Source organism: Schistocerca nitens, chromosome 6, assembly GCF_023898315.1.
Source record: "Schistocerca nitens isolate TAMUIC-IGC-003100 chromosome 6, iqSchNite1.1, whole genome shotgun sequence".
NCBI lineage: Eukaryota > Metazoa > Arthropoda > Insecta > Orthoptera > Acrididae > Schistocerca > Schistocerca nitens.
The window spans coordinates 148,731,440-148,873,638 of NC_064619.1; the positions used below are offsets into that span (position 1 = coordinate 148,731,440).

The 142,199-nt window shown below is 39.7% G+C and overlaps 1 protein-coding gene across 2 annotated transcripts; it reads left to right on the forward strand.

Annotated features, from left to right (window-relative positions):
• The first annotated feature begins 68,520 nt into the window (after positions 1 to 68,520).
• Positions 68,521 to 116,279, forward strand: LOC126263039 (uncharacterized). Of its 2 annotated transcripts, none has more exons than XM_049960011.1 (3): positions 68,521 to 68,625; positions 115,477 to 115,582; positions 115,693 to 116,279. In XM_049960011.1, the coding sequence occupies exons 1-3, from the start codon at positions 68,537 to 68,539 to the stop codon at positions 115,903 to 115,905; spliced, it is 408 nt and encodes a 135-aa protein (XP_049815968.1). In that variant the 5' UTR covers positions 68,521 to 68,536; the 3' UTR covers positions 115,906 to 116,279. The 2 variants fall into 2 exon arrangements, with proteins under 2 accessions (XP_049815968.1, XP_049815969.1); XM_049960012.1 differs by lacking the exon at positions 68,521 to 68,625 and adding an exon at positions 75,609 to 75,720.
• Positions 116,280 to 142,199: the final 25,920 nt, after the last annotated feature.

Here is a 142,199-nt window from a genome sequence, read left to right on the forward strand (position 1 = left end):
CTCCAACCTAGATGAGTTTCGTTCTTTGTAGTGTTTTTGTTTGATGCTTATTTCGTGAGATATTTGGCCTGGTCACTATCAATGGACCACCCTGTATGTATGTATATATCTGTGTGCTGGCATCGAGCATATGTGGCGATCCTATTAAACATACAGGTATCGATGCAGGTGGCCAGTGATCGAAGTTGCTTGCACAGAGCCATGTAAAGTTTCATCACATGTAGTGTAGGAGGACCATATCCCATAGACTACCAATCGCAAGAGAGGGTCCCTGTTTTTTTTCCTGATACATTGTTTTTTTCTGTCGCAACACGTCCAAGCACAGTATTACTACAGCTTTGTACACAGCCATACATTTTGTTCTTTCCACCATGACTTCAGGGTATGTGTCAGGTTCTAAACTGACATTAACATGTTGCGATCCATTGGCTCTCACAGAAAACTGAACATCACACGGTGTAAATCATGTTGGTGCTGCTCCCACAACACACAAACTACATGACTGAAATAAAAGACAATTTCAACAAAAGGAAACTGGAAAGTTTTTTGACATTATGGAGCATTTCCAAACAGCTATCCAAAATTGATTGACAACCTCTGCATTTTATCTCATCTTTCACAGTGTCACGGTGTTCCGTTTCGAATGATCCTCATATTTCAGTCATGTACGTGATCCATATTTCATGCCCAGAAGGTGTTGCCCCTCCACCAATACTCTTTGTCCATCTCAAACAATTGATATCAGTGAATCAGTTTGTGGTAATCAGCAGCATACCGGAGGATGGATGGGATGGAAAAGACACTGTCAATGTACTGTAATAATCATCACAACTGATAGTGCGATTAATTTTAGCAATTCTACCAGTTTTTCAATGCTGACCAGTGACACAGCAGCATGCTTCCCAAACAGCGATCTACATATTTCCAGCAACTCAATCAAAAGGCGAAATTTACAATTACATTTGCTCATCTTTCCCTATGCAGAGGGGAGTCACAGAAAATTCTCGCATTCTTAGGATAATCGCTGATTTAATTTGCAGCTGACCAGAAGTAGTCCACTACATTCCGCGTCTCATGAAGGAGCAGTGCAGTTCAAAATGGTTCAAATGGCTCTGAGCACTATGGGACTCAACTGCTGAGGTCATTAGTCCCCTAGAACGTAGAACTAGTTAAACCTAACTAACCTAAGGACATCACAAACATCCATGCCCGAGGCAGGATTCGAACCTGCGACCGTAGCGGTCTTGCGGTTCCAGACTGCAGCGCCTTTAACCGCACGGCCACTTCGGCCGGCCAGCAGTGCAGTTGGGTCCCATGACCCAGAGTAGAACTGAGTTAGTGTTTAAGTGTGGAACTGCCACCTGTTATATCTGGAGTGATATTGGGATGCAGATTCACAATCTATCACATCTGGCATAGGGTTTGAAGGTGGATCTGCTGCACGTTATATGCACAGTGATGTCCAGAGACAGATCCACAACAGGTCACATCTTGAATAGCGCTCGATGGTGGATAAACCATGCATTACATCCAGAGATGTGTTCTGTGTTCAAAATTGGATCCGCCAGTGGGAGGTCGGGATCATGGGAGCTCTCCATGACACATGCACCGCCACAGACATACAGAAAACAGAGCTAACACACTACAACCGTAGAAAATGTGGTTGTAGGTGATTGGATGCATTCGTGTACAGTGCTATACTACACCGTCCGACCAGAGTAGTAGTGCATTTGCGCTAGGTGTTGGCAACTGTACTACATTTATAAGCAATTTTAAAATATGGAACCAGAAGTGATTTCATGATTGCATGGGCAGCAGTGACATAAAATCAATAAAACTATGAAAAATGACAGAAAATACATATAAGTTGAGGAAAATACCCCAAAATGTTGGGGGTATTGAGGGAGTACTTACATGTCTTCTGCTTAGTGCAGGACAATTCTTGCACATGGGAACGTATTTGTAACAACTAGAGGAATATGAGAAAATGTAGGCATGGAAGCACCGGGAACCAAGGAAGCAGTCATTCTTTGTTGACAGCGATAATACAGTTGGAATAGAATGCTTGCTGTGGATGACCGCCAAATGCAGATTAATAAATTTATATATGTCGGATCACAAGTCCAATGTGACCCTGAAGTTATTGACAGTCACCTTATAAATTTTTATACAGTGTCCTTAACTAAAGAGCATTGAATTACCAACTGGCGCAACTGTTGTGTACAGCTACAGAATGAATCGCATGTTTGACCCTGTGCAGGACTATTTAGGTGTTTTAAACCCTATCAAACAGTATTTACATGTGCTTCTCTGTACTCTCTGCCAGCCACACCTTGCTTCATCAGCTAACGAAAAGGGGAACATGACAACATTTGACTGTATGTCCATTGAAGTAATAGTGATACATGCAAGCCGACTGCTGTCTTTGATGCTTTCCTGGAAAAGTGAGCTATCTGCCTCTAAACTTACATGTATCTGTGTTTAAGGACAATAAGAAGTAGATGGAATGATCAGTTGAGAGGGATAGAGGGAGATGTCGCTGCAGATCTTTTATCATGGTTTAACCGTTTTTTTTTCGTTGTTCTCTCGGGGTGCATCAGTTGTGTGTTATAGTCTGTGATCAACTTGTATACAATTGCGTGTTCTGTGTGTGACTTAGAGCACTATCTGCCTGTGATCATTAACAGCAAACCTATCAAAGCCCAGTCATCAGAGAACTTCCAACTCATGTGTGATGAAACTTGTCCACTGATGGAAAACCTATTTCAGTACCCTCCTCTAGATGAAAGAAGATGTATGTGATATAGAGCATTTCTCTGTCACATCTTAGACATAAATCGAGTCTTCAGTTTCATATTGGTACAAAGTGACTGTTATTATACTTTTACTCTGTCCTAAATGCATGAAAGTGGGCCATTGGGGAGCGAGCAAGTCATGCACGTATGGAAACCTATGTAGTACTAGTGTTACAAAGAACTGATGTTTTCTTTGGTGTACAAGATAGTAGTTTCATCACTTTACAGTTTGTCACCATATTTTATTATAGAGAAACTTGCATGGAGAATGTATGTCAAGTGCTTGGGATATATTTCTTACACTGGAGTACAAACAGCATTGCATTATGCATGACCAACAGCTTGGAAGTCGCACCAAGCGTGTTTTAAGTGCAGAATGTGTAGCGTTAGGAATGCATGTGTTTATGTCCTCTCTTACCAATACCTTCTTGGTACTGACCTCAGACACTAGGCAATACTTCTGAATCGATAGTGCAGTAGATTTACATAAAATATTTCAAACTACGTCTACCTGGTGCTCCATCTTGCATAAACCACACATTTTTTCTTCATAACCGTCTGTTATATCACCACAATTTTTTCATATCTACTGTAGACAGATAAGGGATGCTAACCTCCTCGACGTTCATCCATCTGGAGAGATCTTGTGCACTTGGATGGGTGCTGTGAGTAAGACTGGTGCAGAACAACATTTACGAACTCTCGGCTCACTCTGCTCCTTCACAAGACGTGAAATGTAGTGGTCTACATCTGGTCAGCTGCAAATTAAATTGGCAATTATCCTAAGATTGTGAGTATGCTCTGTGACACCCATCTGTGAAGGGCAGTGTGCGATTTGCAGGGGAGGATGGGGGGGATTTCCCCCCCTCTGCATCAGACCATCCCCTCCTCTGGCTTTAGTTTATGCATCCCAACCTGGGATGTTTATTTCCCATGCACTGGAGTAAAACTCATATAATTTAAATTTGTGCAGCCGAACACTGAAAGTTTTTAATACAGTCTTACTATTAATACTATTAATATGTTTGCTTATTAATTTTGAAAAAGTGTTATGTAGTAGTTAAGCATTTCAAAACATTTAGAACTAAAGCACCATTCTCATGTTGTCATTGTTGCTTTCGTCTAAGGTGCGTCATTCGTTTACTTGCAAGCTTGCGAGGGAAGTAGTGTGGCAGTCATACCGCAGCAGTCGTACCGCAGAGTTGGGTGATCTGGGGGCTGAAATTCCCACCTTGGGTCCTGACACAGGGTTGTGACCGGCCCGGTGCCTGTGCGAACATTTACCGTTAGGCCACCTTTTTGCATCAGTATGGCGCGGACTAACGAGCCTGGGACGAAAGCACACATTACTAAATAACACACCATCGTCTGCTTCCAGTTCCTAGGATACTATTTCGTGGACCTTCTTTAAATACTCTTCTCTTCCACCATCGTTTTCTTTTGCTTTGGTTTTCATTTCCGTTGTTAGCTGCATGTGCAAGTACCAAGTAGGCCGCCGCTGCGATACTTTATCGTCATTTATACTGCAAGACCGACACACGTGTGGCACAAATTCTGTTGCTTTGGTATAAATTAACCTACCGCGTGCAACATACGACGCAAGATGTTGCCTTTTGTAGCATGCTACAAGGCGACGCACGCCACATTTCCGTAGCATGCCACAATGTTGCAAGACGTCGCCCCAGTGTAAACGAGGCTTTAGAGCCAGGTCTGTATTCTATGGTGGATGTGATGTGTTGCGTACGAAACTAAAACCTGCAATCAGATCCAAACGTCGTGGAAAACTGTGAAGAGATGTCATCCTGCAGCAAGATAACGCTCGCCCACATTCTGCCAAACGGACAGCCGTCGCAGAAAGAAGTTGAGATTCGAGGTGCTGGAACATCCACTATACAGTACAGACCTGGCTCCAAGTGATTTTCACACGTTTGGACCCTTAACGGAAGATTTGAAAGTGATGAAGACGTCATTGCTGCGGTGCAAAATTGGTTACAGATGCAACCGAAAAACATATTTTCTGATGAAATTAAAAAAAACTCGTAAAACGTCGGGAAAACTACATTAAGTCCAGGGAGGTTACGTAGAAAAATAACGCATGTTTCACTTTTCTATCATCAGAATAAGTACAGCTTTTCACAAATGTGTCTTTACTTTTTGAATTCCCGTCATATACCTGTATGTAGATGATTTTGTAAATAAGCTTTACCTATAATGAACTTTTAAAGCTATAACATACGCGTGCATAGTGAGTTTCGGCATTAACATCTATTTATAAATAACAGTTTAACCATGGGTAACGCCGCGGTCCAAGCTAGTAACATATGTAATTATACTAAACCCCTAAGACATTTCCCCCCCCCACCCCCCACTGGTAAAAGCACAAATCGCACCGTGGTGTAGGGAAAGACAGGCAATCATAATCATAAATTATGCCCTGTGATCGCGGCGCTAGAAATTTGTAGATCGCCACCTAAAAAAACAAAGATGATGTAACTTAACAAATGAAAGCGTTGGCATGTTGATAGACACATAAAGAAACACAAACACACACACAAAATTCAAGCTTTCGCAACAAACTGTTGCCTCATCAGGAAAGAGGGAAGGAGAGGGAAAGACGAAAGGATGTGGGTTTTAAGGGAGAGGGTAAGGAGTCATTCCAATCCCGGGAGTGGAAAGACTTACCTTAGGAGGAAAAAAGAGTCCGTCAGCAGCTGAAGGTATTAAATTAATTCTAAAGAGAGGAAAAGGCTTTTTTGGTTTAGCTTGTTGCAGAAAATGTGCAGGGAGGCCACCGTGGCACAAAGCAAGATCCCTGCGGTTACTGATGTCAGTAGAGAATCTCTTTTTTTTTTTTTTTGTTAGGTGTACAAATTTGCTTCCACTGTTTTCAGTAGAGGACAGTAGCGCAAGTAATGGCACAGGTGGTAAGTAGCAAGTGTCATACAAAAAGCTTAGTTATTTGTAAACATAATGCCATCATAATATTACTCAATTTGTCTGTATTTACAGAAACCCAGTATTGGAAAATAAGAGAGAATTTTTTGAAAGGTTGACATCTTATTAAACACATTGTTTTTAATGAAAGTTAATGTAATTCTGATAGGTGATTTTAATATTAATTTCAACTCCAGTACTTCTGACAACTTGGAAATAAATAGCTTAGTTAAAAGCTATGGGATGAATATCATGCTGAAGAATGTAATCACCAGACACTAGTAGTGTAAGCATGGGTACTTATATAGATAATGCTGTTACAACTTTTCGTTCTTCAAAATACAATACAAATGTGATTGACACTCTTCTTTCTGATCATCATGGAATTATTATTCATGTAAACATGGATGCAATGATTTTTAATCCCACCAAGCCTTCTGTGATTTATAAGACACAACGTACAATTAGTGACTGTAATATATCTGTTTTTATAAAATGTCTCAGAGAAATTAATTGGTTGTGTGTGTATGGTAACACTGGAGCAGAAAACCAGTCCAAAAACTTTCTTGAATTATTCATGTGGGCAGTTAACATCGGCCTGCCACTAAAGAACAAATGTGTCAAAATGAGCAGGGTATCAACTATCAATAAAAATAAGTGGTACACACAGGAAATACGAAAACTTAAAGATCAATGCAACAATTTCTACTACCTAGCAAAGAATTCATCTTGTCTGCATGCCAAAGTAAGGTATAAAGAATGCAAATACCAGTACAGAATGGGTATTAAGAAAGCTAAATTAGAATATAATTGCAAATTGGTTGCACAAGCTATTAATAAACCAAAAGAAATGTGGAAAATTATTAACAAGAATCTAGCATTGGGTAGCAAAGAATTTGTATCTAGATCCAAAATTAGTGATGATAGTTTCAATAATTATTTTGTAAACAGTGTAGATAGTGTAGTTACTAAGATACCTGATAGTAAACATGAACCTAGCTACTATTTGGATGTTGCCTATAAAAACCAAAATGCTATGGAAAATGTGTTTTATTTTGAACACATTTGTGTGAAGATGTACACTCTGTCATTCTTTCTCTTAGCAAAAGTGATTCACTGGATATTTACAATATCAGCTCTAAAATATTGAAACTTAGTAGTCATAATATAGCAGAGGTTCTCTGTCACATCATAAACTACCGCTTTGATGAAAGTTGTTCCCCTGAAAAATTAAAAGTAGCTAAGTAATCCCAGTCCACAAAAAAGGTGACAATAATTTGCCTAGCAATTTATAGGCCAGGTTCTCTTGTACCACTTTTATCCAAGGTCATTGAGAAACTAATGAGTATTCAAATAATCAATTTTCTAGATTCTCATCAATTACTTTCAAATAGCCAGTTTGGGTTTAGGAAAAATCTATCAACATGTGATGCTGTTATGAGTTACATATGTAACTGTTAAAGCAAAAGAAGAAAAATTTATTGTAAGTACAAAGTTTTTTGATTTATCAAAAGCGTTTGATACTGTGTGCCACAACACTCTGCTGCTGAAATTAAAAACTGTAGGTTTCTCTGTCTCTGCTGTTAAAATTATTCAGTCATACTTATCTAATAGATCTCAAATTGTTTACTTCAATAACAAATATTCTAGTTTCTTACCCGTTAACCATGGTGTTCCGCAAGGGTCAATCTTGGGTCCTCTCTTGTTCATATTATATATGAATGACCTACCTAGCAATGTAATAGATGATACTACAAACTGTTACTTGGTTTAAACATTCCATGAACTGTGATTTTGACCTTGAAGACCGGCATGGCATTGTAAGAGAGAAGGTTTTCGAAGCTGCTGAAACCGGCGGAAACAATCGCAGGAGATTGTTATCGAAAGTAATTAATGTATTTGAGCTGAAAACTGAAAATGGTTACAATACAGCGATAGACATGAAAAGCTGTTTTGCAGCATCATAATGCTTGACCCAATGTTGCACACCCTGTCAAAACACACCTGGAAACATTGAAATGGAAGTTATTACCCCAACCGCCGTATCCTCCAGACATTGCTCCAGTCATGACGTTACTAATGGGTTTTCAACTATCAGCTTTTGTGAGCGTGTGTAAATGACACCACTTCCTTTGTAGTGTGTGTGTGTGTGTGTGTGTGTGTGTGTGTGTGTGTGTGTGTGTGTGTGCGCGCGTGCCACAGTATGCCCTTTCAAAGAAACAGCACATTGAAAACATATCACAGACATATAAAGCTTATCACTAAATATCAGTTAATTAAACATCAACCATATAAGCCTTCAAGAGATCTTATCATAAACAAAACATGATACAAAGCTTAAATAATGAAGTCGTGGCATACCAAGTTGAAAGTGAGGAGAAAGAATGCTGAAATAAATATTTGGCTGTTTATTTCCGAATGCATGGTGATTTTCGAGTGTGTGGTTAGCCGGGGACCTAAGAGGACAGCTTAAATTGCTGAAACATTTCTCACTACATCTGAGCTTTTCTGTCGCTAACATGTCCATAAACATTGCTTCGGCGCATTGCGATCGACATATTGATACCGTAGTGTCGTTTCTGGTCACCTTCACAGTGCCACCACATCACGATTACGTCAGTTCCTGTAAAAAGTAATGTGTAATGTACCCGATGCTGCTCTCTCTGGCTATTATCTTTTTTTACCAATGGCACACGCCCTGGCTAACTATCACTTCTGATTGTATGAAAAAAATGCAAAATTGGATTGATTCATGGATCCCCTATGGGATTCGTATGCTGCTCGAAAGATGGGAGAAAGTAATGGCCAGCGATGGCAAATACTTTGAATCATAAATTTCTTTTAAGTTTTTCACAACAAAGTCTGGAACTTCAAGAAATAACAGCAGAAACAAGTTGTAGGATTGCACAGGCATGAATTTCATAAACATGCACCCCGTTCCCCCCCCCCTCCCCCCCAACCAAAAGAAAAAAAAATTCCGATCACCACACGGGCAAGTCAGCTTATGTGTGGAAACATGTAACATGACTTGCCCAAGTGGTGACGGGGGGTTTATGTGTATGACAGTCATGTCTGTGGAAACCTGACCTTAGGTCAACAACTTGTTTCTACTGTTATTTCTCGACGTTTGAGAACTTGCACACTGGCATTCAACTTATGTGGAAGTTATGGAAGTTGAAAGCATTCTACGTTTTTGGCCAATGTCACTTCCCCTACCATCAACTATGAGCTTCAGCAACTGCCAGTGGGTGAACCTGCTCTCATTCTGCTCTGGTTTGCTCGGCAGTATAGATGTAGAATCATTTGTATATGTATGTGGAAAGTTAGTGTCATGCTAAAATACTAGGTTTCAACTAAATAAATAAATATTTTCTAAAGCAGCAAAACATTCTTCAACAGTGTGATAGGAATATCACCCTAGCATTTAGCAACTCCTTATAATCACTCATTTTTAATAAAGACACCATCATTTGAAATGATGAAATAGATTATAATGTACTAAATCTGGGAGTGTCAACTTCCTGAGATTCATATTACCACAGAACTGTCATTACTATAAAGGCATTTTTTATTTCAGTATAATAAGTTTTTGCTTTAGTCTATGAGCATGAATATTACCATGAAATGGAAATTTATTTGTGACCTTAGAGATTTAAAACTACTCTTGATTCTCATTAAAACCCTATGTGGACATAACAATGTTTGTATTGGTGATATCACTGAGTAATGTTTGTTCTGCAAAGAAGTACAAACTCTGGTCACAAAATCAAGCTCCATACTGGTAAACAAAACATATATTTACTGCACATGTGACATTTCACTATTTTGACTAACTCTGAAAATAGAAACAAAGCTGAACTTTTGAGAGAAAAACCTTGCTTTCCAATGTATGTTCAGTGTATTGTAGACAACAGAAAAATTTAGAAATAGTGCTCTTTGGAATCAGTTGCATATTGCTGTGACTCAAGTTGCTAGATGCTTCAGTGTTACTTGTAATTGATGTGATCTGGCACAGCATCTCACATACTGCATCAGATGTTTTTTACAGGGCCAGAAATATGGATCAAAAAGATTTAAAAAATGAAACATCCTCATCATCAGGTAACTCCATGATTTGCACACTTCATGTTCCCAAACAATTCCTACGAGATGCTCATGTCGATACCCACCATCTGCATGTCTGTTTTTCCTTCATCAATATAATTGCAAACTCTTCGGTTAAAATCTGTGCAGCTCCTGTAGGAATAATTTCACTTGTTGCTGTCTTGAAAGATGCATAATTGTTTTCCAACTCAGGCCTGTGGAAACACTAATGTGCATGTAAGGGTATTCGTGGTTGGATGCATGTGTGAAAGTATGTTGACTACAGATCAGGAATGACCTCCTGTGACATCATATCCGAACTTGCTATCAGGATGTGCCTGTAGGCCTGACTCATGAGTCTCTTCCACAGCCCACTTGTCACCTTGGTCTGTTGTTGTGTACAAGTGCATTTGACTCATTCGGAAAGGAGAAAGTTTGCAAATATAACTGCAGACTTGCATCAGTCCCGTTACATGTGCAACCATTTTGAAGGAAATTTCTACCATTAAACTGAAAATTAATATTCCTTTGTTTTGTACAATCATTATAGCTATTCTCACAAGGAGTTGATGTCACAAAATGTCCGACCTACGCAAATGACAGATGCAACCGTTGGGCATTACAGTCATTATATACCAGCATAATGAATGATTGGTTACAGTGAATATTGTTCTGTTTATGCATACTTAGATATTAGTAAAACTTTTCTGCCGTAAATTTAGTTTAATATTTAATATCCATTCAGAGAACCTGCTCAACCAAGGCGGGAAGATCCTCAGTTGCGGCTGATGGTGAATCCATGACAAACGTGGCAGGAAGAAGGAGCGGTCCGCCGTATAGAATCCCAGCAAGCGAGGTGTTCAAATCTTCTTTAGGGGCTGAGCGAATACCCAGCAGGACCCATGGGAAGGCCACTGACCATAGGCCACTGTGGCACATTAGCGTGGCCTTGACTATGCGGTGCCACCGCTCGACCAGGCCGTTCACCTGTGGGTTGTAAGCTGTGGTGTGAAATTTGGCTATGCTGCAGAGTTCACAGAATCATGCAAAGAGGGTGGACTCAAACTGGCACCGCTGGTTGGTTGTTAGAGACAGGGGACAGCCGAAGCAAGCAACTCACACTGAGACGAAAGAACGGGCGACAGTCTTGGCCATGATGTCAATAAGTGGACCGCCTCGACCAAGCGGGTCACATGGTCAGTGATCGATAAGATGTATCTGTAACCTTTGGAATGGAGGAGGGGACCAACAACATCAATATGAGCGTGCTGAAAACGCCCTTTTGAAATGTCAAACTTGTCCAATGGGGCTTGAGCATGCCTGCCGACCTTGCTGCCCTGGCACAGAACACAGGCATGGCTCAAAGTGTGACAGTCATGGTTCACACCAGGTCAGATGAAGCACTCTGTAACCAGCTGCATCATGGCTCGCGTCCCAGGGTGGGCTAAGGTGTGCAAGGCAATAAAGACCCTATGACACAAGGCGGTAGGGACCAGGGGGTGGACAGTGCCCATAGAGGTGTCACAAATAACAGGGATTGTCAACCCAGATAAAATATGGGGCTGGACAGAGAGCAATGATTCGTTGTCTGTTATTATTCAATGTATATCATCATCATTGGCTTGAAGTCAGGTGAGCTCCTCCAGATTCAGCAGTGCGGTTAGCATGCAGCTGTGGGAAAGGTAGTCTGCCACAACGTTCTCCATGCCGCAGATGTAGCATGCATTGGAAGAGTGCTGACAGATGTAGTCCATATAGCGGAAACACCTCAGAGGAAGGTCCTTAGCCAGATTACGAATCGCGTCCATGAGTGGCTTGTAGTCTGTAAAGATGGTGAAGGGTCGCCCCTCAAGGTTACTATGGATTTGTTTAATTGCCTGGTACACACCAAGGGGCTCACGGTCAAAAGCTGACCACTTGCACTGGCTCTTAGTGAGTTTCTTGGAAAAGAAGTGGAGGGGGTTGGTAGAGTTGGCGGTGAGCTGTTGTAAAACAGCGCCCACAGCTGAGTTGCTGGCATCAGTCATGATTGATACACAGGCCTCAGATTCAGGGTGAGTAAGTGTGATGGCTTTGGCTAGAGCAGTTTTAAGGTTACCAAAAGCATCAAGCATGGGTTTGGTCCAGTCCAACTTCCATTTCCCAGTGGTGTGTTTGCCTGAGAGAATAGCGGTAAGGGCCATTTGGACAGAGGCAGCTTGAGGAATATGGCGGGAGTAAAACTTTGCCATACCCAGAAAATGACAGAGCTGACCATAATCCTCAGGGAGAGGAAGATCAAGTATGGTTTTGCCAGGAGAATTCATCTGTCGGAGGTCGTTAGCAGAGACAGTATGACCTAGAAAGGTAACTGATTTATCATGGTTGATCACCACGTCGTTGGCAGCAAGAGCCAAACGGACTGCATCAATGAACCACAGCCATGTCTGTGCAGCATTTTTCAATCCATAAGGCATGTAAGACAGTATTGAAATAGGCCGATGGGTGTGATGATGGCTGTCTTCAAAATATCTGGTGGATGCATCGGGATCTGATGTTATGCCTTGGAACAATCTAAAATGGAGAAAAAGTCAGAACCATGGAGAAATTGTGTGAAATCCTGGATATGTGCGATGGGGTAGTTATCAATAATGGTGGGAGCATTAAGGGACCTGTAGTCCCTGCAGATGCGTTAGGTGCCATCCTTTTTGGGAACAGGGTGAATAGGTAAAGACCAGTTGCTATCAGAGGGGCGGAGGATGCCTGAAGCCAACAGATCGTGAACGATCTCCTTTGCATGCAGAAGTTTGGAAGCATTAAGGTGCATGACCCTATAAGGAACAGGTGGGCCATTGGTGGTGCGAATCCAATGACAAGTGCCATTACTGATGGCTGACACTCACGTAGGAGGGTTGGCAATAGGAGTCAAGAAGCTACCCTCAGACAACATCGGTTCACTGACCTTGGTGAACTGGGGCATCAGCTGAAATCAGTGATAGAAGACGCAATGCAGGAGGGGAGCATGCAGACGCATCTTGTAGATTCATCCACGGTGGTGGGAAAACACCAGCAGGCGGTGGAATGCTCGACACAGGAGCAGATTGGTGAGAAGCTGTAGAGGTGTGTGATAGATCACCTCATTGTGGGTCTGCAGATAGGCGATGTATAGTACGTTGTGCATGTGACAATTCAGCAGAGGTAGAGGCGATTCAGGTGCATAAGGCATTGTTGTGGGTGCAGAGTTCATCAGTTTATGAGCACACATCTGACAGGTCAGAGAGCCATGTAATAATATGCTCGACCAGGGACACACATGTGGAAAGCGTTGCCAAGGAGGCACAGAGCAAAGTCATGTTGAACACATGTGAGCATGGAACAGCAGAGTCAGATGTGGGGCAGAGTGCAGCTGCCTGCAGATGTGGAGAAAGTTCGCAATGGTGTAGAAAATCCAACACAACCACAGATTCATACACATCAGCAATGTGGAAGGTCCAATGGTAGGTGTGTACTGGTGCCAGGTGAAGTGACATCTGGATGGAGCCATGCACTACAATAAGATAACAGTTGGTGGCGATCAAGGCAAAGGTAAAAGGTGACAGAGGATTGACAGTGTGTTTGCCCAGGATTACACTATCATTGGTGCCAATGTCGACAAGGAAGCGGATGCCCGTTGACATGTCTGTGGCATAGAGGCATCAGACGATAGGCACCGTGAAGGGGTAAAGAGGGACATACCACCTGAACATGGCCACTGGTCTTGTTTGGGTAGGTGCAAGGCACGTTGCAGTTGCAGGCAGCATCCCCGTAAGTATCATGGAACCAGCACAGCAGGTAGGCCGGTTGGCGGGGCGGTACGGTGCAGGAAGTGGCCACAGCTGACTGCGCCGGGGCCAGTAGCTGATTGGGTTGCTGCTCGGGTGAAGTTGGCGGCTGTTGAGAGCCTGCTGGCAGTACCTCATGTAGGCTGCTAGGTGGCAGCTCCTCACTGACAGCTGAGGTTGCTGAGGTGAGCACGCTGGCCTCTGCCAGCAGGGCATGGATCGGGAGGTGCAGGCATGCCAACTGATGTTGATGGAGAAGTCGTTTGTGACAGGCGGTGTTGGTGACAAATGATAGCATAAGCCTGAACCACCGTGTATAAATGGATCTCTAGTGGGTCGGCAACGTGAGACAGTAGAGAAAGATGCTGATCCAAAGGCATCTTGACCATCCACAATGTCACGTAATGCTTGATCATTGATTAGTGCATGTAATTGCTGCCAAAGCTGCAAAGGGGTGTGGTCGTCGAGGTTCTCATCATGAATAATGTGGTGGATAGCCTCCACCGGAGGGTGAGAAAGGCACTGGATAAGCAGTGCTTTCGCCATCGAATATTTGTGCGAGGCAGGCGGTGAGAGAAGTAAGTTGCTGATGAGGTCCATATGAGCATGGAGATGGCTCACCAGCCAGACAAAATGGGTGGTGACATTCGAAATGCCGTGTATATCCAGTAGGCGATCCACTAAGGTGAACCAAGTCTTTGGGTTATCTTTTTGTAAAGCAGGTAGCTTGGGAAACCTGCCAGGTAACACACGTTGAGGCAGCACCAGCAGATGGAGATCGGTGTGAAGAGAAGGCCGTGTCTGACACCGGAAGAGTGGCAGCAGTGGACAGTGCATTGCCCGAGGTCTGCATGGGGCGGTGGCTGCGTGCAGCCTACAGTGCAGAGGAAGCAGGCATATAAGTCAGCATGGTGTGTCCAATGTGCAAGCCTGACGAAGAACATGGTGCGAGTGTAACGGCCAGTGCCATTGCAAAAGTGGATGAGAGGCAGTAGCGGTGAAGCCACAGGGGGCTGAACCGGTAACCGGCATGGGTGGAGCAGCCGACGCCATTATGAAAGTGAGCGGAAGGTGGTTGTGGTGCAACCATGGTGCGATGGTCATGGAAGCTGGTGCAGTCAAGGTGACTGGCGTCGCCGAGACGGCAAACAAGGGCATATTAGAATGTGCTACCCCATGAATAGAAATGTTTGATTCACAGTTGTGGAACTTTGTTGGCACATTAAACCACCCCAAAGATAACGACATAGATGAAGGATAAACCACAATGTCTTTAACTGGAAAGTTGTCCATGTTGTCGTTAGGCGGCGAGCACTGTCCGTGTTGTGGCTGTTGTTGTGCTGCCACACTAGGCAGTGACCATGTTGTGCTGGGTAAGGTTAGTTGGCCGCCGGCATGGCCAGGCTAAATAATTGTTCACTTTTAACCAGCTTTGAAGTAGGTACACTTGTCCACTCATGGTTGCAAGCATAGTTAATGAGGCCCATTACACTTGCACTGAAAGACACTGGTAGATCCATTGTGGTGCAAACAATGTGGGCTGGCACATGAAGTTTGTAAATGATGAAAACAAGCACAAAATAACTCGCAATGAGACGATGATGGTGTCGGGGTAACCATTGTGGTTATTACGTAGGGTCGGTTGGAGATAACACAAACTGTGTATCGAATAGCCATTTATTAATCACTGATACATAACAAACATGGCAGTAGAACAAGTTACACGCCAAAAGTGAACACTAGAACAAAGCAATCCAAAGAAGAAAAAGTCACAAAGATAGGGTACTCTGCGCCAGAGAAAATTAATATGTGTAATCAAAAAAGTGAGTCATATAACCTTTGTGATTTGTGAGACCAAGCATTTTATAAGTTGTGGATTAGATGCAAGAAATAGCTCCAGAGTGTGATGTGGCAGCTGTTAAACTAAAAATTAATTATTTGAAATGCATATATCAACAAATATAACAAGATTCTAAAATTCTGGAAGGCTGGCGTATCTGTAGATGATATTTATATGGCAGCTGTTGGTTAGTTGTCACTGCAGACAGTATTTTCGTCTCCTAATGTTATTTCTATTATAAAGGTGTTTGTGGCCCTTGATTTCATTTCATTTCATTTCATTTTATTATCTTCCTGTATATCATTTACATGATGTAGGAATTGTCACAACAAATTTATCATACTAGTACAAGTACTACAGACATAATAATGGAACATCACTTTCAAGGCATTTTTTAAAAGTACAAATTTAGACATATAAATTAAAATTTTTGGCAATAAATTTACACACAATCAAAGTACTCATCTACATCATAGAAAGTTTTGCTTAAAAGGTAATTTTTAAGCTCAGTCTTAAATTTTACTTCATCTGTTATTGCCTTCATGTACACTGGATGAGCATTGTAGAGTTTTATTCCAAAATAACTTACATGCTTTTGGATTTGTGTTGTCCTTACCCTTTCTACATACAAATTCGTATGAGTTCTAGTATTATAATTATGGCAGTCCTCATTTGTACGTAGATTTTTCATATGTGCTCTTGTACACAGAATGCTTTTAAAAATATACAGTGATGGTATTGTGAGTATTTGCAATTCTTTGAAAAGGGGCCTACAATGAGTTCTTGGAGAGTTGTGTGTTATGATTCGTATAGCTCTTTTCTGAAATTTGAAGATATCTGTTAAGCTTGATTTAGTTTTACCCCAGAACACTATGCCATAAGACACGATGGACTGAAAGTAAGCAAAATACACTAGTCTAGTACAGTCTGTGCTGCATAGTCTAGATAATATCCTCAATGCAAAACATGCCGAATTGAGCCTTTGGGATAAGTACTTGAGATGGTCTTTCCAGCTTAAGTTTTGATCAATGTGCATGCCCAAAAACTTTGTGGATTGTACACTCTCTATCTTCTTATCCATTAGTTTTAACTGGAGGTCCATATCTTGAGTTGCTTTGCCATACTGTATATAATTTGTTTTACTTAGATTAAGTGTTAACTCATTAGCATTAAACCAATGTTGAATATATTTCAGGACTGTATCAGTTGTGGTGGTTAATGATTTTTTATCATCACTTATAACACTGTTCTACAAAAAAAACTTTTTTTTCTATTTCTGATAAAAAATATTGTGATCCTAGTTGTATTTTGAGTGCTGAATTGAAAACTGTTTTTGGTTTTTTTCTGTCAGGGATAGTTTATGAGTAATCGCAATTTTATTTCTCTTTTCAGTTTCTGATATAGTGCAGCAAACGTGAGGTGAAATTCAACAAACAAATGCACATCTTTATGATGTTATAAGTTCATCACATTAATGGAGGGTGGGATCTAACATATAACACAGTAACCTTTGTCTATACACTTTGAAGCATTTATTTGACATGAGAAATTACAGAAAATTGACAAACAATGAGCCACTGCCTTCTAATGCACATCACTGTTTTCTCTTGTATTGTGAATCTTTCTTCTCTCGAATGATATTCCAGCAATAATCTGCTAACATAGAAGGTACCCACTTCCCTTCATAGCGCCTTTCTATGGTAGAAATGTCTTTATGGAATCTTTCCCCATGTTCATCCGATACGTCACTACAACTCTCTGTGAAGTAGTCCAGATGAGAATCCATCATATGTACCTTCAAAGACATATTGCACCCCAAATCCTGATATGCTTTGATTATATCCTTCACCATTGCTTTGTAGTTAGTAGCTCTTCTTCTTCCGAGGAAGTTTTCTGACACCATCTTGAAACAGTCCCATGCAGTTTTTTCTTTATCAGTTGAACATGCTTCAAAATTTGCACCTTTCTGCAGCTTCCTGATTTGTGGGCCCACAAATACACCTTCCTTTATTTTTGTAGCTGAAAGACGGGGGAATTCGGTAGCTAGATATGCAAACCCACAGCCTGTTCGATCCATGGCCTTCACGAATTGTTTCATCAGGCCAAGTTTGATGTCAAGCGGTGGAAGTAGTATATATTCAGGAGCTACCAGACTTTCACGTTGTACAACTTTCCATCTTCACCTAGGCCATTTCTTTTTCACGTAGTGAGAATTTCGGTCTCAACTATCCCACTCGCAAAGAAAACAGGCATACTTTGTGTAGCCTTGTTGAGTTCCCAGTACCATAGAAATTACCTTGAAATCTGCACATATTTTCCATTTGTGTTCATTGTCTTTTAATGAATTTAGCATCCTTTGTACGAATTCGTAATTAAAGCTACTGGAACAGAGGGTATTTTATTTCCGTTATGGAGCGAAACACCCTTCAGACTTGTTTTCGATTTGTTAGTCAATTACCTTGTACGACTTTCCACTGTTATTATTGCTTTACTACAAAATACGAACAATGAATTATTGAATTACCACGACACGAGCGATAGTCGGTGCATAGCAAGATGGCGTCACGTGTGAAAGTAATAATAAATCGTTCTCCAGAAATTGACTTAAAAGTATCAGTTAGCTGTTTATATTGTAGCGAAATTGTTCGTAAAGGAGTCAGACTTTGTTCTGTGAGACAAATTTGGTGTCATACGAAATGTATTGCAGAAGTAAATTTGGAAAACTCGGACTGTAATTGCGGCGTAGTGACTTGTAACGGACGCCGAGCCGCAACAGAAATGGTATATTCTGGTGTTGAAGATTGTGTAGCGAGTGCATTGCAGCGTGATCTTGAACTTAGCAAAAAATACGCATCAGTGCTTCTCAACATGCTTAAGTATATCTCAAGCAGTTCTCATTGTAACGGCATACTAACAGAAACTAGCCGTGACTTTGAAATACCTAAAAAGTTCCGCTCCAAATCTGGTGAAACAGTGTACAAAGTACCGTTGCAGAATCGTTTTGATGCCTTGTATCCAGGCACAAACACGATAGGCCGCGAAACGTGTGAACTAAACAAACATTCACAAGAAAAGTGCATAAACACAATTTCTGAGTGCAATGAAACACAAGACTGTTACACAACTGTACAGACTGATGTAAACACAGTAGGCCTAGCGGAAGAAACGTGTGAAGTGAACAAATTCAAAATTGATAAATGCATTATCGGAAGAACGAAGACGAAAAAGTGTTATAAACGTACAAAAGTAACAGTTTACTCTGATAACCATGGACGAAATCTTGCAGAAGTATTGCGTGCTGAACACAATGTGATAGCGTGTGGATATGTTAAACCAGGGGCTCCTATACAGGAAGTAGCTAAAAACATTGAGCAAGACAGATTACAAAACAAAAATCGGCGCATTGTACTGATTGCGGGCGCAAACGATGTGTATAGGAATGAACTGGCAACTGCAGTCCGCAACCTAAAGAAAACTCTTCATGCTACCGAAAAGGACACAGTGATAGTAACAGGAATACCTCATAGGCATGATCTCATACCTAATTCTTGCGTAAATTTAGAAATTAAAAAAGCAAACAGGCAATTCCAGAAAATCTGTAAAGCCTACTCAAATGCCTATTTTCTCAGTGTGAATTTTCTTCAGAGATGCAGCTACACAAATCATGGAATGCACCTAAACAGAAGAGGCAAAAGACTGCTCAGTGAAAAAATCAGTGAAACTTTAGACAAACTCAACATGCAAGACGACTTTTTAACTGAAACTGTTATGCCACTGGACTTTCATGCAGAAAGCAATGGTGACCAAAACACACATTCAAAGGAGGTTACAGCAGAATTAGCCGCCATCCCAGGCTATCCGCCGGCCGCGGTGGCCGTGCGGTTCTAGGCGCTCCAGTCCGGAGCCGCGCTGCTGCTACGGTCGCAGGTTCGAATCCTGCCTCGGGCATGGATGTGTGTGATGTCCTTAGGTTAGTTAGGTTTAAGTAGTTCTAAGTTCTAGGGGACTGATGACCACAGCAGTTGAGTCCCATAGTGCTCAGAGCCATTTGAACCAACCAGGCTATCCCAATAGCAAAAACGATGCAAACTCAACACTAGTAGAAGAAAGAGTAACATCAACAAAAATAGAGGCAGAAACACCAGCACAACTGCCACCAGTGTCACTAAAAGCAGCAGTACCAGAAACAGCAGACACAGCACTGTCAGCAGCAGCACAATCAACAGAAGCAGTACAGTCAACAGGAGCAGCAGCAGTTCCAACATCAGCAGTGGCAGAAAAGTACACAACCTCACATGGAGCAACAAGCAGACGGAAGAGAGTGCCTCCCTCCCATCTGCAAGATTTTTTAGTCACAAGCATGATGAAAAAGAAACCTCCAAGATAAGTAACATTAAATCTCTAACAGTGCTTCACCAAAACATTCAGAGTATAAAAAGCAAAGTGCAACAGCTAGAAGTTGAGTTACAATCCTTAGACAGTCCAGTTATCTGCATCACAGAGCACTGGTGCAAAGTCAATGAAATTCAATACATAAATTTGCCCTCATATGTACTAGCTTGTTCTTATTGCAGAAACTCAATGAAAGGTGGAGGATCATGTATTTTTGTTAAGAGTGGTATTTCATTTAAAGTCAGGAATGATATTATCCTACTAAGTGTAGACAAGCATTTTGAAGTGTCAGCAGTAGAGATACCAGCTGTAGATATGCCCAAAAAACTAATTGTACTATGTGTATACCGTTCTCCCAGTGGTGATTTAGAAACATTCTTTTCAAAACTTATGCAAAGCCTAGAACAAGTGTCATCCCTGAAAAGTAATATACTCTTGTGTGGTGACTTAAACATTAACACAGCTAAGGCAGATGAAACCAGTAACACTTTTCTGAATATTCTGAATAGTTTTGGCATGTCCTCTTTAGTTAATTGTGCAACAAGAATAACCAAACACTCAACATCTACCATTGACCATGTAGCTACAGATATAGGTGGGGAAAACTGTGTCATAACTGTCAAAAATCTTGGACTATCAGATCATTTATGCCAAATCATAAAAGTAAAAGCTTCTGTAGAAAAACCAGTAAACCTCCACATGTTTAAAAGAGTCTACTCAGACGCAGCAATACAAAAATTTTGCTTACAATTAAGACATGAAAGATGGGAAGAAGTATATTCAGAAAATAATGTGAATCAGAAATTCTCCAAATTCATGTCGGAGTTTAAGATAATATTCGAAGAAGCCTTCCCCAAAGCACTAAGTTCTACTGGAACATCCACCAAAAATAAGTGGATTACCACAGGAATTAGAAAATCTGCCCAAACTTTTAAATACCTAAACTCTATAAAAAACAACAACAGTGATCCAGATTTTCTTCATTACTACAGAAACTACAAAAAAATCTATAGGAAGGTGCTCAATGTTGCAAAAAAAAGGCCAATGATAGACTAATAAATCTAGCTAAAAATAAAAGTAAAGCTACATGGACTATAGTGAAACAAGAGACAGGAACAGCAACACATAGGCAAATAAACACCCAAATCAGGAACAAAGAAAACCTAACAAGTACCCCAAAAGAACTAGCAAACTTTGTTAATTCTTTCTTTAGTAGTATAGCTACAAAGTTACAGGAAAATTTTTCAAAATCTCATAATCCACGAACATGGGAATATACATCAAATTCAATGGTATTGCTACCCACTACTGAGGAAGAAGTATGTAATGTGGTAAGGAAATTAAAGAGCAAAAATTCAGCAGGTTTAGATGAAATTCCAATGTCTGTGCTGAAAAAATGCATAAATAGTATCAAAGCCCCCCTAACCAATATCATAAATGAATCTTTCAAAGCCGGTTGTTTCCCTGATTATCTGAAACATGCAAAAATTTTACCTTTACACAAAAAAGATGATGTAGAAAACATTGAGAACTACAGGCCAATTGCCCTACTGTCATCATTTTCCAAAATAATAGAGTCCATAATGAAGAACAGACTTATGAGCTATCTAAACAAATACAACCTTCTTTCAAATGACCAATTTGGTTTCAGACCAGGCAGAGATACAGAAATGGCAATAGCACATTTCACTAAAGTGGTTCTAGAAGCACTGGATGAAGGCAACTATGTATCTGGCATATTCCTTGACCTGTCAAAGGCCTTTGATACAGTTGACCACCAGAATCTATTACTTAAGTTAGAAGCACTAGGAGTAAGAGGGGTAATCAACAAATGGTTCCATTCATACCTAAAAAATAGAGTACAGTGGGTAGAGATCTCGCATGTCTCCAGTAGATCAAAGTTCATAGAAAAACACCTGTCAGATCCACAACATATTAATATTGGGGTCCCTCAGGGAAGTGTGCTGGGTCCGGTGTTGTTCTTGATTTATATAAATGACTTTCCACAATATATCCGACATGGAGAGAAGATATTGTTTGCCGATGACAGCAATATTATAATCACCAGTGAGACATCAGCACAAATGTTGGAAAATTGTAATGAATCACTGAAAGATGTCTACAAATGGTCTACAGAGAATAAAGTGACCTTAAATATTAAGAAAACAAATAGCATACGCTTTAGAATAAACAGAAAAAACAGTCCCCTAAAGTTAAAGCTACATAACACCTCTGTAGACGAAGTGCCCACCACAAAATTCCTAGGGTTGCATATTGACAGCCAGCTTAGGTGGAGTGAACATGTCAAAAAACTCACAAAAAAGATATCTACAACGTGTTACGCACTTAGAGTTCTCTCCTCAGTATGCAGCGATGAATGTCTAAGAACTGTATATTTTAGCTATGTACATTCAGTCATAAGCTATGGGATAATTTTCTGGGGAAATAATGTACTCAACTTACAAACAGTTTTTAAAGTGCAGAAGAGAGCAGTGAGAATTATAACTAAAAGCAGTAAGTGGGCTCACTGCAGAGAACTATTCAAAATACTTGGTATTCTAACTGTTCCCTGTTTATTTATGTTCCACACTATAGTATATATAAAGAAAAATATAGTGAATTATAGTACAAACAGAATTTTACACAGCTATAGCACAAGAACAAGCCACTGCCTTCATCTAGATAGGAGAAACAAGCATAAGACCCAAAAAAGTTTCTTGTATCAGGGTGTAAAATTGTATAACAAGCTGCCACAGGAAATCAAAGAAATTAACAGCATGTACTGTTTCAGAAAAACTCTTAAACTGTATTTTCAGGAACACTGTTTTTACACAGTAAGTGAATATCTAAATGTTTGAATGTAATTTAAGTGACATAATGACATTGTATTGTATATTCTGTAAATGTATAACAAGCTGCACAGGACATCAAAGAAATTAACAACATGTACTGTTACAGAAAACCCTTAAACTATATTTTCAGGAACACTGTTTCTAAACAATAAGTGAATATTTAATTGTTTGAATGTAATTTAAGTGATAAATGTCATTGTATTCGTATACTCTGTAAATGCATATAAAAGTGTCAATGTATCTGCAAAAATCACTGTATCCAAACTGACAACATCCATACATTGCAAAATGTCTACGGATGGCTAATCAAATAAATAAATAAATAAATCTATGAAAAGTCTCCACTCCTGTGAAATATAAGTGAAGTCCAGCATTTTCATCAGGCCAGAAACGTCATTGCAAAATGTCAGTGCTTTGTCAGTTGAAAAATAAGAAATAAAGGCATGTTCTCTGTGCCTGAGCACACTGATTTTAGTACGTTGGTGCAGCAGATTACACTCTTGTAATCTTGAACCAAGCAGCTGCACCTTTTGTTTACTTAGTACTAGATCACGTACTAAATCATTTAAATCTGCCTGTGTTAACAAATGTGGTGATGACTCACTTGTGCAGTAATATAAAGAATCATCATCTGTGATTTCTTCAGTACTACTTATTTCACTGTCACTTGGAATTTGACCTCGAGCTCTTGAAGGTACTGGAAGGTTGTCGGAATGATGCACTGGCATTCTCACTGAAGGCAGATCTGGGTAAACAATGTGCCTCTTTGACTTTTTGTTTCTAAAACCCTGAATTTTTGTTAGACAGAAATAACAATCAGTAACATGGTCCTTAGGCTCCCTCCACACCATGGGAACAGCAAACAACGCCACATTCTCTTTACCTTTCCATCACTGAATTAGTTAGCAGTAACATGTAGCACAACAGAAATGTGGTGCCCATTCTTTATCTTGGTCTCCTACCTCTACTCCAAAGTAATGTTTGTATGCTTTCTTTATGACTGAAGAAATGCTCTTCCTATTTCTGGCAAAAGTGAACTTCCCACAGATGTAGCATAAGTTGTCTGGCTTAAATCGACCTCCACGACGACATGGCATTTCTGCAAATTTAAAAATACCACTTTGGTAATACACCTGTATTAAATTAATAGAAGGGAACTAGAGGAATGCTGATGTGTAAAAACAAGCAGTCATTTTACCTTCAGCACCAGGCTCAATCAGTTTACACACAGGAACTAAAAAATTCAACCGTGCTCGGAAATATGACAGACAGTTGCTTGTCAGCCAAAATACCCACTCGTAAAGACTGACACAAACTGCGGCTAACACCACTGTTGTAAACTCGCCCCTAGGAGGCGTGAAGCTTTACTGCCGAGGCAGCGACCGGCTGTCGCCGTTCGAGTTAATGAGATGTTTCAGGTGGTCTTAATGACTTAGGTGTGGCGGGGGATGACCTAATGATGTCTGATTCTTCCCACCTGCTGTTGCACAAGAAATTATCACGTTCTATCACTATTGGATGCGGCACCATACCCGTATTTCTCTATAACATCTCTGTGTTTGCCATGAATTGTGAATATACATATATATGCATATTACATAAAAAGTATCCCTGACAATGATATTTTGTTTACATATTTGAATTTCCCACGGTAAAATGGTCTAGAGCACATACTTTAATATCAGAAATAGAACCCATGTCGAACAGTGTAATTATGCTAGTGTCATCTGCGAACAACATTATTTTGGTAGAAATATTAGGATTTTTTATGTCATTTATATAAAGCAAGAATAGTAAGGGACCAAGAACACTGCCCTGTGGGATACCTATTTCCAATTTCTTTGCATCTGAGACCCACTTGATTTTCTGATTTTTATGTTCTGCGATGATTTTTACTACCTGAGTTCTATCTTGAAGGTAAGATTCAAACCACTGCTTCACAACTGCCCTTACACCTATTGCCTCCATCTTGTTTAACAGAATTTTGTGATTTACTGTATCAAAAGCTTTAGATAAATCTAAGTTAATTTCCACTACACATTTTGTAGTGTCGAGACTCCTGACAATCTCTTTGGTATAGGCATAGATAGCTGATTCTGTGCTGTGGCCCGAGCGAAAGCCATGTTGATTGCAGTTTAGAAGTTTGTGAGCATCTAAGTAATTTATGAGTCTGGTTTTCATTAATTTCTCTAGAATTTTTGAAAATGATTGGAGAAGGGATATTGGTCTATAATTTTCTACCTTGTATGGATCTCCTTTTTTAAACAGAGGTCTAATCTTAGAGATTTTCAACCTCTCAGGAAACACACCTTCGCTGAAAGACAAATTGGCAAGATGTACCAGGGGCTTTATAATTTGTTGGGCAACTTTTTTTATTATTGACACAGGCACTTCATCAACACCTGCAGACATTTTTGATTTTAGACTCTTTATCACCTTTAATATTTCATTATCATTTGTGGGAGTTAACAACATACTACTGTCTACTTTTTGGGCTGTTAATTTCTCATGTTTAGTAAAGTTTTTACTTAATGACACTGGTACACTTAAAAAGTAATTATTAATGTAATTTGCCAGAGTTTCATCTTTTAATTCAATATTTTCACTATTTTTGAGTACTATTTCCTGATCCTTGAGGCCCTTACCTGTTTCCCTTTTCACAATTTCCCAAATAGTTTTTGATTTATTTACAAATCTTTAACATATTGCAGCGTGTCAGCAACTGTGAAATGTACAACAATTAAACAATTTTTTCAGCCTTCAGTTGCAAGGTAATTTTATTCGTTTACCTAGGTTTCGATTCCAGTAATGGAATCTTCTTCAGAACCTATAAATTAAACCACATACAGACATATGTTACTACTACAATGCATTATCAGTCTAATGTTGAATATTAAAGAAATTGGGATACTTACAAAAATTAAATTATTTTGTGAGCCAAACTCTGGCCATGTCACAGATTAAAAATTAACATTAACGACGCATAATCATAAGATTATGTCAGTCAAAATTAACACCATTGAGGCGAACGTGGACGCTACGCCGGCCAGAAATAAGGACCACACGTAAGCGGCTCGAAAACTAGGCTTTGTGAGCCGTTACGCGGCGAGGCTGGCCGCGGCCAAGCGCATGCGCAAGCGCAGGGGCGAGAGACAACTGTCTCAAAATTACTTAGAGCAACTATACATATAAACAAAATGTGACTGAAAGCCGTCCTAAATTGGACAAACCTATCTATTAGTATAGCAACATTAAACAATTTTTTTTTATATATATAACGTAGTACAAAGATACACATGTACAATTGCATTATAATAAAGGGACGAAGCAGATGGGGAAAACAGCATCGGTCATTCGAGGCGGACTGTTGGTCAACTCCACTGGAGTAAAGGTTGGAATCCTTCGAAATAACTTCTATTTTTTAATTGCAGCTGATCATTAAGTAAGTTGTCTCTATCAATACTAAGATGTTTAAAAAATTGCAATTCTTCGAGGGTGTCTAGCCTACATCCCTTTACTTCATTATGCAAAAGCTCTGCGTCTTTTAGAGGCTTGGGAGCATGCGCCTTTTGGACCAGATGTTCAGCAAATGTAGATCCTCGAGTTCCATCACCGCTTTTTGTCGGCAGATGCTCTTTAAACCTAACAGACAGGGCCCTTCCTGTCTGGCCAATGTAATAAGAAGGGCATTCAGCACACGTGATTTTATACACACCTGACAGCGATGATTTATCATTACCTTTAACCAGGGAATGAATTAAGTTCTTTTTGAGGTTGTTGGTGGTAGAGTATGAAACTTTGCACCCTAGGTTTTTTAATAACCTACCTACCTTATAGGAGATGTTACCTATAAAGGGAACTGATATGTATTTCGTTGCCTGGTGTTGATTGTGAGTATCTGAACTGGAAAGAGTGGTAGTCTTCTTTCGTGTTTTTTTATTGAACAACTGTCTCACTATACTGGGATTATATCCATTATTCTGAGCGATGTTTTCGAGGACTTTTAATTCGTTCTGTAAGTTGACTGGCGAAAGTGGAATGGAAAGAGCTCGATGGATACTCGAGTGAAAAAAGGCCATTTTTTGGGCCTGAGGATGGGTGGAATCAGCTGGGATGATGATGTCGGAATAGGTTGCTTTCCGAAAAATTTTAAAATCTATTTTGTTGCCAATAATGGATAGAGTCAGATCGAGATAGTCTAAGGTCCTATCAGCTGTCTGATTTTCTTGCATGAATCTGATTTTTTCATGTAGGTTATTGAAAGTGGTAAATAACGTTCTAGCTCTTCATGGGAACCTTCAAACACAAATAGCAGGTCATCTACATATCTCGCATAGAATATTATATTATTTGCCATATCTGGATAATTCCGAAAAAACATCTGCTCCATTGAGTTTATAAAAATATCTGACATGATACCAGCTAACGGGCTGCCCATAGCTAGACCACAGGGTTGCGAATATATTTTATTATTGAAAGAGAAATAATTGTACTTGAGGGTGGTGCGTAACAGAACCATTAGTTCATCGATCTCAGGGGCCGATAATTTTTTATGGTATCGCAAATTGGATTCTATAATGTCCATCGTCTGTTCAACGGGTACATTAGTGTATAAATTTTTAATATCAAATGATACGAGTTTTGTGATGTCAGAACAGGCTAAAGTTTTAAGTTTGTTGGCCACGTTTTTTCGGAATTATCCAGATATGGCAAATAATATAATATTCTATGCGAGATATGTAGATGACCTGCTATTTGTGTTTGAAGGTTCCCATGAAGAGCTAGAACGTTATTTACCACTTTCAATAACCTACATGAAAAAATCAGATTCACGCAAGAAAATCAGACAGCTGATAGGACCTTAGACTATCTCGATCTGACTCTATCCATTATTGGCAACAAAATAGATTTTAAAATTTTTCGGAAAGCAACCTATTCCGACATCATCATCCCAGCTGATTCCACCCATCCTCAGGCCCAAAAAATGGCCTTTTTTCACTCGAGTATCCATCGAGCTCTTTCCATTCCACTTTCGCCAGTCAACTTACAGAACGAATTAAAAGTCCTCGAAAACATCGCTCAGAATAATGGATATAATCCCAGTATAGTGAGACAGTTGTTCAATAAAAAAACACGAAAGAAGACTACCACTCTTTCCAGTTCAGATACTCACAATCAACACCAGGCAACGAAATACATATCAGTTCCCTTTATAGGTAACATCTCCTATAAGGTAGGTAGGTTATTAAAAAACCTAGGGTGCAAAGTTTCATACTCTACCACCAACAACCTCAAAAAGAACTTAATTCATTCCCTGGTTAAAGGTAATGATAAATCATCGCTGTCAGGTGTGTATAAAATCACGTGTGCTGAATGCCCTTCTTATTACATTGGCCAGACAGGAAGGGCCCTGTCTGTTAGGTTTAAAGAGCATCTGCCGACAAAAAGCGGTGATGGAACTCGAGGATCTACATTTGCTGAACATCTGGTCCAAAAGGCGCATGCTCCCAAGCCTCTAAAAGACGCAGAGCTTTTGCATAATGAAGTAAAGGGATGTAGGCTAGACACCCTCGAAGAATTGCAAATTTTTAAACATCTTAGTATTGATAGAGACAACTTACTTAATGATCAGCTGCAATTAAAAAATAGAAGTTATTTCGAAGGATTCCAACCTTTACTCCAGTGGAGTTGACCAACAGTCCGCCTCGAATGACCGATGCTGCTTTCCCCATCTGCTTCGTCCCTTTATTATAATGCAATTGTACATGTGTATCTTTGTACTACGTTATATATAAAAAAAAAAATTGTTTAATGTTGCTATACTAATAGATAGGTTTGTCCAATTTAGGACGGCTTTCAGTCACATTTTGTTTATATGTATAGTTGCTCTAAGTAATTTTGAGACAGTTGTCTCTCGCCCCTGCGCTTGCGCATGCGCTTGGCCGCGGCCAGCCTCGCCGCGTAACGGCTCACAACGCCTAGTTTTCGAGCCGCTTACGTGTGGTCCTTATTTCTGGCCGGCGTAGCGTCCACGTTCGCCTCAATGGTGTTAATTTTGACTGACATAATCTTATGATTATGCGTCGTTAATGTTAATTTTTAATCTGTGACATGGCCAGAGTTTGGCTCACAAAATAATTTAATTTTTGTAAGTATCCCAATTTCTTTAATATTCAACATTAGACTGATAATGCATTGTAGTAGTAACATATGTCTGTATGTGGTTTAATTTATAGGTTCTGAAGAAGATTCCATTACTGGAATCGAAACCTAGGTAAACGAATAAAATTACCTTGCAACTGAAGGCTGAAAAAATTGTTTAATTGTTTTGATTTATTGCCTGATTTTCTTATTAATTTATCATTACTTAGTAATTTTGCTTTTGTAATTACTTTTCTATATATATATATATATATATATATATATATATATATATATTTGTAATTTGTTACATATTCTTTAAACTTGGGGTCAGTCCTTAAACTTGGGGTCAGTCCAACTTTTCAGTCTATAGTTAAGCATTTTCATGGTCCTGGAGGAATTTCTAATACCTGTTGTGATCCAGGAATTAGCATGTGTATCCCCATATGTGTTTGTTTTGACAAGTTTCTTAGGAAAACACATTTCAAAATTCAACATAAACAGGGAAGAACAAACATTATATGCAGTGTTTGTGCTAGTTTGTAACAGTACTTCTGCCCATGATTGGTTAGTCAGTGTATTTATGAAGTGACTGCAACTATTAGTGGAGAAGGTTCTATTGTACATTTGGTATGAACTATTTTTGGTCACAGGGGCTATGGGAAATTTAAGTATAAGTGCATTGTGATCAGATATTCCTAGGTCAACATTTGTTACATCTATATCTATGGCATCTATATTTGTGAAGATATTATCTATGAGACTTTTTGAAGAGTTTGTTATTCTTGTAGGGTTAGTTATATGTGGATACAAATTGAAGCTATGTAAAACATTCAGGAACTGATCTTTGGATGCACCTTCAGTCAATAAGTTGACATTAAAATCTCCACTTATAATTATTGTTGATTTTTTATGATGTAATATTTTGAGCAATGCCTCTAACTTATTTCTAAAAATTTCAGGATCACCACATGGTGATCTGTACACTGACATTATTATTAATTTACTCTTTTGCATATTCAGCTGTATTGCTGCAGCCTCAAAATGTTTTTCTGCATTCAAGGATTCAGTTACAGTCATATTTTTAACCTTTACTCCAGGTTTTACATAAATGCAAACACCACCATGTCTTGTTTCCTTCTTGCAAAAATGGCTTACTAATTTGTATAGGGAAATGCAAATATTTTCTAGTTCATAACTCATGTTCTAATATTTTATTTTTAATGCATTGTATGTTAAGGCTCATTATTTTTAAATTATTGAAATTAGATTGAGAGGAGTTTGTACTCATGCTTCCCAATGTTACCGGCTGTTCCTTGCTGAGGCTGGTACCTAAAATCCCTAAGAATTACACGTTTCCTGCTCCTTGTATTTCTTACCCCTGGACGTGCCACCATACTTGTTGTATCTGTAGTTGTAGCTGCTGTTTCAGTGGATGCTGGAGGTGTTTCTGAAGCTTATGATTCAGTGGATGTTGGAGATGCTGCCAGTTTTGATGCTGAGTCTGGTTTTGTAAGTGATGTTCCAATTGATACTGGAACTTTTGCTGATACTGTATTTTCGTTTAAATCTTGAACTACAGTTGGCACTGAAGTTACTGTGGACGTTGAACCTTTTTATTTATTTATTTATTTATTTATTCATCCATGGAACAATAAATATTGTATGGATGTCGTCAGATTACAACACATGAGCACACATACATTTACAATTAAACAGGTTTCTAATTACATAATATTTTGGTGATAATGTCATATGTCGCTAATAATCTACATCTATGTTAAATATTCTTTTACTGTATAACAACTTTTACTTACTAAAAAGGTTTTAAGCTTTTGTCTGAAAGTGAGGGGCTCATTTATTTCTTTAATTTCTTGTGGTAATTTGTTATACAGTTTGATCCCATTATAAAATATACTTTTTTGCGTCTTTGCCTTGTTCTTTCTATCTAGATGGAGGTGGTGACAAGCTCTTGTTTCATGGTCATGTATTAGGCTGTTTGTGTTGTACATGTTGAGATTTTTCTTAATGAACATTATGTTCTGAAAGATATACTCACAAGAAACAGTTAGAATTCCTAGCTTTCTAAATAATTCTAGACAGTGGGCCCTGTTGTTGCTATTTGTTATTATCCTTATGGCTCTTTTTTGTACTTTGAACACCGTTTGTATGTTACTGGCACCTGTTCCCCAAAACATGATCCCATAGCTGAGGACTGAGTGTAGATACCCGTAATATGTTATTTTAAGACAGGTAATTATTGCATACTGGTGCCAGGATTCTAAGAGCATAGCATGCTGTGGATAATTTCTTTGCCAAAATGTTGACATGGTTTGTCCATTTCAGTTGGCTGTCTACATTCATCCCTAAGAATTTGGTACTTGTTACACATTCTAATTCATTATTATTAACTTTTATTCTAGTGGCATTGTGTTTTTTGTTCAATTGGAAGTTAATATAGTTAGTTTTCTTTACATTTAGGGTTACTTTATTTTTTAATGACCAGTTGTGGACATCATTGAGAGCCTCGTTTGCTCTTTCTGACAGTTGTGTTGGATTTTCACCTGTTATTACTATGTTGCTGTCATCAGCAAAAAGTATTTTTTCGCCATGTCTGATACTTTGTGGGAAGTCGTTAATGTATATAAGAAACAATATTGGGCCTAATACACTTCCCTGTGGGACGCCTATATTTACACTTTCTGGGTCAGACAGGTGTTTTTTAAGGGAATTGTTTGAAACTTGTGATATCTCAACTCGTTGAACTCTGTTTTCCAAGTATGATTTGAACCACTTCTTTGTCACACCTCTTATTCCTATTTGCCCTAATTTATGAAGTAAGATTTTGTGGTCAACTGTATCAAAGGCCTTGGACAAGTCTAAAAAGATACCACTTACATTTTCACCTTTGTCCAGTGCATCTAAAATTACTTTAGTGAACTGTGCTATAGCATATTGTGTGCCTTTTCCGGGCCTAAAACCAAATTGGTCATTGGAAAGAAGATTATATTTATTCAGGTAATTTAGCAGTCTCTTTTTGACTAGTATTTCTATTATTTTAGAAATGATAGACAGTATAGAGATCGGCCTGTAGTTCTCTACATTTTCCACATCTCCGTTTTTAAGGATAGGTATAACTTTTGCTTGTTTTAGGTACTCCGGAAAGTATCCAGATTCGAAGGATTCATTAATTATGTCTGTTAATGGGCCCTTTATGGAGTCTATACAATCTTTAATTACGCAGACTGGGATTTCATCAAGTCCTACTGAAGTTTTATTTTTTAGTTGGTGTACTACTAGTGCCACTTCCCTTTCTGTAGTTGGCAAGAGCACCATTGAGTTTGTTGGCTGGTTCTGAGTAGGTAAATCATACGTATCTGGAAATTTCTGCTGTAATTTTTTTGCAATACTACTGAAATATGAGTTTACAAAATCAGCTAATTTTTTAGGGTTACCTACTGGTACATCTTTGTTTTTAATATGTGAATTGAGGTCCTTTTTGGCAGAGTTAGATGTTTCCTGTTTGACGATGTTTCAGGCTGCTTTGCTCTTGTTTTCAGCTTCAAGTAATGCTTTGTTGTTTGAAAGTTTTTTTGCGGCTAGCAACACCTTTCTGTAAATTTTCCTGTACTTTTTGTAGGATTGCAGAACTTCTGGGTTAGATTGATTATTTTTATGGAGTTGATGTATCTAAGAGTTTCTGAGGATTTTTTGATACCTGTAGTCACCCACTGATTTCTCTTTGTAGTTTTAATTTGATAAAGAGTTTTGGGAAACATCTCTTCAAATCTGAGTTTAAAAATTGACATGAACTTGATAAATTTCTGATTTGCGTTGGTTTCTGCATAGACTTCCCTCCAATCTTCATATTCTAGCTGGGATTTAAACTGATGCAGGGCTGATTTGGAAAACATTCTTTTGTATGTACAAAGTTTAGGAGGAGTTTCTACATGAATGTTAGTTTTTAAGATCTGGCAGAGGTGGTCTGCTAGGCCCAGGTTTTGGACAACAATATGACATTTTTTACTATCAATATCTGTAGCTATATGATCTATAGATGAGGAGGATTCTTTCGTTATTCTAGTTGGACAATTTACAAGGGAGGATATTCCATAACAGGTTAGAATATTCACATATATGTTGCTAGCCTTGTCAGGCTTCATCATATTAATGTTTAAGTCACCACAGATAATTACATTTGCTTTTGGTCCAGAAACCTTGTCTAAGCTTTGATTAAGTTTTGAGAAGAATATATCAAAGTCTCCACTGGGAGAGCGGTACACACAAAATATGACTAATTTTTTTGCTATGCCAGATCCTATTATTTCAACAGCGGAAAGTTCGAAATGTTTGTCCTCACCTAGATCTAAAAGATCATATCTTACTTTAAATGACATACCTTTTTTTACATAGATACATGAACCTCCACCATTCATTGAGATTCTGCTACAGTAACATGCAAGGTCAAATGAGGCTAATGCAATGTGTTCAATTTGCTTCCCTTTGCACCAGTGTTCAGTGATACACAAAATTTGGCAATCAAATTTTTCCAATTCTACTTCTAGCTGTTGTGTTTTGTTCTTTATGGCTTGAATGTTTTGGTGAAACACTGTTAGGCATTTGTTTTCACTTATCTTTGTGGCGCCTTTCCCTTTAGACCTGATGCTACAAAATCCTTTAGATGAGCTGGTGGCATTGTTATTCTTCTGTTGATGACAGTGGAGGTGAGTCTGTTGCCAGTTTGACTTGGAAGTTGGTGTATCTGAAGGTATCTGCCTTATGTTAGTCTTGTAACTGAGGCTGGGTACCAAAAATCCTGCAGAGTTGTAAGTTTCCTGGTTCTTGTGCTTCTTCTGTTTGCTTCTGTTACTGCTGATGATGGTGAAAAGCCTTTCACTGTTGAAGACTGAGGAACGGCCAATACTGATGAAAGGTCATTGGCTGTTGGCACATCAGGCGTTTTTTTTCTTGTTAATGATGCAGTTGCGTAGTATGTAGCTGCATCTGCTGAAGCTGCTTTGGAAACTTCTGTCCTAGTTGAATCATTTATCTCAGCTGTTTTTGAAGAAAGTGGAGATTCTAGTGCAGGACCTGTTGTCAGTGATTCAGTTTCATTTTCTTGTTGGAAATTTTCAGTTGCTGTGTTTGGTGGTGGAAGTGGTATGGTCGTGCTATTCTTGTCCTTAACTGCCTTCACTGCATTAAGGATTTCTCGACTAATGAATGATTTTCCGAGTTTATTTCTGTGAAGCCCATGCCTTGTAAAATGACTTCTCTCCGCGGATGGTACGTCCACATATGTGGCATTTGGGAGGCTTCGGCAGATTTTCTCAAATTTCCTATTAGTAATTGTGATTTCTTTGTTGACACAGGATTCTTCTATAAGATCATGTCTTTGTGGGATACTGGCAATGAAGAAGTTAACATCTGTAATTTTCTGTAATGTACTTCTTAGAGCTCTTGTGGCGAGTTTGCCCTCGTTCCTGTAAACATCATTAGCACCTCCTATTATTAGACAGTTGCTTCCCAGCTTCAAAGAATGTTCACAGTCTTTTAAAACTTCGCGCAAAGGGGCACCCGGTTTCGTTATTCCACTAACCTTGAATACAGTTTGCAAGTTACACAAATTGTCGGCTAAGCCCTTTCCATGACTGTCTGAAAGTATGAAAATATCTTCTTTTTTCTTCTTACCTGTATTGGTAGATATCTTGTTTGCACGATAAGTATGTTCCATTTATTTTCTGGTATTTTCTTTCTTGTTATTACAGGACTTCGTAGGCCTACTGAAATGGTTTGTGGTCGCTGCATTTGATGAAAGTACTTCCTTTCTTTGGCTCTTTTCACATATTTCATATTCATCACACGTTAAAAATTCAAACTTATTTGCTTGTGGGAGACGAAAGTTGTTTTCGTTACGATTAACACGACAAAACTTTTTAGGCCTAATAAAGTTACCGTTTTGTTTGTTTACAACCGTTTCACTACCCTTTGAATGGTCTATCACTTCTTCCAGCTTCTGTACACTATCTATCACTGATTCAAGCTTCTCTACATATAGTTTAGCTAACATAAGATCATATTTTAATGAAGAAGTCGTGCATTCTTCTTCGCATTCCGTTTGTGAACACACGATATAACGATAGTTACAGTGCACATTTCCACAGTCACAGGTCATGTTTTTTCCCTCTAAGACATTTAAACATTGACGATGGATCCATTTCTGTAACCACGAACATAATTTAACACCATATTTCACCTTCTTACTGCATTTTACACACACAGGATTTAAAAACTCCGATGGTGTTGATTTTTCTTCTGTTGATGATATCTGAGTGGCATTTTGTACCACTGTTCTTGCCTCTGTTCTTCTGATTGATGGACTAGTCACAGATTCTGGACTTGATTTTGAACCTGCTGGGGAGGGTGGTAAATCTGCTGCTGATGATAATGGTTCAGCTGTTTTTGATGATTTCGACACTACTGACAATTTGGCTGATGTGGCTGCTGTACTGGACAACACTTCATATTTTTTTACTTCTTTTAAAGTCAAAGAATCTTCTGTTGCTACCAATGATTGTGGGACATCAGCTCTTCCTATTTCCACTAATGTTGATACTTTAATAAGGCCGTTTTCAGACAGTGTAATAGTGTTTCGTTCTACTTTAGAGTCTTTAATAGCATTCGATATTTCAGCACTCATGGCTTCTTCCCCTTTCATGTTTCTGTGAAGTCCATGCTCTGTAAAATGCTCTCTGCAATCACTATTTATCCCAACATATGTAGCATTAGGATAACCTCGACATATCTTAGCGAAAAGTCTGTTGGCGGTAATAATCTCAGTATTCACGCAAGAGTTTTCCATGAGATCATACCTATGAGGAATACTGACAACAAAAAATTTCACTTCAGGCATTTTACAAATTACTTGCTTTAAAACTGTTGTAGCACGTCTAGTTTCATTGTGGTATACATCGTTGGCGCCTCCAATTATCACACTAGAGATGGGCTAAACTGCGATTTTCCGATATCAGTGATTTCTGTGAATGCTACTTTTCAGTATCTGTTATTCTTAACTGTGATTTGTCGCAGTTAAGAGTCGCAGTTAAGGAACCTAAGTCGCGTATCCCTCCGCCACTGCTATTTCTGCTACTTCCGCGATTTCTGCGACTTCTGCTACTTCTGCGACTTCTGCTACTTCTGCTACTTCCGTGACTTCTGCTACTTCTGCTACTTCTGCGATTTCTGCGACGTACCACCGTATGAAAAAGTTACATCTGTCCACACGGAAAATTTCATCTCAACAAACCTGTCATTGGTAAGTATGTTTTACGTTTATTCTTCCGTTGGCTTTAATTTTGTATTAAAGAAACAACTGTGAAAATATTAATAGTGTAATTAATATGTAAGTAGCCGCACAGTAGCGTAATAGTTCGTGTTTAGAAAATGAATTCTAACATATTGTTATGTTCATAGGTACCTGAACTACATTTCAGTCACTCAGTAAAGTGAAAATTCAAAATATCATTGTCAACAGATCTGAAGAAATTGCCAGTCTTTAGACCGTTTTCGTCAGACGAGAGGTTAGTTTCTAAGCGTTTTGATGGACTTAATTACTTCAGTGAGATCGTTCTTGCGAATGTGATATAGCAAATATTAGCAAATGTGATATAGCAAATATTAGCAATCTACTCTGTCAATTATATTGCTAGTAATTAGTGACAGCAGAAATTGTTTAATAATCCTTGTGTTTTTGCAGACGCAGTTCTGACTGATTACTGGTTGCTGTACATATCTATCCACATCAAGGCTGTTGAGAGAGACTCGTGAAGATTCAAGACAGCTCTTACAAGGGAACCTCCCCATCGCACCCCCCTCAGATTTAGTTATAAGTTGGCACAGGGATAGGACTTGAAAAACTGAACACAGATCAATCGAGAAAACAGGAAGAAGTTGTGTGGAACTATGAAAAAATAAGCAAAATATACAAACTGAGTAGACCATGTGTAAGATAAGCAACAATTAGGAGATTGATAGCAGGTGAGCGCCGTGGTCTCGTGGTTAGAGTGAGCAACTGCGGAACGGAAGGTCCTAGGTTCAAATCTTCTATTGGGTGAAAATTTTAATTTTTTATTTTCAGATAATTATCAAAGTTCAGGCACTCACACATAATCAACTTCGCTCTCCAAAATTCCAGGACATGTTCAGATTTGCTTGGACATATACAGAATTTGACGGTCTACGCACGGAAACATTTGAAAACGTTAAAAACATATGTTTTGACAGAGCACAGGGAAAACTGTGCGACTCTGAAACTGTTGCATTAATTTGATGCAGTTTATGTAACAAACTCTTATGTTTTCATCACTTTTTTGGAGTGATTATCACATCCACAAGAAAACCTAAATCAGGCAAGGTAGAAGAATCTTTTTACCCATTCGCCAAGTGTGCAAGTTAGGTGGGTCGACAACATATTCCTGTCATGTGACGCACATGCCGTCACCAGTGTCGTATAGAATATATCAGATGTGTTTTCCTGTGGAGGAATCGGTTGACCTATGACCTTGCGATCAAATGTTTACGGTTCCTATTGGAGAGGCACGTCCTTTCGTCTACTAATCGCACGGTTTTGCGGTGCGGTCGCAAAAGACAGACACTAAACTTATTACAGTGAACAGAGACGTCAATGAATGAACGGACAGATCGTAACTTTGCGAAAATAAAGAAAGTAAAATTTTAACTCGAGGGAGGATTCGAACCAAGGACCTTTCGTCCCGAAGTTGCTCACTCTAACCACGAGACCACGGCGCTCATCAACTATCGATGTCCTATATGTTGCCTATCTTGCACATGGACTGCTCAATTTGTATATTTTGCTTATTTTTTCATAGTTCCACAAAACTTCTTCCTGTTTTCTCGATTGATCTGTGTTCAGTTTTTCAAGGCCTATCCCTGTGCCAACTTATAACTAAATCTGAGGGGGGTGCGATGGGGAGGTTCCCTTGTTAGAGGATTTGCAGTTTAAAAGTGAAATAATTATGAAATAAGTGTGTGACTGATTAAAGTGTTTTATTGAAGTTGTTGTGCGATTTTAAAGGAATAATAAACGTTAAATACATTGAGTGAATAATAAAAATCTCATTTTCCACATGTTAAGCCGTCCTATACCCGTAATTTTCCGCCACTTATTTTTATTGGTAAACACTTGTTGGATACCGACCTGCCGCCCCCCCTTCACCACAATCTTGGTGTGACAGACCTGTAACATATCCCGAAGTCTACAGTATGCATTTTGAGGCTGTTGATATGAAAGTGGGAAGTACAGATCTTCCAGTTAAATCAGGAATAGCCTAAGTGCATTACTTGAAAGTGACACAGGAAAAACTTACTTATGTAGGTGGTAGTAGTGTCGGCAAAAAGTTCTTGTGTGTGAAGTTGCCATGTAGAACACCAGGTGTAAAACTTTTCTCCCGAGTCTTGGACTGTGTCGGAACAAAAGTGAGGCATTCATATGACTGTTTTCATTTCTCTATACTTAAACAGATGTCTGAGTTCTGCTGTGTTAACATTGTAAAGTCCTGTAGGCATGTGGAGTATTAACCAAAACTGTCATTTTGGAAGCAGAATCAAACACATTTGTTACGTTACTTGATATTTTCTGGAGAAAAAGGCAATGTTGCTTCTTATTAATATAATACATTCAGAGTCACAGCAGTATTTGACCAACCATAACTGATGCTGAATGTGCATGTCGTCATATAATATGAAGGGCTTATTTCAATAGTGGTACAAGTCTGTCTATAATGCTTCTGAAATTAGTGATCCAAACAAACATAAATAAAGGTTCATCTCTAGCAAGAAGCCATATGCTTGAATATTTCTGGTATCTCAACTGCAGATTTTTCAGCGCTCATTTAACTTTACGACTCTATATCTCAAAATTAAGAAAAATGGGCTTGTACCACTATTGGAATAAGCCCTTCATATGCACACACAGCACATCGATCTCGTGAGGCACAAGGCTCTCATAACGAAGTACGTACGTCGGTCAACAGATGACACTAGGAAAAGTATGTTAACTGCGCTTTTTAGTTGCTACTTGCGACTCTTAGTTGCGATTTGTCACAGAAATCTCAGTTTGACTCGGTAGCGAATAGTGTAGTATGAACTTTGCTCAACAGATGGCAGTGCTAACTGCGCTTTTTAGTTGCTACTTGCGACTCTTAGTTGCGACTTGTCACGGAAATCGCAGTTAGGCTCCATAGCGTACCGCAGAGATGGGCATAGTACGAACTTTGACCCACAGATGGCACTGTTAACCGCGCTTTCTAGTTGCTACTTGCGACTCTTAGTTGCGACTTGTCACGGAAATCGCAGTTAGACTCCATAGCGTACCGCAGAGATGGACGTAGTACAAACTTCGGCCACCAGATGCCACTGTTAACCGCGCTTTTTAGTTGCTACTTGCGACTCTTAGTTGCGACTTGTCACGGAAATCGCAGTTAGACTCCATAGCGTACCGCAGAGATGGACGTAGTACGAACTTCGGCCAAAAGATGCCACTGTTAACCGCGCTTTTTAGTTGCTACTTGCGACTCTTAGTTGCGACTTGTCACTGAAATCGCAGAAAGCAGTGCTAAATTCGACCAATAGATGGCTCACGTCTTTGAATGTGAAATACTACTTGCGACTGCTAACTGTGACTGAAATCGCAGTTAGATTCTGTAAAGTTGCTACTGTGATATCTGTGACTTCTCAGTCACTGTGATTTCTAACATACGCGATTTCCTGCCCACCACTATATCACACATGTGCTGCCATTCGTCATAGATTGATTACAGCTATTTAAAACTTCACATAGTGGCGCTCCTGGTTTGATTACGCCAGTTACCTTGAATTCTGTTTTCTTAGAACTCATAATTTCGGCTACACCTCTTCCATGGCTGTCTGCTAGAATAAGGATTTCATGTATTTTCCAACGTGTGTTTTTTGTTTTGTTTACAAATAGCAGGCCGATTTTTTTTGCTTTGTGAGCGCAATTTAGCGTTGATTACAGAACTGTCCGTGTGGATGATGGTACAATTTGATTGTTCTTTCTCCTCTGTGCTATTTTCAAGCACACTAAACCTATTATTTAGTTTTAAAGTAAGTTCCGCTGTTTTTGTTTTTGGTCGTGTGCTGCTTATTTGACTGGTATTTGAGAACTCTTGTAGGCTAGATTTTGAGGAATTTCTCACACTTATTACCAAGTTTTCAAGCGTTTTTGCGTATTTTATAATATAATCGAGTTCTTTCCTAAGTTCGTTCTCTACATTCACTTGCAAACCTGCCCTGTGCATTTCACTGGCATTGTCCCGCCCGTTGCATTCTATACCGCAGTCGCACTTACTTAGAACTTCTAATCGTGAGAAACAATGGGTATGGCACCACTTATGATTGAACGCGCAGATTCTTAATCCATTTAACACAATTTTATGGCATATGGTACACTTCACTGACGAAATATGATCACAAATTACCGAGCGATTTGAAACTACGTGTATACTCGCCGCCATCATTATCCCTGTGCGAAATCTATTTTCAGATCCAACATTTGGATTTCATCTTTCTTGTGTTTAACTCTTATCATAACTTGAAAAGGCCATAACCTGCACTATAACATTCACATCTGCTCTTATGATTTCAATTGATGCCATACTGAAAGCTGTGCAAGTCGTAAAATTTGTGGTGTCCTGTGTGAGAAGTAGCTCATGATGCCACTACAGAAAGCCACAAGCTGTGGCGCCACATTAGATGCATGTGTGAACCTGGCTTAAGAGTGGCATGTTTGCAGGTCATATTTACATTCCAGCTGTTGGTTAGGTTGACATTTGCAGACAGAATTTCATCTGTGAGTGTTATTGCTTATATAAATATGTATGTGGCATCTGACTTATCCATGTGCAAAAGCCCTTTTTGGATCCAACACTTGGGTTTCATTTTCCTTGTATTTATCTCTTGTCACAGCTCTAATGCCATAACCAGCCCATGTGATTTCAGTTGATACCATATTGAAAGCTGTGCAACTTCGGCGAATTTGTGGTGTCCTGTGTTAAAGGTAGCTCACGGTCCACTACAGAAAGCTACAAGCTGTGGCACCACATTACGTCTTATGTGAACCTGGCATAAGTCATGACTAACCCTACACTCCTACAAGTTGCGTAAGAGAGAACAAGCCGACAAGTATGAAGTGAACGCGGCACCACAGTTTTCCAATTTCTCATACTCGTGGATCTACAGCGGGAACGAAGGAAGCCCATTAGCACTGATGTAATGGCGGCACCTTGATTTATGAAGTATACAACTTGGAGCATTAAAATCATACGCACTCCATTTCTGATCTCTAATGTCCACTCGATGCCTCTCCCCTCATGTGCAGTTGCAGATACATGGGAACAAAAGAGCACTATCAATTAGCAATAGCATGAATGTTCATTCACAGTTTTCATATACATTTTTCATAAATTTCTGGTTTATTATGCTCTCTTATCCTACTTTCAAACTTACAGAATTATATCCATTACTGTCACATTACCAGAGATTTTTTTATTTAATAGTTGATGCTCAGGACATCACGCCTAAAATTTTTATTCAAATTATCTTTAAAAGCAGCTTTCTATAATACTTATCTTTGTCTGGAATCATCTTGTATTTAAACGTGCTTCCTTTGGAATCAACAAATAAATAAATTGCTTTAGAGCATAACCTGAAAACAGTATACAATGAAATGCACCAGGCCCCCAGCCTCCTGTCGTCTGCTCTAAAAAGCACAAAGATTTCTACTGAAGATGGGTAGCAATGTGTTGAATCCACGGCCCTGTATTTGCAAAGTTGAACAGAAAAAAGCAATGTGTGCACTCACCTTGTGAAATTCATGTCTTTGAGACCAGGTGTTAATATAGTAGGATCAGGATTAACACACCCTGTTATGAAAGAAATCAAAATAAGAGGAGAGCCCAACAAAATGCTTGAGAATGAACAGAAAAGTAAGATTAGCTTATTTCATCTGAATATTACAGGACTGAGTAATAAGGGAGCTCTGGAAAGATAGATATCCTGTGCCAGCTTGAGCAGCACATAACTTGACTCCTGGAATTTGCAATTGGGCAACAGGGATCAGTTTATCCTGTCTTTCGATGCTATCTTTTAAGGTGTGTAGTCTTTGTTTCACTGCATCGAATGTAACATTACATACATTTTGAAATGATCCTAATTTTTCATTAAATTATACATGCCTTCAATATCAAATTCCAATTTCTGGGTCAACTGCTGAAATTGATCATCCTGCTTTTGGTTAAAGTCTGTAAACATTTGATTTATTTGTACAGTTAAAGAATTACTTAATTCATTCTTTAAATCTACTCATAAATTTTCCACTTTATCATTTAACACCTCAAATTTAGAATTTAAAGCTTCAACCTGTGCTTCTAGTTTTCCACTTAAAGTTGTACTTTCTCAAGGAGTCAATTTGAGCAGTTGCAGCTACACTTTGTCCCTCTATTTTTTCCCTTAACGAAGCATTTTGAGCATTTAGTTCTTGCCTTAAAGAAGCTGAATCAGTATCTAATTTATCACTTAAGAGGAAATTTGGCAGTTATTATTTGCTTATTTAGTCCAATCTGGGATCTCTCTACTAATTCTTATGGCCATGACCGGTTCGGAACTTTCTGTTGGTAGTTGTTCCTACTCCATATTTTTATTCTTTTTTTGACCTTGTGAACATTAAAAAACAACCTCTGTGAATAATGACCACACTACATTACATTCAAATAGTTATTGTCTTTAGCTCAACCGGCATAGAGTTCTACGCTGCATTGGTGAGGCTAGAATCGGCACCAGTGAATAGCACGGGCGCCAGTAGCATTGAACGTTGGTCGCAGCATCCGAGTTGGCAGGCAAAGTCAGCAACTCAAATGGCAACCAGCAACAGTGGCAGGTTACTGCATTGGCATCAGTGGCGGCTGGTTACTGCGTCGACATCGGCTGGTTAGTGCATCAACGTCAGCTCGTTACTGCGTCGACGTCAGCTGGTTACTGCGTGTGTGAGGACTGCTTTCTTCCAACACCCAAATCTTCTTAATTGAATCCTATGAACCAGTTTCCCTGTCTTGATATTAAGGTTTGCTATGGCAATTCTCAACTTCTTCTTGTCTCAATTTACTCTTAAAAAAATTCCTCCTTTTCGAGTACTGTCACAGTCGCCACATTCTGGCAGTTTCCGGCAACTAGAGGGAGCAGTGTGGTGCTGGTGTGCCAGACTCACACTCACAGTTTATTATTGAGGTTATGTGGAGCTTTTTCAGTGACCTTCTTTTCAGGATAGCCAGCTGCGATTGTCTGCCCAAATTCTTCTCCGAAGATAAGGTGCTGTTTTGGAGGAATTTTTTATATTCTTAAAATAACTCCGTACACTCGGGTACTTTTAAACCAACCTCACTTATTTTCACTTCCACAAACAAGACACCATATAAATGATTCATTTTTTGTAAGGCCAACAATTACCGGTCTCACAGATACTCTTACATACTTTATAACAAATACAATCTAGAAAGCTCTAGCAAATCCACCATCTGGACCTCACGAAAGTAAGTGAATAAGTAAATGTCTTTTCTTCTCCTTAACAACAATTAACTGTTCTTAATAACGACTGATGTAGCACCATCATGGAAAGACACATTTGCTCCTTGTGCTGGGCGTGTAACTTCTGAGGCGAACGCTGTGACTACCTGCCCGTGCTGATCAACTGTCCGATACATGCCAGTCCTGCACACACATAATCATGGCGCAGTAGACATAGTTCCACTTTCACACACTCATCTTTGAAATAATGTGTGTTTGAGATGGTGGAAGTATGACTGTCTCTAGAATTTACCCCGAAATTCTCAAACCACTACAAACTATGAATGTAGACTTAATCTAAAACCTCATGAACCATTTTTCATCAAACCATATGGAGTACCCATCTCAAAAAGAAAAGTTGTGGAGAAAGAACTACAAAAGATGGAAGAATGGGAAGTAATTGAAAGGTGCAATAGTGCATTCAATAACCCGTTGGTGGTAGTTTCCAAACGTGATGGTGGAGTAAGACTTGTGCTCGATTCAAGACATTTAAATAAATACCTTGAGAGGGAAACCCAGAGAACATAGATGAGTTATTACATAAGTTTGAACATATGAATTACATGTCTAGTTTAGACTTACCAGCAGGTTTCCATCAGGTACCATCGAAGATTCAGTCCATAAAATATACTGCATTTTTGTATGGAGGAAGATGTTATTGCTATTGTGTTGTACCATTTGGCCATGATGTATCAGTTGCAGAATTTATCCAAGCACTGGATTTTGTTCTAGAAAAAGAACTGTTAAGCAAACTATTCCTTTATGTTGATGACATACTTGTAACAGGAGAGAGTTGGGAAGAACATATACCTTTGTTGGGTGAAGTGTGTTACAGACTGAGACAGGGCGGCATGTCATTGAAACTAGAGAAGTGCAAATTTGCAATTAAACTTCTCAAATTTTTAGGCCATACCATATCAGAAGAAGGAATCTTGCCTGATGAAGAAAACCTTGAAGCCATTGCAAAATTTCCTGTGTCCAAGACTAAGAAACAACTTAAATCATTCTACGGAATTTGTGGTTACTACTAGAAGTTTGTCAGTAATCAAGCTTTAAAAGCACCATGTTTGAACAACTTGTTGAAGAAGAACACCATTTGGGTATGGGACAATGGTTGTCAGGACAGATGTGCAATAGTAAAATGTTATACAGACCTAATCTTATGGAGCCATTTTGCATTATGACTAACATCAGTGACTATGGACTGGGAGCTCATTTGTTCCAAGAAAAGATTGTAGATGGTGTGTTGGAGCATAGATCAATAGCCTTTGCCAGTAGAACTTTACAAAAACATGAGAAGTCATATACTGCCACTGAAAAAGAATTGTTAGTATTTTATTGGGCTTTCGCCAAGTTCAAGAATTACTTGTTAGGACATCAAGTAGTAGTATACACAGACCATAAGGCTTTGATCTATATACCAGCCATCAGAGCAGGATAACCAGGTGGGCACTATTCCTCTAGCAGTTCAACTATACAGTGAAATATATAAAAGGTGAAGAAAATCTAATTGCTGATGTTCTATCAAGATTGCCAATGGGAGGAGAAGGTGAAAATAACAGTGAAGAGTGTGAAACGGAATTTCGGATTATGTATCTAAAGGGGGCAAAAGATGAGAATGAAATTAGGAAAATTTGTAATGACATCCTTAGATATCAGAACCATGATTCCAACTGGAAGTTAGTTAAAAGTTGTCTGGGTAAGAGAGGATATGAGAAAGTAGAGCAGTATTATAAAGTGCACAAGGGTATACTTTTCAGAAGGTACAGTGCAGACAGTGATGCTTGGAGATTGTGTTGGCTAGAGCAATGTTTTGAAGCATTGATAAAGTATGTACATGAGAGTTTTGGACATTGTGGTACACTGAAATGGATCCAAAAGATCCAAGAAAATGTGTACTTTTACAACATTGCTGGGAGAGTGAGGAAGCAATTATCTACATGTGACAGGTGCCAGAGGATAAAGGTTAGTAATCAAACCTACAAAGGATGTATGCAAAACATCTTGCCAAAAGAACAACTACAACGTGTAGCAGTTGATCTTTATGGATCATTTCTTAAGGCTAAAGGAGGATTTTGTTACATATTTGTCATGGTGGATCTTTTTTCAAAATTCATTAAACTATATACGTTGAAGAAAGCCACAAGTAAGAACATTGTTTTGAAAATTAGAAGAGACTATTTCACAAAGGTAGGAAAACCGAAGAGCATACTTTCTGACAATGCAGCATAATTTACTTCTAAACTTTGGAAAACATTTGTTGAGGATGAGAACATAAACCATATTCTGATATCTGCATAGCACACATCAAGCGATACAGCTGAATGTTACATGAGAGAAATGGGGAGATCATTTAGAACTTAATGCAACAAAAATCTTGTAAGTTGGATAGACTATGTAGACAGCTTTGAAGATGTGCTAAACAGTTTATGAGATTCGTCTACTGGGTTCTGCCCATATGAAATAATGTACCACAAGAAACCACCGAATCTGATCAATGAATTAATTGAATTCTCAGCATGTAAGGCTATGAGTCCACAGGAAAGAGAAAAAATAGTCAAGAAAGTAATGGAACAACAAGGGAAATTGAGGAAAAACAAACATGATAAGAAGTTGAAACGTACAAATTTTAAAATCAATGATCTGGTCCTGATGAAAATACATGAAAAATCCAAGGCTACAAGTAATGAATTTAAAAAATTCTTTGACATCTATATTGGTCCAATCAAAATTCAGTCTATGCCACACCCAAATGCATACAGGTTAGTGTATCCAAAGTCTGGAAGGTTATTTGGTCTACGTAATGTAACTGAACTGAAACCCTATAAGCAAGTGTCAAACACCAAGAAAAATGAGATCATGAAAAAGCCCTCAAGAGGACACCATTTCTTTGTGTAAAGTGTGTGGCAAGCACTAGGTCTCCGAGCCATGAAGCATTCTATTTTCTTCTTTTCGTTTTTTGGATGCTACACTTTTACTCATCTATAAACCTGTAATGAAGTTATCTCTTACTGAAAATACTATCCATTCTCTGTAGTATAAGTTTCCTGTATGTAATATGACTATTGAGTGACATTATTTGAGGAATAATTTGAAAATGTAAACTGTGTACTAAATTTGCCTTTCCTGCAGTAGTAATTGACCACTTGTAGTTACACTCTGTAGAGCATGTATTTGATTTTGTGGGTGGTTCTTTGAGAATTAAAGGCATGATCACGATTTTATGAATCTGCTAATGAGATATACAAATGGACAATGTTAAAGATGTACACATGTTACTAAATGGACAAGTTGCACTGTAACGAGAGGCACTTTGTGAAAAGTTGGTTATTACAAGATGGTGTGATGATGAACAGTCTGTGAGTTCATGTTTGATAAGATAAAGAGTTAAGTGAGATCGGGGGATCAAATATACTGTATAGTGGAATATACTGAAAAAAACTGAATCCAAACTGTAATTAATTACATAACTAAAATAATACAAGAGACATTATTGTAATTAAAGTTCAGATCAATTTTCATATTTAAAACTAGTGATGATACTATAAAAATTATGTCAATTAATATTGTATTTTATACCTTATTCGGCTGTAACATCAGTTTCTTTACGTTTTGTAAATTTTAATTGTAACATCAAAATTGTACTAAATTAATAATGAGTTATTTTGAAATTTATTGTTAAAATTCTATATAAAGAAAAGCAGTGATGCTGCAAGTTAGTCAGTTGTTGAGTTGTTTTGTCAGCCAGTCAAAGAGATCTGTGAAGTATGTCAGTCAGTGTTTTGTTAACATGACAAGTATGGAGTTCAGTTGTCAATAAATTTTGTGAAGTTGGAAACTGTTATCTTCTTTCATCAAATGATCTCCAGGCAATAGAAAGTTAAGTTAAATGTAACGATCCAAGCGGAATGTTATAGAGGTTAAGAAATTCTGGAAAGTTAACGGGGTGATTTGGGGGCAGTGGGTACGGATTATGGTTGGATGGAGGAGTGAATTGAGTCAGCCAGGGTTCAACATTGGTCTTTGGTTGAGTCTGATTGGTAGGGTGCGATGTGGGATCCAGGAATTTGGAATTGCACAACAGGACAATATTATGAACGGAAAGGAGGTATTGCAAGGAGGTTTGGGCCTGACTGATATGATTTTGCACGACTATATTGGTTAGGGTTAAGGACTGGTGGAGTATGAACAGATGGAGGTTATTGTGTAAGAAAGGGTGGCAGCTAGAGAATACGTAATTTGGTGGTAAGGCTACTTGAGGGGATTCCATGAGCCAAGCAACAATGCAGGGATGCTTTGTGGGACTGGTTTCTGTCTAGGGATAAGGAAAGTTTTCTGCATTGACGCAGATGGAAGGAGCAAGGATCCATGGTGGAAGACAAAAAAATACATAAAAATACGCAAATAATGTAGAAACACACCCGAAACAGTTCGGAAAAATACACTGAAATAGGTGCAAAAAATCACTAAAATGATGAAACAGATGAATCAAAGGGAAACAAGATGAAATCTGTGGAAGTTGGCCAGATATGTTGTTGTTGTTGTTGTTGTTGTTGTTGTTGTGGTCTTCAGTCCTGAGACTGGTTTGATGCAGCTCTCCATGCTACTCTATCCTGTGCAAGCTTCTTCATCTCCCAGTACTTACTGCAACCTACATCCTTCTGAATCTGCTTAGTGTATTCATCTCTTGGTCTCCCTCTACGATTTTTACCCTCCACGCTGCCCTCCAATGCTAAATTTGTGATCCCTTGATGCCTCAAAACATGTGCTACCAACCGGTCCCTTCTTTTTGTCAAGTTGTGCCACAAACTCCTCTTCTCCCCAATTCTATTCAATACCTCCTCATTAGTTATGTGATCTACCCATCTAATCTTCAGCATTCTTCTGTAGCACCACATTTCGAAAGCTTCTATGCTCTTCTTGTCCAAACTATTTATCGTCCATGTTTCACTTCCATACATGGCTACACTCCATACAAATACTTTCAGAAACAACTTCCTGACATTTAAATCTATACTCGATGTTAACAAATTTCTCTTCTTCAGAAACGCTTTCCTTCCCATTGCCAGTCTACATTTTATATCCTCTCTACTTTGACCATCATCAGTTATTTTACTCCCTAAATAGCAAAACTCCTTTACTACTTTAAGTGTCTCATTTCCTAATCTAATTCCCTCAGCATCACCCAATTTAATTTGACTACATTCCATTATCCTCGTTTTGCTTTTGTTGATGTTCATCTTATATCCTCCTTTCAAGACACTGTCCATTCCGTTCAACTGCTCTTCCAAGTCCTTTGCTGTCTCTGACAGAATTACAATGTCATCGGCGAACCTCAAGGTTTTTATTTCTTCTCCATGGATTTTAATACCTACTCTGAATTTTTCTTTTGTTTCCTTTACTGCTTGCTCAATATACAGATTGAATAACATTGGGGAGAGGCTACAACCCTGTCTCACTGCCTTCCCAACCACTGCTTCCCTTTCACGCCCCTCGACTCTTATAACTGCCATCTGGTCTCTGTACAAATTGTAAATAGCCTTTTGCTCCCTGTATTTTACCCCTGACACCTTCAGAATTTGAAAGAGAGTATTCCAGTTAACATTGTCAAAAGCTTTCTCTAAGTCTACAAATGCTAGAAACGTAAGTTTGCCTTTTCTTAATCTTTCTTCTAAGATAAGTCGTAAGGTTAGTATTGCCTCACGTGTTCCAACATTTCTACGGAATCCAAACTGATCTTCCCCGAGGTCCGCTTCTACCAGTTTTTCTATTCGTCTGTAAAGAATTCGCTTTAGTATTTTGCAGCTGTGACTTATTAAACTGACAGTTCGGTAATTTTCACATGTGTCAACACCTGCTTTCTTCGTGATTGGAATTATTATAGTCTTCTTGAAGTCTGAGGGTATTTTGCCTGTCTCATACGTCTTGTTCACCAGATGGTAGAGTTTTGTCATGACTGGCTCTCCCAAGGCTGTAAGTAGTTCTAATGGAATATTGTCTACTCCTGGGGCCTTGTTTTGACTCAGGTCTTTCAGTGCTCTGTCAAACTCTTCATGCAGTATCTTATCTCCCATTTCGTCTTCATCTACATCCTCTTCTATTTCCATAATATTGTCCTCAAGTACATCACCCTTGTATAAACCCTCTATATACTCCTTCCACCTTTCTGCCTTCCCTTCTTTGCTTAGAACTGGGTTTCCATCTGAGCTCTTGATATTCATACAAGTGGTTCTCGTCTCTCCAAAGGTCTCTTTAATTTTCCTGTAGGCAGTATCTATCTTACCCCTAGTGAGATAAGCCTCTACATCCTTACATTTGTCTTCTAGCCATGCCTGCTTAGCCATTTTGCACTTCCTGTCGATCTCATTTTTGAGACGTTTGTATTCCTTTTTGCCTGCTTCATTTACTGCATTTTTATATTTTCTCCTTTCATCAATTAAATTCAATATTTCTTCTGTTACCCAAGGATTTCTATTAGCCCTCGTCTTTTTACCTACTTGATCGTCTGCTGCCTTCACTACTTCATCCCTCAGAGCTACCCATTCTTCTTCTACTGTATTTCTTTCCCCCATTCCTGTCAATTGTTCCCTTATGCTCTCCCTGAAACTCTCTACAACCTCTGGTTTAGTCAGTTTATCCAGGTCCCATCTCCTTAAATTAGCACCTTTTTGTAGTTTCTTCAGTTTTAATCTACAGTTCATAACCAATAGATTGTGGACAGAGTCCACATCTGCCCGTGGAAATGTCTTACAATTTAAAACCTGGTTCCTAAATCTCTGTCTTACCATTATATAATCTATCTGATACCTTTTAGTATCTCCAGGATTCTTCCATGTATACAACCTTCTTTTATGATTCTTGAACCAAGTGTTAGCTATGATTAAGTTATGCCCTGTGCAAAATTCTACCAGACGGCTTCCTCTTTCATTTCTTCCCCCCAATCCATATTCACCTACTATGTTTCCTTCTCTCCCTTTTCCTACTGACGAATTCCAGTCACCTATGACTATTAAATTTTCGTCTCCCTTCACTACCTGAATAATTTCTTTTATCTCATCATACATTTCATCTATTTCTTCATCATCTGCAGAGCTAGTTGGCATATAAACTTGTACTACTGTAGTAGGTGTGGGCTTTGTGTGTATCTTGGCCAATAATGCATTCACTATGCTGTTTGTAGTAGCTTACCCGCACTCCCATTTTTTATTCATTATTAAACCTACTCCTGCATTACCCCTATTTGATTTTGTATTTATAACCCTGTATTCACCTGACCAAAAGTCTTGTTCCTCCTGCCACTGAACTTCACTAATTCCCACTATATCTAACTTTAACCTATCCATTTCCCTTTTTAAATTTTCTAACCTACCTGCCCGGTTAAGGGATCTGACATTCCACACTCCAATCCGTAGAACGCCAGTTTTCTTTCTCCTGATGACGACGTCCTCTTGAGTAGTCCCCGCCCGAAGATCCGAATGGGGGACTATTTTACCTCCGGAATATTTTACCCAAGAGGACGTCATCATCATTTAATCATACAGTAAAGCTGCATGTCCTCGGGAAAAATTACGGCTGTAGTTTCCCCTTGCTTTCAACCGTTCGCAGTACCAGCACAGCAAGGCCGTTTTGGTTAATGTTACAAGGCCAGATCAGTCAACCATCCAGACTGTTGTCCCTGCAACTACTGAAAAGGCTGCTGCCCCTCTTCAGGAACCACACGTTTGTCTGGCCTCTCAACAGATACCCCTCCGTTGTGGTTGCACCTACGGTACGGCCATCTGTATCGCTGAGGCACGCAAGCCTCCCCACCAACGGCAAGGTACATGGTTCATGGGGGGGTTGGCCAGATAGCGAAAGGCAAAAACCAACTGAAATTGGTCTGAAGGCACAATGAGATCAAATAAAAAAAATAAATAAAAAGATTGTAGTGTGTGTGCAGCTCGGTGAAGTTTGAGAAGGGGGATGACAGTTGTGAGTAGATTAGATGATGTTAGAAGGGGGGCCTGTTGATAGGATGTGATGTTTATGTGGCACAGGAAGGTATTGGATATAACATGGGAAAATATGTGAGAATGATGCAGGAAGAGTGATCAATTTGAAGGTATAGGATTAATGATAACGGCAGCAATATTGAGGGACATGAGATGTTGCTCCAATAATCAGTGTGGTTGTGTAGCCATCAGTTGTGTGCAGCTGAGATTGTTCTTACAATGTGCCTGATAAGTAGAGCATACTGTGAAGTTTGGAAGGTGACAAAAGAAACATAGGAAAGAAGAGAAAGGTGGATGCACACTGAGCATAATAATGCATTCGAAAATTGTATCAGAGAGAAACAGCACTGGTTTACGGGATGGAAGAAATGCCATCACGCAAACTCAAACAGTGGAACATCCAGGATGGAGTGTTTCAGTATTATGAAAAGGATAGTTGCTACTCACCATATAGTGGAAATGCTGAGTCACAGAAAGGCACAATGAAAAGGCTATCAAAAAGTGAACTATCAGTCAACAAGGCCTTTGTGGGAAACAGACAAAACACACACACACACACACACACACACACACACACACACACACACACACACACACACATATGCAAATGCAGCTGACACATTCATAATCACAGTCTTTGGCTGATGAGGTGAGATTGTGAGCAGCAGTGCACGATAAGAGAAGCAATCAGGTGGAGGGGTTAAGGAGGATGCTGAGGCGGGGAGGGGGAGGGATAGCTGCATCAGGGTTGTGGGATGGTAAAATGCTGCTTGTGAGGGGATAAGCAGATGATGTGGAGAGTGGGTAGGGCAGCTAGGTGCAGTTGGGAGGTTGGAAGCTGGGTGGGGCGTGGAGGGTGGAGAGGATAGTGGAAAAGGAGAGAAGTAAAAATACTGTGGGTGTGCTGGCAGAATAGAGGGCAGTGTAGTGCTGGAATAGGAACAGGGAAGGGGCTAGATGGTAAGAACAATGACTAACAAAGTCTGAGGCTAGGAGCGTTATGGGAATGTATGATATATTCCAGGGAGAGTTCCCATCTGCACAATTCAGAAAATCTGGTGTTGGTGGGAAGGGTCCAGATGGCACATGCTGTGAAGCAGTCATTGAAATGAAGAGTATTATGTTGGGCAGCATGTTCAGCAATGGTGTGGCCCAGCTGTTTCTTGGCCACAGTTTGTCAGTGGCCACTTATGGGGATAGATAGTTTATTGGTTGTCATGCCCACATAGAATACAGCACAGTGGTTGCAGCTTAGTTTGTGGATAACATGACAGGTTTCACAGGTAGCCTTTGATGGGGTAGGTTATGCTCGTGACCAGACTGGAGTACCTGGTGATGGGAGGATGTATGGGACAGGTCTTGCATCTAGGTCTATTACAAGGATATGAGCCATCAGGCAATGGGTTGGATGCACGGGTTGTGTGAGGATGGATGAGGATGTTATGTAGGGTCGGTGGGCAGTGGAGTACCACTGTAGGAGGGGTGGGGAGGATAGTGGGTAGGACATTCCTGATTTCAGGGCACAGCAAGAGGTAGTCAAAAACCTGGTGGAGAATGTGTGGGACTTTAGGATGTAATGGGTGATTGAAGAGATAAGACATGGCAGATCTATTTTTGATTACTCTCGCTGCATCACTCTCATGTATTTTTATGTATTTCCTGCACCTTCCTGTGCCACACTCACATGCAGATCATCCTACAAACCACTCATACATTTAAATATGTGTCATACATTTAAATATGTGTATGATAAATTGAGAACAACTGGATCTTTAACGCATCAGAAACATATCCGGCAAAGGAAAGTTACTAACGAGGAAATGGAAATTGGTACTCTTGCCACTGTTGTTTGAGGTCCATGTGTTAGTTTGCATCAAATTGCAAGGGAATGTGGCATGAGCCAGAGTAGTGCTGTTCGTGTTCTGCATCACCATAAATATCATCCTTACCATATCAGTCTCCACCAAGAATTAACTGGTACAGATTGTATGCATCATATTGAATTATACCAGTTGGCTCAACTTCAGTTTCAGAGGGATGACACATTTATTAATTTGATTTTATTTACTGATGAGGCTACATTCACAAATGATTGAAATAATAATTTGCACATTACGCGTTATTGGGTAACTTAAAGTCCACATTGGCTACAGCATTTTGCACACCAAATACTGTGGTCAGTGAATGTATGGTGGGGATTCTGGAGGACAGAATTATAGGCCCTTATTTCATTGAAGGCAATCTTAGTGGTAAGAAGTACACCACATTCCTGCAAGAAACATTATGTCTGTTATTGCAAGAAATACCTTTAGGAACAAGGAACAGAATGTGGTATCAACACAACGGATGTCCGGCACATTTTTTGCTGGTGGCTAGAAATGAGTTGCAGAGACAATTCCCAAATCGTTGGATTGAACACGGAACAGATGGGTTACAGCTGGCTCGTTCACCAGACTTTACACCTCTGGGTTTTTTCTTGTGGGGATTCATAAAAGACGTTGTTTATAAAGATGTTCTAACTATACCTGAAGGTATGGGAGAGAGAATTGTCAGAGCACGTGCTTCGATAAGTGCTGATGTGATAATGAATACCACTCAATCCATGATAAGAAGATTGCAGTACTGCATTGATACCAATGGTCATCACTTCAAACATCTTCTGTAAATGGACATTCATGCCATCTTTGTGACCTTCGTTGACCTACAAAGACCTTACTGTTACACATTATTGGATTCATCTCAATAGCCACTATCAGAAAATAAGCACCAAACTATAGCATCCCATTTAAAACAACAAAGTTGACCTTCATATATCTGATGTGACCCTACCTAGCAACAAAAAACCAATGTCATATTATGGCCCCCGTTGTCCCATACAACTTTTGTCCCACAAACTTTTCAGCCCCTATCATACTTTCATAGTTACTCTTAGTGGCAATAGTTAGTGACTCATCCTGTATAAAAGAGATGGACAACAATGTGACAGATACCTTGTCCCATCTACCAATCATAGAGGAAGAGTGTGAGGAGGAAATGAAGTCTAAGGAAGAGTTCCAAATAATGTATATAAAAGGTGTTGGGGAAGAGAAGTAGATGAAAGCAATATACAAAGATATGTGCAGGCTCCAAAACAGGGATTCAACATTGAAGTTTGTTAACGTTAATTTTTGGTGTACAGGATATGAAAAAATTAAACAGTGTTATAAGATTTATAGGGGTATATGATTTAGACAAAACATTTTTGAAAAGGGAAGAATGAAAGCAATGTTTCCCAGATGAACAGCTGAAAACATTAATTAATTATATTCATCAAAGCCATGGGGACTGTGGAGAACAGAAGTGTTTAGAAATAATGCAGGAACATGTCATCTTTAATAACATTGCTAGAAGAATAAGGAAACAGTCGGCTGCTTGTGACCAGCATCAGAGAGTGAAGTTTGGCACAGTAGCTATGCTGAGAGAAATCCAGAACACCATCAGCAGTAGAGCAGGTGGGTTACTGGCTATCGATTAGTTTGGCCCCTGCCAGCAGGTCATATTGGACTGAAGTATATGTTATTAGCAGCAGATGTATCCTCTAAACATGTCAAATTGTACCCTCTAAAAAGAGCCACAAGGAAGAGTGCAGTTAATAAACTACACTCATGCTCATAAATTAATGATAATGCTGATACGTAGTGAAACAACACTCTGGTGGGCTGTTTGCAGATTTAAATCACCTCCGTGTGTGACAATGCGGTGCATTTGCCCCACGGTCGTCGCACAGTGGTGCTGGCAGCAGTCAACTTATGCAAAGGTGTGTTGGTGCATGTCATAGTATGGTGCAGTGAGTAAGTGTGCAGATGTTTTCAGACGTGCTAATGGTGACTGTGTGTTGAAAATGGCTCAAAGAACACATATTTATGACGTTGTGAGGGGTAGAATACTAGGTTGACTGGAGGCTGGTCAAACACAGCAGGTCATAGCACGGGCCCTCCGTGTGCTCAAAGTGTGATCTCAAGATTATGGCAATGAGACCAGCAGACAGGAAACGTGTCCAGGTGCTACAGTACAGGACGTTCACAGTGTACAATACCATGAGAAGACCAGTATCTCACCATCAGTGCCCACAGATAGCCACAGAGTACTGCAGGTAGCCTTGCTCAGGACCTTACCGCAGCCACTGGAACATTTGTCTCCAGACACACAGTCTACAGATGACTGAACAGACATGGTTTACTCACCCAGAGTCTTGCAAGGTGCATTCCACTGACCCCTGGTCACAAGACAGCCCGTAAAGCCTGGTGTCAAGAACACAGTACATGGTCATTGGAACAGTGGTTCCAGGTTATGTTCACAGACGAGTCCAGGTGTAGTCTGAACAGTGATTCTCGCCTAGTTTTCATCTGGCGTGAACAAGGATCCAGATACCAACCCATTAATGTCCTTGAAAGGGACCTGTATGGAGGTCGTGGTTTGTTGGTGTTGGGTGGGATTATGATTGGTGCACGTACACCCCTGCATGTCTTTGACAAAGGAACTGTAACAGATCAGGTGTATCAGGACATCATTTTGCACCAGTATGTCTGCCTTTTCAGGGCTGCAGTGGGTCCCACCTTCCTCCTGATGGATCATAACGCACAGCCCCACCGAGCTGCCATAGTTGAGGAGTACCTTGAAACAGAAGATATCAGGCGAATGGAGTGGCCTGCTTGTTCTCCAGACCTAAACCCCATTGAGGACGTGTGGGATGCTCTCGGACAGTGTATCGCTGCACGTCTTCAAACCCTTACGACACTTCAGGAGCTCCGACAGGCACTGGTGCAAGAATGGGAGGCTATACCACAGCAGCTGCTCGACCACCTGATCCAGAGTATGTCGACCCATTGTGCGGCTTGTGTATGTGTGCGTGGTGATCATACATGCACAGGAAACAGTGGCATTTTGTAGCAAGTGTTTTTCGGGATGGTTTTCTCAACTGGTCACCAGTACCGTGGACTTACAGATCTGTGTCGTGTGTGTTACCTATGCGCCTATACTATTAGCACCAGTTTTGTGTAGTGCCACTTTGTGTGGCACCCCATTCTGCAATTATCCTTAATTTATGAGCATGAGTGTAGAAAAGGACTACATAGTGAATGTCAAATTGCCTGAAACGATCACATCAGACAATGGAGCACAATTTACTTCCTAACTGTGGGACAAATTTGTAGAAAGGGCAGGCATTAGACACACAAGGATATAAGTGTACCACCTGGCAAGCAATCCTGGTGAGGTGCACATGCAAGAACTGTGTAGGTTGTGCAGCACCTACTGCAGTGAAAAACACATTTCTTGGGTGGGACATGTGACTGTATTTGAAAATCTTATAAATAAGTTAAAAGTAGTGCCACTAGTGACTAGTTACTCTCCATATGAAGTGATGATAGGAAGAAAACCTGATAATTTAATAGCAGAAAATATTGAGTTTCCTTCAGCTAACCTTTTAACCAGGCAGGAGAGGTATGCACTCATTAGTAACATTTGCTAAAGAAAGATTCTGAAAGAAAGAAAAGACGTGATGGAAAATAAAGAACAGTTAAACTTAAGTGGGGAAATAGTCTTAGAAGTAAAGAAAAATCCAGTGAAATTGATGGAGAAACCAAAAAATTATTTGAACTTTATCATGGGCCATTTGAAGTCACAGAGTGGTTACATCTCAATGCCCCAGACTGGTGTACCTAATGTCAAGGAAGCCCTTAGGTCTGCAAAGTATAATTGAGCTGAGGAGGGATACTGAAAAGTGAATAGGGAGAATACAGTATGCTCAAGTGTATATAAATTTTATATCTATTACCAAGTTGTATAGTTAAGTAATTTACATTTATATTTATTCCTATTGATCCCACTTCAGCCCTCATCCTTACCTACTTTAGTGCTTTCTTTCCACACATGCCCATGCCATACGAACTTTTGATCCTCGACCTAACCCATCCTTCCTCCCTCTCTCTTCACTTATTGCAAAACACACACACACACACACACACACACACACGCACACACACACGCACGCACGCGCGCGCGCGCGCGCACACACACACACACACACACACACACACACACACACACACACACACACACCATTTACATCCACATTTCTGTACGTTTTTAACATATTTGTCTGTATTTTAACATGGTTTCACATATTTTTGCATATTTTTACATATCTGTGCGTGTTTCTGTTCGTCTTTACGCGTATCCAGTTTCTCTCACAACCATCAACACTTATTTCACATATTTCTGTGTCATTTCCATCTTTCTTCACCAGTTTGGTAAAGAATCCCTTTCCCTGGCTAAAACTCAGTCCCACACCCTGTTTCTCAAATGCTGCCTAAACCATGGAATCCCACCAATTGGCCTAACTGTAAAGATTTCTTTCTCTGGATCCCACCCCTCATTTCACAATGGCCTACGTCTTTTCTGGTTCTGCCAATCCCTGGCCCTCACAGACCTGGTACTACAGAAACACACCTCCATGGCACAGGCATCCCAGAACCATCTCTGCTCCCTCTGAAACATACTACTTCTTTGCAATCCCTACTCCATACAGCATATCTCTGAAATAGAATTCCTTCCTCTCCAGGATCTGGAGAAGCATCCCAGACACCACCTCCATAAGTGATCCAAACTACTGAAATCCTACTGTAGCCTCTTGGTGCACCACTATCCAAACCCTATCGTACCCACAGTGTTTCTCCTTTTCCACCCCTCATAGCAGCTAAACCTTGCCTAGCTGACCTTCTCATCTTGCCACATACCCCAAAACTCCCTACCAACGCTGCATCATGTCCAGAGCCAAAACATTCCTGTAACACTGTTGTTAACCTTTCCACCAAAACCCCCATCTCCACAATAGTTTCAGTCCTATCCAAAGGCCTCAACTTTTGCTCTACACCCCAAGTTTAACCATGTTGGACTTGTCAAAGACCTACTCTCCTTCTCCTGATCCCTGCAATGGAAGCACTTCTTAGCCACCAATCCCTCCAACTAAAACTACCATAATTTCAACACTAAACCATCCTCTTCCAGTTAATAGCACTCTCCAACTGTGATCGTCCCCTCCTCCCACCTAACCACCTGTTGGTCACCTTCCAGGAATTCCTCACTTCCAACTTAGACTGTCCCTTCCTCAGAACACCAGCCTTTCAATAGAAATATGAACAGCCACACACAACCTCAAACCAAATCATGACCTAATCATCCTACCTGCAGACAAAAGTTCCACCACTGTTTTTATGAATCATGGTGACTATATGGCAAAAGGCCTCCATCAATTTCTGGCCCCTCCACCTATACAGTCTGCCAGAGGAATCCTATCCCAGAAGACCAACACAAACTTCAATCTGTGCTTAAAACTGTAGGCCTTTCCCAGAACATCTCCCCTGAATCCATTTCCCTCCTCACCCTTATGACATCCCACACACACACCTTCTATATGCTCCCCAAAATCTACAAACCCAACAGTCCTGGATGCCCATTGTGGCTGGATATTGTGCCCCCACTGAAAGAAGTTTGACCCTCACTGACCAACATCCCCAACCAATTGCCCATAATCAAGCCTCCCATGTCAAAGCCATCAACCACTTCTTTACTGACTCTTCACCATTCCCAGCCATTTACCTCTCGGATCCCCACTCATCACTGCTGATGCCACCTCTCTCTACACCAACATTCCTCATGCCCATGGTCTTACTGCTATTGGACACTACCTTTACCAATGTCTTTCAGACTCCAAACTCACTACCTTATACACCTTACTAACGTTTTCCTAACCCACAAGTACTTGGCATTTAAAGGGAAGGTATATAAACAAACCCATGGCACAGCCATGGCCACCCACATGGCAGCCTCCTGTGCCAACCTTTTTATTATCCATCTAGAGACCTTCCTAGCCTCACAAAACACCAAACCCCTAGTTTGGTTCAGGTTCATTGATGATATCTTCATGATCTGGACTCAGGGCCAAGACACCCTATCTTGGTTCCTTCACAACCTCAACACCTTCTCTCCCATATGCTTCAGATTGTCCTCCTCAATCCAGTATGCCAGCTTCGTAGATGTTGACCTCCTCCTCTCTGATGGCATCATCTGCATCTCTTTCCACATTAAACCCACCAACCACCAACAGTACCTGCCTTTTGACAGCTGTCATCCTTTTCACACAAAAAAGTCCCTCCCATATAACCTGGCCACCTGGGGACAGTGTATCTGCAGTGATGAAAAACTCGTTTGCTCAGTATGCTGAGGGTCTCACCAAGACAGCCGCCATCCCCCAGACCTAGTCCACAAAAGATCTCCTGTGTCATTTTCTCTCACACCCCCAAACCTCCCACAAGAACCAACCACAAAGGAGTGTCCTTCTTATCACCCAGTACCACCCTGGACTGGAACAACAGTACCACATCCTTTGCCAGGGCTTTGATTACCTATCATCATGCCCTGAAATGAAGGACATCCTACCCAACATGCTTCTCACCCCTCCTAAAGTGGTGTTCCTTCACTCACCCAACCTCCATAACATCCTAGTCCATCTCTATGCCACTCCCAGTCCCAACTCTTGCCACAAGGATCATAACCCTATGGAAGCCAAGGGTGCAAAACATGCCCAGTCCACCCACCCAGCACTTCTAATTTCAGTCCTGCCACAGGTTTATCCTACCCAACAGGAGCTGGGCCACCTGTGAATGCAGCCATGTCATTTACCAGCTCTGCTGCAATCTTGTCACAGTTTTTTATATTGGTATAACTACCAACCAGCTATCCAACAGGATGAATCGCCACTACCAAACTACAGCCAAGAGCAAAGTAGACCACCATATGGCACAACATTCAGCGGAACATAACACACTTGATTTCGATGGCTGCTTCACTACTCAAGCAATCTGGATTCTTTCGTGCACCACCAGCATTTTTGAACTGCGCCGATGGGAGTTATCCTTACCACACATTCTCCGCTCCCATAATTATCCTGGCCTCAACCTATGGTAACGTACTGTCCCCACATCCTCTACCCAACAGTTTCCACCCACTATGTCCTGTCATCTCCTTCCCATTCTCATCTCCCACCCTTTTTATTTGCAGATGTGTGCCAACGCATCTACCCATCTTTCCCTGCTCGTTTCCATTTTTGCTCCTTTTCTTCCCCACCTTCCTGCCCCACAACCTCCTGACACTGCACCAGTTGGCAGGCTAGTCCGTCCACACTGCACCAGACAGCATTCGTCTACCCCCCCCCCCACCCCCACCCCCCCATCCCGCACCCCCTCATCCCCTCATACTTCTCTACTTATGAAGCATATGGCCAAAATCTTTGTGTGTGTCTCTTTTAATTGTGCCTGTCTGCTACTTGACTTGTCTTATTTACAGTAGGTAGCAATCTATTTTGCTGTTCATGACAAGATATGCATGTGTTTACAGTATATTAAAAAAATAAGTGATTTGTTATTGGTACATGAGTGAACACATAAGGAAATTTAAATCTTTACAATGATATGATTATCAGAGGTAAAGGAAGAGTATTGAGGATACATGCATAAACGTGGGAAACATTAGATAAAACAACTGTGTCATGGGAAATAACTAATAGGGGTTAAGTCTGGTGCATTGGGGTAAGACTGAACACTGGGATGCACACAGTACATTGTTTGATTGTTCTCTCTTGTGTCAGTACGTAAATATAATGTTCAGATTTAGAATCATGGGAATCAGTGGTTTGGGATTAGGTTAATCTAGTTTTGTGGCTATTTGTGCAGATGTGAAAGCCAGAATTAACTATTTATTTTGTCAATTAGTATCATGAGTAACTTGTGGGATGCAAAAAAAAATTATCTAAAAATTTAAAATGATTTGTTTGTTATTAGTTAATATATGGAAATATTCATGTGTATTAATACATATTTAAGCATTTGTATTGTTGTCTTGATAAGTCTCAGTAGAGATCTAAACACAGTGGAAACATGGTGAACCAGGAAAGGGCTTCTGTAGCCTGTTCACTGGGGAGACATGGGTAAAAAGTAATGATCACTAACTCATTGGGGCTTTTATTTGAACATTTTGATAGGGTATGGCTTCACTGGTGATGGATGGCACAGCACTGTTGGCTGAAAATGATGAGTGTGGAAAGTGTACAACTGTACCAAGACTGCCTTGGACACAAGAAACCAGCTGCAACAACCTGGCACAAATAGAGGAACAACTGTGTGTATGTATGTGTACAAAAAGGTGAAAGTGATAGCGTATTCTAATCTTGAGTGCTGCATGCAGAAAGACTTATATTGGTCTTATTTCACATAAAATCATTTTGGTTGCCAGTCCTTTCAAAGACTTGATTATCAAATTATTAACAACGTGTTTAGATACAGATACATCAGTTATGTTAAAGTTAATATGTGTATATGTATGCCAGAGATAATGCTCATGCTGATTAATTCACCACTTGCTAAATTATCGAATGAGTTTTGGCACAGTTAATATATAAAAAAAAATTGGTATTACTTGACATTATGTGAATGGTGTGGTACGTGCTTATTCATCTATGACTCAGCATGTCAGACATATATGAAGGCAGTGTATGTGACGTTACAAACAGCTAGTTTGACTGCCGCGGGATGAACTAAATCTGAAAGCTTGACTGTGGGCTTTAATAGTTAAAAAGATATTGACATTATTACCATTATTGTTTACAGTAAATTGTAATAACTGACTCAATCATGAAAGTCACACTCATGATACACTAGATGAAAGCAGATAATGCCTGGAACAAAATGAACACATTAATTTTCTAATTAAACAACTCTAAAAACTATTATAAATGATTTAGTTTATTTGTTTAAATAGTGTCATCACTATGAACTCCTCCACAGAGACACAAATGATCTTATCAGCATGAGTTTCTTTCCTTAATATTCCAATAACATTCAATGTGTATTGAATTGTAGTTGTGGCTTATAAAATACATCAAGTTAGTGTTTTGACTAGAGTACCAAATGTGATGATTTGTCTAAAATTGTTAAAAAATTGTATGAATGAGTTTGTTAAGAGATTTTGAAAGACTGCAAAGATTTTCATATGTTTCATCATAAGTAGTTGTTGGAAATTGTTTTGAAAATTATGAATGGTGGTCAGGATGAAAGTATCTGACAATAAAAAGCAATTACATGTTTACAAGGATTGGGTCCAAGAGAAAGCTGTAAGGAGCACTTCAGCATATTAAACATAATGACACTCCCAAGTCTCTATATGTATAACTGCTTAATATACGTAAAAGAAAATATACAACAATTCACACAGAGAAAGAATTTACATTTGCACAGCACTCAAAACAACTGCATGCTTGATATACCATATTCTAGGCTGTCACTGATACACAACAGTCACAAACACCGAAGTCTAAAGTTATATAATAGACTGCCACAATCTGTCAAAACCCACACCCACTTTAAATTTAAGGAGGTATTAGACACATGGCTCAAAAATAAAGCATGTTACTCAATTGAATATCTCGGAAGTAATTTGAAAGGAACGTATAAACAATAAAATAATATAACTATCATTAACTAAATGTGTAAAACCATATAATTAATTCTGTATAATGATTATTGCTGAAATTGTCTGATTAGTAAGAAGTTTATGTATTTATATGTATTTATGTATATGTAAAATGATGATGTGAGTAAAATGTGCAAATCACTAACTACTAAAAAGATGTACGTATGTATATATATGCATAATGTATAATGTAAAAATTAGTAATAACTATACTTATATGAAATATGTAAAATGTATTTTGACAAAGCCAATTGTTTGGTAAACATGCTGAATGGCTAATAAATAAACATATGAAACATATATCTGCACTGAATTGAGGGGTGGTCATGTGAGTGAATCTTTAAATAAACATGCAGGGCAGAGCTTGTGGTCTTTCGTCTGTTGCCTTGCATCTGGAATGTTGGTGGAGATATTTTGTCTGGAGCTGGTAATGCTATGGGTGGTGCGTATACTGCAAATGTTATTTTTATGAACCAGGACTTTTACGTTTTGATTTAGTGCATGCTGCTGGGTATAATGTTACATCTGCACAAAGTAATACCAAAATTTACGCTGGTGATAGACAATGTTCAGTTATTCAATGAGTTATCTGTTTATGGTCACCATTCACAAACACTGTGTTTCTCTAAAAAATAATTAAAATGGATTTACATAAAACTTAAAATCAATATATTTTGAGCAATGTTATTATCCTTTGGGGTTTTGACCAACAGACCCAGCCTCAGTACTTGTTTTATTAAATTATTCACTAATGTCTCACTGCTAATATAAGGCTTTGGTATTATCATTATAACGTTGTGTTGTTGGGCTAAAGAACAACAATGTTTGGCCACCCCCTCTTGATGTTAGTGAGCATGCTCAAAGTTAATAGCCATACATTGCCCACACCCTGGTAAATGTGCGAAAATGTTGTAAAATTTTCCTAGTATAATGAAGGTGGTGATCACTCTGGAGGATGAAACAGTTTCAATTGTAGCAGCAAATAAACTTGAACTTTTGGAAGTTAGAAATGACTTGACTATCATTGTGGCAGAAATTGGTTTCTACAGCTACATCTACATCTGACTCTGCAAACCACTGTGGGGTGCGTGGCAGAGGATACATCCCATGGTGCAAATTATTATGGCCTCTTCCTGTACCGTTGGATGTGAGAATAATATTTGTTTCAGTGCCTCTGTGCAAGCAGTAATTATTCTAATCTTATACTCATGATCCCTATGTCACCAATATGTAGGGGGTCTTAGTATTCCTAGAGAAATAATTTAATGTCTGTTCTTGTATCTTCGTTAATTTAATTTCTTGGTGTAGTTTATGTTTATCTTCAAGAGCCTTCCAGTTCATTTCCTTCAGTATCTCTGTGACACTCTCTCATGGATTAAACGACCCTGTGACATTTGTGCTGCCCTTCTCTGCATAAATTCAACATCCCCTGTTAGTTCTATCTGGATACAGGTCCCATACACTTGAGCAATATTCTAGGGTGGGTCACACAAGTGATTTGAAAGCAATCTCCTTTGTAGACTGATTGCACTTCCCCAGTGTTCTACCAATAAATTGAAGTTTACCCACTGCTTTACCCATGTCTGAACCTTTGTAATCACTCCATCTCATGTCCCTACAAAATTTTATGCCTAGGTATTTACATGAGTTGTCCAATTTCAACAGTGACTCATTGATATTATAGTCATAGGTTACTATGCAAAATTTAACATTTCTGAACATTTAAAGCAACCTGCCAATCTCTACAACACTCTGAAATCTTATGAAGATCTGACTGAATATTGCTGCAGCTTCTTTCAGACAGTACTTCATTATAGATAACTGCATCATCTGCAAAAAGCCTGATTTTACTATTGTCTGCATTGTCACTGATATACAGCATGAACAGCAAAGGTCTCAACACACTTCCCTGGGGCACACCCAAAGTTACTTCTACATCTGACAGTGACTCTTCATCCAAGATAACATGCTGTGTTCTCCCTAGGAAAAAGTCATCAAACTAGTCACAAATCTGATTGGATACCACATATGATCATACTTTTGACAATAAGCCTGCCATGAGTGATCTGCCTTCTTCAAGAAGTAGGGCGGCCTTTGACAATGTCAGTGAAAATTGTGGATGATGCAGTGCAAAGACTTGAGAGTATGTCAGGGAAATGGGGTTCCCTAGGAAAAACTGTAAAACATTGTTTTTGAAAAATCCTGTTCTTGACAAACTTAGAAACATTTCAAAAATTCTTAATGTGACAATTCTATTGCAGTATTTGATGGACACCACAATAGTTCATAGTTTTACTGTTGCTCCAGTTACCTGTGGAGAAATTTAGAGGTCATTTTCTCAGATGAAGACTGTATTATCTAACTGGAGACTCAACATGACTCCATAAATTTAAGAGCATTTGGCTCACATGTACAACCAGTAAGCTGATACACCTTTGAATGCATAGGCTTTCAGAAAAATTGTCATTTTCAGTCAAGTACAATAAGCATTTTGTTTAAGACTTAAAAGTTACTATAAAAAATATAATACAACACAATTTGAACATAAATATGCTGACTGTATGATTGTTAATAGTGCAATCTTGTAAATAAATAGGTATAATGTAAAGCTCTTTATATTGCCTTTTATTGCCTATTTTAGCTATTTATAAGGGCTTTTAATGATTTATGATCCTAACTTCTGGTCTCTGGTTATAAGCTTTACTATGATTTGAAAGACATCTTTATGGATAATACTTCAACAGTGGAATGTTTGTAAATGAAAGCCAAAAAACCTTAATGAGTTTATTCATACTTTGTATATTTCTTATGTCAATGCTTATTATAAAATTTCACAAATTTATATATAAAATTCAATATGCAATAAAATGAATTTTTCAAATGCTTGCTGATAAACTTAAGATTTTGTGAATATTAATTTCTTCACTGTAGTTATTTAAATGTAATTATGAAAATAATATGTAAGAAGTATGAGTTAGCTTTTGAAGCATCTTCAGAGGATGGTCTACAGCATTCTGTACAAAATTTACAGATTATGGCCATGGCCTTCTGCAGAAAATGCCCACTACAAAATAATATTTGTTTGGAAAATAAAATTCTATGTAGAATGAATACATTCACATGTTTATAAACTAACCTTGTGTGAAGAAAGAACCCTAGCCGAAAAGCCACCAGGTGTACAAAACAATGTAATGAAACCTATGCTAGTTGAGAAGCACACCAGAGCATTCCTTTAAAAGACCACAGCAAGATCTGTGCTGTGGTAGGGCAGTGAAGCCTGGACAATAAAGACAAATGATACAAAAAGACAAACACTAAACTAAAAACTAATTCTTGAGATGGACAGCTGCTTACACCAAATGGGATCAGAAAAGGAATGAAGATGTATTGGAGGAACTTAAAATGGGTTAATCACACATTATATTCAAAACTACCAAAACAAATAGAGGAAACTTCTATAAGGAACTAGCTCAAGCATGATCCCAGAGTCCATGCTACACTACCATTACAGTGAGTAAGACTGCTATGTTAACAAATGAATATGGTTGGAGAACTTCATGACAACACAGTAACAAGTAAAGAGAACTAATACTTTGAAGGAAGATGATGATTATGATGATAAAAGGTAAAACGTTTATAACTGTTGTTCATTTGTGTAACGCTGAATATGAATTGGAACAGTTTTGCAACAGACATTTTGGCAGATATGTACCAAATTTTGTGCAAGTTTGACATTGTGTGTGATAATGTGATAACACAAGTTTGATTCATTGCTTAGTTGAAAAACTCACCTGGGCATGTTCTTATGTAAGACTCAAAGGACATCACAGTGAAACAAAATCAACAAGATACATGCCATATATATGTGAATAATTCACACTTTTTTTCTGAATTTAAGGACGAAAAGCTGGTGTGTGTGGATTAATTGCAATAAGGCTGGTAGTGCTCCATCTCCAACAATAGATCACATTTTACTGTAGTATTGTTGCAGACTCAGTCTGTAATGCATCAGTAGCATGTTGGAAGTGAAATATTGACATATTAACTTGTTAATTATGGGTACAAGTTCTTGTTATTGCTCATACACTAGTAAAGAAAAGCTTAAAATTACTAAATTACTGATGAAGCAGAGAGCACTGGAAACTGTGCAGTGGGGAGAAATTATAACGTGAGTAAGGGTTTTATTTGTGGTGGTCAAAAAAATAAAATATGGCTTCAAGAAATGAACAGTAATCACTGGGCATTTTGTGGGAAAAAAGTGAAGTATCCAGACCTCAGACAAAAGGCTCTGTGGTTATGTAGATGAGAAGTGACAACATGAATCTGTGTCAACTAGTGAAACATGCCAACTCACACACTGGTTTCAGCCAAAGGACTAGGCATCACCGATTTCAAAGATAGTCATGGCTGGCTATCAAGATTTTTCAGTTGAAATGGATTAGGTCTCAGGAGGAAATATACCACTGTTTAGTGGCTTCCAGCTGGTTATGGATAAAAACGTTGTGAATTTTCATTACTATGTGATATATTTGCACTGCGGACATTCCTGTATATTATCACAAATTGCTAACACAGATGAATCCACCGTCATGATATGAACTGGTGGCAATGAGAAGAAAAAGTGTACAGTAATGTGTGTATCTAGTGCTGGATGAAAGCAACCACTTTGTGTGATATTTAAAAGGAAAATGTTGCCCCAGTCCATTACTGAATTTACATAACATGTCAGTCCTTGACAGTTCCTGCAGACATACAACTGAGGAAGTGGCGTACAAGTTACGAAAATGGAAAACTGACTTGGTCATTATTCCTGGAGGTCTAACATCTGTCCTGCAACCACTAGATTTTTGTGTAATTGGCCATTCACAGCTGCACTTAAACAGTGATGTATGCAATGGATGGTGTACACACACACATACAAATTCAAACCAATATTTTTTTCTTTTTTTTTTTTCCTCTTAAAATAAGGGTGCACAGAATATTTGATGGCACAGGCTATTTATGTATATAGTTTGAAGTTCTGCATACTCTTCCTGTTTTGTGCTATAATAACTGTACATAATTCTCTATTAATGAAAGAGTATGTATGATGGTGGAAAGTTCTGACAAGTTACTCAGAGCTGACACTTGATTAGGAGCCATTGTTGTATTTGTTTTGTAATGATGATTGTGTTTTTACATATTGACGAACAACATGTTCTTCCTTTTCAGTAATTTGGATCATGAACTATTAACTTCTTTTCCTTTCTATTACATCTCATAATTAGTATTACTATTTACTTCTTAGTTATCATATTTTGTGAAAGTGGATCTTGAAACCAAGTAACATTTACCTTTATTGTTTTATTTTATATGTAGGCAGATTTTGGATGAATCTGATCCAAAGGATAATAATCCATTTAACCCCAAGTGTAGAAATTACTTTCTATCTGCATACAAAAATTTTGGAACATCACCTGCACAGACAGCAACAAGTGAAACACATGATATGCTGAAACAGATTCTTGATACTATGTGCATTCCTAAACGGAGTCCCAGGGAAAGTATTCTGAACTTCTTGTCATATCCTCTATCAGAGTAAGTTTGTTTTATAGCTTAATCAATTCTAGTACCATTACGATATGGCTAACAAATTTATGGATGTGATAAGGCATTAAATTATAAATGATTCAAAGCAACAATAAATAAAAGAGTCTACAAAATTCAGATTGTTGTACATCTGTTCTGAAAAAAATAGCTGTCAAAAATTCATGAGTTATTTGAAGGAGCTGATATTTTCCTAGTTTTCTTACAGTATTGATCACTTTGAATGATAAATGTTTCAGCCACATTTTCAGATTTCATCAGTACTGGAGAATTCCTATGCATGAGTTTGCATTGAAGCTTCAATAAAATCAACAGAACATTTATGAGAGCCTTTACAAGGAATTGCATCTTCTATGAATTGTGTCATGAAGAAATCAGTTCTCAGATCATCAAATTGAAGGGGCAACAGTGTGAAAATCGAGAATGCCTGAGAAAGAGGATGAGACTGAGACCAAAAAAGAGAAGCAAAAAATTGTTAGTTTACCTTATGATGGCCCAGTACCTGGAAAGATCAGTAGAATCCTACAGAAACATAAAATTCAATGTATTTTGGCCTCTTCAACTAAGGTAAAACATATTCTTTGTAATGTTTAAGACAATTCATTTCTGCAAAAGACACATGTGTATACATTCCATGTGAACGTGGCATGTCCTACATGGGACAGACTTTCAGAATAGTTGACATGAGATGCAAAGAACATCAGCGACCACCTGACTAAAACAATCTAGCAAATCAGCTATTGCTGAGCACTGCCTCGAACATAATCATGAAATGAAGTATGATGAGGCCAGTATCATGGAGCAAACACCAAGTTTCTGGGATAGCATAAATAAGTATTCTATGAAAATAAAAACGTAATAAACAGAAACAGAAGTTTCAATTTCAATAATGCCTGTTGTCCAACACTCAATTTATTAAAATCCCAGTAGCCATTAAATACACAAGACCTGGAAAATCTTGAGGCAATGTGTGGAATGTAAAAGCAAGCTCTGAAAAACTAAAGGGCATCAAAGTGTGTTAATTAAATGTAGGTATCACAAATAGTATACAGAAGACTCTAATTACAATTATAAGTGTTAAACCAAAGTGTAAAAAATATCAACTGAGAAATTGATACCCTTCAACCTGCACCTCAGTGCTTCAAAAGAGATCAGATTATATAGTGAACTGACTGATATCTGGCATAAAAGTGAAGTTTTAGCTATTGTGAAGCTGTTAGATGCTATGGGGGCTCGTGAAGGAGATATTATTGTGTGTTGTGTTGGAAGTGCCTAATTCTGCTCATATGTCAGAAAGTAATGGGGTTGAAGATCATTTAAATACTGAATAATTCACAGTGTGTGGAACCAGATATTTCTATGGGAAAAACAAAAAGTTTCTTCACAAAATTTGACTGAGTTTCCTTTTGAGAAAAACTGGCAGCAATATGTAAACAAATGTATCCAGAGTGGTGGAGGAAATAGGATAACATGTTTTGTAAATACTTTAAAGAGAGAATTAGTAAACTTAGACAAAATTCAGTAAATGTGCAGACGTAGGAGATCGCAATTCCAAAGTGAGCATTAAACTAACTGAAAGAGTAACTGATGCCAATAATAGTAAAGATATGGAATTGGATGATATAGAAGGAGACTTATCACAAGAGCCTGTGGATAAAATTCCCTGTGATTTAGTAGGAAGCCCTGTCACCATCAAGGTTGAAGCCTGGGAAAGAAGGCACCTGATAGACTCAGGCACAGTGTATGAATGATCCACATTTCAGTTTAAGTAAAATTTTGAGAAAGAATGCCATCAGTAAATGGGACCAGAATTATCAAGAAATTTTAAACAAAATAAAACAAGCTTTATGATACTGTAACAGCTCATCTAGTCCTAACTTTGCTTTACCCTTTTTTGTGTTTTGACTCCAGTGATTATGGGCTGAGAGCCCATCTATTTCAAATAAGTGTAGAGAATAGAGAAACAGTACATCATACTATCACTTTTGCCAGTAGAACTGCACTGAAACATCAGAAGAGATGCACAATTATGGAAAAAGAATTATTTGCTGTACACTGGGCGTTTGATAAGTTTAAAATTTACTTAATGGGATATATGGCGATAGTATACTCTGACCATTAAGTTATCTGCAAGAATGAAGATTATATCATAGATGGTTAATGATGTGGGCATCTTTCTCCAACAAATTGGTTATGACAGGATACTTTCCGGGACTGGATCAGACTCTGAATGTGGCTCTCCAGCAGGGATACGACTTCCTCAAATCCTGCCCTGAAATGAGATCCATCCTTCATGAAATCCTCCCCACTCCACCAAGAGTGTCTTTCCGCCGTCCACCTAACCTTCGTAACCTGTTAGTTCATCCCTATGAAATCCCCAAACCACCTTCCTTACCCTCTGGCTCCTACCCTTGTAACCGCCCCCGGTGTAAAACCTGTCCAATGCACCCTCCCACCACCACCTACTCCAGTCCTGTAACCCGGAAGGTGTACACGATCAAAGGCAGAGCCACGTGTGAAAGCACCCACGTGATTTACCAACTGACCTGCCTACACTGTGAAGCTTTCTATGTGGGAATGACCAGCAACAAACTGTCCATTCGCATGAATGGACACAGGCAGAGAGTGTTTGTTGGTAATGAGGATCACCCTGTTGCTAAACATGCCTTGGTGCACGGCCAGCACATCTTGGCACAGTGTTACACCGTCCGGGTTATCTGGATACTTCCCACTAACACCAACCTGTCAGAACTCCGGAGATGGGAACTTGCCCTTCAGTATATCCTCTCTTCTCATTATCCGCCAGGCCTCAACCTCCACTAATTTCAAGTTGCCGCCGCTCGTACCTCACCTGTCATTCAACAACATCTTTGCCTCTTTACTTCCGCCTCGACGAACATCTCTGCCCAAACTCTTTGCCTTTACAAATGTCTGCTTGTGTCTGTGTATGTGCGGATGGATATGTGTGTGTGTGCGAGTGTATACCTGTCCTTTTTTCCCCCTAAGGTAAATCTTTGCGCTCCCGGGATTGGAATGACTCCTTACGCTCTCCCTTAAAACCCACATCCTTTTGTCTTTCCCTCTCCTTCCCTCATTCCTGATGAGGCAACAGTTTGTTGCGAAAGCTTGAATTTTGTGTGTATGTTTGTGTTTGTTTGTGTGTCTGTCGACCTGCCAGCACTTTCATTTGGTAAGTCACATCATCTATGTTTAACAAAGATGATGTTACTTACCGAACGAAAGCGCTGGCAGGTCGATAGACACACAAACAAACACAAACATACACACAAAATTCAAGCTTTCGCAACAAACTGTTGCCTCATCAGGAAAGAGGGAAGGAGAGGGAAAGACGAAAGGATGTGGGTTTTAAGAGAGAGCGTAAGGAGTCATTGCAATCCCGGGATCGGAAAGACTTACCTTAGGGGGAGAAAAGGACGGGTATACACTTGCACACACACACACACATATCCTTCCACACATATTCAGACACAAGCAGACATATTTAATGACTAAGAGTTTGGGCAGAGATATCAGTCGAGGCGGAAGTAAAGAGGCAAAGATGTTGTTGAATGACAGGTGAGGTATGAGTGGCGGCAACTTGAAATTATCGGAGATTGAGGCCTGGTGGGTAACGGGAAGAGAGGATATATTGAAGAGCAAGTTCCCATCTCTGGAGTTCGGATAGGTTGGTGTTGGTGGGAAGTATCCAGATAACCCGGACGGTGTAACACTGTGCCAAGATGTGCTGGCCGTGCACCAAGGCATGTTTAGCCACAGGGTGATCCTCATTACCAACAAACACTCTCTGCCTGTGTCCATTCATGCGAATGGACAGTTTGTTGCTGGTCATTCCCACATAGAAAGCTTCACAGTGTAGGCAGGTCAGTTGGTAAATCACGTGGGTGCTTTCACACGTGGCTCTGCCTTTGATCGTGTACACCTTCCGGGTTACAGGACTGGAGTAGATGGTGGTGGGAGGGTGCATGGGACAGGTTTTACACCGGGGGCAGTTACAAGGATAGGAGCCAGAGGGTAGGGAAGGTGGTTTGGGGATTTCATAGGGATGAACTAACAGGTTACGAAGGTTAGGTGGACGGAGGAAAGACACTCTTGGTGGAGTGGGGAGGATTTCATGAAGGATGGATCTCATTTCAGGGCAGGATTTGAGGAAGTCGTATCCCTGCTGGAGAGCCACATTCAGAGTCTGGTCCAGTCCCGGAAAGTATCCTGTCACAAGTGGGGCACTTTTGTGGTTCTTCTGTGGGAGGTTCTGGGTTTGAGGGGATGAGGAAGTGGCTCTGGTTATTTGCTTCTGTACCATGTCGGGAGGGTAGTTACGGGATGCGAAAGCTGTTGTCAGGTTGTTGGTGTAATGGTTCAGGGATTCCGGACTGGAGCAGATTCATTTGCCACGAAGACCTAGGCTGTAGGGAAGGGACCGTTTGATGTGGAATGGGTGGCAGCTGTCATAATGGAGGTACTGTTGCTTGTTGGTGGGTTTGATGTGGACGGACGTGTGAAGCTGGCCATTGGACAGATGGAGGTCAACGTCAAGGAAAGTGGCGCGGGATTTGGAGTAGGACCAGGTGAATCTGATGGAACCAAAGGAGTTGAGGTTGGAGAGGAAATTCTGGAGTTCTTCTTCACTGTGAGTCCAGATCATGAAGTGTTATCAATAAATCTGTACCAAACTTTGGGTTGGCAGGCCTGGGTAACCAAGAAGGCTTCCTCTAGGCGACCCATGAATAGGTTGGCGTACGAGGGGGCCATCCTGGTACCCATGGCTGTTCCCTTTAATTGTTGGTATGTCTGGCCTTCAAAAGTGAAGAAGTTGTGGGTCAGGATGAAGCTGGCTAAGGTAATGAGGAAAGAGGTTTTAGGTAGGGTGGCAGGTGATCGGCGTGAAAGGAAATGCTCCATCGCAGTGAGGCCCTGGACGTGTGGAATATTTGTGTATAAGGAAGTGGCATCAATGGTTACAAGGATGGTTTCCGGGGGTAACAGATTGGGTAAGGATTCCAGGCGTTCAAGAAAGTGGTTGGTGTTTTTGATGAAGGATGGGAGACTGCATGTAATGGGTTGAAGGTGTTGATCTACATAGGCAGAGATACGTTCTGTGGGGGCTTGGTAACCAGCTACAATGGGGCGGCCGGGATGATTGGGTTTGTGAATTTTAGGAAGAAGGTAGAACGTAGGGGTGCGGGGTGTTGGTGGGGTCAGGAGTTATGTGCATATTTCCTTGTGTGTTCACTCAGAACATATTTACTTTCTGTGTCATTAAGAATAACTTATTCAATTTTTCACATAAAGGAGTAATAAATCCTATATCAAAATCACACTTGTTTACTAATTTAAATCAAATTGTGTGGGTGTTTGGGGGAGGAGGGAGGGAGGGAGGGAGGGAGGGTGTGAGTGAGTGAGGGCTGCCCCAACAATGAGGTTATTTCCCACACAAAATACATCAAATTTTAGTCTATAGGAATAACCTAATTATAGGCAAAAAGAAAATGTCTCAATTATTTAATATTATTGTTAATTTATCTGGAAAACAAACATTAGACCAATTTCTGGAGGACAGGGGTTATTTCTAGAAACTGCAGCACCTGATCTTGAGAACATAACATGTGGTGTTCACAGAAACTGCAGCAAAACATTTGATATACTCCCTTGTCAGAAAAGATTTTTTTTCTGAGTTTTCAACACTAAAAATGGACAATTGTTATTTTTATGTTACCTGATATGTGTGCATCTTTGAAATGACCTTGGCCAGGTTACCCTGCAAGCACACTAGTTGGCAGGGCTGTGCTTATCAACACACTATTTGGGTTCTCTGTGCATTTGTAACGGTGACAAAATGGGAGCTGGAATGAAATGTCGTGTGGCGAGGGCCTCCCGGTGGTTAGACCTGATCACCTGGTGCAAGTCTTTTGATGTGACACTACTTCAGCAACTTGTGCATTGATGAGGATGAAGCAATGATGATGAAGATGACACAAACACCCAGTCCCTGAGTAGAGAAAATCTCCAACCCAGCCATGAATTGAACCCGGGCCCCCAGGCACAACAAGCCGGTGCGCTGTCCACTGAGCTACAGTGGCAGACTACGGAAGCAGATTTTAAGCTAAGAGTGAACAGTAAGTTCTGTGTTACGGTTGGGGAACCCTAGTGATGAAGTAAGTATATTCAAGTGAGGCACAAAAGGTTTTGTGATGGCTGAGATTCACTGCAAGACAATCCCAAAGCTGGTCGCCCATCTGCAATACATATGGATGCAAACATGGAACATGTAAGGCTGTTACTGCAAGAAGACCATCATGTAACTGCATGCAGTATCAGAATAACTTAATTTGAATCGTGATGTGTGTCATAAAATTTTATTTGAAGATTTAGGGAAATGGAAACTAAATGTAAAACTTGTATCTCACCCACTAAGAGATGGACTGAAGGAGGAATTTCTGCTGAACTACTGGATAGAGCTAGATGTGATTCCAGATTTCTGTCAAAGGTTATTGCTGGGGATGAAAGTTGCTGCTACCATTATGACAGAGTGCTGAATGATGGATTCCTAAAAAAAATCAGGTAACAGCCTTAGAGAACAGAGACAATGTTGATCACACACCTTGATAGAAAGGATTAGTTCACCATGAGCATATTCCTTCAGATCAAACAGTGAACCAAACTCTTTACATCCAAGTCTTGAACTATTTGCAACAGGCAATTCGATGTCGCTGCCGTGATACGTGATATTCTCAGGATTGATTCTTAGTGCATAACAGTGCATGACCCTATACTGCTTTATCTGTTACTGAGTACATAGCTCGGCATTCTGTTATTGCTGTCCCAAACCTGTCATATTCGCCTGATCTCTCACCTTGCATTTGTTTTTCTTATTTCCTTGAGTGAGAAGGTGACTGAAAGGAAAGCTTCATCAAGATATTGCAGGACATCCAACGGTCTGTGACAAATGACCATACAAGCATCACAGTTGAAGATTTCTCTGATTGCTTCTGAGAACTCCACAGACCTTAGCAGCTGTATATAGGTAGCCAAGGGGACTACTTCGATGGGAGCTAGAATAATTATTTCGTAAGTGCAATTTTCTATTTTTTTTTAAACCTATCCTGGAACTTTACTGACAAAGGGAGTATATTGTTTGAAATGCACAAATAACCTTTATACGTGTATTAATTGGACAATTTTCATTTTCTTAATAATAGTTCATATGTTTACTAGTACATAAGTTACATGCTTTCTAAGTTTCAATTTTGCTGTGATATTTAAAAGAAGTTGCCACTCACAGGATAGTAGCATATAAAATGGCTTTCTTGAAAGTCTACTGAATTTTGAGAAAGCTCACTTCTGATACTTCTAGTCTTTGCTTAGATTTAAAAATATTTTAAACATTTCTTTCCATGCAGTAATTTTATGCAATATCTATTATTTTAATTTAAGGGAATTGTGTTATCCCAAATACAGAATTGTATTTTCCATGTGAGGGTTTCCATTTCAGAATTTATTTTTTTGTTATTCTTCATGGGTATGTTGCCCACCTTTCTCTCATTAAGGACTAGAAAGATAAAATTTCATGTTTGTAGGTAGAACAATATCATTCTGTAGTTGTAAAGGATTCCACTGTTGTTGGAGAAAAGCACATAGGAGAGTCAATCTGAAGAGGAAATATCTTATTAATCAAAGGAAACAAAGCACCACAATTGATCAAAACTGCCATTTCGATGGGTCTGGAAGAAATGTGAACACTTCAAACTTCTTTTATACTTACAAATTTATTGGAAAAGCGATGTTAACTTCACAGCTTACTTTGTACACAGACTAAAAATTTTAATACTAGTTTAACTACTCAACTGCTTTGGTATATTCCATTTCACACTTCGATATTTTCACTATACGGTTGTTATTTGTTCATTATATGTACCTATATTCACACATTCTTAGGTACACAGAATTATGGTGGAAATTTACCAAGTGTACATAGTAAAAAAAAAGTTGTAAAATGATCTAAATCTACACAAAATTGTTAGAATTCCATCCTTAGTGGAATATGAATGGGTAGTGTAACACCTTACATTAGATATCGGATAAACTGTGAAGCAATTTAAATCATAATACCTTTCAATCTAGTCTGATGTGGACCACAACTCATAACTGACTATTTAAATCACTACCTTATTAGAAGCAGAACATAAATTGATAAAATACATAATTTGCAAAGTTACCATGTAACAGAAGGTAATTAAGTTCTTAAGCTTTTATATCCCAACAGGAAGGTTTGGTGACAGAGAATCCGGAATACATTCCATTCTAGTGAGGTTTTATTGAAACATGTAACATTCAAATTGCATCATAATTTACAACTTTAAAAAAAAGTTGGTTGGTATACTTGCTAACAGCCAAATTATGTTGAAGCTTTTTAAAATACAACTCGTTCATATACTTGTTGACAGTCAAATTATGTTCAAGTTTTTGCATCACTAAATTGATGAACAAGACTTAAAAATCACATCCTAAAAAATACGAACTTCAAAATGTGTATATGTCAAGTAGGTTTTTTAAATGACTTCTTACTCAAATTAACTGTACTATTAACAGCAGAAACTGCAAAAATAGATTTCCATAAATAAAAGGCACTACAGAAATGTATTATTTATCCAAGAAATTGTTAACATGCAGTTAATTTTTAGCACTATCATTATTTTCTGTTAATCACCTGCATAATGTCATATTTTAATAGGTAAGCTGGTATAACAATTGATCTATGATCTTGGACACTTTGAGACTGAAAGTCATTCTCAGTTTGGATGTATTAAGGAACTGATGTGATTGTCAAGTACTCTGTATATGGAATTTCTGCATGACACTATTATGGACTATGCATTTTATGATAACATTGGGTAGAAGTTATTCAACAACTGAATAAATGAAGCTGTGTAACAAATTTTATGGCCAGTGTTTCTGTTTAAAACACATTCAACACAGTATGTCAGAGTGCACTGGAAGATACACAATGCATTTTCAACTTGTAGAAGATCAGCATGAATCAAATTAAGTAAAATCAAACAATTTAAACACTCCAGGTAGGAGTATCAACAACATAGAGATGGCTATTTACCGGAAAGAAGACACATTAAGTTGCAGACAGGCACAATTAAAAGACACATAAATCTTTCAGCCACAGCCTTCATCAGGAAAAGAGAACACACATTTATTTATTTATTTCATGTTCTGTAGATCCAGTTAGTGAGTCAATCACAAGGATATGGAACGTGTCAAATTGTACAGGTTTCAATTTAAACTTACAATAAATACAAGGGCAATTCAATTCCAAATTGTACATAGCTTAAGTAAGACATACTATAAATACAGTAATAGATACAATGTCAGCTAGATAACATAACAACCATTTAACAGAAAAAGGAGTTTCAAATAAAGGTTATAAATAAGAACAAATGGTTCGAATGGCTCTGAGCACTATGGGACTTAACTTCTGAGGTCATCAGTCCCCTAGAACTTAGAACTACAGTAGAGCGTCGATTATCCGAAGTACTTGGGGGGACATGGGTGTTCGGAAAACTGGTTTGTTCAGATAATCAAACTGTACATGTTTATTTTCCAAGAAGAAGTACTGCACAGTAAATTTATTCATAAAAACAGGCATCTATTTTAGTATTACAAATGAACATACAAAGGCAACTTCAGTAGGAATATATAGTATGTGGCACAGTTTATTAAACAAAAATATATACATATTACATACACATTTTGCATGAACAATACACACAGTATACACAGTTTTTCTCCCTGTATCATAAGCTCATGAATGCCATGTCTTGACTTGAGGCATTTCAACCAGCCCATGCTCGCTTTAAAGTTCAAAGGCCCTCCAAGTTTTTCGTTGAACTGCATTGCCTTCTCACACAGAATGGGACCTGAGATAGGTTCTCCTTCCGATCTCTTTTGTGTAAACCACTTGTAAACAGCATCATCTAGATCTGTGTTAGCAGCGAGCTTCATAGTTTTATGGCTTGTTGATCCATCAGTAGAATCAAGCATAGCTATAATATTTGCTATGCTCGTTTTTTGTTTTTTTATATCCGTACTTGTCGACTTCCCCACCTTGTACTCATTGGATAAAGTGGTTGCAAATTCACTTTCTTCTAACCTTTTAATAATCTTGTACTTGTCCCTCATAGAAAGGACAACACGTTTACGTTTAAGCATTTTGTATCGTCAAGTTCACTTCTTCACGCAGCAGCACACAAGTGATCGTAACAGAGAACAGAAGGTGACTGTTTGCACCATGAGAAGCTCTTCTTGGGGGTACGCAATCCTTCAAATTGTGCGGAGCAGCACGCCTCAACTCTAAGCTGGCGCAGCTGTTGCTGTGAACAGCTTTGATACTGTCGCTACTTCTACTACCAGTGCCAAGCCGACAGAAGTGTGCTGATTGTTGAAACACAGCGACTGGCGGCTTGGCCGGTCAGCAGCACCTTGTGAAGGCCCCATTAGAAGCAATGTTCCGCCAGCGGTGGCCCAGTGCGGCGACTACTGTGGGAAACTTGGTTTGGGAGTGAGGGGGATGATGGACGGTAGGGTGGGAGAGCAACAGGTGTGAGCGAGTACACAGTTCGGTTAAGCGGTTGTTCGGTTGACCGACGTTCGGATAATCGATGCTCTACTGTACTTAAACCTAATGACATCACACACATCCATGCCTGAGGCAGGATTCGAACCTGCGACCGTAGCGGTCTCGCGGTTCCAGACTGCAGTGCCTAGAACTGCTCAGCCACACCGGCCGGCTATAAATAAGAGCACAAAGTTAAATCAGATATTAGGCCTACAAGAGTAAATACAGGTACAGCCAATCTGCTGTTACAAAAAGTGTGATAATGCTCAAATGCTCAATAAAATCACTTGAACAGGTTCTAGACACAATAAGTTTAGTGATTGTGTACATTTTCTTTCAAATATTCATCCACAGTATAAAAAGATTTCTCTGTCAGATAATCTTTGAGAACTTATTTAAATTTTGGCAGTTCTGTAGGAACCCATTTGATATGTAGTGGGAGAGCATTGAACAGCTTAATGCTGGAGTAGTAAACTCTTGTACCAGAGTGAGACGTTTCATTTCGCCATGTAGATTGTTTTTGTTTCTGGTGTTATAGCCATCTAGCCATCGAATTTCTGTTGTCTTGGTAGATAGAATAATTTTTGCACAAAAAGGTCAGCACGGAAAAAATATACTGTGAGGCAGTTGTTAGGATACCTATCTTTCGAAACAAGTGCCTGCATGAGTGTCTTTGATGGACCCCACACATTATTCTGATTGCTTTTTTTTGGACAGTGAAAACTTTTTTTGCAAGTGGTTGGTTCCCCCAGAATATGATAGCATATGAAATCAATGAGTGGAAGTAGCCAAAGTAGGCAGCCTTAATGCTGTCAACTTCAGCCACTGAAGAAATTACCAGTAGTGCAAATGTTGCTGAGCTAAGTATTTTACATAGATGAATAATGTGAACTGACCAATTACATTTGCTGTCTATATAAGCCCCCAGGAATTGTGTATCTTCAACTTTCTGCATTGGTTGATCTCTACATTTTATATTAATTTCATCGAGATTACTTTGTGATGTATGGAACATCACATAATGAGTTTTATTTGCATTGAGTGAGAGGCCATTTGAGGAGAACCAATGTAAGATGTCATTAAAAACAGTATTTGTAGTTTATTCAAGATTGTGATCTATCAAATCATCAATTAGAATTGTGGTATCATCAGTGAACATGGTAAATTTGCTGTTTGTCTCAGAATGAAGAGGAAGATCATTAATGAAGATGAGGAATAGCAGTGGGCCCAAAACGGAGCCTTGAGGCACACCACACGTTATCGCACCTCACTCAGACGAGGCAGGTTCTCCAGAAGAGCCTTCTAGAATTACAGTCTGCTTCCGATCCTTTAGATATGATTGTAGCCACAAGCCAACAGTACCACTTTAACCATAGTATTCTGCCTTTTTCAAAAGAATTTGGTGGTTTACACAGTCAAAGGCTTTCGTAAGATCACAAAAAATACCCACTGGAGACATTATTTTTGTTAATGGCTTCCAAAACTTGGTTGCTGAAAGAGAATATTGCCTGTTCAGTACAAAGACCAGCATGAAAACCAAACTGATTTTTGCTTAAGATACTGTGGAAGTTGAGATGATCTACAATCCTCCTGTGCATGAGTTTTTCAAGAATTTTCAATTTGTTGAAGAGAGGAATCACTACAACCAATTTTAGTCTGTCAGGGACAATACCTTCTTGTAGGGATGTATTGTATATGCTGCATAAGACAGGACTAACAAATTTATAACAGTGTTTCAGTATTTTACTAGAAATATAGTCCACACCAGCAGAATTTTTATTTTTTAATGATGTAATTACTCTTATGACTTTGCGTACAGTAACTGGAGGTAAAGATAACTGTGGGATTCTGTTGCTAATAGCTGTAGGAGGGACAGTGATTCTTCCATAGAACCATTACAGCCTGTCTTCTCTGCTGCTCTCAAAAAGTGGTTATTAAATATTTCTTCAACCAACTCAAGTTTTAATCTCTACCTGAGACATGTTCCCTGTTTTCCTGCCAGTTTCCTTCTTTATTACATTCCATATGGTTTTAATTTTATTTTCTGAGCTTTCAATTTCTGATTTTATGCACATACTTTTAGATTTATTTATAACCTTCTTGAGAATGCTACAGTAAAGTTTGTAGTGTTGTCGTTTCTTTGGATCATTACAAGTCCTGAGAGAACTGTATAACATCCTCTTTGTTCTACAAGATGTTATTATCTCTGTAGTGATCCAAGACTTCTTGGCATTGCCTATATAACTATTTCTAACTATTTTTTTTAGCAAAGATGGACTCAAATAAAGACATGAATTCATTTAAAATTGAATTGTACTTTTTGTTTACATCTGTTTCCCTATAAACTGGGCTCCAATCCATCACTTTTACGCTGTCATTGAATTTTTTAAGGCCCTCGTCATTTATTATCCTAATAGATTTCCAAAAATGCTCAGGACTTTAGCACACACTGATGTAATTGAGCCTAAGCAATTGACCACCATGATCAGGAAGGCCAAGGATTGGATGTACAGTGATCTCATTGCATTTAGACGTATCTATAAATATGTTATCTATCAGACTTTCACTGTTAACAGTAACCTTAGTTGGGAAATCTACTATTGCCATCAGATTATAAGACTCCATTAAATGTACTAAATCAGCTTTACTATTGCTCTCATTTAGGAAATCAACATTAAAGTCACCAGTAATTATCAAGTTCTTTGACTTTGAGTACAGTTTGGATAATAAAGAATCTAAGTGCTTAAGAAATACATTCTCATACCCTGAGGGAGATCAATACAGTGCTAACACTAGAACCGTAAAGTCATTTACAGTAATCTCAACGCCACATACTTCAATTTGTGGCTCTATACAATGGCTCTTTAAATCTAATGCATTGTAAGATATGTTGTGTTTTAGATAAAATATCAATCCACCTTTTTCCATGATGGTTCTAGAGTAATGCGCTGACTGACAGTAACCACTAAGCTACAACCTTTCAATATCTTTCACATGATGTTCACTAAAACATAATACATCAGTATCTTTTATTCCTTGTGGTTGCTCTAACAGAACAGTAATGTCATTTACTTTATTACCAAGTCCTCCCACAGTTTGGTGAAAAATTGTCATTGCTTTGGAATTACATGCAGATGTGAACTTTTGACTAAAAACTTATCTGAAGCTACTAAAGGCGTACGTTCATTACTACTAACAATTTACTGAAATATTTGAGTTTGAAACTGAGCCTGACTTGGTGGCTGGAGCCATTTGAGTGTGATTGGTTCCAACTTTGGGGTACATTTGTGGACTTCTTCCAATATTTTTGTTTTTAAAAGGGTACCTAATTCTTTTTTTTTTTTCCTGATCTGTTCAGATTTGATTGATTGATTGATTGATCCATTTTCATCTACAGCTGCACAATGTGCTAGAGATATTTGGCTTTTTGTGTTAATATTAACAGTTTTACATATAATATACCTATGTACATAATAACACACATTAATATATCAATTAATGATGAATACTTACATAAATGTTGTTACGCTATATACAGTGAGATAAAATACAAATGTTATTTTGAATGAGTCTACATTGGGTTTACATCGAAAAAAATTTAGTTTTGTAGGTATTCATTTACTGTGTAAACGCAGTGATCAACCAAGTACGACTTCAATTTAGATTTGAAGTGACCAATGTTTTGTATGTGTTTAATGGTATCTGGTAAGGCACTGTATAGTTTGATACTAGGATGGATAAGGCCATTTTGAAATAACTTTGTGTTGGCACTTTGAATATGTACATCCAATTTTTGTCTTGTATCATAGCTGTGTATTGTGTGATTTTGAGTGATGAGAGGTCTTTTTGTATGTAAGTTTTGCTTTAAATACATTATCTTTTCAAGTATATATATATGCAAGGAAGTGGCAGGATCATTCTTTTTTGAAACAATGGTCTACATGATTTGCGGTTATCTACCCCTTCCATTACACTTATAATTTTTTTTTTAGTTTTGAATGTTTTGATGGCATCTCCATGTGCATACCATGTCTTGTAAATACACTACTGGCCATTACAATTGCTACACCACCAAGAAATGCAGATGATAAACGGGTATTCATTGGACAAATATATTATACTAGAACTGACATGTGATTACATTTTCACGCAATTTGGGTGCACAGATCCTGAGAAATCAGTGCCCAGAAAAACCACCTCTGGCCGTAATAACGGCGTTGATAAGCCTGGGCATTGAGCCAAACAGAGCTTGGATGGCGTGTACAGGTACAGCTGTCCATGCAGCTTCAACATGATACCACAGTTCATCAAGAGTAGTGACTGGCGTATTGTGACGAGCCAGTTGCTTGGCCGCCATTGGCCAGACATTTTCAATTGGTGAGAGATCTGGAGAATGTGCTGGCCAGGGCAGCAGTCGAATATTTTCTGTATCCAGAAAGGCCCGCACAGGACCTGCAACATGTGGTCATGCATTGTAGGGTTTCACAGGGATCGAATGAAGGGTAGAGCCATGGGTCGTAACACATCTGAAATGTAATGTCCACTGTTCAAAGTGCCGTCAATGCGAACAAAAGGTGACCGAGACATGTAACCAATGGCACCCCATACCATCATGCCAGGTGATACGCCAGTATGGCGATGACAAATACAGGCTTCCAATGTGTGTTCCTCACGATGTCACTAAACACGGATGCGACCATCATGATGCTGTAAACAGAACCTGAATTCATCCGAAAAAGTGACGTTTTGCCATTAATGCACCCAGGTTCGTTGTTGAATACACCATGATAGGTGCTCCTGTCTGTGATGCAGCATCAAGGGTAACTGCACGCATGGTCTTCAAACTGATAGTCCATGCTGCTGCAAACATCATTGAACTGTTCGTGCAGATGGTTGTTGTCTTGCAAACGTCCCCATCTATTGACTCAGGGATCGAGATGTGGCTGCACGATCCATTACAGCCATGCATTTAGATGCCTGTCATCTCGACTGCGAGTGACATGAAGCTGTTGGAACCCTGCATGGCGTTCTGTATTACCCTCCTGAACCCACCGATTCCATATTTTGCTAACAGTCATTGGATCTCGACCAACGCGAGCGGAAATGTCGCGATATGATTAACTGCAATCACGATAGGCTACAATTCGACCTTTATCAAAGTTGGAGACGTGATGGTACTTATTTCTCCTCCTTACATGAGGCATCACAACAATGTTTAAACAGGCAGCGCCGGTTAACTGCTGTTTGTGTATGAGAAATCGGCTGGAAACTTTCCTCTTGTCAGCACGCTGTAGGTGTCGCCACCGGCGCCAATCTTGTGTGAATGCTCTGGAAAGCTAATCATTTGCATATCACAGCATCTTCTTCCTGTCGGTTAAATTTCGCATCTGTAGCACGTCATCTTCGTGGTGTAGCAATTTTGATGGCCAGTAGTGTAATTCTCGTCCAAAACTGATTATATCTACACAAGTATTGTTAAAATACTTACACAACTTTGCTAACTTAGAGTTCATTTGTGAGATAGCCTCATTTACACAGGACTGCGGGATTTAGTCATGTCTCTTTGGAATGTTCACAACAAACACACCCCGCTACAACTTCTTGAAGTTTAGCACCTGCTTTCACGATTCCACAAACATCGACACCATTAAAACTGCTTTTCACTATATCAGCCATGCCTTTACCATGACCATCAGCGAAAATGTGAAGACGATTTGTTGATGTTTCACTCACAGCATACTGGATCACGCCACTGCCACTTTCACTGCTATTAACTGAACGTTGTGGCTTTAGAAGATCAAACCTAACTTTTTTCTGATAGTTTACCAGCACACTCTTCTTATGATTGTTTTCACTTTTTGTGAGACTATTACTAGAACAAAGTACATCAAAATTGTTTACATTCTCGAACCTCGAAACATTTGTTGTAGACAATGTTTTAGTACCGAGTGTTTGACACTTGTTGTGTACTACCTTCCATTTTGATGATTTATCAGCGTCATTTTGCAACAATGTATCCATGTTCTGGCGAAAGTTTTTGTTCTTTTGTGGATCCATGTTTTGCTTCAACTTCAGCTCCATATTTTCAGACTTCAGGCTATCGGTTTGTACTCTTAGATTGCTGATTACACATTGTAAACTAGGAATACGTTCACTATACTTTAAGAATTCACTTTTGCACTTTACCCACGAATTTTTAATGGCTTAACACTATTCAGACACATAAGCAAGCTATCCTCATGCACATGACTGCTAACTTGTAATCTTACTGTCCCACACTTCACCATTAAAGTTCCCATTCTTTGCACAAATTTTGAAAACTTCGAGAGGAGTAAGATAGCAAAAGAAGAATTTTTTTTACTTATATTCATTATCTTGTTGTTGTAGGCTCCAAGTCTAGAGGTACATCCTTGCTGCTGAAATTTTGATTTAACGGGTTTCTGCAGACAAAATAACTGATGAAGATTTGTCTGTTGATATGAATATCTTTTTATTTTATCCGATTCTTCTAAATCACACTGACTTTATAATTTCCATATAAAAAAACAACAATTATATTGTTGGTGACAAACTTATAATAACATCTACATCCGGCTGAGACACGCCCACTACTACTCACATTCTGCACTCTGCAGTAATCACAATTTCCAAAGAGTTTACAAAGCAAAAGAGTTTACAAACTTTCTCAGCAGGAGAAGAGTCTTTACCAAATTATATCATTATTTCATAAATAAACCCAGAAACAAATTTAATAATTAGTGTTTGATTAGTACATATCAATTGTAACACATTAAATTCCTTTTTATACATTTTAGCCTGAAATATAATGCATCATACACAGAATCATATGAATTCTTTTAGTGAAACAGCTGAGACGAAGGGGAAGGGATAGTATTGTATTGGTGGAGAGAGAGCTGAACACTGTCTGGCAGAGTGCAAAGGGACTAGAATGCCAACAGGCACAGTGTTAGGAGGTTGTGGAGTACCTGTTGGCACTCTAGTCCCTGCACATCAGACAGTGTTTGCGTCTCTCCTCACCCATACACTATGATCTCTTCATTTTCCCTGTCCCTTCCAGATTGCTGCTTGCTTCCCACATGATAGTTGCATTCTGGCTCAAGATACTGTAGATGGTAGTCATGTGTGCAAGAGGTGTGCTTGCTTGTGTTTATGAATGGTGTGTGTTTCTCTTTTGCTGATGAAGGCTGTGGCCAAAAGTTTTATGTAAGTGTCTTTTAATTGTACCTGCCTGCAACTTAGCATGTCTTCTTTACAGTAAGTATCAATCCACCTTTTCCTACATTGTTCAAATTAAGTAAAGATTTTCTTGAACCATTTAATCTTTCTTGGGCAGTGCTTACCTCATGCAATGTGAGTGAACCACAAATTCTATACAAGAACTCTGAATGGCATTTCGCCAAGTCAGTAAGCTGTTACCAAGCACTAAATCAAATGTAATCACAAAATGCAGTCTGATGAGATTAGAATCAAGGTGGAAAGGCCAAGTTTCTAGGACAGCATAATCAAAGTGTGTATTGGAGTAAAGATTTCAAAAGACCTACTACACAGAGAAGGAGGTTTCAATTAAAATAACGGTTGGGGTCCAGCACTCAGTTTTTTAAAATCTGCCTGGTTGTCACATCCACCAGAGTTAGAAAAACCTGAGAGGATTTGCCTTTCAAGGAATATGAAGTGAGCTCTGAAAAACAAAAGTGAATCAAGGGTGTAGTGGGTATTGGGAATCGAACTCTGCTATATATGCTGGGGTGAGACCATCAATAGTTCACAGTCTTGCTGAAGTCTACACAGTAAGTACACATAACAGCAAAACTTGCAGCATCGGAGCAAGATAGCTGGGTTGAATGTCAAAATGTTGTACATGGAATGAAAGTAAAATTCAGCAGAACATCCAGAAGTACACCATTAATTAATCGTGCTGAGAAATCGTGAGAAGTGACTACCACTGTTAAAAGGAATGTTATTGTTGGTTCGTTGATTCAGGGAAGGGGGACCAATCAGCGAGGTCTCAGTCCCATCAGATTAGGGATGGATGGGGAAGGAAGTCAGCCATGCCCTTTCAAAGGATTTTCTGAAATCTTTGCAGAACACTGAAATTGTATCAAGACTGGACTGGTTATTTCTTCAGCTTTTTTCAGATAGTACTTCATTATAGCTAACTACATCTTCTATAAAAGATATGAGGTTACTTTTAAAACTATCTGCTAAGTCATTTATGTATTACATGAACAGCAAGGGTCCTGACACACTGTGCTAGAGTATGTCTGAAGTTAGTTTTAGTTCTGCAAGTCACTCTCCATTCAAGATAACACACTGAATCCATCCTATCAATAAATCATCCATCACAAATTTCATTTAATACCTCTTATCATCATACTTTTGTTAGTAAACTTTGATGTGGTATTGAGTGAAACACCTTTTGGAAGACAAGGAATACTGCTTCCACATGACTGCTTTAAACCATGGTTTTCAGCATGCCTATGAGAAGAACATAAATCGTGTTTCATATGATTGATGTTTTTGAAATCCATACTGGATGGCAAGGAGAATGTCATTCTGTTCAAAATAGTATAACATAGCAGAATAGGAAACAACATCTTGAAACTACAGACACCAGGATTAATGAATAACATGCCCCTATTATTGTGTATTTTTCATGTGTGCTATGTGTAATTGCTAATTCCTTTACTTCTATTTCCACTTGAATATGAACTTTTTATTTACTTTGAAGTTGTGCAGACATAATTTTTGGTTTTTAGTTCATTTATTCTGATGTAGATTTATTTCCTTTAGAACAGGCATATACAAACAACAGCCCATTGGCAGCATGCAGCCTGTGATTGATGTGATGGCAGCTCACTCCTCAACAATCATATTTGCAATTTTTTATATCTATCATTCATTCCTTCCTGTAAAGGTGAGGGCAGGTCCTTGCAGAACATAGTTCTTTTGAGCCTTGCCAGTGTAGGTGGCAATGGAGTAGGGAATCACAATTTTGAATAACAGCTTGTGTCATGGCACTGGATATTTTACATTGGCACTTGCCCATCGATGCAATCACTGCGACTAATAAAAGATTTTGCCCAAAATTTGGCAACTTCACTAATATGAAGCCATCGCAAAACTGTACAAGGTTAAAGTAAAGCACAATTTCCATTTATTTTGTTGTTATTGATGTGGTGAATCTAATAAACCATGTCCCAGACATTATCTGCAGTAGTTTGCCAGAACATTCAGAGAAGCAAAGAAGGAATTTAATAAAATTTTTAATTTATTAACTACTTGGCCCAGTTTGTTTTTTAAATTCCAGACATACACAATATTTGTAAACTGCAGCTGTTGCATTACCATCAGATTTGCCATAAATAAACACCATATTGGCATGTTCATCTGTTGTAAATTTGAAAGGCATCCCTATTTCATAAATAATCTACAAACTACAACAGTTACTATGTGGTATTGTTAGGTGAAAGAACATAATAATAAAAGTGTATTTAGGTGAAAGAACATAATAATGACAGTGTATTTAAACATTGTCATTATTATGTTATTTCACCTAACAATACAGAAAACTAACTCATTTAAAGGTTATGAAATAACTGAAACAACTCACTGATGGTCACCAACAATTACATAAACGTTTCTACATTCTTAATGGAAAGTAAAAAAAAAAATATTTGTATAATAATCTTTGCTTCTCTGGATTTTATGGAAAACTACTGCAGATACATGGCTGGGACATGTTTTATTAGATCCACCAGACCAAAAACAACAAAATAAATGGAAATCATGCTTTAATATAACCTCGTACAGTTTTGTGATGGCTTCATATTAGCAAAGTTGCTAAATTTCAGGCAAAATCTCTTACTAGCCATAACTCCATAACTAAATATTTAGGGACCTATGTTTCTATTCTAACAGTTTCGGCAAAAAGGGAAGCAGTGCAAAGCTGGATTGTAAACTTCACACTTCTCTTTCTACAGTTGACTTACTTGAAACTTTTAGCTGATCCTCTTCTCTGGATATGCAGCTGTGTCGATCTCCACAACTTCTTCTCAGTAGAAATAATGCTGGTTAGAGGAACTATCAAATACTCTCTCTCACTAGAAATAACTTGGTAACCTCATTACTTTTAAATACATTATGGGAGTGGCAGAGATCAATGTGTTATAAATATTTACTATTAAAAACAGTCTTGATCATGATTTATTTATCAAGGTGACCGGTTTTGACCACTACTGTGGTCATCTTCAGACCATTGAGTAGGAACCTCTTTCTGTTGGAGAATTCTCCAACAGAAAGAGGTTCCTACTCAATGGTCTGAAGATGACCACAGTAATGGTTGACACCAATCGCCTTGATAAATAAATCGTGATCAGTTTTTAATAGTAAATATTGGTAACCTCATACTTTTAGTCCAGTTCAGGTATATTTTCATCTCCACAATTTTCACATAAACATACAAATCCTTGTAAGTCAACTACGATGACACCCATTAGATACAATTAAACATAATCACAATTGCCTGGTTTTAACAACCAAATAATTTATATATGTCCCCTACATCTTGCTTCGTTCAGAGCTACAATACGAAGTAAGTTAAAAGTCTATAGTCAAATGTTCATTGTCCCCCCCCCCCCCCAATAAATCTCACTGACAAACACAGCAAAGAGTAATATTTAATTACTCTGTGTCCTCTCCTACATTGTCTGTGGTGCTTGCAGCAAACACTTGTACCTGACGCAGCTCCTGTCTTCCCACAATAAATGTCAATCCTGCCACACAGACATGTGTTCTGCAGTAAATAGGCTCTCTCACACTTATCTTTAAAATATCGCATGTTTGAGGCAGCAGAAGGTCGAGTGGTTCCAGAATTTAGGTGCAAATTCTCAAAGCACTGCAACATGAAATTTTTCTTTAGTTTTACTAGTAGAATAACATATTAAAATATTTGTATATCTTTGTGAATCACCCTATATATACAGGGTGTCCCATTTATCTTGACCACCCTAAATAACTGTTTGTACAGATGCAAATTACAAAATTTTTCAAGAAAATGTTCTTTAGCTGTCAGGAGGACATCAATCAGTATGATTTTCTTGATTGTAGATTTGTTTTTTACAAAGATATGAACAGCGGCATTATTTTTTTAAGTGGCACCCTGTATTTTTTATTTGGTAATTCATTGCCTCTCCTAAAGACCTATTCAAAAATGTATCACAGTGTACCATTCACTGATACACCATGTTATTAATTACGTAACACAACATTGAGCCCAGGATCACAAACTCCACTAGCTGGAACTGTCAGAAAACAAATGAAAACCAAGTAAAAACACAACACAAAATTGACTCTGGCTCTCCTGTACCATTGCCCAGGAGTAGAACATTCAAAGGTTCTCAAAGTGGTGACCCTGAACACCAATACACTGGTGCACTCATTGAATGAAAGAATTATTTACTGCTTCCAGTGTTGCCTGCTGAAGAGAATTGCAAGCAAGCATGATACGTTCCTGAATGTCCTCTGGAACTGTTGGAATATTGCAATAGACAATGTCTTTAATGCATCCCAAAGCAAAAAGTCCAGCGGATTTAAATCAGGAGACCTAGCAGGCCAAGTAACTGTTCCTCCTCGACCAATCTGGCAGGATACTTTTGGTTCAGAACGCAACATGCATGTAATGCATTATGTGCTGGCCATCCATCATGTTGATACCATATGAGCATTCTGGTCCTTAGCAGCACTTCATCCAGAAGAGGAGGAAGAATTCATCTGAGAAAGTTGGCGTACGCTGTGCTGTTTAGGCTACCATTGATGAAATAAGGCTATTGATGAAATAAGAGCCAATAATGGTAGGACCAAGCATCCCACACCAGACGTTAACTCTCGATTGACACTGATGTTCCACATGTCTAAGCCATCGTGGGTTGTCGCTGGACCAATAATGCATGTTCCTTGTATTTACCTGTCCCTTGTTTGAGAAGGAACATTCATCGGTAAATAGAACATCGGAGAAGTAGTTCGAGTTGGCGAGTATTTGCTGCTGTGCCCACTGACAGAACTGTACATAATTCTGGAAATCATTCCCATGCAATTCTTGATGATTACTGTTCTGCTAACTTACATTTCCCATAGATGAGTAGCATTTCTACCTTCTCTTCCTTGGTGTAGATTCTACTCACATAACCCTTCAACTGATGATGGTTGACGGAATGAGGGGTGTGCATTCTACTTATGTTTACATTTGTCCTCTGTCAACGTCAGCATGTGGATGTGTTCCATTACCCCGAGTACCTGCACTAAGCACTGGGAGCGTCAATGTCAATGTTGTGTTATGTAACTAATAACGTTTGAGTTTCATTGACTGTAATGCATGCACATACTATGTTCAGCTGGTATCCTATGTGATTGTTCACATGCAGTAACCTAACACTGAAGTGACAGAAAGGCAAGTTTTATGTGGCAAGTGGCTAGTAATTCATTAACACATTCTTAATTACACTCTCCTTGAAGTATAACTGTCATATCAATATCAAAATTGATGTGCACAGTGAGTGTAACATAGAAATAACACAGTTCACTGTACAAAGTGTACAGAATGCATTGTTGAAGATTAACATAGTTCTGAAATTAAATGTAAATTCCCAGTCAGTCATTAAAAACAGTCACTGAATTACAGAATGATATCCTGGATGTGAAATTTAGATAAAACTAAGCACACTGTATGTGCTATCTCATCTGTGGTACAGTTCCCCTTATCAGCAGATATAGATCACGCATTTTTTGGAGCCTTCTGAAGACACTAAAATGGGTTCCAACAGACTCTCTTTTATAAGATTATAATAATTACAGTTACTTGCATCTTTTTACAAATTACAATTAAACAATTAAATTTCTAATTAGCTAAACAGTGGAGAGAGATTCTTCTGTATGTGAACTTTTAGAGACAACATAATTGCTATTGAATTACGCTATTTAGTTTGTCAAGATATGGTATTCTAGATCATTAACAAAATTTTAATTATGAATAATAATTACTCTGAAATTAAATTAAATCAGAAGTTGCTAACATATTTTCAACATTAACTGTATAGATGCTACAATGCCATACACAAAATTTTTATGTGTATTGTCAGAAAGTTAGCAATCAGGTATATGTTTGAATACAAACAATGGTGGGCTGTAATTAGCCAAATGAATGTAATGAATAATAAAGTTTAATTGGCTAAGCCCTGACCTAATATTCAAGATTTGTGGTACTGTGCCAATGCCATATAAATGATCATATTCATGATTATTAAAAAAAAAGAATGGTGGTGGTAGTGGGGGGGGGGGGGGTCAGAGTGGGGGAGGGGTGAAGAATAACATAACAGCTGAAGAGAATCCACCTGCTTTGTTACATCACCCTTACATTTGGTTATATAAACTGATATTTCCAAAAGCTGATTACATATTACAATGTGTAGACAAATAGCAACAAAATTTTTGCAATGTAGTTCACGCACAAGATTCGAAAATATTTTGGTTACTTAACATGCCATAAACTTATAGTACAAAGAAATATTAACTGTTCAAACCATACTGAAATACAAAATCATATACCACAAAGAATAATATAAGCTGGGGAAAGAAATTGCAACACCAAAAAATAATTACTGTAGATTATTGAAATTTTGGGAATACATTGTCTAGGTAACATATTTAAGAGGTTAACATTTCAAAATCACAGGTTAGTGTAAGTGTGAGATAAGCCATTGCAAATGTGAAATTCTGGTACATTAATAACTGGTTAACCACCAGAATTTTGAATGCAAGCATGCAAATGTGAATGCATTGTGTTGCATAGGTACCAGATGTCAGTTTGTAGGATGGAGTTCCATGCTTGTTGCACTAGGTCAGTCAGTAAAGGGTTGGTTAGTGCTGTTTGTGGATGATGCTAGAGATGTTGTTGGATGTTATACCATATGTGCTCAACAGGAGACAAATCTGGTGATTCAGCAGGCCCAGGAAACATGTTGTAGAGCAAGTTGGGCTACAACAGCAGTATCTGGGCAATTTTTTTCCCGTTGGGCAACACCCTCTGGAATGCTGTTAATGAATGGCAGCACAACAGGTTGAATCACTATATTGAAGTACAGTTTTGCAGACAGGGTGCATGGGATAACCATGAGAGTGCTCCTGTTGCCATAGGAAATCACACCACAGACCAGAACTCCAGAGTTTCTAGCATGCAGACAGGTTGGGTGCAGGCCTTCAGCTAGCCTGCTTCTAAAAAACACGGTCATTACTGGCACCAAAGTAGAGCCAGCTTTCATCAGAAAACCCAACAGACCTCTGTCCTGCCCCCCAATGAGCTCTTGCTTGACACACTGAAATCTCAAATGGCGGTGGTTTGGGGTCAGTGGAATGCATGCTACAGGGCATTGGCTCAAAGCTGTCCTTTAAGTAACCATTTTGTAACAGTTCCTTAGTGTCACTGAGGTGCCAACTGCTGCTCAAATTACTGCTGCAGATACAGTATGGTGCCCCAGTGCTATATGCTGACATGTTGGTCTTCCCTCTCGGTAGTGCCCTGTGGCCATCCGGAGCCCAGTCTTCTTGCAACTGTATATTCCCATGACCACTGCTGTCAGCAATCATGTACGGTGGCTGCATTCCTGCCAAGTCTTTTGGGAGCATTGCAGAAGAAATATCCAGCTTCTTGTAGCACAGTACATGACCTCATTCACACTCAATGAGGTGCTTATAATGACGTCTTTGTCATTCTAAAAGGTCTTGACCAACATTAACTCGATATGTCCAGTCTCGAAGGTAACTAACGCCCATGACCATTAAAGCATGTATTTAAAGCAAACCTCATTTGCATCCTCATAGTGGCACTAATGACATTACTCTTAAGCAACCAGCATGAAATTTTAATAGACATCATCTTTCAGATGTAGAAATACGCCTTCCAACTTTTGTTTATGTCATCAGACTCCTTTTTACTGTTGCAATTTTTTCCACCATTGTATTTAAATATTAAATATTTGTCCCTGAAAGTCAGAAGCTTCATAGCATAAAAAATTAGAGAAACTACAATTCTTATTTTTTCAAAAGAAATAAATCTCTCATCACTTCATTGAATTCAAAAGTCAAGTTTCTTGCATTATATTTTGAATGACCCAGCACATATTTTTCACATTATAAAGAGCAAAGAGAACAAAATCTTTATTACAGTTAAATCAAATTAAGGGACCGAATGAGGTGGCACACTCGTTAATGCACTGGACTTGCATTCGGGAGGATGACGGTTCAAACCTGCATCCGCTTATCCTGATTTAGGTTTTCTGTGATTTATCTAAATTACTTAAGGCAAATGTCAGGATGGTTCCTTTGAAAGAGCATGGCTGGCTTCCTTCCTGTCTTTCTCTAATCTGATGGGACCAATTACCTCATTGTTTGGTCCCCTCCTCCAAATCAACCAACCAACCAAATTAAGAGGATGAAAGCTGTTTCAGATTATTATGTTAGTTCACTCAAATTAGATGACAGTAGAACCCCACTATTCCAAAGAGCTGCCTATTCTGAATAGAATTTAGAAAAATATCTATTTTTTAACTTAAAAACAGAAGAAATTAAAAAGATGTTTGTGAAAAAATGTTCATTTATTATTATACAAAGAAGTTAAATCAAAACTTACCTAGAGCCTAAGTTTGATGAAAACACGTGAAACCATACTGGAATGAAAGCTGGTTACTGACAGTACAGTACAGACAGCGCATGCTGACTCCATTTATGCAGTTCTGTAGAATCAGTTTTAATCACAGCTAAACACAAAAAATAACCAATTTACACACACTTAGGAAGTAAAGTCCGTCATTTTTTCTTGACAAACAGCACTTAATCGATGTGAGGACATAGTGTTCTGCAATTGCTGCATGAACATAATATCATTTGGTGCTGATGAAGTGTGCTGTCTGATGAAGTGTAAGGCAAGGTCAAGAGCATTTGTCATGTCTTTGTGTGATATGGTTTCAGTCTGAGCATTCACCTCCTCCTCGCTTTCCTCTGAATCAGTCTGAGGTGATGAGCCCTGCACCTTTGCTACAATGTCTTTGTCTCTGAACTCCTGGTGGCCATTGTTTTCAACAGTAGTCCACTTCTCAACTCAGCTTTCTTCTGTGTCTTCGCAGCCAGAGCTTTTCCTGACTGGTGTAAGAATTATTTCAACAATTTACAATTTAGGCCAGATATTTTTCCTTGATTTTTGTAATACACCTTTAGTGGTGCTATCTCATGCTTCAGTCAACCAGTAAATCACATCTTTTATTGTAATTTTCTTAATTTTTTTCAGGATTGTGATTTCATTTTCATCCTCTTCAAGTAAGGTGCAAAGCAGCATTTTTCTGTGTTTGTGTTTAATGGCCTGCAACATACCATAGTCCATAAGCTAGCCTATTACTATAATTTCAATAAGCTGCAGCCAATTGATGTAAATAACTGGGTGTAAAAATTTGTTGAGGTATGAAATAAAATAATCACAGTGGCTGTTACCGTGCAAAACGAACTGTGTAACATGCAGCTAAGTGTCTCATTTGCAAATGAAGCAGGTGGTAAACTTTGGTTTATTGGCAGGATACTGGGAAAATGTTTTCAGGCTACAAAGGAAACTGCTTACAAGTCATTTGTTCATCCCATCTTAGAATATTGCTCAAGTGTGAGGAACCAATACCAAACAGGTCCAACAGAGGATATTGAGCATATTCGAAGGAGGTCAGCATGAATGGTTGTAGGTCACTTGACCCAGAGGAGAATGTCACAGAAATACTAACACATCTTCACTGGAAGGATCTTAGAGATAAATGGCTTTTATCCTATGAAAGCCTACTTACTAAATTTTGAGAACTATTGAAGAATCTAGAAATGTACTTCAGCCCCCTCCATATTACTTCTGTAGAGAACATGGAGACAAAATTAGACTATGTAATTGCAGCGAGCACACTCCAAAACTGTTTGGAATGGGAAACAACTTTAACATGTGATACAGTGCTGCTGCCGTGCACTTCATGGTGATTTGCATAGCATGTACGTTACATACATGTTTGAAAGGCTTAAGCTTTCTCTATATAAAGGGGGACAATATTACAGATATTACTGATCTCCTTCAATTACAAAAAAGAAATTTTAACACATTGTGTATGGTCTGCTACTTAATGCATTTTTTGAATTTGATGAAATTTCATGTATAACGAACAACATACATTCCTCAATCAATCTGGGTGTGAGTACTTACCCCACTGGCTTGAGTAAACTTTACAAATTGGGTATACAAGAAGTTGTCCACTAACTAATAGCTTGCCTTAAAAGCTATCCACTCATCCAAACACTGGCAAGCAGAACACCTTTAGATAAAGTTCTTACCTCTTTTCAAAAGTTTTTATCTTTTTTTCTGATCCAGATGAACAGATGGTTAAGTTAAGAGCCATACTTGTGTTGAATCAAGTGGGGATATTTTTACTTCATCTCTTGTTTTGACATCTGCCACCTTAGAATTCATTTATCCACTTTTAACTAAGTACCATTAACATACATAAGCATAATTTGCAATTTCATAAAAGAGAAAGGTTGGCCCTCGGTTTTAAAGAATATAACACCAGATCTAATTTTGTGATTAGTTTTATGTATGTAATTGATTTTCTAATTTATTTTGACTATTCCTAGTTAGTATCTTTCATTATAGGGTGAAATAAGTAATTGTTTTGTAACTTAAATCCTATTGTTGACATATAAACAAATACAAATTCTGCAATAATTATAAACATTTGGAAGACAAAATACTAGTAATCTTAAAAGTATCTATTTGGTTCTCTTTGGAAACACATTAGCAGAACCAGCCCTTAATTAATTCCAACGTAATTAACAGTTTTGTCAAAAGTATTGTTTGCATAATAATATATGTTAATTTCATGATTTAAACAAATAATTCAGCCTAACTTTTGTAGTAGAGGAAACTGTTAGAAAGACAGAACTTTTCGATGTAGTCAGTTAATTTAATAAGTTAAGTTTTAATTGTAATTTCTGTAAATTTAACTTTGAACAATGTGCAGTTTCAGCACCTATTACTGTGATGATATATAAGGGCCCGATTTTTGTTCACGAAACAGTCAGACCATTGCCGAGTTTCAGACGAGGAACCTGTGTTGGTTAGAACGAGAACAATGCTTCAACTTACCTGTGATGTGTGTTAAACAATTAGGCCATGTGTTAAAGCAATAAGTGTCTACTCCTTACATACATGATTATTCTTCAAGAACTGTGATCTTTTTGTTAAGTTTTACTGCTCGTAGATGTTCAACAGTAAACTATTGTAGCAGTATGTGGAGATTTGCCTGGAAACTATTAAATATTGGTAGTGGTGGTGGTGGGGGGGGGGGGGGGGGGGGGTTGTGAACAGTGAAAGTAAACAACTGTGAAAGCAAATGTGTATCTGTCGGATACATCATTTACAGCATACATTAGTTGCACTTCACAACTCATTTTTCAGCTAGTATGTCAACACCAAGGACAACAAACAAATAGATAAAGCAGGCCAATATTATCGCACACTCTCTAAGTTATGCAATATTGCATCGTGCCACACTTCTTGGCAGTGACTGGAGCAAACCCAGTGACCTTAACTTATCTCTGAACTCTCAAATCATGGTTCACTAAACCAATATATAGGCACTGTCAGCTGAGATCCTTTACATATTTGTCATTTAGAATTACCCAAAGGGCACAAGCAACTTTACAGGAAATACATTTGATACATTCAGCATTACACATTTGGCTATGGACTGATCTACATGAATGACATATAGCTTATTTCACCTTGGGAATCACTGCTCATGAATCTTGGGTTTGTGAGACAACTGTTGCTCTTCTGCTGCAATTCCTCTCCCTCCCAAAGTGAGTTCAGTAATACTGGGTGATCAAAAAGTCAGTATAAATTTGAAAACTTAATAAACCATGGAATAATGTAGATAGAGAGGTAAAAATTGACACACATGCTTGGAATGACATGGGGTTTTATTAGAACCACCCCATATTGCTAGATGCATGAAAGATCTCTTGCGTGTGTCGTTTGGTGATGATCGTGTGCTCAGCCGCCACTTTCATCATGCTTGGCCTCCCACGTCCCCAGACCTCAGTCTGTGTGATTATTGGCTTTGGGGTTACCTGAAGTCGCAGTGTATCGTGATTGACTGACATCTATAGGGATGCTGAAAGACAACATCCGACGCCAATGCCTCACCATAACTCCGGACATGCTTTACAGTGCTGTTCATAACATTATTCCTTGGCTACAGCTATTGTTGAGGAATGATGGATGACATATTGAGCATTTCCTGTAAAGAACATCATCTTTGCTTTGTCTTACTTTGTTATGCTAATTATTGCTATTCTGATCAGATGAAGTGCCATATGTCGAACATTTTTTGAACTTTTGTATTTTTTAGGTTCTAATAAAACCCCATGTCATTCCAAGCATGTATGTCAATTTGTACCTATCTATCTATATTATTCCGTGATTTATTCAGTTTTCAAATTTATACTGACTTTTTGATTACCCAGTATATTTCAGAGTGACATGAAATTCAGTTACTTACAGTAGTAAGTAACTGAACAGTGCTGGTAGCAAGTGTGTCAACATGGTAATGGTGGATTATGGGCCTAAATTCTGGGGAGACCAGGAAATGTACTGGAAAATATCCTCTCCCTCGCTTTTAATGTACACCCACGCAGCATTCCTAATGACCACTACTACTACTACTACTGCTACTACTACTACTACTACTAATAGTGAGATGATGATGATAATGACTACCACTACTATTACTACTGCTAACAATAATAACAATAATGACAACATTATGAGAAGGAAAGAGTTGCTACTCAGCATATAGCGGAGATGCTGAGTCACAGATAGGCATAACCAAAAGACTCTCACAATGAAAGCTTTCAGCCTTTAAGCCTTCATCATCAATACACACACACTCTCTCACACACACACACACACACACACACACACACACACACACACACACACACACACTCACACTCAGACAATTGCAACTTACACACACGACTGCAGTGTCAAGCAACTGAAACCAAACTGCGAGCAGCAGCAACCATGCATGATGGGATAGAGTTTGGGTGTGGGGTAAAGAGGAGGCTGGGGCAGGGAGGGGGGGAGGTGTAGTATGGCAGAGGCGGTGGACAGTGAAGTGCTGCAGGTTAGACGTTGTGCATGGATGAGATGGGGGAGGGGCAGGGGGGGGGTAATAGTGGAAAAGGAAGTAAGTAAAAAGACTGGGTGTGATGGTCGGATGATGGCTGTGTAGTGCTGGAAAAGGAACAGGGAGAAAGCTTGATGGATGAGGACAGTGACTAACGAAGCTCGAGGCCAGGAGTGTTATGCGAACGTAGGATGTATTGCATCCAGAGTTCCCACCTGTGCAATTCAGAAAAGCTGGTGTTGGTGGGAAGGATGCATATGGTACAGACTCTGGAGCAGTCATTGAAATGAAGGATGTCATTTCTGATAGCATGTTCAGCAACAGGGTGGTGCACTTGTTTCTTGCCCACAGTTTCTTGGTGGCTATACATGTGGACAGACAGCTTGTTGGTTGTCATGCCCTCATAGAAGGCAGCAGAGTTGTTGCAGCTTAGCTTGTAGATCGCATGACTAGTTTCACAGATAGCCCTGCCTTTGATGGGATAGGTGATGTTCACGACCTGACTGGAGTAGGTGGTGGTCGGAAGATATATGGGACAGGTCTTGCATCTAGGACTATTACAGGGGTATGGACCATGAGATAAGGAGTTGGGAGCAGCAGTTGTGTAAGGATGGACAAGTATATTGTGTAGGTTTTGTAGATGGTGAAATACCACTGTGGGAGTGGTGGGAAGGATGGTGGGCAGATCATTTATCATTTCAAGGCCAACGGAAGGTAGTCAAAACCTTGTCGGAGAATGTAATTCAGTTACTCCAGTCCTGGATGGTACTGAGTTATGAGGGGAATACTCCTCTGTGGCCAGACGGTGGGACTTCAGAAGGTGGTGGGAGACCAGGAAGATAAGGCACGGAAGATCAGTTTTTGTACAAGGCTGGGAGGATAGTTACGATCTGTGAAGGCTTCAATAAGAAATTCAGTATATTTCAAGAGGGACAGCTTGTCACTGCAGATGTGGTGACCATGGCTGCCCAGGCTCTACAGAAGGCACTTCTGGGTATGGAATGGAAGCCTTAGCCCCACAGAAACATAAGTCCTTTCCGATGGCCTTACCTTTTGCCCCACTTCCAAATTCAAATATGCAGGACTTGTTAATGACTTTCTCTCATTCTACCGGTCTCTACAGTTCAAAAACTCTTTTTTAGCACCAACCCTACCAATCAGACTCAACCAAAGACCAATATTGAACCCTACCTAAGTCAGTTGACTCCTCCATGAAACTGTGATCCCCCACCCACAAATCACCCATTGTTATCTTTATAGAATTTCTTAATCTTGAACCTTGCCTCACCATCATTCCCCAAATCCATCAACATGCAAACTAACCCTACATCTGCAGTAAGAACCACAGTACACCATCTAAAAATTGATCCCAACCTTATAATCCTACCTGCAGACAAAGGCTCCACCACTGGAGCTTTGACCCACAAGGATTACCTGGCAGAAGGACTCCTCAGGCTGTCAGATACTTCCACCTACAAACCTTGACACAGTGACCCCATTCCAGAAATCCAGCAGGATCTCCAGTTGCTACTCAAATCTTTAGGTGTATCCCAGAACCTCTCCCCAGAGTCCACCTTTCTACTAATCCCTACCACTCCCTGCACTCTTACCTTCTACATGCTTCCTAAAGTCCATTAACCTAACTACCCAGGACACCCTATTGTGGCCAGTTACTGGCCCCCACTGAGAGAATCTCTGCTCTCGTAGACCAACCTCTTCAACATATTACCCAGAATCTACCCTCCTATATAAAAGATACCAACCATATCCTTCATTGACTCTCTGTAGTTACTGTCCCTTTACCACATGCTTCCCTGCTTGTCACTATTGATGCCACCTCCCTTTACACCAACATTCCTAATGCCCATGACCTTACTGCTATTGAACACTACCTTTCCCAAAACCTGACGGATTCCAAACCAACAACCTCCTTCCTAGTCACCATGACCTACTGTACCCTCACTCACAAATACTTCTCCTTTGAAGGCATTACCTACAAACAAGTCCAGGGTATGGCTATGGGCACCCGCATCGCACATTTCTATGCCAATCTATTCATGGGCCATCTACAGGCATCCTTCCTAAAAGCCAGAATCCTAAACACCCCTGGTTCAGATTCATTGATAACATCTTTGCAATCTGGATTGAGGGTGAGGACACCCTATCCACATTCTTTCAGAACCTCAATAACTTCTCCCGCATTTGCTTCAACTGGTCCCAATCAACCCAACAAACCACCTCCTAGATGTTGACCTCCACCTCAAAGATGGCTACATCAGTACCTCTGTCCATATCAACCTACTAACCACCAGCAATACCTCCACTTTGACAGCTGCCACCCATTCCATATCAAGAAGTCCCTTCTGTACAGCCCAGCCACTCATGGCCATCACTTCTGCAGTGACGAGCAGTCCCTCTTGAAATACACTGAGGCTCTCACTGAAGCATTCACTGATTGTAACTATCCTCTCAGCCTTGTACAAAAACATACCTCCCATTCCTTATCGTTCCAGTCTCCCACCACCTCCCATAGTCCCACCATCTGGCCACAGAGAAGCATTCCCCTTGTAACTCAGTACAACCCAGAACTGGAGCAACCAATTACACTCTCCAACAGGGTTTCAATTACACTACTGGCCATTAAAAATGCTACACCAAGAAGAAATGCAGATGATAAATGGGTATTCATTGGACAAATATATTATACCAAAACTGACATGTGATTACATTTTCACGCAATTTGGGTGCATAGATCCTGAGAAATCAGTACCCAGAACAACCACCTCTGGCCATAATAATGGCCTTGATACGCCTGGGCATTGAGTCAAACAGAGCTTGGATGGTGTGTACAGGTACAGCTGCCCATGCAGCTCCAACATGATACCACAGTTCATCAAGAGTAGTGACTGGCGTATTGTGACGAGCCAGTTGCTCGGCCGCCATTGACCAGACATTTTCAATTGGTGAGAGATCTGGAGAATGTGCTGGCCAGGGCAGCAGTCGAACATTTTTTGTATCCAGAAAGGTCCGTACAGGACCTGCAACATGCGGTCGTGCATTATCCTGCTGAAATGTAGGGTTTCGCAGGGATCGAATGAAAGGTAGCGCCACGGGTTGTAACACATCTGAAATGTAATGTCCACTGTTCAAAGTGCCGTCAATGCGAACAAAAGGTGACTGAGACATGTAACCAATGGCACCCCATACCATCATGCCAGGTGATACGCCAGTATGGCGATGACAAATACAGGCTTCCAATGTGTGTTCATCACGATGTCACCAAACACGGATGCGACCATCATGATGCTGTAAACAGAACCTGAATTCATCCGAAAAAGTGACGTTTTGCCATTAATGCACCCAGGTTCGTTGTTGAATACACCATGATAGGCGCTCCTGTCTGTGATGCAGCATCAAGGGTAACTGCACGCATGGTCTTCAAACTGATAGTCCATGCTGCTGCAAACATCATTGAACTGTTCGTGCATATGGTTGTTGTCTTGCAAACGTCCCCATCTATTGACTCAGGGATCGAGACGTGGCTGCACGATCCATTACAGCCATGCATTTAGATGCCTGTCATCTCGACTGCGAGTGACATGAAGCTGTTGGGACCCTGCATGGCGTTCTGTATTACCCTCCTGAACCCACCGATTCCATATTTTGCTAACAGTCATTGGATCTCGACCAACGCGAGCGGAAATGTCGCGATATGATTAACTGCAATCACGATAGGCTACAATTCGACTTTTATCAAAGTTGGAAACGTGATGGTACTTATTTCTCCTCCTTACATGAGGCATCACAACAATGTTTAAACAGGCAGTGCCGGTTAACTGCTGTTTGTGTATGAGAAATCGGCTGGAAACTTTCCTCTTGTCAGCACGCTGTAGGTGTCACCACCGGCGCCAATCTTGTGTGAATGCTCTGGAAAGCTAATCATTTGCATATCACAGCATCTTCTTCCTGTCGGTTAAGTTTCGCATCTGTAGCATGTCATCTTTGTGGTGTAGCAATTTTAATGGCCAGTTATGCCCTGAAATGGGAAATGTCCTGCCCATTATCCTTCCCACCCCTACCACAGTGGTATTCCACTGTCCACTGAACCTATGCAATATGCTTGTCCATCCTTACACAACCCCTGCTCTGAATCCCTTACCTCATGGCTCATACCCCAGCAATAGACCTAGATGCAAGACCTGTCCCACACATCCTCCCACCGTCACCTACTCCAGTCCAGTCACCAACATCACCTATCTCATCAAAGGCAGGGCTACCTGTGAAACCATTTATGTGATCTACAAGCTAAGCTGAACCACTGTGCTGCATTCTATGTGGGCATGACAACCAACAAGCTGTCTGTCTGCATAAATGGCAACCAACAAACTGTGGCCAAGAAACAAGTGGACCATCCTGTTCCTGAACACGCTGCCAAACAAGATATCATTCATTTCAATGACTGCTTCACAGCCTGTGCCATATGGATCCTTCCCACCAACACCAACTTTTCTGAATTGCACAGGTGGGATGTTTCCCTGCAATACATCCTAAATTCCCATGACCCTCCTGGCTGCAACCTTCATTAGTCAATGTCCTCACCCATTCAGCCCCTTCCCTGTTCCCATTCCAGCACTACATAGCCGTCATTCCACCATCACATCCAGTCTATTTATTTTTCTCCTTCCCTGCTATTTCCCCCCACCCTCCTCCCCACATCTCCTCTGCCCTCCCTCTAACCTGCAGCACTTCACTGTCCACCACCTCTACCACACTATCTCTCCCCTTCTGCACCCCAGCCTCCTCTTTAGCCCCTTCCAGTTGCTACTCCCGTCATGCACTGGTGCGCTGCTCGCAGTGTGGTTTCAGTTGCTTGAGACTGCAGACAGTGTGTGTGTGTGTGTGTGTGTGTGTATGTGTGTGTGTGTGTTTTGATGAAGGCTTTAATGGGCAGAAGCATTTATTGTGAGAGTCTTTTTGTTGTGCCTATCTGAGACTCAGCACCTCCGCTATATGGTGAGTAGCAATTTTCCTTCTCATAATATTGTTACATTCCATCCTGGATTTTCCATTGTTTAATAATTCATTTTGATTTACAAATGAGCTTGTAGATTAGACATCTGGGCATTGTTATTGATAAAACAAGTTACATCAATAACCCTTTCTCCTCCCAAACCTTTTGATGACTTATCATATCATGTGTCTTGGCTTCCAAGTATTTGCTGCACTGGTTTTTCAACTGAGGTACAAGAAAGAGCTGATAAGCAATCCTGCATCATACTGTTCTTCAAATATGTTTTTATGTGCTTAGGACAAGAAAAACTCCTTTCGACTGAAAAACTTGTTGCAGGAATTGTGACTGTTAGACAAAATTGTTTGAAAGCTTCTGGAATAATTTGATCTGTTTCATTCTCAATCATTCTTTTCATAGGGTCTCCCAAACTGATAGAGTGAAATGTTTATGCTGGGAATAAAATACAGTCTCCAGTTCATCACTCATCTGTGAGCAACTGAAGGATGCACCATACATTTGTAAAAAGGAATCCATACCATGTACATGGAAATGTACACAGTAGTATTATGTTAACTCCCACAAATGAAAATGAAATATTAAAGGTGATAATGAGTCTAAAACCACACATGTCTACAGGTGTGATGAAGTGTCTATGTCACTAATTAAAAAAGTTGCCCAACAAATTATAAAGCCCCTGGTATGTATTCCAAGTTGTCACTCAGCGAAAGGGTGTTACTGCAGAGGTTGAAAATATCAAAGGATAGGCCTCTTTTTAAGAAAGGAGGCCCACACAAGGTAGAACATTATAGACCAGTTTCCCTTCTCCAACCATTTTCCAAAATTTTAGAGATATTAATGAAAATCAGACTCATAAATTACTTAGATGCATACAAACTTCTGAACTGCAATCAACATGGCTTCCGTTCAGGCCACAGCACAGAATCAGCCATCTGTGCATATACTGAAGAGATTGTCAGGAATTTTGACAATAAAAAATGCGTACTGGGAATTAACTTAGATCTATCTCCAAATTATGGTAAAATAGATGGAGTAAGAAGAGTTGTGTGGAATTGGTTTGAATCTTTCCTTCAAGACAGAACTCAGGTTGTAGAAATCATCTCAGATCATAATAATGAGAAAATCAAGTGGGTTTCAGATGCAGAGAAAGTGGAAATAGGTGTCACACAGGGAAGTGTCCTTGGTCTCTTATTATTCTTGCCTTATTTAAATGTTACCAATATTATGTTGTCCACAGATGACACAAGCATAATTATAGGTGATGATAAAAAATCACTGTCCATCACAACTGTCATAGTCCTGAAATACATACAACAGTGGTTTAATGCAAATGAGTTAACACTTAACTTCAGTAAAACAAATTATATACCATATGGAAAACAACCCAAGGAAATGATATACAGTTAAAACTGAGTGACAAAGAGATAAATACTGTGCAGTCCACAAAGTATCTGGCATGCACACTGATCAAAATGTAAGGTAGAAAGACCATATCAAGTATTTATTTGCCATGTTTTGCATTGAGGACAGTATCTAGAGTATGCAGCATGGAGTGTGCTAGATTAGTGTATTTTGCTTACTTTCAGTCTATTGTATCTTATGGTATAGAATTTTGGTGTAAAGCTAAATTACACTTAATAGATACCTTCAAATTACATAAAAGAGCTATTTGAATTATAACACACAATTCTCCAAGAATGCATTGTAGGCCCCCACTGTTTGTGCATATATTTAAAAACATTCTATGTGCAAGAGCACACCTGAACAATTTACGTGCCAATGAGGACTGCCACAATTACAATACTTGCAATTGTAGAAATTTACATGTAGAAAGAGTATGGACAACACAAACCCATAACCATGTAAGTTATTTTGGAATGAAACTTTACAGTGCTCTGCCAGTGTAAATGAAGGAAATAACAGATGAAGTAAAATTTAATATTGAACTTCAAAATAAGTTTCTATGACATAGATGAGTACTTTGAATAATTGATAAACTGAGTAGTATTGCTTATTTCAAGAAAGAGTAGTTAATCACAATGTGAAAATCTTGTTTTAGTTGTGTTACAATATTATCCAATACCTCGAAATACATCTGTTTGTATTTTGATATCAGTGCGTAGTGTTTCTGATGCAAAGTGACAGTTCTTTGACTATGCTCTTTGGTTTTGTCTTCTTGTCTGTTTGTTCTAGCACTATATTCGACAGCCATCTTTCTGTATTTGCTCTGTTAAGTGATGAAATAAATGTCGTTTCGATCCTAAAAGTGTGTTATTATGGTTCAACGTTATGTAAACCCCACAGTGGTCAGCCCGACTCCAACATTATGCATTTGCCCACATTGTCTTGAGAACAATGAACCTACCAGTGTCATTTTGTGCAGATGTGTCACACCCTAGCAATTGTGCTTGCATTTTTAATAGTGTTCCTAATGTACAGTTGGTTAAAAGTGAACAATTTGCTGGCCTCTGCCATGCCAGCGGCCACTTAACCATTGTCAGCCGAACATGGCCACTGTTGAATGCTACTATGCAGCAAGGCCTGCTTCTGGACAGTACACACCGCCCACCATCATTGTGAATGATAATCGTGTGAAGGACGTTGTGTTTCACCCTCCGGTTGATGTGCAGACACAGTTCCAGAACTGTACTCCGAATGCTTATACGCATGGGGTCACACATCCTGCTCTGACGTCATTGAAACATTACTGTAACACCCCCCCCCCCCCCCCCCCCCCGGCCCACTCTGCACGCCGTCTAGCAACACCGATCACCTCAGCCATGCCAGTTGCTGCGACCATTGATCCATGGTCACATCAAGATCGCTTTCTGCCCACTCTAGTAATGGCACTGGCTGTTTTTTCCGTGCTGGTTTTGGGTTCAGTCCCCCTAGGGTGTATCGTGTCCACCTCCTGCCTGCTGTTTCAACGGCACCAGCCGTTATATCCACGCCACACCTGCCTCTGGGCATGCCGTTGGGACACATGTGTGCCATCGGTTCCACCGGCCTACTCCTCTTCATGTGCTGCTTGCGGCTGCCCCCCCACACAGACCTCGGGCAACGCATCGCCCACTGCTACTGCACTCCCGGCATCAGGGGCTCCCTCAACCGCCGACACAGATCTTTGCCTGCCGGTGCTACATCAAAATGTGTTACCCACCAGATTTCCTAAGCTGTCTGCGTTGCAAAAGGGCAACCCCTAAGACTTGGTTCACCCTGGTGGACCATCTACTGGATATCCACAGGATCTTGGACGACGATGTACTTTTCGTCTGCCTGGTGCGCCACCTCCACGACCATCCTGACCTAATCAGTGATCTGCTACTCATGCTGTTATTTCACTTAAGTATGTGATGGTGAAATCTTTGCTTATCAAATGCCTTTCTCACCCTCTGTCCAAGGCCATCCACCACATCATCCATGATGAGCACCTCAACAACCAGACAACTTCGCAGCTCTGGCAGCACCTTCATACATTGATTGATTACCAAGCATTACCCGATGCCATGCTGTGGACTCTGTGGATGGACAAACTACCATTGGGCCTACAGCTTCACCTGCTATCGCATGTCGCCGACCCTCTGAAGGTCCGCCTACGCGTGGCCAATCGGGCCTACACAATCATTCGTCACTGACACCACCTGTCACAGACGACATCGCCTCCACCTTCAGTTGGCAGCCCTGCTTCACTCGTCCCACACGCCACCAGTAGAGGCCAGCATGCACGCCTCAGTAGCTCAACAACCTACCAGGAGCTGCCTCCTGGCAGCGTACAGGAGGTACTACCTGCACCCCCGACAGCAACTGACCTCACCCGAGCAGCAGCCTGAGTGTTCTTGAGATACGATGCAGCCAGCTGCGTGCCCCGCCCGCCCTGCAACACCTCACCTCCAAGCTTACCCACTTTGGCGATGACATGCAACCTACGGGGACACCACTCACAACTGCCATGAGCCTTTTGTGTACCCAAGTAACTTTAGCAGGCACATGTAGGTGCCACGTCCCGCCATGATGATTAACGGTGCCTACCTTCCAACACCGCACCGCTCGCACTAGTGGCACAACTCGTCTATGTCACGGACTTGTCATCAGCATTGTCAGCATTATTCCAGTCAAGCATGCGGGCAACACGCTTTCTCCTACTAACTTCACACGGATCACCGAGAATCATTCTCATATTGCGGTCCTTGGCTCCATCAAAAAGGTCACTTCATCTGTACCAGTGCGTGACATTACTTGGACCTTCCACATCGCCGACATGGATGAACCTGTGATCAGGTTGGACTTTCTACACCATTACAAGCTTTTGCCAGACCTACAGGCTGCTATACTCTGTCACATGTATGGTTCTACTGTTCCATGCTCAAACGAGTGCAGCACGTCTCCACTCTCCGCATCCTTGGCCATGCTTCCCACATGTGCTTCTCTGCTTGAAGACATTACAGCTCGTCTCCGATTTTTTGGATTTCCACAAGCAGATCAATGGACTGTGCACTCTTAACGTGGAGTTACGCTCCCACATTGCTACCACCTCTGCTGAATTGGCTTATACACGAGTTACCATATGCTGCCTCTTTGCAGAGTCGCTCCTGTCAATGCAGCCTCCCTCTCCTACTGTGTCTTTGGTCTACTTCACTCCTGTGTTGAGCTGCACCTTTCCTGCTGCCGGTTACACATGGATGCAGTTTGACCTGCAGGATGCTCCTGTCCCTGCTTCACGGGATCCTTCACCTCGCGTAGCTATCACGCCATGCCCACTGTCGCCGTCTCCCGCCAAGGCACCACCCATGTCATTCCGGCCCGGCTCAGATGCTCATATTCCCACTTCACACGATCACTCACTTTCCATGGCTACCACGTCACGTGCTCAGCCATGGCCATCACGTGCTCAGCCATCGCCTTCTGCCGGCACTTTGTACATGCCATCCTGGCACACCAAGGTCAGTCAACTGCCGCCGCTCATGCACCCCGTCTTGCCCCACCATGCATGCCTCCCTTTGTGGGTCTTGGCAATCAGCACGGCACCTGCTACTGAATCCGCACCACAGACAGCCCTCCTGTATGTCACAAATCTGGATGTCTTAATGCTTTGAAATGTTGTGAGCAAAAGAGATAGTTCAGGATTTACTGGCTTTGGGTATCCTCTGACCATTGGACAGCAACTGGTCCTCTGCCATCCACTTGGTGCCTAAGAAAGATGGTTTGTTCTGCAGGTGCGGCAACTACAGGTCCCTTAATGCTAGGACTACTATAGACAACTATCTGATTCCTCATATCCAGGATTTCATGCAGTTACTGCATGGCTCGAAGTTCTTTTCTGTCTTGAAATGTTCGAAAGCAAATCACCAAATTCCAATGCACCTGCCAAACATTACAAAAACGGAAGCATTACACCTTTCAGCCTTTTCTAATACTGCTTCATGCCCTATGGTTTAAAACATGCTGTGCAGACATGGCAACGTTTCACTGATTCGATTTTGCTACCACTTCCTTTCACTTTTGTCTCTTTGGATGACATACTTATGTTTTCTTCGTCTGCAGAGGAACACCAATTTCACTTTGACCCAGTTCGTGCAGCTCTTGTGACCAACGGCATGATTATCAACCATGAAAAATCGCAGCTTTATTCCACATCTGTAACTTTCCTTGGCTTTATGGTCTCGGCTGATGGCCTCCGCCCTATTGATTCATGAATTGCAAACATCCTCACCCTGCCTCTCCCTGAGGATTACGCACAACTGCACTGTTTCCTAGGGATGGTGAACTTTTATCGGCGACATATATCTTGGGCTGCCTCCATCCAGTTGGCTCTAACCGATGCCCTCTCCAGGAAAGCATAAACTGGACTGGACTAGGCCCATGCTGGACACTTGTGGCAATTTGAAATTGGCCATAGCCAGGCTATCACTTTCGTGCACCCTGACCCTGAGGCACGGATTTCTATCACTACCAACACTAGTGAGTTGGTGGTAGTTGCTGTTCTCCAACAGCACACTGCCAACTCAATGCAGCCGTTCCGTTTCTTCTCAAAAATGCTAACAAGGAGTCAATGTAAATAGTCGGTCTTCAACTGCAAACTCCTTGCATCTTATGAGGCAGTCAAACATTTCAGGAGTGATGTCAAAGGACACACTTTCACCATCTATTCAGACCATAAACCTCTTGTTGACACGATCCACAACCCAGCAAAAGATATCCCACTGTGCCGCTTCTGGCACATGTACTTTATTTGCCAACATTCTTTAGATGCTTCTTACATCCACAGTGTGGAAAATGTAGTTGCTGACTACCTGTCCCACATTTTGATGATTCCACCTCATTGAACTTAGAGGAACTGGCCTGGCTTCAGGCTGAAGATGCAGACACACAATGTCTTCTCTCGGATGACCGATCTTCGCTCATCATCAAACCTATTTCCCTGCACAGGTCAACAACTCCTGTCATCTGTGACGTTTCTACTGCTTCACCCCACCCCTTGGAGCCTTCGCCCTTTCGGCATGGGATTTTTGACGTGTTACATAATCTTGCCTACCCCAGAACGTGGGCAATGACATGACTCGTAACCGAACGTTTCGTGCCACACGCACGATTGCCGCTCATGGTTATGCGCATGCGTTCCTTGTCAATGGAGCAAGGTGAGCAGACATGTGCAACCACCTTTAGGACAGTTTGACGTCCCCAGGGGCTGCCTGTGCCACGTGCACATTAACATGGTTGGTCCTCTTCCCCTCTCCAATAGATACAAATACATCCTTTCCATAATCGACCGCGTCACCCATTGCTCATTGGGTTGAGGCGGTACCCCTGGTGGACATTACAACTGAGACAATCACTCATGCATTCATTTTGGTGTGGGTGGTTAGATTTGGTTGCCCCCTATCACTTACCATGGAGCAGGGCTGCCAATTCGAGTTGTTGCTTTTTGCTCGCTTGTGTGAGTTGTATGGGGTGGCGAAACTTCACACTACTGCATATCGTCCACAGGACAGTGGGCTGGTGGAGCGATGGCACAGAATGCTAAAAGCTGCACTCATGTGCCATGGCAGGCTTTGGTCTGAGGCTCTGGCGTAGGTGTTGCTGGGAATCTGCTCCGTGCACAAGAACGACGTCAATGTTTCGTTGGTTGAGGTCCTGTGTGGTGAACCGCTCGTTCTGCATGCCAAATTCATTGAGGACACTTCTCTGACAGACCTTACTGACCTACCAGCCCACATCGAATGAGTGTGTGCTCATGTGGCCTGCCTTCACCCGCTCCTACCTTGCACTCACACCATGCCACAGGTGTTTGTTCATAAGGACTTGAAATCATACAATTTCATCATGTTACGAGATGACTCTGTGTGTGCAGATCTTCAACCTCTGTACTCTGGCCCACACAGCGTATTACGTCACAGGTTCAATACATTCATGATTCTACTCAACGGCCACCTGAGTACAGATTCGATACAACATTTAAAGCCTGCGTGGTCCCTCCCGAAGTCACTTCTCGCCACTCCCTGCCGAACTCCGCTGACACCTCACCCACTGCAACCGCCACTGTGGCCCCTTTTGAATCACCACCAGCTGCACGTGGGACCCTGACGATGACAAGCCCGAGCTACACACTTCGTGTGCCAGACACCACCTCCGCCCGCTGCACTGGCACGAAGATTTGTTTTGTGGACATGTGCTAGCTCTGCCCTGCCATGTTCCACAAATGCCGGGGGGTGGGGGGGTGGGGGGTCTCTGTTGTGTCTCTGACACAAAGTGACAGTTCTTTGACTGTGCTCTTTGGTTTTGTATTCTTGTCTGTTTGTTCTAGTGCTATGTTCAACAGCCATCTTTCTGTATTCACTCTATTAAGTGACGTAATAAATGTCCTTTCGATCCTAAAAGTATGTCATTACAGTTCAATGCCATGTAAAACCCACAAGTGGATTGTCAAAGTATTAATCCATTATTTCAGCTTTACTCATGGAAGCTTCAGCTTGAGAATTTGTCAAGTGTTTTGTGGAATTTAAAAAGTTGATCAATTTATCTTCATTTCTTAAGTTTTTCTTCTAACCTATTGCATTCTTGAGACAGCATTGTTGCAACATTATGTGTCATTGTTTTTTCTGAAGAATGTTAAACTGCAGCTAAGCCTTTAAAAATATGTTTTGAAAAACAGACAGAAGAAAAACAAAGTCAAAGTCTAGGAGGCGACTTTTAAAACCACAGGCTGCTCAAGCAGTCATTGCCCTGGAGTCTCAACAGTCAATCAGTACATTTAAGACCTCAATTAGCACTGAACAGATTCATTAACGGCAGACAATATCCTAGCATTACAAATTCATCTTGTTTCACTGTTTGAATGATTGTGCTTACCAACAATACTGTCGATAATTGCTGTCCATTTGGAAGACTGGTGGAAGGAAGTAGGAATATCCTGAAAAGTGGGGGAAAAATTCTTAATGGTTCTGTATAAGAACACCTCTGCTGCAATATTAATTTTAGGTGATGTGCAAAACAGTGAGTAAAATTAGCTTGGAGAGTAATTTCATGGACCTTAGCTTGCAGCCCATTTCATTCGCCTGCCAGAATGGATGCACTGTCATAACCATAAGTTTCAGGGTTCAGGGAATCTTCTGTCTCACTGTTACCTCTGAAAGCTAGCTCCTGCTGATACAAAAGACTTGTGACATCAGTTAGAATTTTCATGATGTGTCTGTTAGGTTTTACTTCATTGTTATGTCTGATTTTCATCAGTTTGTGACCCATAAGTTTGTTGCTCGTGTCATAATTCAAAACATGCCACTTAGCACAGTGAATAAAACATTAGAAGTTCTAGCTTGGCTAACATAATGAAAATCAAGAAGTGTTCTTCAATGCTACCATTGACATCCACTAATCTCACAACACTATAGCATTGTGGTTTGTCTGATATGTCTGTTATTTCATTCAAAATGCAGGCATAAAATGAGATTCTATTCAAATTGAAATATTTATATTCACAAATCTCAACAATGGAAAACCCAGGATAGAATGTAACAATATTATGATAAGGGTAATTGCTACTCGCCGTATAGTGGGCATGCTGAGTTGCAGGTAGGCACAAGAAGAAAATGAGCTTTTGGCCAACAAGACCTTTGTCAGAGATATAACATACACATGCGCCTGCAAACACAACTCACATACACATATGATCGAGTCTCTGGTTGTTATGATCACACCTCAGCAGCTAGAAAGTGTGCTTTTGCGTGGGCACACCCATGGATTTTCTGACAGTCTTCTTGTTGTGCCTGCCTTTGACTCAGCATCTCTGCTATATGGTGAGTAGCAATTATTCACAAATCTTCTAATTTCTACATTCAACTAATTCATTCTGTATAGTTTTTGAAAATCCCTGAAATGCCTCTGAAAGTTTCGGGGTTCAGGGAATCTTCTGTCTCACTGTTACCTCTGAAAGCTAGCTCCTGCTGATACAAAAGACTTGTGACATCAGTTAGAATTTTCATGATGTGTCTGTTAGGTTTTACTTCATTGTTATGTCTGATTTTCATCAGTTTGTGATGCTCATTAAGTAGCTCTGAAATACTAAACACTTGTTTTCATAATTATTTATATGAAATAAAATTACTTAGATGATCTTTAGAAGAAGTGTGCTGTGATAAACCTCTAGACACATTCTTCAGATCATCAAAACCCTCAGCAGACCACACAGGTTTTATTGTGCTTAAGAGCAAACATGGCCAGCTGAATAATTTTCCTTTTGTAGGGTTAGCACATAACTACTTGTGCTGCTCATACGATGAACTTTGGAATGCATGTGATTTGAACTTATCATTCTGAAGAAGGCATAGTGCCAGTGTTAGATGTCCTTTCTTCAAAATTTCATGTCATTCAGTTTCACCGAGCAAGATGGGGCAATCGTTAGCACACTGGACTCGCATTTGGGAGGATGACAGGTCAATCCCCCGTCCGGCCATGCTGATTTAGGTTTTCCACGATTTCCCTAAATCGCTTCAGGAAAATGCTGGGATGGTTCCTTTGAAAGGGCATTGCCAACTTCCTTCCCCATCCTTCCGTAATCAGATGAGACTGATGACCACGCAATTTGGTCTTCTCCCCCAAATCAACCCAACCCATTCAGTTTTGCATCTCCTTGAAAAAGAAAGTTCCTGCAAGGAAGTATTGATGTCCTTGCTTGAAAACATTACATCAGTCCTTGTACAAGGTTGGTCTTCATCCATATTCACTATACACAGGACAACTAATATAAAAGAAACATAGAGGGCAATACCACAGCTGCTGGCCTCCTGTGACAGTGAAGCACACCGCATCATGGCTATGGAAGCCTGTACCACCTCTTCTGTCCCTATTAGTGATGTCAGGTTACCACAGCAACTGAGAATTTGCAGGCAGGCATGCACGCATCTGGTCACCTCGCCACATGCTTCACGCCTCTGGCTGCATTAGGTTAGGGTTCAGCTTTCGCCCTTTGACTTGCTCTCTGGTGCTGGTGATTTACAAGAAATAACAGAAGCTAATGTCTTTCACTCTCACTGACAAATATGCGTATAAGTTTATTGTAAAAACAATTACTGCTGCTACTTTTACCACAGAAATGTGTGGAAGCTTACCCTCCCATGCCTCCTCTGATCAGCTGCCATTGCAAAAGGGACATGCAAATATCGTGTCTCTTTTCTCTCAATGATCTAGAAGAAAGCCTTCTTTCAGTAACAAAATGAAAGATTTTCTATCATCTTTACAGATTCCTATTTTTAATCCTAGTTTTTTTTAAAAGTGAATAACAACATAAACTGACTAGTTTCATCTTGTACTAAGTATAGCGTGTGATTACTTATTTTATGATGTTTTAGGTTACATATCTTATTTATTATTTTGTCCCTAGTTCCTTGTGTGTGTTGTAGGAAGAAGTTGTCTGAACATGTTGATAAGGAAAGTTATGGTTTAACTGATTATCGTACTACAACAATGTATGACTATCGACCTCACCAACAGACATGGACAAAGCCTGTGAGTATAAATGTTTTAGATGATAATTGTTAAAGACATGCAACAAAAATATTTACATAATGAAATATATAACAAAATTATAATATTTTTGTTTTTTCTTTTGTACATAGGTCACTCCCATTCCAGAACAACCTCATAAGAATCGCATTTACTTGTCAGAGCTGACAGATGGAAATTCACCTAAACGGAGGGGTATCAACAAGTTTTTTGATGATAATCTGGGAGATTTTTATAGGAATCGCACAGAAAAATATGATCTGTATGCTTCCTACAATCCAGGGACTGGAGAGTACAGCAATATTAAAGAGACAATAAACAAATAATATCTTGAGGATATATTTATTTGACAGCATTTACATGTGTTGTTTCACCATAATTTATCTGACATGGAAAAGTAAACTTAGTTTTTCAACTAACAGTTTATTGTTTTTCTTACAACACTGTATATTGCATGTAGATGTATTGTCATTAAGGGTTTCTTTTGAGTTACACTGAATGCAAGTCAGAGAGTTCATTACTGCTTATAAGGTTGACCAATTATGCAAAGCGCAGCCAATGCAAGAGTGGCAAAACTAAATGATGAGAGAATTTGTTTTCGTTTCTATTCCGTACTGTTTATCTTCATTGTTTCTATAAAAATGTTATCAGCCTATCATTTTTGTGTTCAAGTGACCAAGAGTACTTATGGTGGTTAATATCCAGCGAATAAAGTTTCTTCATTTGAAAGTTTGATTAGACAGCACAGTCTTACATCCACTACAGTTTTCATTTTACATTTAAACTTTAAAGAATAAGGTTAAAGGTCTTTTTTTGTAAATTTTAATGTTCTGAAAACTTCAAATTTTGCCTTTGAAAATGCTTTTTTATATTTATTTACTACACATTTTTTTCAGAAATCTTATTACATATCAACTGTTATTCTGTTATCTTTAAAGCTACTGTATACTCTCCATTTAATTTACCTGCATTGATATATAATATAGCCATGTAAGAACACTAATAGCTGCACTGTCATTCACATCAACAACAAAAAATTTATGCTCAGAAATTACAGTGCCTGTAAAGTAGATGTAGCAAAGACTTGAAGTAAAAGTTAGTTAATTGTTAATCTGTTGTATGAAAATTTTATTCAAACTATACCCTACTGATAGTAATCAAAATGTTAAGCTGGATAATTATTTAGTAAATAATTTTAATTGGCCTGACTTTGAGTTTATTGCAAATGTTAAATAGGATGATACACTTTTTTGTCTATATTTCACAACTTGTTATTTCCCAATTTCTTTTTTCTAATGTTATTATTTCAAAGATACTATTTCTGCATTTGGTTCACTATTAAGCTACAGATACTAGTAACATTAACTGTTAATTCATAATTGATTGATACCTTACAGAAAATAATATTCGTTAAATTTAAGTTATTTCTTTAATGATGGATGAATGGCGTCATCATTGTAAGTAATACAGAGCAAACTTTCTTGCTTGGCTTATGACATGCAATTTTCAAAGCTTTCTGAGTTAAAATACACAGTGGACTGTATTTATCACATAAGACATGAAAACTATACAAAGCCTGACAAATCTCTTACATAGAGATTTTAAAATATTTAAAATAGATGTAGCAAATACTCTGTTGGAATGCTCTTACTGAAAGTCAGAGAACAGATAAATGGAATTCACTCACTCTTTATTGCTTAATATGGAGAGAGAGCAAGATGTATGGACATGATACAATAGCATGCAGCAGACTGGTAACATTAAAGATATGCACCTTGCAGGAGCTGAACCACTGATCAAAAAATCTTATCATCTTATATTTGCTTTATTGATGGTGAGATTCCACAGACACACCCCCTCTCTCCTTCCCCCATTCCCTGGGAGTGTGGAGCACTGGGGGTGGAGGTTACTGGAGGTTGCAACTGCTGAAGTCATTTTCAAGCAGCTGTGTGTGACCAATCGTGCTTTAGCTGGCTGCTATGTATGGCACAGTTGGACCATTTCTCAGTGAGAGGGAAAGAAAAAAATGTGATGTTATGATCCTCGGAGATTGGTGGGGTTGGTCATAGTGGGATTGTAGGTATGTGCTCAGGCCATCAAGTTGCAGTTGGGGAATTCTTACCTTGGAGGTGAGAGGATAGTGTATGTGGTGATTTCAGGCTCTGTATTGTGCTTAGAGGTGACTGTTGTATCCTAGGACCCATGATGGTTAGGAAGCCATTGGTCACAGGTTGTGATGTAATTGTAGATGGTTCAACATAATTGTAATAGCTTTTATACATAGTTTTGCACTGAATACCTGTCTGTTCAATTGTCACATGCAAACCTAGAGGCACGGAGGATGCATGCAAATTGTGAGAAAAATTCATTGTACTGACTTATGTCTTTGGTGGAACAAGTACTGCATTCTGTCTCGACTGTACATATGTATTCACTGTTGACATCATGATGGTTCCTGTCCCATTCATGTGGATCATACCTGAAGATGCACATAGAGTTGTGTCCTCTGAAGGCAGATGTGTATAAAGTGGCAAGCTACTGGTGACCTGAAGTACTGATTCTCCACTATAGGTCTGTATAAGTATTCCTCGGTCAAATCTGGGAAGATATGAGAGCAGTGGAGAAAATCCACACTCAGGATTGGCTCATGAAAATCCATACTGAAGAGCTACCACAAAAGTTTATGGAGGCCAGGGTCTATGGTTCATGTGATGGTGCTGTGAAGTTTGATAAGGGTATTGTTTGTGGCTCACAGTTGGATGGATGGTTTTGTAAAATCCATTGAAGAATTCTCCCTGGGGATGCAGCTCACATACAAGCCAATTTAAATCAGAAAGTACTGATTTGTTGAGTGATCTAACAAATAGAGCTTACCACTGTCTCTGAGATAATGGGGAAAAACTAGTTTGCCCCATGTGTCTAAGCAGTGGGTACCATCAGTGTTTGCTGCAATCTGTATTTTTTATTGTATTTGGGTGGTTGCATGGCTTGAAGTAATTGTGTGCCTGGTCGCCAAAGTGATCATGGAACCAACACAATCACAGTCACAACAGCCTGCCTGTATCATTCTTTTGTCGTCCAGAAGTCTATATTCTAATTTTACTGTGATTCAGTATTATTTCACGCACTGTACACCAAGAAAGTGGAAAAATATATCATTTGGAATGTTAGGTAAAAATTATGATACATTAGCACTGTTATTGTCTGCCATGGGCTCAGTTGGTACAGCTGGCCAAAGATCAGTGGTCTCAAGGTGGGAGCTAGTGACATCAGTCTTGTGAGTGTACAGAACTACTCAGATCACATTGGCTAGTAGTGGCTGCAGGCAGTGTATTGTACCAGGAAGGCACTGGCAGTGGTCACTGTTGCCTAGTACATGTGTGAATTGTAGTTGCTGCAGGTTTCCAAATATCTGTCATTTTGTTTTCATGCAAGGTCATTCCCACCTGTATTTGTGGTGGTAGTTTCATAAGCAATAGCATCCAAAGCATAATGTCTGGCATGAGCAATGAATTGATTGAAATACAGAGATGTCTCTAAAGCTGAGATGGTGTTCTGTTGCCCTTTACGTCGTCATAGATCAGATGTCACAACTGTTTCTCTGGTGTCTTCATGAGTTGGTGGTGTAATGCCTCTTTGTCATTGTTGAATTTGCCATCATTGGGTGTGCTCTTATTTGTTGCTCTATAAAGTGACAAAGTTGGAAATATCACCAAAGATGCTGTGGCTCTGCATTTTGGGATGAAAGGTTCATTATATACAGGGTGGGGCAAATAAAAGTGGCCCAGATTAGTGGATACAGTTGGAAATGTTGGAAATGAATGTACAAATATAACCACACTCTGTGATGTGCACACATGTATGCACCCACCATGTGATCCACACTTGTACGGTGATCCACACTTGTTCAGAGCATAGTGCAGCCTGTGTCAGTCCAAGTGGAGAAAGGCAGAGGGGATGATGGTGCTCACAGTGGAGCAGCAGGTGTTTGTTGTGGAAAGTTGGGAGACAACAGAGTAGTGCAAACAGTATGGTCAGTTGTTTGCTGAGAAATTGAAAGATATCAAACTGCCACCAAAGAGTGCCATTCAGCACTTAGTCCAAAAATGGCATTTGACAGGATCCATTTCGAACAAGTCAAAAAACATTCCAAAATGCACCTGAACATCACAGAATGTATCTGCAGTTCACCAGAAAATGCTTCAGAGCCCTATCAAATCAACCTGACACTTTGCAAGAGATCAGCATATCATGTCGATCATGCAGATGAATACTCCACCAGGACCTGCAGGTGCATCCCTACTGAGTGTCCTTTGTTTGTACAGTAAGACCAGCAGATGCTCCTCAGCCCCTCCAGTTTTATGAGTGGCTGTTCACTGAGATAGTTTGGACATGGATTTGTTCTTTATGTCTTAAGAAGCCTGGTTTCACATGAGTGGTTGTGTTAACTCACAGAATCACAGGTTCTGGTTAGCAATGAATCTGTACAACTTCCACAAACACCATTGCATGATCAGAAGATTGGGGTTTGATGTGCAGTGTCCACATGCTGCATTATTAATCCCATCATCTTTCATTAGACGCTGACTTTGATGTGCTACATTGCCAACGTTTTGAAACCATTTGTGGCAGCATTAATGGAGGAGGAATAGACCTACAGTTACTTCCAACAGGATGTAGCAACTACCCATACAGCCACCCAAACCTTGGACCACATTTACAGAATCTTCACACCTGACTGAGTTGTTAGGAGAAGTTAGTCTGGTTGTGGCCCTAGCTGGCCACATAGGTCACCTGATCTGTAAGTGTGCAATTACTTTATGTGGGGAGCCCTCAGCTGTAAGATATATAACAGAAACCCTCATAGTATTTAAGAATTGCAGCAGAACATTTCAGATGAGATTTCAGATCTTCAATCTACTTTCAGCAACTTGCTGACCAGGACCCAAAGGTGCCAAGAGATGAATGGTGGTCACTTTCAACATCCACTGTAGTCAGGTCAGTACTGTATTTCCTTTCTTCTGTTGTGTTTCTTTGTACCCTGGATCTATGTTCTACAGACCACTTTTATTTGCACCACCTTGTATATTCTCTACAAAATTTTTGTTGTTGATGTTTTAGTTTAAGTAATATGGGGGGAGGCAGCTGAAATCCCAGGGACCACACACACAGCATGGATGAGAACCCAAGAACCTCCTTATACGGCTCAGCTGGCTGGATCTAGCACCTGATATGGGTGGACCTGTAAATTCACATTAGTTGCCACTGTGTAAACCTGGAGTAGTTTGCAGAATATTGTCTTGTCAGTGTGAGAAAGCATTGGACTCATCACTGAAATCAGTAAGGAGGTTGGAAGTTGTTCCAGACTGTTTGTGCATACATGCATCACTGTTGTAATCCACGGTATGACAAAATATAACTTTCACATTTCACACTTAATGCAGGCTGATATGGGTAATGGGAAACATTATACAAAGCACTATGATAGTCAATTTCTTGTTCCTGTTTGAAGCAGTTCCACCTGCTTTTATTTCTTCATCTGTTTGTCCTTGGTGTTGATGTACTGCGTCGTTACATGGGCTGAAAAATGGGATTTGTAGTTTCCAGGCAAATCTCCACATACTGCTACAATAGTTCACTGTTGAACATGTACGAGCAGTAAAACTTAACCGAAAGATCACAGTTCTTGAAGAATAAATAATGTAGCCAACATTTGCACAGTTGCACTGCACGGTCTTTTACATTCACTGTTTACACAATGCGGCGGAAAGACATTCTTGGTGGAGTGGGGAGGATTTCATGAAGGATGGATCTCACTTCAGGGCAGGATTTGAGGAAGTCGTATCCCTGCTGGAGAGCCACATTCAGAGTCTGATCCAGTCCCGTAAAGTATCCTGTCACAAATGGGGCACTTTTGTGGTTCTTCTGTGGGAGGTTCTGGGTTTGAGGGGATGAGGAAGTGGCTCTGGTTATTTGCTTCTGTACCAGGTCGGGAGGGTAGTTGCGGGATGCGAAAGCTGTTTTCAGGTTGTCGGTGAAATGATTCAGGGATTCCAGACTTGAGCAGATTCGCTTGCCACGAAGACCTAGGCTGTAGGGAAGGGACCGTTTGATGTGGAATGGGTGGCAGCTGTCATAATGGAGGTACTGTTGCTTGTTGGTGGGTTTGATGTGGGTGGACGTGTGAAGCTGGCCATTGGACAGATGGAGGTCAACGTCAAGGAAAGTGGCATGGGATTTGGAGTAGGACCAGGTGAATCTGATGGAACCAAAGGAGTTGAGGATGGAGAGTAAATTCTGGAGTTCTTCTTCAGTGTGAGTCCAGATCATGAAGATGTCATCAATAAATCTGTACCAAACTTTGGGTTGGCAGGCCTGCCCTCAAATGAGATCAATCCTTCATGAAATCCTCCCCACTCCACCAAGAGTGTCTTTCTGCTGTCCACATAACCTTCATAACCTCTTAGTTCATCCCTATGAAATCCCCAAACCACCTTCCTTACCCTCTGGCTCCTACCCTTGTAACCGCCCCCGGTGTAGAACCTGTCCCATACACCCTCCCACCACCACCTACTCCAGTCCTGTAACCCGGAAGGTGTACATGATCAAAGGCAGAGCCACGTGTGAAAGCACCCACGTGATTTACCAACTAACCTGCCTACACTGTGAAGCTTTCTATGTGGGAATGACCAGCAACAAACTGTCCATTCGCATGAATGGACACAGGCAGACAGTGTTTGTTGGTAATGAGGATCACCCTGTGGCTAAACATGCCTTGGTGCACGGCCAGCATATCTTGGCACAGTGTTACACCGTCCGGGTTATCTGGATACTTCCCACTAACACCAACCTGTCAGAACTCCAGAGATGGGAACTTGCCCTTCAGTATACCCTCTCTTCTTGTTATCCACCAGGCCTCAACCTCCGCTAATTTCAAGTTGCCACCGCTCATACCTCACTTGTCTTTCAACAATATCTTTGCCTCTGTACTTCCACCTCGACTGACATCTCTGCCCAAACTCTTTGCCTTTACAAATGTCTGCTTGTGTCTGTGTATGTGCGGATGGATATGTGTGTGTGTGCGAGTGTATAACTGTCCTTTTTCCCCCCTAAGGTAAGTCTTTGCGCTCCCGGGATTGGAATGACTCCTTACCCTCTCCCTTAAAACCGACATCCTTTTGTCTTTCCCTCTCCTTCCCTCTTTCCTGATGAAGCAACTGTTGGTTGAGAAAGCTTGAATTTTGTGTGTATGTTTGTATTTGTTTGTGGGTCTATCGACCTGCCAGTACTTTTGTTTGGTAAGTCACATCATCTTTGTTTTTAGATATATTTTTCCCACGTGGAATGTTTCCCTCTATTATATTCATATCATTAAATTAACATATATTGTTACACAAACAATACTTTTGACAAAATTTTTAATTACTTTGAATTAATTAAGAGCTGGTTTTGCTAACATGTTTTTGACTAGAACCAAATAGATACTTTAAGATTGTTGGTATTTCATCTTCCAAATGTTTATAATTATTACAGAATTTATATTTGTTTATATGTCAACAATAGAATTTAAGTTACAAAACAATTACTGATTTCACCCTATAATGAAAGATACTAACTAGGAATAGTCAAAATAAATTAGAAAATCAATTACATACATAAAACTAATCACAAAATTAGATCTGGCATTATATTCTTTAAAATTGAGGGCCAACCTTTCTCTTTTATGAAAATGCAAAATATATTCACATAAGCTAACAGTAAATAGTTAAAACTGAAAAAATGAATTTAAGGAGGCAGATGGCAAAACAAGAGGGAAATAAAAAATATCCCATATTGCTTCATCACATACCCCTTCATTGGATGACGAGATAGATATTCCAAGTAGCTAACTGTGCATTTCAGTGACCATAAGAGACACCAGAAATTAGGTTTAAAATCTACACACACAAAATTATTATATAAAAAAACCTTATCAAAAAGTATAGTACATATGTTTTTTCAAATTTATACTTATGTGAAATGGCCACATGAAAATCCCCATACAAAATAATAACATACAGTGTATTGTAGAATATCACAAAATATCTACAAGTTATACTTCTAACAAAAATTATGCATTTTCATCATAAATGATGCCCTTTTTGGCTAAGTGAAGATTACATTTAAAACACACTTTGTACAAGTCCTGTCTTGCTAAACAAAATAAATCCTCATGTGCTGAAAAAAGTTTTACAAGCGCTTTCACACTATTAATGATCTTTAACACACTTTCTTGCCAAGCTGTCCGTGCTTTCAACAGGTCCAAGTGGCAGCTAGTTAGGAAATGCACTGCATTTGGTTCCCTTGGAGATGATTCTCCTCTGTCTGAGTACATGAAAAAATGAGACAAAATACCCTATTTTAGTACACTTTTACTTCTAACTTAAGTCTAAGAAAAAATTGTTTAGCATTAATGGTAAATCATACAGAAATTAATTACAGTGATGTCATAACTTTACAATAATTAGCACTAAATTTGACTATAGTATAAAAGGTGTGGACTAGTAAAAATTTAAAATCAAGTGCACTTTAAACTACAAAGCATTACTCTTACGTCATAACTCTCTGAAACTGGTTAAACTTGAAAGATTTGGGTCTCTTTCCCATTTGCAAAATAGCAAAAACTCAAGCTGTGCAGTAGCATAGATTTACTAATCATTACATTATGAATAAAGAATAGTCACCAGAAAACTTACTTACTACTCAAATCAAAATTAGTGGGATGGAAGGTGTACCAAACCATTGCTCCACTTCTCTACTCAACTCTGAGGACTGCTCTTATTCAACCAGAAAATTAAATCCTCACAAAACCACCAAATGTTACCAAATAGTTTACCTGTCAGAATATTCACATCACTCTTGCACCACAGTTATCAGCAAAATTATTGTTCTTCATTCCAGTATTATCACCTCAAGCTCATAATTACTCAAAACACAATTACAAGTTTTTCAGGCAACATATAGATCCAATAATGCAGCATTATAAGACTTCTACCTCACTAAAATATTGCTCTTCCCTTTAAGATCTCATTCCCAGCTGTAGTTTCATGAATTGCACAACATAAACAGTACCTAATGTTGCCTAGGTTACAATTAGATCATCAATAAAGTTACATGACATTTGTTTGTATACAAATATGTTTTGCATTAATCATGTCTGTCAGCACCATTATTTCACTTACATTTCTTACCTTATTAACTAGTGGAGTGCATTCTCAAAAAATATCCCTATTGCAGAGGCAGGGTCCCTAACCATTAAGGCCCTAACATTATTCATTATTTTCTTATTTCATTTTTGTTTCATTATCTAATAAATAAACACCCACTCTGGTTATCTAATGCAAAATTGACTCTACTGAAAAACACTCCAAAGTAACAGATTCTTACACTAAGGCAAACTTAAATCTCATTACCAATCAGACAAATTATCACTCAGAAAAAACTATTATTTCACTGTATTGTAGCCAGAAGGCAAGTCTTGCTACTATATTCCACATGCATTACACCAGGCAACTATGTTTAAAAGTTGTAATTCCTTAATGTTAGAAAAGGCTGTGCCATGACACAGATAGATAGTTATCTCCATATACTGACTGCACTGAACACAAGCACTTCTACTATACCACAATTAATATGAAGATCTCATATTGAAGATGGTTTATATTGCACATTGTCTCTGCTGCTGCACCAATTATCTCATTACCTCAGGTGTTAATTATCCTCCACACATGCTGACACCTTTCATTTTCAGTTTAACTTACCTCTTTGTTTGACAGAAATTTCTTAACCATGGTATTATTTTACTTTCTTCCATCCTCTTATGATTGCATTTTTTATAACTAACACAACATAATCTATACATACACAAAGACAACACTAGAGAAACCTTTTCTAACATATCCCTATACTAAATTATCCTACTGTATAAAATTACATGAAAGTCAAAGGTAGAATGTTTGTGATTCACTTATAAACTACAGATAGCACAGGAGAAGAGTTTGACTGCCTCAGGAAACAAGAAAAATGAGACAGACAGCCGGGGTAGTCATTATCGCCACATAATGAATCCAACACAGAAATTAGTTCCAAATATTACACCAGTGCTGAGATTTTGAATAACCAAGAAATTGCACTCCAACAGTGGTCTTGCCAATTTCACAGTTAATAGTATCTCTTGTTTCACACTCTTTAATAGCTTACCAATAGCACCCATAATTCTTATTCCAGAAACATGCATCACTATTATACCATCACTGTTCTTAATAGATTCAAAAAATGCCAGTGAAATACCATTAAAATCACTGTCACTATCCAGTAAACACTTACCATGTACATCTTGTACACTTGCTGTTATTACAGGTTGACACACTTCCATTTTACTTACCAGGTGATCTTCATACCAGAAATCCTCATTATTCCTTTCTTTACTTAACACATTGCCCTCATTATCAATTATAGATTCAAATACCCCATTACCATCACTACCAGATTTGTCATTGCTATCATCATTACAACTGCTGTCAGATTCAGACCCACTTTCACTTTCACTATGATTTAGATTTTGTACCTCTTCCACCTTTTTCTCCATTTCAGTCAATTTTGAATCTACAATTTCATTTACTTTTACCAGTTTTTCCTCTACCACTACTGCACACTTGACTTATACCACAGTTTCTGAATCATTCTTAATGTGATCGATTTGGCTCTCAAGTTTATCTCTATTTTCGAAAATAACCACCTTCTTGAAAACCTCCATCTTCATACTATTGTCATCACAAAATTCCCTCTCTCTTCTAGACATTTTTTGCTCAATTTTAATTTCTCATTAGTATTATGTACTATTTCCTTTGAACTATTTGCCACACTATTATTGGCTTTTCCCTGTCCTCTTTCATAGCTATATTATTCATAATATACCTTAACATTGCTTCCACTTTTCCACATGTCATAAACCTTTGCCCTTGCTCGCTTTTGCTACTAGATTCCTCCTCCTTACCCTTAACAATCTTACCCACTTTAGTACTGTTTTTGTTCATTGTGCTCTTTACAATGGGGCTTTTGTCCCCATCCTTCAAAGTTACATTCATGTATGATTTATAATTACTTACAGCCTTCTGTTCATTTAACAACTTAACCTCTACAGCTTTGTTTTCCATCACACTGTCTTGTTCGTTAAGGTCACTCATTATGTATCACTTAATGCAAAACAGCTTTTGCAATTAATTACCGTGTTTTTAATTACTCATCTTCTGCTGCTCTGCTGCCACTGTTGTTGCAGTTGTCATTTCGATTTTACATCTGCTGCGCATTGTAATTCTCTTGGCAATATGTCCTGTTTACCTCGATCAGCTGTGTCCACCTGTGTGCTGACCATGTACTCAAGGGCTGCTTCCATAGAACCCACTCGCTGATTGGCTGCTGTCCTTCTTCATTATGAACTCCCAGCATTGATTGGCTGTATCATCACTACACTGTAAACCGCTCATGATTTCACTTTTTGAAATTCACGAGTCCTTATTCATTGCAGTTACGTAGAATATTCCTCACCTGGGGCACCACATGCAGTGGTTCCACCTGCTTTTATTTCTTTGTTTGTTTGTCCAAAATGTCGACATACTATGTCTCTACACTGTCTGAAAAATGAGGTTTGTAATTTGGACACTGACTACTGTAAATAATGTAGCCGACATTTGTGCAGTTGCTTTGCACAGTCTTTTATTTTCACAGTTTACACAACCCACCAATAATACACAGTTATATGTGTTTGGCCAGTGGGCTACTGTTTAAACTTTCCACATACCTCATTAATAGTTTCCAGGCAAATCTCCACATACTGCTACAATAGTTCACTGTTGAACATGTACGAGCAGTAAAACTTAACCGAAAGATCACAGTTCTTGAAGAATAATCAAGTAGGTATGGAAAAGGGACTGCTAAGGGAAGATAAGTTGAAGCATTGTTCTCGTTATAACCAACACAGTTTCCTCATCTGAAACTCGGCAATGGACTGACTGTTTCGTGACCAAAAATCTGGCCCTTATATATCATCACAGTAATAGGTGCTGAAACTACACATTGTACAAAGTTAAATTTACAGAAATTACAATTAAAACTTAACTTATTAAATTAACTGACTACATCGAAAAGTTCTGTCTTTCTAACAGTTTCCTCTACTACAAAAGTTAGGCTGAATTATTTGTTTAAATCATGAAATTAACATATATTATTATGCAAACAATACTTTTGACAAAACTGTTAATTACATTGGAATTAAGGGATGGTTTTGCTAAAATGTTTCCAACTAGAACCAAATAGATACTTTTAAGATTACTAGTATTTTGTCTTCCAAATGTTTATAATTATTTATATTTGTTTATATGTCAACAATAGGATTTAATTTACGAAAAAATTACTGATTTCACCCTACAATGAAAGATACTAACTAGGAATAGTCAAAATAAATTAGAAAATCAATTACATACATAAAACTAATCACAAAATTAGATCTGGTGTTATATTCTTTAAAACTGAGGGTCAACCTTTCTCTTTTATGAAAATGCTGATTATATTCACATGTTGTTGTTGTGGTCTTCAGTCCTGAGACTGGTTTGATGCAGCTCTCCATGCTAATCTTTCCTGTGCAAGCTCCTTCATCTCCCAGTACCTACTGCAACCTACATCCTTCTGAATCTGCTTAGTGTATTCATCTCTTGGTCTCTCTCTACGATTTTTACCCTCCACGCTGCCCTCCAATGCTAAATTTGTGATCCCTTGATGCCTCAGGACATGTCCTACCAACCGATCCCTTCTTCTAGTCAAGTTGTGCCACAAACTTCTCTTCTCCCCAATCCTATTCAATACCTCCTCATTAGTTACGTGATCTACCCACCTAATCTTCAACATTCTTCTGTAGCACCACATTTCGAAAGCTTCTATTCTCTTCTTGTCCAAACTATTTATTGTCCATGTTTCACTTCCATACATGGCTACACTTCATACAAATACTTTCAGAAAAGACTTCCTGATGCTTAAATCTATACTCGATGTTAACAAATTTCTCTTCTTCAGAAACGATTTCCTTGCCATTGCCAGTCTACATTTTATATCCTCTCTACTTCAACCATCATCAGTTATTTTGCTCCCTAAATAGCAAAACTCCTTTACTACTTTAAGTGTCTCATTTCCTAATCTAATCCCCTCAGCATCACCCAATTTAATTTGACTACATTCCATTATCCTTGTTTTGCTTTTGTTGATGTTCATCTTATATCCTCCTTTCAAGACACTGTCCATTCCGTTCAACTGCTCTTCCAAGTCCTTTGCTGTCTCTGACAGAATTACAATGTCATTGGCAAACCTCAAAGTTTTTATTTCTTCTCCATGATTTTTAATACCTACTCCGAATTTTTCTTTTGTTTCCTTTACTGCTTGCTCAATATACAGATTGAATATTGGGGAGAGGCTACAACCCTGTCTCACTCCCTTCCCAACCACTGCTTCCCTTTCATGCCCCTCGACTCTTATAACTGCCATCTGGTTTCTGTACAAATTGTAAATAGCCTTTCGCTCCCTGTATTTTACCCCTGCCACCTTCAGAATTTGAAAGAGAGTATTCCAGTTAACATTGTCAAAAGCTTTCTCTAAGTCTACAAATGCTAGAAACGTAGGTTTGCCTTTCCTTAATCTTTCTTCTAAGATAAGTCGTAAGGTCAGTATTGCCTCACGTGTTCCAACATTTCTATAGAATCCAAACTGATCTTCCCAGAGGTATGCTTCTACCGGTTTTACCATTCGTCTGTAAATAATTCGCGTTAATATTTTGCAGCTGTGACTTATTAAACTGATAGTTCGGTAATTTTCACATCTGTCAACACCTGCTTTCTTTGGGATTGGAATTATTATATTTTTCTTGAAGTCTGAGGGTATTTCACCTGTCTCGTACATCTTGCTCACCAGATGGTAGAGTTTTGTCAGGACTGGCTCTCCCAAGGCTGTCAGTAGTTCTAATGGAATGTTGTCTATTCCCGGGGCCCTGTTTCGACTCAGGTCTTTGAGTGCTCTGTCAAACTCTTCATGCAGTATCGTATCTCCCATTTCATCTTCATCTACATCCTCTTCCATTTCCATAATATTGTCCTCAAGTACATCGCCCTTGTATAGTCCCTCTATATACTCCTTCCACCTTTCTGCTTTCCCCTCTTTGCTTAGAACTGGGTTTCCATCTGAGCTCTTTATATTCATGCAAGTGGTTCTCTTTTCTCCAAAGGTCTCTTTAATTTTCCTGTAGGCTGTATCTATCTTACCCCTAGTGAGATAAGCCTCTACATCCTTACATTTGTCCTCTAGCCATGCCTGCTTAGCCATTTTGCACTTCCTGTTGATCTCATTTTTGAGGCGTTTGTATTCCTTTTTCCCTGCTTCATTTACTGCATTTTTATATTCACATGTGCTAATGGTAAATAGTTAAAATGGAAAAAAAACGAATTTACGGAGGCAGATGGCAAAACAAGAGGGGAAGAAAAAATATCACAGCTTGCTGTGTCACAAGTTGTTTGCAAAAGTGGCAATTTAGTAATAGCCCCTTGTCATAGCATAGGACATCAGGCAAAGTACTGTGATTAAGTTGCAGTAGCTGCTGTTGCTCATTGCAATGTCATCACTCTGAGGATTTCCTGGTTATGATGCTCATAGTGGAATGCAAATAGTAGATGAATGCAATTCATATGCACTTTATTGTTTAGTATGAGGTACAATGAGGCGTATGTAAATAGCACAATAGTGGACTGTCAGCAACAAATTTACTCTCCTCATGGGAGCTCAATCACTGGCCAAAGAGTCTTATTATATCATACTCACATTATTGATGGTCAGGTGCTTACATATTACATCTCAGACAGTTCTTATTTAGAACACCTTGAGTTACTGATGTCAAGCTTTGGTTTGACCTCTTCAACAATAGTTCCAACAAGTATAAAAGTATATAGTGCAACTGTGATTGCTAATTTATTTCTAAATACAAATGCTTTTCTTGAGATGGATGTGAGCCCTATAATAAGTGGTTTGTCTTACCACAATGGTCAAATGGCAGCAATGAAGTATCCCGATCAAACTGGTTTAACTAAAAAATAAAAGTAAAATTTCATACAATTGTAAATGCTGACATAGTTATACCTTTCAGGAAGAATTTAAAGTTGAAAAATGGGTAAAAGTTTGTTAAAAAGACACAGTAGATGCAAAATTTCATTTTTCCTTAAAATCCAGAACAATAACAGTGGAGGCGGGCAGTAGGGGCCGGGCACGTGCGTATCACAGACAGCACACAAAACAGCAGCCATCTAGCAGCCAAGACTGGGAATCGCGGGCGGGCTGGCACCAGCCTCTCCACATCCCAACCGGGCAGGCGCCTGAACGCCCCCGCCTTCCCCTCGCCTGACAGTTCAGGTGGCCGGATGAGTACAGCTGACTCACACATATGCTGGTTCCACTCCACTTACAGGGATTCCACTCGCAACTGCTGCCCGCCCTGTGGATTCCCAAACGCCACACGCAGGCCACAGTAGTCACCACAGCTTACGGATATGTGCAAGGGCACCCACAGATGTTGCATTCTGTCAGATTCCCCACTTCATGAGGACATCTGCACACCTTTGATTTAGGTTCACGCCGGTATTTTCTCATTGATACCGGAGCAGATGTTAGTGTCATACCTCCCACATTTACCGTAAAGGACATAACACCAGCCAAACTGTTCCTTCGAGCAGCAAATAAATTGCCACTCTGGGTTGATGATTTAGCAGAGGTACCTGTTGAACACATACCTGGCAAACAGTTCACTTGGCTGACGTAGAAGACCCAATATTAGGCATCGACTTCCTTTTTCATTTCGGACTGTCTCCAGACCTCCAGTCGGCTGCATTATTGCACCATGCCTCGTCCACTCACATTATGTGTTCAGTCGGCTCCTTGCGCCCCCCCCCCCCCTCTCCCTCAGCTTCCTGCCAATTTCAACACTGCTCTCATCAAGTGCTTCTCACTGGCAGACAGCCTCACAACTTCCATTGCCCAGCTTCAGTCCGAGCGCTCTGCAATCGACGATCTCCGTACTCGCAACACCAAGCTGAACCGCGCCATATCGTCGGCTATGCAAGCCCTCACCGAGGCATGATGCCTCGTACAACACATGTCAATGCCGCCACCCACAGACATTGGCGAAGTACCACGTGGGACTTTGACGCCACCATCCCCCGACACCAGAGACACACCTCATGGAACTTTGTCGCCACTGACATGGAGAGCCTCCCCGGCACAGCAGGTTAGTGACTCTTGTGCTACCGATTCCCATTCGCGACCGTCCCCGAATGAGTTCGCCAGCCCAGCTGAACACTATCATGAATGGCACGACACACAAAATTGTCACAACAGAGGGGCCACCAATGCGTCATAAATCGTGCCAATTGCCGCCACATAAACTATAACTCGCTAAGGCCGCAGTGGAAGAACTTCTGCAGTCAGGTATTGTTCATCCATTGGACAGTAACTGGTCTTTGCCCATACATTTAGTCCCCAAAAAGGACAGCACAGTGCATCTCTCTGGTGACTATCACTGCCTCAACACACGGACTGTATTAGACAATTATCCAATACCGCATATACAATACTTCGCACAAGTATTTAGCACGCATCTTCAGTGTCTTGGACTGCTGCAAGGCATATTTACAGATACCCATGGCACAGAGTGATATACCAAATACAGCGTTGATCACACCTTTTGGCCTCTACGAGTTTTGTTACAAGCCTTATGGTCTCAAAAATGCAGCCCAAACTTGGCAACGTTTTAGAGACTCACTTCTGTTAAATTGCACATATTGTTATGTATACCTCGATGACATACTCATTTTTTCCTCCTCTGACAGAGGACATGAACTCCACCTGTTCATGATACAAGATTTATTGACACATAATGGAGTCAAGATCAATAACGACAAATCACAACTTCAATGCACCTCTGTCACTTTTCTGGGAAAGTATATGCCCCCCTCCGGAGCAGGTTGATTGCATTCGCGATCTACCTCTCCCAGTATCATTCCGTGAATTATGCCAGTTTTTAGGAACTATCAGTTTCTACTGTCGTAACCTACCGATGGCGGTAGGCAATTCAAACCCCTTTGACTGACGCATTGGCCGGGAAACAAACCTCGGGCAATAGCTGAGTGCAGTGGTCTGACAACATGGTGAGAGCTTTTGAAGACCTTAAGTCAGTGTTAGCATGTGGTGTCACTCTCACCCTCCCTTTTCCAGATGCCTGCATCTCTATTACAGCAGATGCAAGTGATTTTGCAATTGGTGCAGTCCTCCAAAAACATGTTGGTGACGATGCAACCACTCCATTTTTTTTCCAATAAACTATCTACAGCTCAACATAAATGGTCAGCATTCGACAGAGAATTGCTTGCAGTTTATGAACCTGTAAAATATTTCTGCAGACATCGAAGGAAGGAACACAACAATTTTCACAGACTATCGCCCCCTCGCAGACGCTATCCATAACCCTGCTATTGACCTTCCCCCAAGTAGGTTTTGGCAGATGGACTTAATTTGCCAATACACAACAGACATCCTTTACTTCCGAGGTTCAGAAAATGTGGTGGCTGACTACCTATATGTATCACTGCAACTCCATCCCCCATTAATTTTGATGAATTGGCCTGCTTACAGGACAATGATGCTGAATTGCACAACCTCCGACAGGACCCAGATACTTCCCTCCAGATTGTTTCCTGCAACCTACCAGGCTCGGTCAGGCCACTGTGGTGCGATACGTCCATGGCCACAGCCTGGCCTATTGTTCCACCTGCGCTGCGTCACCAAGTATTCACTATGTTACACAACCTTTCACATCCTGGTGCTAAGGCTACTATGTGCCTTGTTATAGAATACTTTGTGCGGCTCAATGTGAAGAGGGATCATTATACTTAGGCTTGTGCTTGTTTATAGTGCCAGCACAACAAAGTTGGCAGGCACACACAACCCTGTCCAGGTGAATTTGACATCCTGAAAGGCCACTTCTGACATGTGTATCTAGACCTCATAGGGCCGTTACCCATGTCTGATGGTTTCAGGTATATCCTGTCTGTCATCGACCGCATTACACATTGGGTGGAGGCAATACTCCTGCAGGACATCACAGTGGATTCCATAGCACATGCATTCGTGACCTCTGGGATAGCTCAATTCGGCTGCCCTACATCCATCACCAATGACCAGGTAATGCAGTTTGAATCCCTGCTGTTTAACAAACTCTGCATACTCTGTGGGGTGTATAGATTCTGCACTATAGCATACCACCCACAGAGCAACGGACTGGTCAAGTGGTGGCACAGGACTCTGAAAGTGGCCCTCATGTGCCATAGTGGTGAGTGGTCCGATGCCCTTCCCTGGGTTATGTTAGGAATACGCACAGCTTACAAGACAGATCTCCAGGCTTCACTTCCAGAGCTCTTGTGTGGTGACGCCCTAGTTCTCCCCACAGAGTTCATCAATAATGAAGGAATCGTCGACCTGTCTGACCTCCCTGCTCTGGTTGAGTGTGTCTGGACACACATAGCTGCAATCCGCATACCACGTCCACGACCACACACCCTACTTTGGGTCTTTCTGCATTTGGCACTGGACTCTTGCTAGTTTATTAAGTTATGGGATGACACAGTCAAACCAGCTTTACAGCCACTTTACTCCAGCTCACATCAAGTAGTGTCTTGCACGGACAATACTATGGACATTCTTGTCAGTGGCTGTCGGCAGACAGTGTCCCTTCATGCATGAAATCAGCCTGGATGATTAAGGAATCTGTACCACACCCTCTTCAGTCAAGTGTTCCTCCATCAGGTGATGACTCCGATCTCACACAGACCACCTGCTCCCCTGCACCTCACCATGATCATATGTGCACCGAGCCCACACCTGTGGGCAGCTCAGTTGTTTCATGTGATGATACTCTACCCTTGATTCACTCAGGAACTGCGTGTGACAATCCACAACCTCAGGCCCAACCACATGTTGTGTGTGACATTACCCTGTCGCAAGTGGCAGCACCGAATGCCACCACAGAATGTTCCAGTGTTTCTCTTGAACTGTGTTATTTTTCCCCACCACCTCCCCTAGTGCCCCCTATGTCCACTGTTGATGAAATTTGCATCTTGATCAATGCCTCTGAGTGCCCACGCAACGAGCTTTCCTTTCAGCTCCATGAGGGATCCATCTTCATCCTCCGTATAGGGGACACTACGCATGAGTCTACTCCCATGTCACATATTACCATCCCATGCATGGTCCCCATCCCAAATGGGGTGGATATGGCTGGCATTGTTGCAACGTTCAGCACTGATGGGATGCTCAAGATTCACATCCCCCTCTCCACCTGTACTGCAACACCGACATCTTCCATGCCAGTCCAGTTCACACATGCAGGTCAACCAGACCATCCCACCCCACTGGATGGTGGACTATACCAGTGCTAGTCCACCCTGCTCTGTGGCGACCATCAACCACCAGTAACTGCCACCTACAAAGTGCAGAGAAAACAGTCTTTGGGGACACTTTGTTCATTGGTGCGGTCTTGTGTCCTGAGGTTACAATGTGCATGTTGTGAGTTTCTGTATAGTTTTTCTTGTGTTTTGTATAATTATGCGAACCTTAATAAAGGTGCCTGATCATAGTAAGTTGGAGTTTCCTGTGCGCCAGATGCTATAGCTAGAAAACCCACACTACTTTAAGCTCATAATTCCCCAGAACACAAATAGGAGTTTTCAGATAACCTATTGATCCAATGATGCAGCATTATATGACTTGTAAATATTGCTCTTTCTGTTAAGTTCTCATTCCCAGCTGCAGTAACATGAATTGCACAATATACACAGTACCTGCTCTGTGGCAACCATCAACCACCAGTAACTGCCACCTACAAAGTGCAGAGTAAACAGTCTATGGGGACTCTTTGTTCATTGGTGCGGTCTTGTGTCCTGAGGTTACAATGTGCGTGTTGTGGGTTGGGTGGCTTGCTGAGTATAAATGTAGATGTAGATGTAGATGTAGATGTACCCAATGTTGCCTACTTCACAATTAGATCATCAATACAGTTACAACACATTTGTTTGTATACAGTTACCTTTTTCATTAATCATGTCTGTCAGCTCCATTATTACACTTACATTTATTACCTCATTAACTAGTGAAGTGCATTCTCAAAAAATATCCCTACTGCAGAGACAGGCTCCCTAACCATTAAGACGCTAACAATGTAGTGGTTAATAAAAAAGAAAAAAGAGAAGAAAAGAAAAGAAAAGAAAAGGTTGAAAATGTGGGAAGAAATGGTAAATAAAAAGGAGGTTTTAAAATTGTTAATAACCATGAAAAAGGGAAAGAATGAAATGCAAATCCAACTTCATATTACAGAAAAGTTATCGGACTTCATGATTCGGAAAAGCTATTGTTGGGGTGGTCCTTGTGGCGTTTCTGAGCAAAAGTCAAACCAATTTCCACTACAAAAATTATTGAAAGAGAACAGAGAATAACAAAAAGGGATTAACAGGGGGAAATGGCATGGATAAGAGTTCATCCTTTACCATGTTAACATGTCTTCTTTCGTGCAGCGTCCAGGCCTTGTTCTCCAAAAATCTCCTGCTTCATTTCTGCGCGAAAAGTCGTAGCTGCTCCGAAATCTTGCAATCGTCCAGGAATCACTAATTTATACAAATCAAAATTGCCTTGATACTAAAAGCAATGTCTTTTATGTTGCTGCTTCCATCCTCTGAATTTCATACAAATTTCCACAATACGTCTGCACATGAATAAGTTGTTTTTCGTCTTAATCAGACCAAGACTAGCTACTAAGTTTTTACGTCTGAATTAACCTTCCGCTCTCAAGAGAGACAAAAGTGGGTAGCAAAACAAAAAGAGTTACAATTTTTTGTACCTTCATTTTCTTATTTTCTCTGCCATCGAACGCTCATATAGCTGCGACGGTATAATTTATATCTGAGGGAACGAGTGTAGCGCGGCAAAATTCAAAGTCCCGCTACATCGCCCCCTCGACTGTCACGCTAAAACATTTAGCATGGCAGGCTAGCAAACAATATAATAGATATACCTAAATGTCAATATACACATATTTTCATAGGAAAGGCCACGTGGATTCGTAGGGGATAATCTTTGTCAATACTTACTTTCTAAACCTATATGCTAAATACAATTGTTACAGTTTTGATCCCTTTTACAAAATTAATATGCATATATTTACATAGAGCTTGCCAGCGTGGATAACACTAGAGAAACCTTTTCTACAAAATTTCTATACTAAAGTATGCTACTGTACAAAATCACTTGAAAGTCGAAGAGAACTTAATTCTGATTCACTTACAAACTGCAGATAGGATAGGAGAAGAATTTGACTGCCTCAGGAAACATGAAAAATGAGACAGACAGCTGGGGTAAACATTATCGCCACATAATGAATCCAACACAGAATGTTGAACTGCCTACTTGCCATTTGCACAGTAATTAATTCCAAATACTACAGCAATGCTGAGTTTTTGAATCACCAACAAATTGCCCTCCAACAACTCTCCTGCCAAGTCCACAGTTAATAGTACCTCTCGTTTCACACTCTTTGAAAGCCTGCCAGTAGCACCCACAATTTTTACTCCAGAAACATGCATCACTACTATACCGTCTGTGTTCTTAATAGATTCAAAAAATGTCTGTGAAATGCCATTCAAATCAATACCACTGTCCAGTAAACACTTAACATATAAACATTGTACACTTGCTGTAATCATAGACTGCTTACCATGTGATCTTCTTCATACAACAAATCCTCATTAATTCTTTCTTTACTTAACACAATGCCATCATATCAATTACACATTCAAATATCCCATTCTCATCATTACTGGATTCGTCATTGCTATCATCATTACAACTACAGACAGAATCAGACCCACTGTCACTTACGCTATGCTTTAGATTTGGTACCTCTTCCACTTTTTTCTCTATTTCAGTCAATTTTGAATCTACATTTTCATTTACTTTTACCAGTTTTTCCTTTACCACTACTGAACACTTGGTTTCTACCTCTGTTTCTGAATCATTTTTAATGTGATCGACTTTGTTCTCAAGTTTAACCCTATTTTCGGCACACTGTTTCTCGAAAACCTCCACATTCCTTCTACTGTCATCACAAAGTTTCTCTCTCTCTCTTCTACACATGTTAGTATCTCATTAGTATTATCACAATCTTTAACCACTGCATCAAATGTCTTACTTAATTCTGAAAGATAGCACTAAATTTCCTTTTTTATTTCTTTCTTCAGTTCATCCTTTAAGTTAACCATGTCAGTTCTAATGCTATCAGTTTTCTTTTCCACCCTACTAATGCCTTCTTTCATACTATTGGTATTACTCAAAATCTGCCTTAGCATCACTTCCAAATTTCCATCTGCCATAAACTTTTGCCCTTGCTAGTTCTTGCTACTAGATTCCTCCTCCTTAACCTTAACAACTCTACTAGATGCCTCCTCCTTAACCTTAACGACCTCATCCATTTCAGTACTGCTTTTGTCCATTTTGCTAAAATCCCCACACCATGCATATGACTCTTTTATCATTCCATCTACAATAGGGCTTTCGTGCCCATCATTCAAAGTTATATTCATGTTTGATTTATAAACACTGGCATTTACAGAACCAGCCGCACTTCTATCCTGCTGTTCGTTTAACAACTTAACCTCTAAAGCTTTGCCCTCAATCACACTGTCTTGTTTGTTAAGGCCACTCATTATTTATCACTTAATATGAAATGGCTTTTGCTGTGAAATTACCTTGTTTTTTAATCACTTGTCTGCTGCTGCTCTGCAAGTTGTAATTTTCTCGGCAAGGCATCTTGTTTATCTCTGATCAGATGCGTCCACCTGCATGCTGCTTGGCTGTCCCTGTACTCAATGGCTGCTTCCTTAGAACCCGCTCACTGATTGGCTGCTGCACCTTCTTCGTTATGAAACCCCAGCGCTGATTGGCTGTAGCGTCTCTTCACTGTAAACCGCTGTTGACTTCAGTTTTCAAAGTTCGTGGTTTGTGAGTCCTAGTTTATTGTGCCCACATACAATATTCCTCACCCACAAGGGCACCACATGTAGTGGTTCTGACTGCTTTGTTTATCTCTGCTGTTTGATGTCCTTGGTGTCAACATATTGCATTGCTACACTGGCTGAAAAATTGGGTTCTTAATTCCGACACTGACTGCTTTAAATAGTGTAGCTGACAGGTGCACAGTTGTGTTTCACAGTACTTTAATTTCACTTTTCACAACCACTTAATAATACACAGTTATATGGTCAGTGCACTATTGTTTAACTTTCGATAAGCCTCATTAATAGTTTGCAGGCAAACCTTGTAATGGATCTGGGAGATGTGTTTTTTTCTACCAGATTTGCCAATACCAAATCTAATGAGGGAGGTTGTAAATGTTTTCTTATGTTTTTGTCAGAATATTTGTAATTTGCCTTATTTTATGCTAATTTGCTTATATGTTCAAGAGTGACAGCATATTGATTAATATTAGTAGATGTGACGAATAATATCAAAGAGACTGGTTACAAATGGAAGCTTGTGTGTTGTGTGAAATGTTTTTGATGCTGGAGTCGTCTTTGACCGTAGTCAGTCGGCAGTGAACACTCGGTGCGTGATGGTGGAACAATGTACAGGTCCCCGTTATAATACTTTGCAAGTGACGAGCAAAAATGAGTTATTCTACTGCTTTTTTATACAAACATCAAGAAGGAAGCACATTCGGAAAAATGGTATTTGAAGCACCAAAAATGAGGCAAACGCATTGAACCAGGACATTTCTGCTGCCGACAAAACAGCATTATGGAATCATACTTTCACTAGATGACTGAAGCCAACACCAAAAAGTCAAATATCATCCTATAAACATCCACAGAAAAGTGAATACTGTCACGAAATGTGCTAAATTCAAGTATATAAAAATAGTAAGCATATTTCAACCTTTACCTATTGCTACGATAGTTTCCTGTTGAACATCTAAGAGCAGTAAAACCTAACCACAGAGTTCACAGTTCTTGAAAAATAGAAAGGTATGTATGGAACAGACACTGTCAGTGTTTTAACACATGACCTATTGGTGTAGCACTTATCTGTTAAAGTTGATGCACTGTTGTCATTCTATTATCACAATGTCCAATCCTTGAGCAACAAAACTGATGACTTAAGCATTTTGCTGACCAGTGAACTCGGTGATATCTCAGTAGTATGCCTAGCAGAGCACTGGCTCTGCTCTGATGTAGTTAAGTTAATCTCACTACCAAACTTCAAATTGTGTGAACACTACTCCAGATCAAATGATGGACATTATGGGGTTGCCATCTTCATCAAACAACACATTGAATACAGCCCACTTCCTACCCTAAAGGAAATAGGAACTGACAAGATCTTTGAATGTGCAGCCATAAAGCTTACAGATCTAAATCTAATTGTAGCTACAATTTACCATCCCCCTTCCAATAGTATTAATGATTTTCTGTTACAAATGGACTTGTTTCTATCGAAAATAAGTCAGTGGAAACAGGATGTGATTATATGTGGTGACTTTAACATTGACTTTCTCACCCACAACAGAAACGGGGAGATATTAACATTGCAAATACTTATAATCTGCATTGCCTTGTAAACGAGCCCACTAGAATAACACCCACATCCAAGACAACTCGAGATCAAATTTTTGCAAATAGAAATAAACTTAACCCGACTCTAGACATATACAGTGCAGGATTCAGCGACCACCAAGCTGTCATTCTAAAGGTCGATGTTAGCAAAGATACCTCAAACCCAGTCCCACCTAAAGCTTTATGAAGGTTTTTCACCCAAGATAACATGAACAAGCTAAATGCCCTCCTTAGTAAAGAAATGTGGACAGAGATGTACACAGCCAATGATGTTGGCATGAAATTCAACATATTTCTTGACAGAATGATCCACCACTTCGAAGAGGCCTTTCCACAAAAACCAGTAAGAATGAATAATAATAATAAGAGAAACAAGACTTGGATTACACCAGGCATAAAAATCTCTTGCTAACATAAAACAATACTCCACATGTTATGTAAACAAAGTAGTGACCCCCCCGCCCCAACTAACTACACATGTATCCTAAGAAGAGTGATAAGACAAGCAAAAAGGATGCAAAATGATGAGTACATTGACAAATTCAGCAATAAAGTAAAAGCAATGTGGAATATCATAAAAAGGGAAAGAGGGGAAATGAAAGCTACACACACGAACATAGAAATCAAACTCAACAATGAATCTATATCTAATCCTGAAGTTGTGGTGAACTCTTTCAACAATTTCTTTGCTAGCATAGTTGAAAAATTTGTCAAAAATAATCCTAACACAAATTACCAACCATCAAACCAAAAATATCACACATGTGCAGAGTCAATTTTCATTACCAAAGTCACTGAAAATGATGTTGCAAAAACCCTCAAAGAGTTAAAAAATTCATATTCGGCTGGAATTAATGGTATCCCAGCAGCTGTAATCAGAAATTGTGAACACACAATTGCTGAACCATTAACTCATCTCCGTGACTGTTCTTTTCAGGCAGGTATTAACCCTGAAGCTCTGAAACTTTTTAAAGTAATTGTCTTCAAAAAAGGTGATGATAAAGATATGAATAACTATGGACCTATCTCAATCTCATCCTGATTTTCTAAATTTTTTGAAAAAATAATGTACAAAAAAATGATGGACTTCATTGAAAAAAAAAAAGATTTACTAAGTTTAGCTCAACATGGGTTCAGAAGCGACAAATCTACTGAAACTGCAGTATATGATTGCATAAATACGCTATTAGATCTTTTAGATAGAAAACAACCCATAACAGGCATATTTCTGGATCTGTAAAAGGCTTTTGACACTGTTGACCACAAAATATTGCTGGAAAAAATAGAACACTATGTTATCAGAGAAATTGCAAGCAATTGGATTGCTACATTCCGAACCAATCGGATGCAGAGAGTCAGCACAAAATACACTAATAGACAAAGCAACTCAAGAACCGAAATACTGTCGAGTAATAAAACTGTAAAGCAAGGTGTTCCACAGGGTTCAGTATTGGGACCCCTACTTTTCCTCCTGTATATTAATGACTTGAGCCTGAATGTTGATGCACACAAAACAATAATATTTGCTGATGACACAACTGTACTCCTCAAAGGGGAGAATACAGGGGCTGTGCAAAAAGCTGTGAACTTGGCCACTGAACAACTCAGCAACTGGGCTAAAATAAACAGATTAACTATCAACACCAAAAAGACAGCTTCCATGAACTTTCACACAACACAAAATGCAAATTCCTCTCATCCATTTGTCACTGTAAATAACCAGCCAATAGATACCGACACTGTTTTCAAATTCCTCGGTCTGTGGGTTCAAGATAACCTGAAATGGAATACACATAAAGGAAAGGTACGAGGGCAGTTCAATAAGTAATGCAACACATTTTTTT

Excerpts from the sequence above, each read along its gene's own strand:
- LOC126263039 (XM_049960011.1), top strand. The coding sequence starts at position 68,537 with ATGCTGAAACAGATTCTTGATACTATGTGCATTCCTAAACGGAGTCCC. Across the intron at positions 68,626-115,476 it reads TTGTCATATCCTCTATCAGA|GAAGAAGTTGTCTGAACATG; the intron begins GTAAGTTTGTTT and ends TGTGTGTTGTAG. Across the intron at positions 115,583-115,692 it reads AACAGACATGGACAAAGCCT|GTCACTCCCATTCCAGAACA; the intron begins GTGAGTATAAAT and ends TTTTGTACATAG.